The sequence below is a fragment of the Varanus komodoensis genome, unplaced genomic scaffold (assembly GCF_004798865.1).
Source record: "Varanus komodoensis strain SLA01 unplaced genomic scaffold, ASM479886v1 scaffold6_2, whole genome shotgun sequence".
Taxonomy (NCBI): Eukaryota; Metazoa; Chordata; class Lepidosauria; order Squamata; family Varanidae; genus Varanus; species Varanus komodoensis.
In genome coordinates, this window is record NW_025336346.1 from 13,076,668 (window position 1) to 13,220,846 (window position 144,179).

A 144,179-nucleotide genomic window follows, 5' to 3' on the forward strand; every position below is an offset into this window, starting at 1 on the left:
AATTATGCCTAACACAGAGTTTGACTATATTGCATTCTGATGCAACATTTTCATTGGACTGTCCAGCACAATCCCAAGATCCTTTTCTTGGTCAGTCACTACTAGCTGAGGCCCTATGAGCTTCTGTCTGATGCTGGGATGCATTGTCCCACCGTGCAGCACTTCACACTCGCCTACACGGAACATCGTCCCTCCTGACATTCATACACCAACATCAAGCTTGGTCCAGCTCAGTCTGTTGTCTCCTCCTCTTCTCTCATCTTCCTCTTCGTGGCCTCTGTGACCCACCTGTATGGGTTCTACCCCTCTATAGCCCCAACCTGGGGCAGGTATAGGTCTTTTTTTCTTTTGTTGAAACAGAAGGGATATGGATTGGTAGGTTTCCCACACATACTTGCCTGTGGTCAGTTTGGAAATTGCAGAGGAGCTGCTGCTTCAGGACTTCTGGCCTCTATGCTCAGGTCCCTCTTCTGTCTGGAAGAAAGTAGATAAAAATAAATTATTATTTTTTTTTAAACTGATTTTTTTATTTTAAATTGGATCTTTAAATTTAAATTGGATTTTTTAAATTTAAATCAGATTTTTATTTCAGGCAGATCCTTTAAATAAAATGCTCTTTGAGAAAAAAAATCTATCCAAAGATGATTATAGTCCAAAGTCCATCATTCATATAGTTCAAAAGTTATTCATTAAAGATTCATTTTTTCTTATGTAGCATGAGGCTGTATATTAATACAATGTTTAATTTTATCTATTTAATTTAATTTTTGTTAAATGAATCCCATTAACCTGTTCACAATTTCATGCTCCCCCTTCCAGAGGTTTCTGTAAGATTATTGGGCACTTTTTATATCTAGAAGATATCACAGTTTTACAGTTCTAAAAACTGTGAATTTGGATCTGCCAGAGATCACATGCTCCTTCTTCACAGCAAAAATGTTAAAAAAATAAACATAGAGTTGAGAAAAAGAAAGTAATCACATTTTTCCTTTGCAAATCTATGTACACAGAATCAACCTCTTACCTCTTTAGTGCTAAGTTCAAAAAATTCAATGAATAGAAGATTTTGGGGAGTAGAATACATCTGCACAAGAAGCTAAGTGTGAGGAGGGTGGAGCAAGCAGTAAAAGTGAAACTATCTGAGCAAAATACTCCACAAGTCTTTGGATTTTTTTGTGTATTCTCTGAGGTTGATCATATCACAGTGGTGCCTCATAGTTTGAAAGACTCTACCTTTGAATGATCCAGAGTTTGAATGTTAGAGTTGATAGAAAATTGCTCTGCAGTTCGAATGACACTTCTAAGTTCGAACTGCAAGCAAAGTGAAAAAAAATCCAGTCATAGTGAAAACATCATCAGTTGTGCGCCCAAGTCAGAAAAAAAAAAAAGCCTCAATGCCCTGAATTGGTTCATCTTGAATCAATTCATCTTGACATGAATCGATTTGTCTTGAATCATGTCAGGACATAGAGGCAGCCATGACAGCACTGGGGTAAGTGTGTTCGAAGTGAGGGGGACTATTTTGAGGGGGATTAATGGCAATGTGTCTTTTACTGTATTTCTTTTTTTATTTAAACATTCACCATTTTTTTTATCATACCTCATATATAACCTCAAAATTAATTCATTCCAGAATGCCATATTTGCTGTTTAAGTTTACTGAAATGGGTATTGCTTAGGGTCTGGGAATGGGTTAATTCTCTTTCCATTATTTCTAGTAGAGAAAATTGCTTCAGACTTCGAACGACCTCCTGAAATGAATTAAGTTCAAAGTACAAGGCACCACTGTATTCTTCCCCTGGAGGAGAAAGCCATTAATGGCAGCAGGCTGCAAAAAAGACCAAGTTTGGGAATATTTTAATAAAGTTCCTTTACTTAGGGGTAAGGCATGCATGCATGCAAAACCATGATTTAAATTTAGTTTTACAGCCTAGAGATTTAAATTGATTTGATTTAAATCAAATCCACCCTGGCCTAGAGTATAATTATTTGCAACATTACAAATCACCCACATTTGAAGAAATAACCCTAAATAGTTATTAGTAATAAAAAAAAGTCCAGCTACAAAAGAATAAAATATTTAAAATTAGATTTTGACATTAAAACCATAGCAAGCTTTTACTGAGGCAAGGATTGTTTAAATAAAAATGTCTTTATACAATTCCAAAAAAGATGGCATTTGACTGACATTGACCAGAATTCCACTGGTGGAATGATGGAAGTTATAGAACATTTTCTGTCTGTTAAGTATGGAATTGCACACAATTAAATTTTAGGAGTTCCTGAGTGTACACATTTGTTTTGTAAATTTAAAACAATTTCTTTTATGGAATATTTTATCTAATGGGCTGCTTGTTTAATTAGTGAGAACTAAATGAAAGTCTTACAGTTGAAAATGCTATAAGCATAATAAGTTCCTTCATTCTTGGTAGTGATCCAACTGATAGTGTTGTCTATGAATCAACTCACAGGGAAAATAGCAGTGCAAAGAGCATTCAAGTGTAAGTTTAACAAGGGCTTATTAAAAGCAGATGTGTGCCAGGGTCATGTGAATCTTTTATAGTGAATTTTTTTATTGTGATGATGCACTTTGAACTGTGGATTTTGTGTTCTTCTCCAAGTGAAACCCTGTTACCAAGGTAAACACAAACACTCCCAGTACATGTGAGCAAAGCACTCCAAAAAGTTAATACTAGACGTTTAATGAGTGGGCATCGTTCATTTGACACCCCTCCTTTTGATAAGCCTGATTTTCACACTGTGCTTGAAAGAAACGATCCCACAAAAGAAAGCCGAGGCTGCATGAATGGTCTGAGCGAGCGGGGGACTGAAGTTTCCCCCTCCGGCTCTTGCGTGCATGAACGTGCTCACAGCAGCCCGGTTGCGCAGTTCACGCATGGTTACAGTCTTTTTTGGTGTTACGTCTTTTTAATGTGATGAAATGATCCAGACGAAACAATATTTACTTTGGTATTGATCAGGGCTAGCATGCTAACTTTCAAACAGACTTGGAGGAAAATTGGGTCTTTAAAAGCAGTAGTGGGGGTTTGCCTTCTCTTGTTGATAAATCCCCTCTCCCTTTGGGAACTGCAGTTAAGTGGTAGCTATAAAAATGAAGAAACCAAGAGCACCTTAAAGGCTAATTTATTGTAGCTTTTTGTTAACAGTTTCTGTCCTTCCTGCTTCATAAAGCGAAGTCCAATAATGCTAGGCAGCCCTCTTCAGGTTCCACAAGCAAATGAACCATTTTCTAAGTCACAATTTCTCACACTTTTTTTTAGCCACTCATTTATTAATGGGATTTACATTCTCCCAAATTCCCTGAGTATCTTATAAAGAATCATGTCCTTCTGAGTCTTATCCATGTCTTCAAGCATTTGTCCTTTGTCCTTTCTGTGCTGCTTCCTTACTTTTTGCCTTTTATAATAAATCAATCTGGATATTTTAAACAGTTGCAAGTCTGGATTGGTAGATTTTCAAAGCCTCGCTAAGATTTCATAATAACCATCAATTCTGTTTGAATGTGTAAAAATCACACATAGTACGGTATGTGAATGACCTTCTCAAACAGTGGGCGGCAAGAAGAAAGCTACCTTAGGAAAAGGAAATGGACAATCATATAATCATAAGTGGTCTCCAAGATTACCCGTTCCAATCTTCTGCTCAGTGCAAGGACTGAACTGGAAGATACAGTTAGAACATTCTGGACAGATGGCCATCTGGCTTCTGCTTAAGTGCTTCCAGCAAGGCAGGACCCACCACCTCCCAGGGCAATCTGTTATACACAAGCACAGCTTTCACTGTTAGCGTATTCTCCTAATATTAAGCTGAAATCAGCTTCCTTGCAATTTCTACCTGTCACTTCTAGGCCTGCCTGTGGGAGCAACATTGAACAATGTGGCTTTCTGCAATATTCTTCAGTCAAAACAATTCTTTCCGTTGTTTCTCATAGTTTCCAGCTCCTACACCATCCAGGTTGCTTTTCACTGGACAGGTTCCATAGAGTGGAGAAAGAGGGAATTGGAGAGATTTCCCCTTGAAGTTTCTCTCATCAAATTAACTCCATTCTTGTTGGCTTTTCCTCTGGAACAGTGCAAATCTGTGTTGTGGTGTTTTCTCTGCAGATCACAAATCAATGAAGGAGGCCATGTAGAGTGAGGAAAGAGTAATCAGGGGTAGACCTAAGATGTACCCTTAGAGTTTTCAACTCTAAATCCCCTTCTCCCATAGTAGACTTTTAAGTTTTCTTTTAAAACTGGGACACTGTTTGCATGTAATGTGTATTTAGGAAGCATGAGATATCTAAGATATTTGTAAGCCACGATTAGTTTTGAAAAGATATCACTTAACAAAGAAACGGATTTTTTAGGGTGGTCAATGTTCTCTTTTGAAAGGCTGTTCTGTACAAGCTTAAATGTAAAGGACCCAAATAAGGAAGCAGTGGGCCTGAAGTGACCCATCAACAGTTGGCACATACATTGGTTACATTTTCAAAGGATTCCCCTCTACGGTCAGAAGTGCTCTATTTTGATTTAAATAATAATTCTTTTAAAATTTGCTTCTAAATATATAAATCAGCAAATGAACATTTTATGTAAATATATTCCTGTTTTGGGTCTTCTTTTTGATTGATGCATATTGCCGGATTTCTTTTGGTAATGCAGAGATGGCCACCACTGATAAAATGTGGGTAGGCCGAGATGATAATTCGGTCTGTGTCAGTGCTATGATGTCAATGGAAGAAAATGGATGTATCATAAGGAACAAAGCTCATAGCTGTTAATTTCCCTTAAATCTCTCATCTGTCTTGGCAGACATAGTCTAAAAGACTGACAACCGCGTAAATATTCTTCACAATGTAATGGATATCCAATTCATACCAAGAGCACATGAAAAACAAGAATTTTGCAAGAACAATGAAGGAAAGAGGCACAGCTTAAGAACTAATTTTCATTCAGGGATGTTGCTAAGAGTGAAGAACATGAGAAATGTGTGAGGATAGGCTCCAAATCCATATAAACAGCTACATATCCCCCACCCCCGTGTCACATTTGTGTTACAAATCCAGTGTCCTGCTAGCAGGAATCTGCTGGTGTGGCGGGATTTTGTCCCTGTCCCTGAGGGTTTCCCAACTCTGTGGAGCAGATTCTGAGGGCAGGGGGAGCTGTGGGGGAAAGGGGATTCCCTGATCGCATTTCCATTGACAGAACTGCTTCCATCAGTCAAACAACACAATGCTTTGTTGGCCAGTCAATGTCTAACCTTTGGGAAAGCCAAGGCCAACCCAAGAACATGATGGTCAATTCATACATTCTGCAGTGAGTAATCAAATGATAAGAAATCAAACAATCAACATGCATGATCTTGCCCTAACATTTGGAGCCTAGCCAAATGCCCTTCTGGAGTACAGGCTGGAGGCTGTCCATTGCTTTGCTAGATAATATTGTAGATGCTCCTCTTGAGTATTTAATGCCATTTGTTAGCTGAGTGAATAGGAGCAAGAGCACAAACAGAATTCAGTGAAGAACTTATGCTGCCGGGGAAGTTTGCCTAGGGATGTGCGCATGACTTAACTCTGCTCCATCTCTTCAGTGAATTGTCAGGCTTCTTTAACTCTGTAGTCTGTCCATTGATAGAAACAGATGTTTTTAGGGATGTATGAGAATTTTATAATGGTTGAATGAATGCTTGTTGATACTAATACATGCTTGCACTAATACATATTAGCACAAGTGCAAATTTCTGAAAATACCCCATAAAGTTTTTTTTAAGGTCTGAAGTTTTCTGAAATCCATGCAACTCAGAAAGAGCAAGTGTGCTGTGGAATCCACAAGTCAGATTCATAGAAATCCAAACTCATCTGAATTGCTTGCAGATTTCTTCAGCATCCCTAAATTCTCCAATTAAAAATGGCAGAGAACAGAGCAAGCAGCAGTAAAGCCTAACAAAGCAAGATAGATAATAACCTCTACATAGACCCCACCTATTTATGCATACATGCTTTAAAACAGGTACTACAATAAGCCAGGTGGGGCTCATCTTTCAAACACTGAATATTGTCCTGACCATGCAAGCCAGACTTGGTTCTGACAATTCAGTCTTCAAAGAAAATATATCCCATTAGAGTGTGTTCCAATAAATTTGGACACAAAGACAAATGTCCAGAGGGCGGCCACCTCTGTCTGCTGCACTAGAAACAATGCTTTAGCTAAAGCTCATCTGTTGCTTGCAGGATGGACCAATGGTCTGACTGGTTCCTAGGTGAGCATCTGTGGCACCAAGGCTGAAAAGTGCCCTGGCAGTAAAGCCTATTGAACTTAATGGAGCCTGCTTCTGAGTAAACATGTATTGGTACTTCACTGTATGCTGACATTGTACTTCTCAATTTATGATGGCACAAGTTTTCGTGGGCACAGATCTATGAAGCATTATCCTTAGATGGCAGGTATCTGTACACACAGATTCACAAATGAATTCACTGGCTTGCTACTGGTGAGTCTATGTGATCTGCAATTTTCTGTCTTAAAAGATAGCAGTCCCTCCTAGGACCTAATGAATAGAAACAAACCTGCTATAAGCATAGCTGAGAAATCACATATTTGTCTACTAAGAATATTTAAACGTATCTTTACTTATAGCATTCTCTTATTTTGTTTGTTTATAGTATATAGGACTTTTAGGCTTATTTACAAGTCAACACCCTTCTAGCTGACTTAGAGACCTAACAAATATATGTCTCTACATGGTGCTGTTGCCTGCTGCCAAGTCACCTCCACCTGATCATGACCTCAGGAATGAGGACCCTCCAAAAAGTCCTGCTCTTGCTATCCCTGCTCAGCTCTTGTAAACTCAAGGCTGTGACTTCCTTCATGGAACCAATTCATCTCACATTTGGTGTTCCTCCTTGTCTTATGCCTCCAACTTCAAAATGGCAAAAAATCAGCAATCAGTAACTATAGTCAACCAGCTCTTTAAAGTACGGTTTATCCCAGCACAAATAAAAATAACTGAAAGATCCAGACACCAGTATTATAAAAACAGGCAGCAATCTTTAAAAAGGAAACAAAATAAGTGTCCCAATTAAATAAATTACTTTAAACTATTCCAATTCTTTCACTCACACAGCCCCAGTGGGGAAAAAATACAAGTTAGCTTTGTAGTACAGACTGTCTTTTCTGCACTGGTCACCTCTCCAAACAATCAGACTTCTTATTCAACTCAGCAAGTCCTGCTTTCTGTGTATGGGTCACATGATGCCACTTTGTAGAGCTCAGGCATTTTCTTTTGTCAACAGCACCCTAAGACACCCTCTTTGTCAGAAGCCCATGAACCATCCCTTCACGTATGGGCCTCATCGTTTCAGCAGTGAGTCCTGGATCTGCATAGCTGAGCACACACCTTATAAAGTTGCAGAAAGGAATCAGGCATCCCTTGACACAGCTTTGTTTTTAATTGCTTTTCTTTGATCGGGCCAATAACATTGCTTGAAAGTTTTCAATTAATTTAGCAAGGAAGTGGCATCACCACAGTACTCTAGCAAGAATGTTTCTTCCCACAAGAGTTTCAGAAATACAACAACGAGACCTTTATTCCAGGATGACAACAAAGCAGCAAAGTGGTGATTGGGTACCACCAGCCCCAGTGGCAGAGTGTTCAGTCACCAAAGGAGGAAAAAACAAGGCTTCCGCTGGTGGAAATGCACGCTGTCTTTCTGCTTCATTACACTCTCCTTTCATCTCTGCTCTTGGACTTCCTTTCCAGTTGTCACACCTTGAGCAATCAGATATCGCCACACTAATTTAAACAGAATTTAGCCCTTGGAACAGATTAAGATGCTGCATCTGCAAAAGGGCTCACAAGACATTTCAGGGAGAAAGACTACGCAAGGAAAGGCGAAATGCTTAATTAAGGGCACAGTCTTATGCATGTGGTATTTTATGTACTTAGTTTTGGACTAAACAACTCCCATGCCGGCTGGTGAATGCTGAGAGCTAGAGAATGTTTCACTATCTAAGCATTCATAGGTTTGCGCACTAAAGATCCTGGCAGAGTGGCCTATAGACCACTTCAATCTCTTCAAAGATGTGCGACTGAAAGAAAGAGCGATCCATTCAGTGGGCCTTCGGAGAGAGGCCTTATTTGCCCCCAGTTTTGATGTCTCTTCATTACACAGTCATGGTAGACTGGACACCTGATCGGAAATGCTTCCCCTCATCCATGGCTGTTTGCCTCCAAGCAGCAGAGGTGTGACACCTTCCACCCTGCCAAGCTGTTGCCACCCTGCCTTCCCTCAGCTCCACCCACCCCAAACTCCCCAGCTTCAGGCATATACTTAAGGCGGCACCCAAAGGGCTCCTTATTTTCATACTTCAGCTGCCCTCAGCTGGGATTAATGTGTGTTCTAGTCACAGAAAAAGGCCTATTTTCTCAATGGCTGTGCCCTAGAACAGCTGGCTGTACAACTGACCAGAGAAGAGGAAAGCCTCGATTAACAGGGTATGTGTGAGTGACACTGAATCAGCCAGAAACTGTGGCCAGGCTCTCTGGGAACAGGCAGCTCTGTAGCCCAGCACTTGCAATACCTCTCAACAGAATGGAGCAGAACTGTTAAACGTGTACATAAGACACACCATGTGTTTGATGTTTTAAGGGAGCACATTAAAAGGCTGCATTTATATGTAAAGGGCATGATCTGCAATGCCCCCATGTTACAGTGTTATGGTGCTAACAAGCCCATAATGGTCGGCTCCAGCCCAAGGAGCGACGTGCTGGGGGGAGAGCTACTAGACATGGCTTAGAATGGATGCCAGATGATTTCAGCTACATATTCTTCTCAAAGACATTATGTGAAAGTGAAAGAAAATTGCCTTGCAAAACCTTTCACGGATACCAAGGTGATCTACCTGCTTTCAAATCCCTCACAGACTTGGTGACCCTGGCTTAAAAAATAAGATATTAATCTTTATAATATTCCATTAATTCTTTTGTCTTCAGTACCAATTCTGAGATTCATCCCAGTAGTTAAGAAATGCAGGAGCAGAAATGGAGAAAATAGGACATACTAAAAGGAAGGATACCAAATGGTTGATTGGAAATCTTCCAATCAAAATCTTCCCATGAGATACACTTTCATTTTAGGCATCAGCTTTGGCTATTGGGAGAGGTCATCAGGAAGTTTGGGCTGCGGAGTCACCAGTACACTGATGACACCCAGCTCTACCTCCTTTTTCAACTAATCCAGGTGAGGCAGTGGCTGTCCTGAACCGGTACCTGGCCAAGGTAGTGGGCTGGATGAGGGCCAATAAACTGAAGCTCAATGCAGATAAGATGGAGGTCCTTTTGGTAGGTGGTTCAGGTTTCCAGGTAAGTGATTTTGGCCCTGTCCTTGAAGGGGTTGCACTCCCTCTAAAGGACAGGATCCGCAGCTTAGGTGTGCTCCTCGACCCAGAACTGTCCTTGGAAGCCCAGGTGATGGCGATGGTGATCAGTGCTTTCCTTCAGCTTCAGCTGATCCATCAGCTGCGTCCTTACCTAGATGAGAACTGTCTAGCAATGGTGACACACACTCCTTGAAAATGGTCCAGATACTTCAAATGGTGCAAAATAGAGCTGCCAGGTTGCTGTCGGGGATCAGTTGTTACTCTCATATAACTCCTGTCCTCTATCACTTCACTGGCTTCCCAATGAAGTCTGGGCCCAATTTAAGGTGCTAGTGACCTATTAAGCCCTAACCGGCTTGGGACCAGGATACCTAAAGGAACGTCTTTTTCCCTACATGCCCTCCCACCCCTTAAGATCTGCAGTAGAGGCCCTGCTCCGGGAACCCTCCCTGAAGGAGGTTAGGAGAGAGAATACTCGGAGGAGGGCTTTCTCTGTGGTGGCGCCCTGGCTATGGAATGTGCTCCCTAGAGAGGTCCACCTGGCACCGACATTATATGCTTTTCGGCACCAGGTCAAGACATTTTTATTCACCCAGTCTTTTAATGTTTAATAGATTTTAATTATGTTTTACCTCAGTCGTGCATTGTTAGTCTTATTATTGTTTGGGATATTTATGATTTTTATATTGTTGTATTTATTGAATTTTGTTTGTAAGCCATCTAGAGATGCACAGTGATTGGACAGGTTAGAAATATCCCAAATATTTCGTAGCTGGTATGGTACAAGATGAACTACTAAACATGTAATTTATTAGAGTGACATTTGTACATACTATTTACTTGGAGGTTTTCAAATGGCCACTTAATGACATTTCTAAGGATCCAAGAGTCCCTGTTGCAGCCACAAGCCTCTTACCGACATTTTTTAACCTCAGGAGAAATTCCCCACATTTGCACCCCCGCCAAATATCCTCACAATCAAGTTTTGCTCCTGCCTACAGCTTTCCTCTGAGACCAAAACTCCCCCTCCTGCATTTAGGGCTGTTGGCAAGAAAAACCAGGGAGATTGTGCTGGGGGCGTACAATCAAAGGAACATTTGCCATTTATTCAGACATACAGGAAACACATGCAGCATGTAGGCAGCCCCCAAAGGGACTACCTATATGGAATCTGTACAGGATGCTTTTAAAACCTATTAGGTTTGCACGTAGTGGAAGAGGGTGAGGGTCATGTAGGCAGTTTGCTAGAGGCACAGGAGAGAAAATCAATAACGTTGAATGTGATTAAGATGCACAAAACAAAAAGAAGACACTTTAGGACAGGCAAAGACTTAGCATATCTAAGAGTATATCTGAGAAGGACAAACATTGGCATTTCTATGGTGTATGTGGGCAGCAAGACTTCCATCAGATCAGGAATCTTACCTGATGTCCAAAGTTGTTCTTACAGTGTTGGGCTTTCAGCAGCCATATTATGCTAGCTCTGGAACTCATTTCCCCCAAAACTGTCTTGACAATTTATCTGGATTGTACTGCCTGTTGGTATAGGTTTTTTTCTGGTGAGCGCATAGGATAGCTTCCTGCCATAAGACAACCACCTGTTCCTGATTCTACATTCACCAGCCAAATATGGAAAAGAAAAAGCATAATTTCAAGGCCTTAGCTATTCACTTTACCGTCTGCTTTTTCCTAGTCCTCAAATACCCACCAACCAGCAGTTTCTCCCCTTCTCCCCACAGACTAACAGCTTCCAACTGTCAACCAACAACTCCCAACTGCCATTTATTTCTCCGTTGCTCTTTTCTACTAATCAGAATCAAATCGACTGGATCCAAGCCTCACCCAACAATATTCAAAGAATCTCCTTCCCCCACCATTTTCAGATCAGTACGAACACTATAGTACACAGAGGCCACATAAACATAAAAGTGACGGTTATATACGGTATATTGATAGAAATGTGACTACCTAGAAAACTTCAAGATTTAGAAATGAGCAACTGAAAAATTGATCTACCAGAGGATTCAACAGAGCTTATTCAGTCATTTCTTTGAACATAACCGGCCATTACACAGTTTAGCCACCAGGTGGCGCTAAAGTTAGTGGTATTTGCTGCTCTTCTTGTCCTGTTTAAGAAAGGAAAAAAAGTTACTATCTAGTCTCCTGACTGAAGTGCCCTCTAAGCTTTTCCAACGAAGCTGCAACTACTGTCAAAAATTGCTGCGTATGTGCAGGCATTCACAGAAACATCACTCATGCTTATTAGTCTTCGGTACTTTACTTTCTGTAAATGGCTATTTATTTATTTATTACATTTGTATACTTCTCAATAGGCAAAGCTCTCTGCGGGATTCGCTACAATTATTTCACAATATTTACACCTATATTTTTATAGATATATACCTAATATATTTATATGAAAATCAGCATTGGTCTAATATATATTTTCATGTTCATTCATATTTTGAATTTCTTCAGCTATAACATCTCATCTCTTTCCAGCAACAACCAGTTCATTCATTTTCTGAACTGTGTTACCAAATACCTGGCTGTTTGTATTTAACCCTCAGTAGATGAAACAGGAGACCATCACAGAGACAGATGATTGACCAAATCAAAGAACTTTTCTTTATAGGAATGTTACCAGCACAGTCCAAAACTATTAACTACTATTATGGTGGGTGGAGCACCTAAAACAGTTAGAGATTCCAGATTCTTTAAAGATTCCTGCAGGTTCATTTCTGTCTGTCTTTGGAATCAAATTTGTACCATCAAACTTCATTTCACTAATGCTCAGAAATCTAACTTGTGCCTTCTGCAATACCATTTCTTTATATCACAAAACCAGACTAGCTGGTGAGATATAATACTTTTCATTAGAAACCCTCTGTGCTAAACTACGTGGAAAGGCAGTCACAAAAGCAGGGATATCCACCAATTTACTTGGCTTTAAAAAGGGATTAGATGAATTCACAGCAGAGAATTTATCAGTGGCAATTATTGATATGGTCATATACTGTATCTAATGTCAGATAGAGTGTGCCTATATACACTAGCTGCTTGTGAGTGTCCTAATTCACTTTCAGGTGGCCCAAGTGAAAAGCCTTGCCTTGCAAAGTCTTGGTCAAGCATACAACGCAGAGGCCATCATGAAAGCACATTTATTTATTAAAACATTTTATGCCGCCCCATTCGCCGAAGCCTCGGGGCAGCTTACAATAATAAATTAAAATAATTATGATAATAAATTAAAAATATAAACATTAGATAAAAATACAAAATACAATATAAAATAAGCCACCCTGGCCAGATAATTGATGAAATAATTTGTCAGCATTATTTGACAGGGACACAGAATGTTATATGTATATGCACCTGTCAAAAACTGTTTTAAAAGAAAGCTAGCTGTCAAAACTCTGTTCAGACTGTTGGGAGAATGGCAAATACAGTTCAATGTAAGTAAGTGTAAAATAGTCCACATAGGCCAAAAAAATCAACCTTGAGTATAGGCTGATAGGACCTGTGCTAGTGGTGACCAATCAAGAAAGGATCCTGGGGTTGTGGTGGAGAGCTCCATGAAAATGACGGACCAGTGTGCAACTCCTGGGAAAAAGGCAAACTCCATGTTTGGGAATTAGGAAAGGAACTGAAAATAAAACTGCCAAAATCATGCTCGTCTCATACAAATCTTTAGTCCAACTGCACTTAAAATATTGTCTAACGTTCTCGTTGCTGCATCTCAAGAAGATCACCATTGAATTGGAAACAGTACACAGAGGTTGACTAAAATGACTGAGGGGCTGAGGCAATTCTCCTAGCAGGAATGGTTGCAACAGTTGAGATTGTTTAGCTCAAAAAAGACTAGAAAGGGGGACATGGCGGAAGTGTCTAAATTATGAACGGTGTGGAGAAAATGGAGAGGAAGATGTATTTTATCCCTTTCTCCTAATTCTAAACCCTGTGTTAATGCTATGAAATTGGCGAGCAATCACACAGTGCATAGTTACACTAAGGTGTTCACTTTCACAAGGAGTGATGCCTTTGGATGGCTTTAAAGGAGGACTGGATCGATTCATGGAGGAGGAGGCAGTCAATGGCTACTGTTCTGGATGGCTATGTGATACACTGGTATCAGAGGCAGTGTGGCTGCTAGGGTAGGAGGAAGCTGTTTTCCTCACCCTGCTTGAGGGAGCCTGTGGGCAGCTGGTTTGCCACAGTGGGTGGTTTCACTTGACACAACAAGCCATAGTGGTTTGTTGAGCAGAATTCTGTTACGTCATCCAAACCCCATCAGTATTTCAGTATGCTGTTTGGTTTTTAGAAAGTATGAAAAGAAACAATAGAAATTCTGTTGTTTCCGTGCTTCACAATGGGTTTTCTGGTTGTCTGAACCTGGCATTGTGGTTTCCACAGTCAGGCAGCTACCACAGGGTTCCCTGGAAGGAGCGACAGCTGCAGTTGCTCAAGCCATCCAACATGGCATTGAATTTCATGTGCAGTGGGATGTATGCAAACAGCAGCAGGACTGCACTAGGAAGGTAGAAACCACTCTATTGCAGAAACCACTCATTAAATTGATGTATCTTAAATGAGAAATAACACACTGTGGAAACCATGCAGGCTTGCTTGTGAACCCTCTCAGTGCAAATGGAACACTGGACTAGATGGGAAATTGTTCTGATCCTGTATGGTTTTCCTTATGTTACCTTTCACCTTCCCAAGTACCTAGAACCTGAGGGAAGGTTGAAAAATGTAGGAACTGAAATGTCCAGCCAAAAATACTGGAGAATCTTTCCAGGGTGTGATCAAGCCATCCCCTTTCATGGGCAAAGTTCACAGTTTTGCTTTCCCATGACAGCTTACCTTTTCACAGCTGTCAAGTGGAAAAATAACTTTATAGCTTTTTCTTACAATATTCCTGGATGGCGCCTTCTGTCTCTTCCCACGATATTGATGAATCAAGGCTTCTCATTTTGGTCACCGAAAAATCTGCAATAGTGCACTTGCAGAAAATCATCTTTAATCCTCCTGCCTCCAGTCCATCATGAGTGCCAGTGATCTGCTCTTAAAACACATCCATTATTCTGAATTCAGATAAAATATCCTTTCCTGAAATCCACCCTTAAGTTCATTTCACCCAAATGTTCCAAAAGGGCTGGGCAGTGCAAGGAGAGGATTAGTGCTTTTAAAATAGCAGTCGCTGAGCTCTATGAGGGCACAATGAAGACTGACAGCAGGTGCAAGAACCGCTCAACTCAGCCACCCTCACAAAAAGGGATGGGGTTAGCAGTATGTGACTAGCAAACCATCACTGAAAGATATCACGGGTCCTATAGAATTATATAGTCATTGTTTGTGAAACGCTCCATATTACCGTCATTTTCTTGGTTGGAATGAAGCACTGTACTAATAACCTGTTCTTGATGCAGACAAGTGCACTGCACACATTGCAATCTACCCAGATTTTGGACTTCCACATTTTCCTTTGGTAGAAAAATGAATCAAGAGCCAAAAAGATGGCTTAATTCTAGACAATTATGAATTATATACCCAGATAAAGGAACACACTCCCTCCCCTTGACAACAAAGATGAAATTCCACTACCAGCAAGTACTCAATCAGTTAACATGCAACTGTGGGCATTCCCAAGGCTAACACCTCGCTTTGGAAATGGCATCTGTTTATGAATAATTGAACATATTTTCTTGTCCTAAACTCTCTACACATTTGAGATGTTGCTGAAAAAAACAAGGCTTTCCGCAATCAGATATAAAGCAAGCAAATCATGCAGTAGTCTCACCATGTATTTGCAAATTATTCCATCCTTCATTGAAAACTGTAGCAATGACAGTCAGCAGATAAGAGTAAGTAATTCTTCCTCTATGCTTTATTATTCCCTTAAAAACATGCCCTGGACTTCTAAACTTTCACACTGAATTATTAAGCACAGGAATGCAAAGCTGCAGCCCAAAACAGCACCCTTAAATTTCCCACTTCTTGACTCCATAATGAGTAAAGTCTGATTGTGTCCTGGTTTTATTTTGTGTTTCCTGCTCTAAAATCACTGGCTACCTGTAAGTGGTCATCACAGTTTATGTCATCGAGTTTATGTTAAGGATTTCACACTGATGTGATCAGTATTAAAAGGTACCAGTAAAAGCTATAAGAACAAGACACTGCACAGCAATTTTATACTAAAAGAATAAAGATTTTTATTAAGCATTGTAAGTTGCATTCAATAGCCTTCAAATACACCACACCACAATCCATCTACAACCAATCAAACCCAACAGTAGTTCATTCTTGCACAATCCATGAGTTGGGGCAGAACTCCCTTCAACTTACATTAAGATACCTACTTAGCTCTTGCGGGCAGGGAATGGGGAATTACACCTCATTTCTGATCACTAATGTGTGATGAAGAGCATCAGGAGAATTATATGAAAACGAATATAAAGAAATGATTCTGATTTTGAAGTACATTAAGTTTGGAAACACTAACAAAAACATCAAAATGATACAGGTATATTTGCTTATACTAAATCCTTGATGGGAAAGTTCTCAAGAACAAGCCATTTGTTTCCTGCTACAGAAGGGGGGTATTTCTTGAAGATCAAAGCTTTTTTTTTGTTTTTCCACAGAATTTCATATTTGCTAATATGAAGGCATAAAACAGCAACAGAGAACAATAATGCATACAGCAATGAGTACACCAGGGTAACGTTGATATTCAAAACGGCTAGATAATTTTTTTGTTTTAGAATAAATGCAACAGAGGTCAATAATCACAAAATTTTAAGGTTAGAGCAAGATCAGTCAATGACTAAACATAGTTAACATCTTTTATAGGACTATTACTGATTATTAGCTTTTTTTGTTTTGCAAATGGGCACAGTACTTGTAAGAATGGAAGAAAGAGGACAAGAACATGCATAATATTAACTACACACTTTAAAAATTATGAACCATGCAGAAGTTTAGCTCAAATAGTAGTACTAATGGTCTACGTCTGATTCAAAACCACATAGTTCATTGATCACGGATGCATGGTATTAGTCACAAAAAGTATCAGAACACATTGTGTTTATTTTGAAAAGGTCATTTGCATCTTCTATGATTTCCAAGTTAAATCTATTTTAACTTGCTTGTAAAGTATGTATGATGTATATTTAAAATCAGCAGAACTCCAATATTACTCTATAATTTTTATTTTGATAGTTTGCATATTTTAAACATAAAAAGAAACACATCAACAGTGATGAATTTTAAGAAAAGAACTGTGGTTGTGCCTTTCCCCCCCATAATCATGAAATCAAAGCCTTAAGGAAAGCTTTGTGACACAGTAATGCAAAATCAAATATAATGGCATACATATGGTGCCAAGTACTAAAAATTATATTTTAAGCTATATATACTGAAAGACTGCCAAAATTTGTTTTTTTAATATATTTCAAGAAACAAAAACTACAAGCTTTTGTCATAACCAGTTTAAACTTTTGTGTATACTTCATTTTAAGTGCGGGAGTCAAATGCTCTTCATTCTCTTTCGTTTTGTTGTATTGTAGCATTTTGACTACAACTGGTTAAAACTAAAAATGTGTTCTTTAAATCTCTGACATCCAAGAGGGATCCGAATTTCCAAAGTCCTCATTTTTCTCTTACGGAAAGGAAAAAATGTACGTAACTGTAGGCTCTCTTTCTTTCCAGATATTCCTAATCCTGACCCTTCCAACATCCTTCACCCTCTATAAAAAATAAGTTTACTCTTCTTTTTTTAAGACAGTGGCCTCAAGAGCATCATCCTTATGGCAAACACTGTCTGCATTTAGTGCATTTAAGTGAGGATTTGTATTGCACATTTTAGAGTCATTACTCAAGGCACTTTCCGACTGGTTTGAAGCCCTGACGTCCACTGTATTCCCATTCATCTGGGAAGCTGGTTTCTCCTCATTCACTACTCCATTTTCAGCCAGGGACCCTTCTGACGACACAATGGAGGACTTAGATTCCTCCGATTTTGACTTAAGCTCTTTAGCCACTTCTTCTGCTGAAGCAGCATAAGGAGGTTTGCCCTAAGAAAGAAAAATTAGACACAGGAAGACATAGAATGTTATGGGAGTAGGTGAACACGTTGCTAATTGCTTAAGAAAATACTAAACTGCGCGCGCGCACGTGTGTGTGTGTACACACACACCAATTACTGCAACTGCGAGATGCAGAGTGCCTCCCACCCACAGTCTTTAGATTCCATGATCAATTTCCAAGGCCTTCCTTTCAGTGCCAACCTGAGGCCTTCTCAGTGATGGCCCCTCAACTGTGGAATGATCTTCCTACTGAGATCACCTGGCACCAGGATAAATGGGCAGTTCTAACAATGAAAGTATGTAAGGAATGGGATCCTGTATTCGGACCTGTATTGTTCACTTGTTTAAAAATTTATGAATTTTCTGTAGTGAGGAGCTGTGAAGTATTCCAATTTGCAGTTAACACCAGATTATTCAGGGAATAAGGAATGGTGGAGGAGTCTAAAAGGATTTATCTAACCCAAGTGAAAGAGCATTATTATAATGGCAAATGCAGCTCAATAAAACGGTACAGACTGGGACAAAAAAAATCCTAACTTCATATATGCACTAATGGGGTCTAAAGGCCAGTGACTGACCAAAATAAAGCTCAATGGAAAGGTTATCCTAGTTTGTGGTAACTGTGAAAAAGGGAAATCCATTATTAGAAATCATTAGGTAAGGAATTAAAAATAAAACTGCTAATACTATAATGCCTTTATACACATCTATTCTAAAAGCACTTTTGGAATGCTCTGTATAGTTTTGATTGCTGCAACCCTCAAAGGGTATTATGCAACAGGAAAACGGGATTAAATTTAATGATAAAGGCACCAGAGCCTCCTGACTTGGCTGTCACTTGCCAGAGGTGGCTTCTTCAAGCACCAGGAGTCCATTCCGGAAGGTCTGCATCCCAGGCAGAACCCAAAAGGGCACAGGCTGACTCATGCAGGTCCTTGCTAAGCCTCATGCAAGCCCCAGTCAAGTCTCTTTCCCCATCCAGAAAGCAGAAGAGTTTTAATTCTTCTCTGCACAAAGAAATAAAAAGGAGCTGGGACAAGGCAGATGAAATCAGGAAATGGTCTTCAGGTGTAAGGGCCAGCTCTCAGACATCATTTGCTTGGTCTGGTAGGGGGAATAACTGGCTTCCTAGACCAAAAGTAGGAGCTTCTCCTGCCCCTAAACTCATGTTACACATCTCTGACCTCAGTTTTTGTTAATGACACTTTCCAGTACCTGAATTGCTCCCTGGTTCTTGTAAGCTCTACCATAGTATCTTCCACCTCTTCCAAACGTTCTTATCACTGGAGTGGAAATAACTCCTCTAGGGCGCCTACACAAAATGAGAGACAAATTATAGACATATATAAACTTCAGAGATCTATTTCTAATTATAGATTTTCAGCTAAAGTGTATAGCAAGATTTCCCCTCTGCCTGAATACACTATGAACTTGTATTCCTGATCATAAGGCAGTTGTTTCTCAGTATCTTCAGGAGGCTGATGAATGATAAAACTACCATTAATTTTATTCATACATGAATATTTCTTTCACTTATATTTTGCACTTCCTAATCACACATTAACTTAGCAATCCAGAGATTGCAAGTTTGTTTGAATAGTAGTTGGAAAGTATTTTCATACTAGAACCTATATGATTTTACTGTCAAAAATATTATTAGAAGGGAAGGACTTTATTTGTAATTTTTAAATCAGTTTTGAGTGTATCATTGTGAAGTCTTAAGTAACTAGTTAGCAGTCAACTGCTTACTGCAAATTTTACTGGTTACACTCTATCCATTTCTGTTTTCACTTTGTTGCTGTATCATAATATACCTCTTCTTTAAAAATCCAGACAGATGGGAAGGTTCAGTTTTAAGTGGAAATTACAACTGAGAAAACAGGGTCTTTTTCATACAAACAATGGCAACTCGGTAAAAACTGCAGATACACAGTTTCTATTTCTTTTGTAGGTAGCTGTACTCACAGCAGCAACAGCAGCAGCAGTAGTAGTAATTATTAATAATACAATTACATTTCTATACCTCAAGACAGAACTCTCTGGGCGCCTCACTACATTTAAGTCATCCTGATTTCAACCAGACCCAACCCCACTTAGCTTCCAATAGCACTTCAGGCTATATGCAAAATAGGGCAGGGTTGTTGCAGGGGAGGAGTTCCGAGCAACAACTATCGGGAACTGGTTGGAGCTAGTGAGGTCTAGCACAGGCTGAAGAGTATCACCAAACTTGTTTAATGCCTCTTTCTCATTAAATACTGGTAATTCTCAATACTTCCATGTCCAGACAAAAACACAGGAGTGGTGAACCATGGATGAGAAGAGAGGCTCACATCCTAAAATGTCACTCCAAATGGGAACCTGCTGAACTCTGCATAGCTGTGGGCATCACCTGAAAATTTGGAAGCTGCAGCTTTGGTGCAGCTCGAGTTCTGACGGAACTGTTCCTTTTGGAAAACTTACAATCTGTTTCAAGGCTCACTTCAAAGTGCTGATGATCATTGATTTGGGTTCAGAACACTTGAAGGACCAGCTATGGCCACATGAAATTGCCAGTTGGACCTGATCACCTGAGTTGGCTCTTCTGCACAACCCACCTTCTGCAAGGTGGGTGGAATGTGGAGAAGACATTCCAAGCATCACAAGAGATCTGGAGCTCCAGAAACTTACAGCAGTCCTATTAATGACTTGCCTGGCTGATGGTATTTTTATCTATAAATATGTGAGCTTACTCATTGTGTTCCATTATTGTCTAATTGTTTTAGAGGTGTTATTTTAACAGGGTGGATGTTTTACAAGTGGGACCCTAAACAAAGCACAGCAATGTATTCCTGCCTCCTACCTGAGACAGAAGACTTGTGCCCTTCATGTCTCCCTGCGAGGAGGAGAGAAGTTCAAGAGAGGGAAAGGATATTCCCCTGCAGGACCTGCCTCCGCCATGCTATAAAGCAACGGAAGGCTTATTCTGGGGATGTGCCAGTCCTGAGCCCCAGCCTTCCACTGCATTAAGGCGGGCGTGAGAGTCCTGCAGAAGGGCCACGGTCGGCTTTGCCCTTGCCTACACGTACCCAAAGGATGTTTTTAAGCTGGAACATTGTCAGTCATTTTCAAACATCAAATACAGACATATGAGATGGGAGATCTAAGTCTCATTTCCCTGTGAGGGAACAGCTATAGAAAAATTTACTACTGTGTTAAGCCACTGGTGGCTATGTAATTATCAACTGGAGCACAGAATTCCTGTCCTCCCCTTCCAGGCAGGGGTCACTCCATCATGTAAGAAAATGGCTGCTTGACACCTCTGCTGCAGGTTGCCGTGTGCTTAGCAACTCAGAAGTACCACTCCCGGGGGGGCGGGGGGGGTACCAATCAAATCAAGTATGCTATCGAATTCACAATGGGTTGTAATCTCTTTCCTGCTTAACTGGGTTCCAAGGTTAATTCCAAGATGAAAAAGCGAATGGGAGGACATTTCTGCTTACCCTCTTGTTGGTCCACCAACAGAAACCACCTGTAAAGGAAAGGGCCCTCTCCCTCCTCGACCACGTCTGCTTCCTGCCCAGTGGCCTACCACAGTGCCAGCTATTTCGAGTTTCCCTCCCTGAGAAGGAATGGGTTGGACACCTGAACAAAGATCAAAAAATAAAGATGGTTCCTTGCAACAGCAATCTAAAGAATGAAAAAGGCAAATATATTGGTTATCCTTGCAAAATAGCACTCCTGAGGTGCGGGTGCTCAACATGTATGCAGGTATTAAAACTTCTGCAAAAGCTTTGTGTTCTTTAAATTGATTAAATTGTCCCATGGTAACTTTATCAGCATTGTAATTTAAGATACCCTGCTGAATACTAGGATTCCAAGCCACACGCCTGCCCTGGATTGAGTCTTGTTGAGATTAGTGAAACAGTAATACAAATGCAAGCTTAATCTTAAACTTGAGTCTAATTAACTCAGGGGAACCGAGCTCACAACTGGGTACTGGACAGCAATCCAAAATATGGGACAATCTGCACAATGTGGGCTTATGTTCTCAAACAAAACTAGAACAAGTGATTTCTAAAATGTATGGCTTGAATCCAACAGTGTCTTAAACTAGTGGAGAGGCACTTAAAGAAAATGCTGGCAATACTCCTCTCCTGCATGGCCATCTGTGCCTGGGTGCAGCTGAGGGATATACAGGGCAGGCAGGAAACTTCCCATTGTATGAAACGAGTTCCACTCATGCTTCTCTGGAACCAGCCCACTTTATGGTTTGCTATCGCCATCCCAGGCAGTCAATGATCTTTATTACCCCTCCCACCAATTCCTGACAGCTAGCCCAGCTTGCTTACAACTAGGCTGCTAGGACCCACAAATCTAAACTTCCAAAATGGCTAATGTTTAAAACACCATGAAAACATTAGTCTTCATCATCTTTGTACTTAACTCAACTATGAATGGTCATATACATTGACAGTTTTATCAATTAATGCTACCTCCATTATTATAAGTGATCTAAGAAAGGAAGATTAGTTGGACATAGCTTCATCAGTCAATAGCAATGAAAGAGTTACTGATGGCCAGAAGCAGTGTAGCTACAAATTGGGTGACAGTGTGAACACTCTAATTTCTATGGCACTAGCAAAGTCAAGGAAGTCCATTCTTCTGAGTGCTCTGCCATCAGCTCAGCTGAGAGCCAAAAGCGGTGATTCTTAGCTAAAGCCCTGAAGTTACAGAGCACATAGGAATTTGTTGGCAGTGATTAAAATACAGGCATTTCCTGATCCGCTTTTGTTGTTGTTGTTGTTAACAAGGTGAGGAAATTGGAAACCCCCTTTCAAAGTAGCACATGCTCCATTTCTTTAAATATGAACTCATGCAGCACACGTAAGAATGCAACAGCAGCAATATTAAGGAACTTTTCCTGTCACTGCTATTTTGCACAATTTATCGCCATCTAGTTTCAAAACAAGAAAAGTGTTAAGTACGCACACTATCTTATAGAAGTAGCTAATACAGAGAGTTAAAATGAATGTTTAAAGTTCTATAGATCCTGTGTGATGTGGTGGTTAGAGTGCTGGACTAGGGACCCAGAAGATCCAAGTTCTAGTCTCTGCTCAGCCATGAAACTCATTGGGTGACTTCAGCCAGTCACAGACTCTCAGCCCAACCTACCTCACAGGGTGGTGGTTGTTTTGGATGATAAAATGGAGCTATGTAAGTCACCTTGGATTCCTCACCAGAGGAAAAAGAGGTGAGATATAAATGCAGTGTGGAAATAACCGTGATAGTAATACTACTACTACTGGTAGTCTTATTCTAGACAAAGACATGGGGCAACTGTAATTGGTCACAAGACTTGAGAGATGTTTAGCAGATTAACAGCAGTTAGTGAATAATGGAGACAGCCATTTGAGGAGGTTGCAGAGGCATTGACAATTGCAGACAGTTAAGGGTGGGAAAGAAAGGAAACCGGGCCCTGGTGAGAAGCCTCAGGCCCAAGGTGAGATGGAGGAGGCTATTGCTGTAAGCTCTCAGAAAAGGGGTTTGGTATAATTACCGCCCTGAAACTTGCTAGTCCTGTTGCTGTCATTGCCAGAGAAGGCTCCAGAGTGTCCTCCTGCAGCAGCCACCCGGAAGGCCCGATAGGCGCCTGTTGCTACTGTTTCCCCATAAGGGCCTCCAAAGCCATAGACTCCTGTGAGACCCGGGGTAAAAGAGACAGGGGAGAACTGTGAGGGGAAGGGGGACATGTAAGCATTCCCCCAAAAGACGCGTGGGTGATTCTGTAGCCAAAACAAAATCAACATGGAAATCCCATTGCCCAGCCAGAAATGGACGAATGTGCAGGATTTGTGAACAGCTGATGAAGGTTCAGTTGTACAGGATCTTCTCTGGAATCAGAAGCTGCAACCTGGCCTGTAATCTACCTGAACCACTATAGGTAACTCCAGCCCTAAGGTTGTGGCAACTAAACCTCCACAAATGTGAGCACATTTAACAAGCTTCACATTTAACAAGCTTCACACTACAACAGATCTTACTTATTTATACAACCTCTCAATTGTGTTATGAACGTGAATACCAGCAGTTTCCAGCCAGGCACCCTCAGATGTTCTAGACTACAGTTCCCATGATTAAGGATAATGGGGACTCTGGTGCACACATCTGAGGAAGGGCATCACAGTAGAGAAGGCTTTACTAGATTATCTTCCATGCTGGCAAATACAGAGAGGCAGGCACCCATTCCGAAAGAAAGCACTACAGATGCCTGGAAGGCAAGCAGTGCCCTGCCTTTGAAAACAGAGGCAGGTAGGCCACACCTAAAAAAACATTTTAATTCTGTTGAATATTTAATATGGTCTTCTCTAATCTTCAATACTATCCCTTTCCATGAATTTTGAGATATGTTTGTATAAGGTGATCTGTTTAAAGAACCTGCTAATATGCAACGTCTTTTCTTTTGCTTAAGTTTTTCCCAGTCAAAGGGCTGGGTTTATGATTGCATTTCAAATACTTAATACTGCTCACATATGTAAGCACACTCTGTATTAGGTCCAATACAAATAATGATACAAATAGCCATAGCAGCTCTGTTGGGTGAAACGCTACACACTGGGTAGATCTGCGTGTCACACGAAACTACCCTGCAACTAAATCATGGTCAGTTGGTCAGTTGCTGACAGTATGTCTGGCCACTGGTTGGGGCTTGCCATGGCTTAGGCTTATTCTCCTTTTCCCCCTCAGTTGTCCATGTGGCTCAGGCATATATTCTTTGCGGCAAATTCTGTTTTGTCTCCTCATCCTGGCCTCCTTTCCATTCCAATGCTACTGCTTTGTGATCTCCCAGCTTTTCTTTTTCAGGGCCTTAGAAATGTGCAACTATGTGTCAAGTATTTTCAGTTTGTTTTTTGCTGGCCTTCACACATGCATTCTTACGGCTGTGTGATATAAGTAGTCTTGCCCATCCTCGTGTTTTTGTTGTCAAAAGGCAGCAGCAACAAACAATTACACTGGCAAGAGCAGGACAATTTATCAGCTAATTTGCACTCAGTTGTGAAGGTTGGGGGAAAGGAGGAACCCAGTGACACAATTCAAACATGGGAAGGAAAAGCCAAAGGATTGAGAAGACCAACAGATCTCCAAAGCAGCTAGAGTTGGAGAAGTGTTGAAAAGGTGGGCAATTTTGAGAAATGTCTGTTCTACACTTAACAGGGAGAAACAGTGTCCTTTCCTCTATTCAGTATTCCTTTCGCATTTCTCCCCATTTCGGGTGCTTCTGTATTGTAGAGGGACTGGTTCCCTCCTTTCCCTTGGTATTATTTCCTCCCAGTCCTTCATAATCTGTACACAAATTAACCAACAAGCAATCCAATCTTGTAAATTTCCCTGTATGTCACCCTGCCTACTTCCCCACAACTTCTTTGACAGCTGAAACAAATAAAGTAATTGAGCAGACAAGACTACTCATACTGGACAGCTGTAAAAGCACACTTGCTAAAGACCAACCAACCAACCAACCAACCAATAAATAAATAAATAAATAACCCCAAATGCATATTTTTGAGGCACCAAAATCAAACAAGCAAAAGCTGGAGAACCAGGGAGGTTCTTTCAAAGTGTTGTTTTGGCAGAACTGGAAGGGCAGTCACCAGTGAGATCACAAAAAGTGGGTGGCACAAGCATTTTTGCTGCTCTTGCTGAGGGATCCTGTAACCAATTCCAAGCCACAATAAAATTGGTCTCACAGGTTTAGAAAATAGAACAACACATAATGGGCAAGAATAACCCATTAATAAGTGATTGATTCTCACCATGGCTCGTTGCTGAAAAATACGCCACCCCACAGACAATGCTCCTGGTTCAGACAACATGACATGGCTTGCGGACCATGGTAAGTCGTCATGTTGTGCAAGCCTAGCCACTCATGACAATGAAGCACACTTACCAGCAAAGCCTCTGCCCCTGCCCTGAGGTGGTGGAATTGGCCCAAAGTGCCGAGGGTATACAGAAGCTGGATAGAAAGGCATGGCAGGTGGTGGTGGGAAAGAGAGCGGGTGGTTCTGCCGGGAGAAATTTAGGCCTTCAAGGATGCTCTGACGCATCTTCTCAACCTTGGCAGCTTGTTCGGCCTACAATGAAGAACATGGTACCAACATATTTCCATTATAAGAGAGCAAACCCTAAGTATGTTCATGTGCCTGTTTTCTTTTGCACTTACTTTTAAATGACACAGTACTGACTGCAACAGCTAGACTAAATTTTCCTTAGTTTATTCCCCAAAAAAGAATGATTTAAAACAGATCTTGTAAATGCTATATCTTCAATTCATATGCACTGGACAATGCAGACATGTTCATTTTCTAAGTGGAATCAACCTATTCTTTATAGAATTCAGAACAGCAGGTACTTGATAAATGCTAACTTTAATCCTATGGGACACCAGAAGAAGAAAAGAAAACAATAGGCACCAAGTTCCAACCAAGAAAAGAAAAAGGAAAAAAAACCCCCACACCTGCCTCCTAGTTAACAGAGTGGGTAGACTTTACCCTCCGGCCCACTGGGTGGTAATAGTTATGGAAAAGTATTGTTCCACTAAATAAATGTATTTATAAATAAACAAATGCAGCTATTACTATATGATGGTTCCCTAAAGCAAGATTCAGTGACCTCTTCCTTTTCCATCAAATATACTACTCTACACCACTATTAATTAAAACTTATCCCTTGATGCAACTAAGCTTACCAACATGGAGCACGCAGCATTCAACTGAGCTCTGGGTCTTTTGCAGAGCTCATCCAGTACGGTTTGCCAGACACTATATTTACACACGCAAATATATTGCTAACTGGACTTTTGGAGAAAAGCCTCCCAAACGACATCAAGTTCATTACCAAGGCAATGTTAATTTCATTATATATCGTATGTTATGGATTTTTCATTATATTTTATTTGTTCATTTTTTTCAAAGATGAAAAACTGGGAGATGAAACTTCAGCAGTTTCAAGTGGTAAGAAGCATAATACACATCTCAGAAGAAACATACCTGACCATCACAGAGGTCAATGAGGGGAACTTTCTCCCGGCTTGCTTTGATGAGCTTGGTCTGGAACAGCTTCCCATCAAAGTACATCCATGGACAACAATGCTCCCATGGAATGGGCTGCCCGCAAGCATCATTTGCAAACAATGCCATGTCAACACCACTCATAAATAATGCTGACAGCTGAATTCCTCGAGGATCTAGATTTTCAATCTTGTAAGACAGAAAGAAAACTTCAGGTGATTACATACTATAAAGTTCCAAACTTGCAAGCTTATTTTAAAACATAACACACATTAGAATAAAAGAACATGTTATTTTAAGAACTGATTGGCTCTATTCACTCTTTAGAGATAAAGCCATATGGCTTTGCACGCCATTTAAAGACTTAATGAAATAAGTCTGTGGAGTTAAAGCTTACATTTCTCTGTCTTAGATTCCCAATAGACATAAACTTCAAATCCATAACAATGTAAGTACATTTGAGAAAAGTATTTTAAAACTAAACCACTGCTGCAAAGCCACAGCAAAAGTGGGCTATCTGGATGTCTCTATTTCCTTTTCGATGCCCAGTTCTCCTTGAGAAGGCACAAGGCTCACGTGCTCCCTCCTTCATCACAGGAAAACTACATGGTTGAATTTAGAAAGCCCAGGATTGTTTGGCTTGTTTAAAAGAGAGTTTGTCATCCCCACCGAAGTCATAGGTTATTTTCTCTCTGTGCTGATAGAAGCTAGAGAAGAAGAGCTCCCCAATCAAGTGAGAAAGAACAAAGAATGTGGTTTCAAGAAAGAAATACTTAAGAACTAATCCCATAGGAAAAAGGAAAAAACTTGATTAGTAACATGTACTGTGGAAAGCAGAGATGTGGATTAGCCCAATTAACAGAATAGCAAATGACAGCCGTAAAATTAAAAAAACTTCAATAAAATAATTTATTTTAGTCTATTTAGAATATACTAAATTTAGTAGTAAAATTAGTATATTCAAAATTAGTATATTCTGTTTAGTATATTCTAAACAGACTTTGAAAAACCCTGCTTCATACAGTTTGGGAGGTAGAAAAGGTAGCATGTTTCAAATATCCCCTGAAAACACACTCTTTCTCCAAGGTTTTCCCTGGCTTGCAATTAATCATGCTGCTCCATCTTACTGTTCCTTGTATAACTCTGTATGGTTATTACAACTGGAATTGTTTTTAATATTGTATTTTACATATGATTTTAATAGATATGTGTGAGCTGCTTATTATAATTAGTGGTGTACTAGTATAACAAGAACATTTCGAGGTATTAATATTTAGAACATTAATAAACTTAATGCATGTCTTTGTATTAAAGAGGAAAACTGGTCTGGGTCTGTTGCACTTGAATGCCTTAATGAAGAGGCATTATACTTCCTCAAGCAGGGGTAGATAAGCTCCTTTCTTACACTGGCTACCTTTACTACAGGGCCAGGCTTAAGGTTTGGTCCTAGTGCCTAAAGCCCTAAACAGCTGGGGACCAGGACACTTGAGAGAGTACATCGGTCCCTACGAGCCTGTCCAGTCAGTTAGGGAATGGGATGGCATGCTCCAGGTGGCTCTCCGTGTATCCACTTCATTTCTCTGGAACTTGCTACCTCTGGAAATCCGGTAGGAGCCAACAACATATTGCTTTGGCCGACACCTCCTGGAAGCTGATCTCAGGAAGACTTCCTGAACTTATCAGCCATGGCTTTTATCATATTTTAACATTTTGTTTTTAACGTATTATTTTGCTATTGGCAATGCAATCTAGATGGCTGTAGGACAGCTTCAATTCCCAGCTATGAGAGTCATTTATTTAATTCAGGTTTTGTACTGCCCTATAGGCTCTCTGGGAAGTTTAATGAAATTAAAATTAAACAAAAGTTTAAAAGACACAGAGACAAAGATTAATTTAAAAGAACAAAACCAAAGTTGCAATTGCAGTTATTCAGCAACGAAGTACAGCAGTGATACAGAATAAAATGGGCTATTCTAGTTGAAAATCATTGCCTGCATCACCAAGGTTGTAAATGCAACCTCAGATATAGGCTTTTGGGGGTGTTCCAGGGAGAAGGAAGGTGGAGAGGTCCTTGGTAGTGCCTCTGCTTCCTTCAGGCTCACTCCAAGATGATGCGGGTGGACAACCAAAATGGGCCTTTCAAGTGCTTTGCAGAGGGAGATGACCAGTCAACCTTTGTTTCCATACTCCTCTAACCTTGCATAGGATGCCCACAATCCTCCAAGTTCTGAGGATTATGGGCATCCTGATTAGATTGTGCCCTTAGCTGTTTTATCTTGTATTGTTCACCAGTCCAAAATCTCCGTATCTGCATATGGAACAGTATTTAAAACTTACAATAAATGAAAAAAGGAACTCCCAAGATAAATAAACTAGATCCAGATGCAAAAAAGACACAGAGTTCAAATTAAAGAATTCTGAGCCCAGGAATTTATTTTGAATATCACAACTGAATGAAGTGCATAGTCCTTCCACATAAAAATCCATTCCCAATTACCTCAGGCTTTGGTTGGTGTCACTGCAATTTACAGCAGTGAGGGGCCAATTTGCTCTGCTATTATTACGTATTTGGGCATCAGAAATCCTTACCAGTCTACTGCAAATCATCCAAAAATCTACCTTCTGCTCACTAAGAAAATGAGCAGCTGCTAAAAGTTATAATTAACAGTACTGAGTGGATAATCCACTGATCAATATGAAACAGGGCCCAATATCCTATTTTGTCTGTGTTTAGAGAATCTAGCTAAGTTCAGTACAGTTTTGTGATACCTGAAAGAAAGTCATCCACACATATAGAGTTAGATCCCAAGTTCAAATAATTGCCCCTCTAGTATTCGAGAGGGGAGATTTTGATAGTTGTACTGCCAAACAATCTGTTCTGAAGGGTCTGACAACACTTTGGTACAACATAAAAAGGTGGTCAGGGGGAAATTATAGGAAGTATTATAAGCAGCCCTTTCACACAGACACAATAGTGCATTAGTACCATTAACCTGTATCTTCAAGTGGGAAACTGGTCATAAATAAAAGTCAGCACAAACTTCTCAAGCAGATTGGGTGGTTAGGTTATGGAGCAGCAGCCATAAGGTCAAATCTCAGTGTGAATCTGCTTTGTCTATTAAGTACTCAGAAAATATTGCTAAGCAAGCTCATCCTGAATGTATCAGGGCGGCAATAGATACCACAGCAATCAAGTGCAATCCATTGTGATCAGTGTGCCCAAAGCATAATGAAGTATGCACTACCATTGACATAAGATAAATTCTAGCTCCTAGACTGTCAATCCAAGGCTGCTTTTCAGATGGACTGTTCTAAGGAACACAGAAAGGATCAACATGCTTGAATTTGGAAAGAGAAAATAAAAGTCAACATGGCAAATTCTGCCCTTTACTCCTGACAAAGTTTATAGTTTAGTGTCATCCAGGTATGGTTCTTTTCCAGATCACTCACCTGTATTGCTAAGCTCATACTGATTTAACTGGGGTAATTTACATTCAGAATACAAATACTGCCTTACTGGGTCTGGCCAATGATCAATTTAGCCCAGCATCCTGTCTTCAACGCTATGCTAGACCAGATGATAGACCCATGGTGTGAGGTAGGCCTCCCTAAGGAAGTACAAGCGGTTAGCAGGGAAGCAGTGAGCAACAGGAGAGAATAGACAGAAAAATGGAGCAGGAAGGAAAGGGAAGATCTACAGAAAGGGAGAAATACAATAAAAAATTGAAAATGACCCTGTTAATATCTTCATCAAAAAGTTCTAATAACCAAAATCAGGACAAAAGCCCAAGCACTTCCTGTTGAATGTTTTGCATATATTTCCTACAAAATTATTTTTCTACATTTAAACTGGCTTCAGAATATTTTATCAGAACATCTGCTTCCCTCTATGCCTTTTATTATCATGCATTAATTATGTATTATTATGATAGCTGGAACATTTTGAGGGACACAGAAAACTGTACCAAAGGTTTTAAAGGCACCCTGCGAATCTTTGTTAAACATGTTCTATGCATATTTTGCCATCTACTCACTGATTGGATTGGGAATTCATACTTCTGAAAATGCACAAATCACCCCAAAATGCACACTTTCACTTTAGTCTATGGTAGAATGTGCATTTTCAGTCAGCTGGTTTTTAAATTTTTCTATGGTGAAATAGATTTATGAGAAACAAAAGCTCTGTTCTACACGTCTACAGAACCCAAGTATGTAACTCAGGAAAAGCCAGTCTGCTGTGGAATCTGAGGGTCAGGTTCCTAGAAATCTAAACTTAGTGGACTTTGCTGTGGATTTCTCCAACATCCCTTATTGCCTAGCATTTATTTTAAAGCCTCTGATCATGGGGCTCAGTCATCTGCATTACCTGGTTAAAGACACAGAAAAGAGGGGCGACTGTGACGTGACTATACTGAGAAGCCAGTGTGGTGTGGCGGCTTGTGTGCTGGACTGAGAACCCAGGAGAGCTAGGTTCTAATCCCCACTCTGCCATGAAGCAAACTGGGTGACTTGGGTGACTCACTGACTCTCAGCCCAACCTACCTCACAGGGCTGTTGTGAAGATAAAATGGAGCTATGAAAGTCACCTTACATTTCTCCTGAGAAGGAAAAAGGTGGAATATAAATGCAGTTTTAATAATAAAATTACTACTATTTAACTTTTTCTAACATACATGGACTTTAAAGCAGGACTGCTTACTATTGTACAGGATTGTCCTGAAACAAAGGACTAGGGGGTGGAATATTATTTCTTGTTGGGACAGGAAATAAATGCCCATGGAAACTGGCTGACACTGATAAGGGAATAGTCTATGAGATGCTAATTTTACCATAAATCATGTTCCACTAATAAACACTATTGAACTTACTGGTGGATGGCAGTCTGTCATCCCAAGAAATGCTACTGGAGTTGTGCTAGAGTAGCTGGTGCTACTGCAATGCAATTTATACCAGTGCAACATAAAATCAAGTTCATGCTAATGCCAAATAGAATACTCTCCAAAGGTATCACTGTTTTGGAACAGAATGGATTACAGATTTCAGATATTCAGGGAGGATACAAATGGAGCCCAAGATCACCTGAGCTGATTCAACAGAGGATCCCAGTGAAAATCATGGCAGCACCCCCAGAGCCCTAGCGCCTGCAACAATGGCCAGTGCTCCAGTCCAGCAGGGATCCTCAGTATCGTAATACCTAACTGTGACCTCTAGCAGTATCACCCACAGTTCTGTCTGATACTCCAAGAGCTCTCTGGAACTTTTAAAGCCATCATCCATAGCATCTTTCTGGAACAGCTGCCTAAGTTGGAAGTAAGGCATACTGCATTGCAGTGATCCTGCTCCTACCTGGATGGTACTTGGAGCAGTGACTCTGCTCCAAAGGATGCTACTTGGAGAATGCAATGCTTGGCCCCTTGGACTCTTCAGTATGGGGTTCCACAGGAATGGTTCTTTCTCCCCGTGCTAGTCAACATCTATGTGAAACCACTAAGTGGGGTCTCTGGAGTTTGGAGTGCACCGTCACCACTATGCTGATTACATGCACCTCTTTTTCTTCTTTTCATCTGCAGCAGGTGAGGCTGTGGATGTGTTAAATCAGTGCCTACCTGCAGCAATGGTCTACATGGTAGTTGACATACTGAGTCTCAATCCGGGCAAGACTAAGAGGTTGTTAGTCTGAGTGAATGGAGGGTGTCTGACCTGTTCTGGATGGGGTTAACACGCTCCTTGAAGCTTGGGGCACTCTCTGATCTATCTTTGTCACTTGAGGATCAGATGGCCTCAGTGACATGGAATGCCTTCTGCCAGCTTCAGTTGGTAACCCAGCTATGCTCCTATTTTGACAATAGCCTGGTTTCAGTACTGGAAGTAATGCACTCTATGTGGGACTGCCTTTGAAAATTGTTCAGAAGCTGCTGTTTATATAAAAAAGGAGCTGCCAGGCTAATAACTGGGACTGCAAGATCCAAACACCAATTTTGGCCCACTTACATTATCTGCCTATATGCTTCCAAGCCCAATTCAAGTTGTTTGTTTCAACCTATAAAGCGCTACAATGCCTGGGGTCAGAATACTTGACATATTCCCTTTCCAAGCCACAATATACCCAGTTGTTATTATCAATATCCAGGGCCTTCCTACAACCACTTCCTCTGTAAGAGGCTCAGTTTGTGGCAACAAGAAGGGCCTTCTCGGTGGTGACCCCCCGAGTATGCAACAATCTGAGGCCCACCTGATTTCAACTCTGGTGTAGGGTTAAGACTACTCTCTCTGACAAAGCATTTAATAGCGCTAAACAGTACATGGGTGCATTATCTCAACTGTTTAACAGCACTTGTTGTTTTAACTTGTCTTACCTATTATAGTTGTTTAAATATGGTTTTGAAATTTTGTAGCAAAACTTTATGATATTTTTATATTATTTTATGTTGACAGAATCTACAGAGGCAGTACAGTTACGAGGCAGTACAAAAATAAAAATAACAACAACAATCTATTAAAAAGATTTTTATCTGTTCTGTTCCTTGATACTTATATTGGGAATTATATTGGGAATCAGCCTTTCCATTATTAATGATTTTCTTTTGTATAACACAGGTGGGGCATTGTTGGGCTCATTCTGGTTACATTCATTTACTTATTGCTTTTATATCTGGAAACAACCAATGCAGTTTACAAAAATTGGGATGGGGTGGTCATAAATAAAGACAGTCTGCATACTTCTGGTGCAATACAGAGCTGCCAGGATGCTGTCACGGACTGGTTGTTACTCTCATATAACTCTGGTCCTCCATCAGCTCCACTGGTTTCCCATCGAAGCCCAATTTAAGGTGCTGGTTATGACCTATAATGCCCTAAACGGCTTGGGACCAGGATACCTAAAGGAAAGTCTTTTTCCCTATTTGCCGTCCCACCCCTTCAGATCTGCAGCAGAGGCCTTGCTCCAGGAACCCTCCTTGAAGGAGATTAGGAGACAGAATACCCGGAGGAGGGCTTTCTCTGCAGTGGCACCCTGGCTATGGAATGTGCTCCCTAGAGAGGTCTGCCTGGTGCCGTCATTATATGCTTTTTGGCGCCAGGTCAAGACTTTTTTATTCACTCAATATTTTAATGTTTAATAGATTTGAATTATTTTTATTTCAGTCGTGGGTTATTTAGTTTGGGGTATTTATAATTTTTTTTATATTTATATTGTTGTATTTATTGATCCTGCTGGGAGCCATCTAGAGACCCAGAGTGATATGACAGGCTAGAAATGTCCCAAATAAAACATGACATTTTCATTTAGTTAAGTATAACACACTGTATGACTGAAGGGTCTGCTACATAGACTCTGTGTATGACATGCAACAGCTCCTGAGCAAAAGAAATGAAAACACAGAAGAGCCTTCCCCCAGAATAGAGGTGTGAAACTCAGTGATGCAAAACGTAAAACAAATGCAATACAAAGAAGAGTCAAGAAACAGATTTCTTTTAACACTCAAGCTTATACCATGATGGGTAAGTCAGAATTGACCTGAGTTGAATCAAACTCATCATGCTCTTATATTATGTTAGAGACCAACACACGGACATGGATGAGGTTGGGAATACTGGCAAAGAAAAGTGGAATTCTCTACAAAATGCTTGAATGGATATGGAATGCTCCAGTGAAGCCTAGCTGAAAAGTCACCTTAAGTTCCTGTAGTTGGTCAGGTTCGTAAAGTTTTGGAGATAAAGCTTGAGCCAGGAAGGCATCAAGTTCCTGGCGACGAAGTATCCGAACCCCGGGCCATTGCACCATATACCTGTGAAGGCAGAGGGTTCAATACTGTTTGAAAAACTTAGGAATTATAGCATATGATTTCAGTGTTGAGCCAACCCAAGTAGCACCTGCAGCCCCCTCAACACCTCCCAAATACAATACAGACTGCTTCCCCCAATTCTCTGGAGCCGATTTGCAGTGTGGGAAGGGACTGAAGCGGGACAGGAAGAACATATGGTTTCCATTAAACTGGCAGATGGTCAGGCTTGAATACAAAATTATCACAATGTATTAATTTCATATGAGATCAAAAAAAAAAAAAATCTACGTCATGCAAACTGCACTGATTTGGCTGAAGTCAAGCTTAGGACACCAGGGCTTGAATCCTGACATTCTCTTCCATTCCTGACAGTTTCCGTTGCCAAAGAACAGGCACTTTTCATTGATAGACGCCCATTTGCACACATTCTGTGCAGGACATTCCAGACTAACTCAGAATGGTATCCTAATCTTGAGGAGGTAATTATCTAGAAGTAAGATATGAAAAGCCCTGTTCTAGGAACAGAATCGGGGAAACACATTTGGGATTTAAACATCTGTATTTTAATCGTTAGACCCATGGTATCATTACCTTTTAACCCTTGCCCTCCTCTACAGCATCACAAAAAGCAGACAAAAGTTGTTCTGGTGCTTTTATGTTATCTATTTATTTGTTTTCCCCCATATAACTATGGTCTCTCATCTTCTGAATCTAACTTCACTTTTGCTGTGTTTAACTGAGAAACGCATGGTAACTTTTGTGCCCTCACTGTAAGGTTCCCACCAATATAAAGAAAAAACAAAACAATCCTGCTACATTATTTCTATCATTTGAGCAGTTATTCAACATTAACATGGCACCTATCAGCTTCCCAAGTACATACAATGGTACTAAAAAAGCAGGTCCGTGATTGGCAGTTGATGGATACCACACACTTTTATACTTTTCTTCATGGGAGACATTTACTATCTCCTGCTTCTTCTGAAAAAGGTATATCCTTAACTACTAGATAATAGATACATTTAAGAACTGCGTTAAAAGTGCAAGAAGGAGCCATCAATTAAAATATAAAGACGGGGAACCATCGCTTGCACATATGTAAGAGAAAGCAGAAGGAAAGCAATGGAAGCCCTGATGTCACCCCACAATAAACCATGGACTGTTATTTCAAAACCATAAATTCTGCAAGGAGCAAAAAGGCAGGCATGTGTTGTCACCCGGCTGACGTTTCATCTTAAGCTAAATCCAGTGAAGATACTTGCCTTAGCACACAACAGAGCACCATAAGGTGAGTGGGCACATTTGCAGGGTTTAGCATTGCTGGTGTGTCTGACCTCATACAGGCCAAGAACGCCCTCATTCGTCGATTCTTGTCCTCCACTGCTTTCCCCAGCCACAATTTCTTCAAGTTGGGGCAGGTCCATTCCCTAAATGCCAGAGCTTCTACCAGTTCAGGAGTCTGGGGAGACTTCCCTTTGTAAGCAGCCCATTCCTTAATTATCACTGGTGAGACTGTAGATTAAGAAAAGGAAACCCAATCAAAACGTTCAGACTTAGGTCCAAATATTTTAATAGCTAACCAATTTACAACGAGTAAATTCTAGCCAGTGTATTCAATTTGCACTCACACTTTCTAGATTTAAATATCTACACTTTACCAATCAACTTTGTAAGACTGAATATGGACTGCACTTAGTTGTGATATTCCATATAATTAACTAGTAGTAATTAACACTGACCAAATTATACCTGAAACAGATATGCTATTCAGATTCAGTGAAGTGCAGTTTTAAGATAGGAACTTTTGACTTTTTTATTTAAAAAAAAAAACAAAGACTACTCCTATTGACAATGTGTTATTTTGTGCCATTATTAAAATGCTTGTCTATAGGTAAGCTGTCTTACCTTGCAGGGAAGCTAAAATTATTTAAGAAAGAACAGGAGACAGAGCAAAAAGATGATCTGGGGTTGTATTCAGGTTGCTCATCTGGACGTGGGGCTTGCTAAAGGAGCATCTTACAGAGAATCCCTGGTCCCATTCAGAAGATAATAGGCAACAATATAAGATTGTCTTGTGCCTGCCTCTTTCCTCCCTTTGCAGTATACCTGAGTGCAATATAGAAGATTCCAATTCACCTACACTTTACTGTTTTTTCAACAGATAACCATCATTATCCAGTTCGAAACTTAACTGAGATTTGTGAAGTCCAGAAACAAAGATTCTAAAATAAATAGGATTAAGATGTTGCTGGGTCGTATTAATTTCTGAAAAATTATTGCAGAAGGTTCTCAGGACTTAAGTTTTTATAGCAACACTAATTTCTGCAGGTTTCGCGCAAGACATGTTTCCAGTGAATTGTGTCCAATAGCTGAAACGGTACATGCTTAGCATATGCCCAACTACACTGAATGTAATACCAAAAGTACTACCAAGTTAGGAGTAAGTTATTCTTTACAAATGGCATTGTTTGGCAATTTCTGAATAATTTAGTTGTAACAAAAATGTACTGCCTAACATTTTCCAGCAGCTGAAAAATTAAGTTACAAATTTGCAGTGAAAAAGCTAACATTTAGTGCAATTCTAATAATGTTATTGCTGATTTATTTGTGTATACATTCAGGAGAGAAACCTATTTACCAAAGAATACAAAGTAGCAGTGTACCTAGTTTCAGTCCTCCAACATGCTGCTTTTAAAAGAAAGCAGTAAATAGAAAGCTGATTTCATGTTGTGCTGTGATTATAGTTTTAATAACTACTTCCAGCAAAGTTGTAGAACATGGCTGTAATGCGTTGTCTTTCAGCTACAATAAATTTAGGAGCATGGGACAACAAATCAGCTTGATTCCAGTAGTGTACTTCTATGTTATCAGTATCTTGCTTCAAAACATTGGTTGAAAAGTGTGAAAAATTCATCCAGTGACTGGTGGCATCTACTGAAAAAGTGATGAAGCATCGGTAACTAATTTCAAAAGCACACAAAGTACTTTAACACATGAAAGTATATTTGTTGAGAAGACAGAATGGGAATGTGTACAATTTTTATTTTTTATAAAGGAAGGTAAATATATTAACTCTTTTACATTCCATGGAACAATCTGACACAAATACCATTTTTTAAAGTCTTTGGGCAAGAGATGAGAATTAGACATATTAGGGTGCAGTCCTATGTATGTTTGACAGGAAAAAACATCCTCCAAGCCCTAGTATCCATAAAAAGACTTCCTTTTCTTTATTAACTTTACTGCAATAAGAATCTGTTGATCAAACAGAAATAGTGGTCTTTTTACAGATGCAAGATGAATAACCTCTTCAGCAAGAACAGAAATGAGACCATATGCTTCCATAAAAAGCTTAGTAAAATATTACCTGCATAAATTTGCCTAATACTTTTATGACACCAGATAGGAAGTTATGCTAAGGACTCGCTTTTTAAAAAGAAGCTACAGCTGAGAATCTCATGATTCTACAAAAACCTGCAGACTACAAAGACACTGGCTGACTGTCACTTCCAAAGTATATTTTATGATAACCATTCACATATTAATCATTTACTTCCACTTTAATCAATCCTACCATTTCAATTAAAATTCAGGAGAATGTTAACAATTCCTACTTGCTGTTCTTCCTGGAAAGAGAATGGCCCAGAATGGTTTTAAAAATAATCAGTGGTTCCAGGCAAGCCCAATTTTTTGTGCTTACCAAGAATACATGCTGCCCAATCATTCCTGCCTGGATCCTCCTGCAGCAGGAGAAAGCTAAATAAACCACAGACTATCCATGATTCATAATTATACACAAAACAGGATTGGACCCATTTCCTCCAGACAACTCATAGTCGTAAGCCAGTTTCAAGCCATAGCTTAGGTCTCCGCCTTTGCTGGAGAGAGACAGGAGCCTTGGCTTATTTTTACTTCCAATCTGGATCTAACCTTGTTATTGATGCCTGGATGACACTTCAGCCTGTTATGATACAATTGCCAAGCTGTGCTAGGGGCTTGCTATACCCTGCCATCTTTCCAGTTTTTAAAAATTTGCACTGGCTTTCAGCTTAATTCTAGACACAATCAAAAGTACTACTTTAACCTTAAAATTCCTAACACAGCTGAGGAGCTGGGTACTGACTTGCATTCTCTCATAATAACCTGTCGAATATCCAAGATCTGCTGGGACTGCAAATTTTTATCTAAATTTGGCTGGATTTTTGTTAGATTGCTGCTGCCTTAGTTCTTTGTTTTTAAGTATTTCTGTGATATGAATTCCTGTAGTGAACTGCTTTGTAGAATGATAAGAGGAAGATGTGGTACAAAATACGCAAATTATAACAAAAAAAAAAATAGCACTTCACTCTGACAGAAAAGAAACCTCATTTTTCAGTCAAGGGTGCCAAGAAGATAGTGATAGCAAGTGTGTAGGATAATGCAGGATATCTGACGCAAACAAAAGCAAGATATGGTTTGTGAGCAGCCAGCAAATTATACTCAGAAAATGTGTCTGAAATGAGTTTGCAAAGCATGGCTTGTGCTGCCTCTTGTGTGGTGTGATGTGTGACCTGATACAGCAGATTTACTAGTTCACTTCCAGAAATGACTACATTACAGCAACAGCAACAACAAAAGCTGTCAAGCATTTGTAAATATAGTTTGCCTGTACATTTGGAAGTCAAACTATAGATTGTTCTAAACCAAGGTTGATGCAAATTACATTTTAGTGTGACATCCAACTTAAACTAGAATTAACAATCAAAGACAAATACATACATTCTGGAGGAAGTCTGTTCTTCCTAAAAGCAAGCCTCTCTGTTTTTTTCCTGCTTTCTGCCAAACTGAACAAGACTCCGTAAACATACTGACGAACTGGCCTATAAAGAAGAGCAGCAGGAGGCAGATCTTTGTTTGCTTCATCTTCAATAGAAACTGCAATTTTAATTTCACCCTGTACATGAGCAAAATAATTAGTAGCATATAGATTCTTGTAAATTCAATCATTACACTAGTAGTATAGTCCCTACTAGAGTTAGGAACTGCTATAATACTTACGCCATGGAAAGGAAGATATTTAATACATTCTTGTATTAAAAACAATCCAAAATTTAACTGTAAATCTGATTGATGCAAGTTTGATCCTTCCTCAGAGATGCTCAGAACAGCAGAGATGGTCCTCCATCCCTTCAGTTGAACAACCACCTGTGAAGCAGGCTAAGCTGAGCAACTGGCCAAAGGTCACCAAATGAGAGTTATGGATGAACAAGGGCCTGAACCTAGTTCTCCTAGGTCCTAGTCCAGCAATCAAATCACTATACCATACTGGTTCTGAATGACAAGAGCCATAGTCTTCATGGATCCCTCCTCCAATGTAACCTTTCCTCTGTTAACCTCCAAATAGGATTACTCGGCTTCATCTATTTTAACATTTATTTTTGCAAGTAAGCCAGACTGATACAGAATTAAAAGCCAGAATGTTTCACTCATATGAAGTGACTCAAGAAATTAGTATGGGAGGGCATTCTCCTGGGTGAAGAACAAGGAAGTGGATTAAAGAAAATCCTTGTGTGAAGCACTGCTTTTTAAGTATTTATCCAAGTAGCATAAAATATGGCACAAACATAGAAACAACAGGTTAATATACAGGATAAACATTCTTAACCATTTAGTGAGCTTGGTAACTCAGCTACAACAAGTACTAAACATTTGGTGACTAGTTAGAGCCAACTCATGCATTCATGCAATCGTGAAGCTCTTCCTTTGACATTTTTCCATGCAAATACCATCTGGTTCAGTCACCCATGTTTACATTAAACTATGGATGTTTGAACTGGAAATACACATATACTCACAACTACAGATTGCAAAAGCTTCCACATCTCTCTGTATAGCTGCTGCGATGTGAGGAGAAATCACTTTAGCCACACCTACCATATATTTATGTGTTTCGTGTTCACAAATTCCTCCTCCCCACAAACATGGGCAAATGTGAGACCAAAGACATCTTAATACTTTCACAAACCAGCCATTAGAGAAACACACTGAGGTCCTCCAACTGCAGAGGCTAGGACCCACTGGGTCATTTGAGAATGATGGATCTCTAGAATGGCCCACTATTTCCCAACAGCAGTATCTTCCTCCATAGCTCCTGACCTTGAATGGAATGCTGCATGCAGCAGCTGGTGAATAAAGCTATCCAGTCCTTTGGGTCATGCCCTAAGAAGGGCAGCAGGAGTAAGAAGTGAGTAATATATTCCTACTATATGTTTTAAACGTGCATTACATTTTGCAGAATCTTGGTGTAAGAGCAGAAGGCATGCTAATGCACAGAAGAATCCTCACATACTTAGTCATCAAAACAGGTAGGTGGGACGGAGATTATTCCTGAAAAAAACTCCCATTTCAAAGGGAGTGGAAAGGACCCAGTTTACACATGGTTAACAAGCCACATTTCCCTGCCATGCATACTAGTTGCATGTCAGCTGGATTTCCTTGATGTTGGAACTTGCTGTGTTGTCTGAAGCCAGGTGGCATAGCTGGAGGGGAACAACCCCTCAAGTTACGTGTTATTGGAGTGTTTCTGTCCCATCAAACCATGCTGCCCAAATCCCTCAAGCTGCCCTGCAACAGAAATTAGGGAAATCTGCCAGGTAATGGTTGGAAAAATTAACTATTGTGACTTACTTTCCTTGCTGCAATTGTGTGAATTGATGCATGTTAGAAAACAGCAGTAAAACCAATCCTTGTGAATCCAAGGCTACCAGGCTTACTATTCTTCACACATCATGGCCCCAGCTGTATACACACTAATTTATTACAATGAGAGATGGCAGCAAGCATTCACAGAAGGTTTCCAATTCCTGCCTTACCAATAGCCCACATCTCAATGACTTACCTTTGTTAGAACATGAAAGATGTAGGGATACATTAACCCCTTTTTGTGTCTGTGTTCTGCCACTCTTAATACTTCAGGTGCTACAGGAGGTAACGGAGGAGTGGTAATGTCCATATGGTTCCTAGTGGGCATTGAGAGCAGACATGGGATTTGTGGACTACCAGTTTGGTTCCCTTTAACTTCAGCTGCCTGGTTTCCTGAAGAAACAGTAGAGGAACCTTCTGCCTGCAATACATAAGAAAGTAATCTCTCTACCTTTAACAGTTATAACTGAACAAGTAAATAACCAGCATTGGTGAGTTTTGGAGAGCAAGTTTTTTTATATTTTCAACTGATGCAATTACCACATTACACCCACACAATGCTCATTACCTTTAGCCCTCAAAACATGATCAAAATGTACTTTACAATGGCAATGATAAATATGGAGCCTTCTTGGAGAAGGTTGGGAGAATGGTTCCCAGTGAGGTACTGGAAGGGGGAAGAGGCTTCTTAGTACTGTCCCCACATTCTTGGTGGCTTTCAGTTTTGCTACAACCCAGCCTATTTCATGTTGCTATATGATATTTTTAAATCTTTTTATTGTACATACTCGGGCACCTGTTAGGACAAAGGTGCAATTTGTAATTCTAGGGTTAGATCTGGAACTGTTGTTCTACCAGTGGAGCAATGCTACTTTCCTGTCTTCTCCTTCTCTAACCTCCAGAGTAGATTTGGGTGGCACACAGGATGGTGCAAAAGTGAGGAGATCCTGTTCCTTCTGCTAGCAGAATAATAGTTCTGGATCCAATCCTCAATCAATCAATCAATCAATCAACAAGTGTGTAGAAGGCTACAGTCTTGATGTAATTAACTACTGCTAATTCTATGTACAGTGGTTTCTTATTAATAATTGTATAAAACATTTAAATTGTGTGAAGTCTTTTACATATATTAAACAGTAAGATAGTCACTGCCTGCAGGGTCACAAGCAAATGGGTATGAAATCAGATATACAAAAAAGAGAGGAAGGATGTAGCAATTGAAGAGTTTCTTCACTGGTTGATGAATGAGGCAGTCTGTCTTCCCTCACCATGAAGTTCATGCTAGGAAACACAAATACTGTCTCCCCAGCCCAGTTCTCCTGCCTAGTGGTAGAGGCAGTGTGTGCAGCCTTTCACCACAGCAACTGGCAATTGGAGCCAGCCAAGTTTTTTGCTAGGAAGAACAGTGGATGGGGCCAAGCTGGTCCCCTGCTTGCCATTATATTCTTCCTGGGAAGCATAGAAGGTGATTTCCCAGTGGCCCTGGGTTTCCTGGCCAGTGACCAAGCAGTGATTTTTTTGTTTTTCTAAAGTTGCAGATGCCATGATACATTAAAGCCTCATTCACACAGATCAGAGTGCTAAGAACAACACTACCTTTGTTTGGTCTCCTGGATCCCCACGTGCTTGATTTTCTGACTGGGTTCCTGTTTTTTCCCAGCTCAATTTGTTCCCACCAACGTGACTGAGGAAAGAATGTCACATAATTTTTATTGTCATGGTTCTAGCTCCATTGTGCTAGAAAGGCCTATCAAAATAAAACAGACCCCATTTTGCATTGTGCTGCCTCCCAGTCCATTTCCAGGCTCAATTTCAAGTGCTGTTTTTGACCTTTACAGCTTGGGATGCTCCCAAGTTCCCAGGATACTCAAGGGAACCACTAACTTCACATATGCCACCCAGTATACTGGGGTGTTCAACGGAGACCCTTTGCCAGGCTCCTGACCTCCTGAGTTTCAGCAGATGGCTATTGGGAAGACTGCCCTTTCAGCAAATGATACTCAAACTCCAAGGAGGCTCTTCTAAGTGTTAACACTAATGTCATTTCTGTGTTTTAACTAGATTTTAACTAGAACTTATTTGTTGTTACTGGTTTTCTAAACTGCTTCTTTTAATTCATTTTGTGGTATGTTTTAGTTATATCATACCATGTTATTTTATCTTTTGATTTTTCAAGGCTGCCCTGGGAACATACACACAGAGAGGTTAAAATGTGTATAAATAAATGGCATGTGTTTGCCAAGTCTCAAATAGAACAAAGCCTGTATTATGGGTTATACTTATACCCACAAGTCAGGTAAACTAGGCATACCAAGAGCCACTTGCCTGATGGCCTATGGAAAGCAAAAGGCAGCCTTTTTAGTTCAACGGTTTATAAGAGGCTAACATATATAAACGTGGCCAAATAGCTTAAAAAGTTATTACTGTTATAAACTGCCCAGAGAACTTCATCTCCTCAGCAATAAAGAAATATAATATGTAACTAAATTAGGTTGCAAACATCTTCAATTCTACAACTAAGATCCTGTGGGGCAGCCTGCAATATGTATGGGGTTGAAATGGAGGAGAGTGGTCCCTGAGAGCCAGACAGAGGAACCGAGTAGAAATTCTGTTCACAGGAGGTGCCTCTACCTAGAACATCCAATGCAACAGGATCCCCAAATCAATGGCCTGAGATAGTCCCCTTCTGCCCATTGGATCAATCCTCTGGATCAATGAATTCAAAGCCCACTTTTCCAAATCCTATTACATGATTCTTACTTACTTCACAGCACCCCCATTGCCTTCATCATTGTCTGAGGAAGATGATGTAGAAGAGGCAGGAAAATAGGTTGCATCCACATGATTGGGACTCCCACTCTGAGCTGGGTTTATTGGAGAGGATCGCTCATATAATGGTGTATGTTTTCCTTCATGAGGAATGTTGCTGTAGTTGTTCTGCTCAGAAAGGCCTTTTCCACCCATGTCTAAGGTGATGGCTGGTTCTGAGAGGCTATAGGGGTATGGACCCTGGCCTTGGGCATTACGTTGACTAGGCATATGCTGGGCCTAAAGAAACAGGATGATGTGTATTAGGCTGTGTTTTCTGTGCTGGTTATTCCAGTACACATACAGCATGCCTCTAACAAACAGCAAGAAGAACTGGAGGTGGAGGAAGGGAGAAGAGAAAGAGATAAAAAGCAGAGTATACTTGCCACATGTTTTGCTTGCAGAGGGGACTGTGGAATGTTAAGCATCTGAGGAGAGACATACGGTGGCACCATACCCGGCATTCCAAATTGATTTGGTCTGGCTGTTATTAGAAAATGGATTTTTAAATGTACTGGCTGTAATATTTCATTGCACATAATCTGGCCAAACATGTATTTTTGGTGACTCCTCAACATGGAAAAGCAAATCTGTCAAGCTTCTGTTGTTTTAAAATCTTTGACCCGTTTCCTACAGTACAGTTTATTTGTTCTTGTTCTATTTCAACTTTCAGTGCCTGTGTCAGCTTTGTTTCAATTCTGCCTCTCTCAAGAGACACATTCTTCACTTCCTTCTTGTCTGTTCATTTATTTTTTTTTCTTTCCAGTATCCCTCCATGCTCTGTTTGTATTAGTCACTCCCACCATTTTAGCCTCAACTGTTTACTTTCTCTTTCTCAGTAGAACAAGAAGAACAGTAATCAGGCTCTCACTCATGCTTCTAATTCTAAAGTTCAGTTTGTTTTTACCATCTCCAGTTGCATAAGCACGTAAGAACAGAAGTGGAAACATGAAATATTAGATAGAATTCGTGTTCACTTTAACCAGGGCATTATCTTAGCAATAAACAATTCAGATCTCCTCTTTCTGAATGGTACAACATTTTCTTTTGCAGGACAGAGAGGAAGACTTAACATGAAAAGAAAGAGTCAAGTGCATGAAAATGGTCTCTTTTATATAGTACTTTACAGTTACCAATCACACAATAGTTTACAGCCACTGGTATCTCTGCTTTCAAACAGCACAAGGACAACTGTCTAATTAGGATTAATTCAGGAAAGTAAGAACAGATTGCTTTCTTGCCCTTGACAAATATGCAAGTCAATTCCTAATACAAATCAAAATTGTGACATTTGACAAGATAGCTTATCTCAGACACTGAGCAGACTACAGTGGAGTGGGATAGCAAGTCTCTCCATACTTAGGATTTCATATATTATATTTATAGCCCACCTTCTTCCTGCAAGGCAACTTTCATAAATGGTCCTCTCCTTTTTCTCTTCACAACAATCATGTGAAGTAGGTTAGGCTGAGAGTTGGTGACCCACCCAAAGTCACTCATTAAATTTCATGCCAAGTAGGACTAGAGTCCCAGTCTAGCACTCAGACTACTACACCAGTCTAACAATCTGGACTGGATCCAGATATAGTAATTCCTCAAGTTAAACTCATTTAAATTAATAGGAGTTAAGTTAATAAGGACTGCCTTAAGTCCCACTGCAAACTTAATTCGTATCACTTCAGTAAAAACCCACAAATGGGATCTGATATTTACCCAAACAGTGTTTTGGGTAAAACAATAAACCATTTCAAGCAACAGCTATTAAGAAAAACCCTCTTTTGCTAATGCAAGAAATGTTATCTTTAATAAAAGCTCTAGTTTTAGATGTCTTTACAGTTATATGTGTACATTAGAACAGTTGTTTTGTCATAGTGATCACAGCAGTCTTCCACCTATAGGCGTGAAAGGTATAGGTACACTGAAGGTATAGGTATGGACAGCTGATTAAGTCACTATGCTAAAGGAAACCTGTTATGCCCAGAGGCCAACAGACTCATTTTCTCATACAGACAATCCTCACTTAGGAATGAGGTATATTTTCTCATGTTGGAGACCTTAGATATTGAACTGCAACTACTTTAGTCCAAATCTTTATCAGGCATCCTCATATACATAAGGAACAAAAGAAGTCATAACCCATTAGACAATGAAGGAAAGGTCCAAAAGGAGCAATTGATTAACTGCCTAGAACTTCACTGCTGATTATAAGCGAAATACTCTAGAATGGTCTCACAACTATTTCTTCTTGTATTTTATATACTATGTGTGACAATGTAATCAATGTAACAAGTATACAATGCCATTATATAACACCACAGCTGTCCATATGATCCAGGTAGTATGAGTCAGATGGTTTTAATGGTTTAATAGGTTCAGTACAGTATAGGTTTCCTATTCCTATTATCCCCTACTTCTTCCCATGGTTTAGGTCATCAGCCATCTTAACAAAGTCTCAATACTGCAATCAACTCAAAATAAGTTACGGCACTTACCTAGGTAGGGCAGTGGATGAAATGGCATAGGTTTATTAGTTGCTGAATAATAAGCAACTGCTCTCTTAAATCGTTTAACTTTGTCATCTGTTCTAGACTGAAAGAAATGTTAAAATCATTATTAAAAATTACATAAACCAATGGAACAGCTATAGGCAGTCCTACTACCATTACCATTCACCTATATCCAACATGATGCAAATTTGGAAATCAATAAAACAGGGAATTCTGTCACACAGGGATACACATATCCTGCAGTGTGTGACGATCCTTATACATGATTTAAGGCCTGATCACCTGGGCAAATCTTGTTTAAATATAATGATGAGGATGGAAACACACATGCAGATAAAACATGCACAAAGAGAGACACAAGATTTGGATGGTACAGCAACCCACCATGGTCTGTTATCATAGGTGGGTTCTCATGTATCAACGTTGACTTGTTTTCTCTTAGACAAGCCACAGTGTGGTGCCCAGAGACATTTCTAGGGTTGTTTCACCCAGGAAAGTTTGTTCTGTCATTCAAACCCAGACAGTGTAGGCCACCTAGCAAAAAGTGACAGCAAGCCACCTAGCAAAAGTGACAAAAATCTCTTGCTGAACTTTCCAACCAACTGTCAGATCACTGCCATTGCCAGCTATCCCCAAAATGCCCTACTGGCAGTTGAGGATGGCTGACAGAGACTGCACCTCTCGGTTGCACCTCTGCAATTTCTAGCTAATTTCAGATGGTGATCACAGTCTGTTGCTTTAAACTTGTGCTTTTTTTTTTTTTTTTAATGATCGTGAAAGCTGGTTGAAAGGTCTGCACTGAAAACTAGCTGATAAAGCAAGGGAAAGGAAGGATTTGCAGCCTTAGCTAGGATAATGTGCAGAGGGTGCACCTTGTTCCACCTGAGGCTGCAAGCTGACTTCAGGGACCTGTTTGCACTATGGGGATATCTAAGAAAAAGAAACATAAAAATATATTGGATAGGCATAGAAGTCTCTCCAAAGTGCTACAGGGAATTTTAATGAGGTAGCTCATTTCTATCCTTTCAGGGAATAGTAAAGATCTGGCTCTGGACCATATTCCATCTCAGGGGGAAAAAATTGAAGGGACAGCCACAGCCAGCAAATCAGCTCCTAACTATGCCAGGGAGAGTGGAGTTATTCCTCCCCATGATGCCCCCCAGGGTATCACCTGAAGGAACAAGGAGGAAGGAGGCGGACGGAGAAAAAGAGTGAATACCTGTGATGCACCTGACCATATGTTGGGCTCAGTGTGGGTATGTTGTTAGAAAAAAGCCCAATCCACCACAGGTGATACAGCACCACACACAATTATCTGTATATTACTGTTAGTGCCACAATAAGTACACTTTCCAACAACAAACATGCATCCACAAAAGTGTGTTTTTACCTGTGAATGCTGAAAAACATCTTTAGCTATGGCATCCAAATCAGAAGTGTCCTGAATATTGCGAACATAGTCAGCTACAGCTTTGATCACTACATCACAGGGTGGTAAAACTAACTGGTGTGCTCGTACCTAGAAACACAGATACATGTCAAAAACTTCCAGGCCATAGAAGCTCCCCAAGGTTGCTCAATTTTGCAACAAGTAACTGCCTTGAATTAAATTCCCCTGTAAAATATGCTAACAAGAAATTCTATTAAACACAAGCAGAATTTAACAACTTGTGCATCTGATAATTTGAGCAATTGCTGGAAACACTTTTCTAATACAAAAATACTTTGAATATTAATGGTTACTGTTCTTATGATTTGGCCAGAGACAGCCCTATCCTCTGTGCATGCAGCAGTTACTTTAGTAATTAAGTGGCAGCCACCGAAGCATTTCCATTAGGGATATGTGAGCATAATCAAGTGGGAGCCAGGCTTTTAAACTTGATGGCAAGAAGTAGAAAGAATAATGAGCTAAACATAGCATGAATGAAAAACATGGGAGGGCTAATTTGGAAGTTTGAAATGAGGATAAAATCAATATTTTTAAAAAAGAATGATTTTAACATTTCAATTCCATAGATTCTTTAAAAAATAGTTTGGAATGGAATCCAAATACAAAGCAGTATTGTTAAAAACTATTTTTGCTTAAAAGTGAATTGAAGTCCACTAGTACACGTGTATTAAAGGCTATTTTTAAATAAAAGCAGGAATCATGGCAGGAATTGTGTAAGTTCTCAGGCTGAGACAATGACACATAATGTATTTGTTACTGTGGGCTGCCTAGTCGACCCAGATCTTAGCTGGCCACCTCAGCCGCCAGAATTCAGGATATGCCACCCAGCATTTTAACAAACATTCCCTATGCCCATGTGAGTGATCCTATGCTTTTTTATATCCCTTAACTAACAGTAATCTGCAAAACTCTGTTTTTCCATAATTACACATACTAACAACTCTCCTAATTAACCATAATGAATGTTCACTTTGCAGCTCATGCAGATGCTGTTCTGGTTACTACTTGATCCTATGCTTTAGGAAGTAAGACTCACTTTGCTGAAAGAGACTTGCCTGCATATAATTGTGTGTGAGACTTCAGCTATAGATAAGCAATCTTGCTCAGCATCCTTAGTTCATACAAAGATGTAGTTCTGCAGTTTATGTGAGACACATGATCCAAAATTTTGTATTATATTCCTAGACTGTACAAATATGGATTTAGTACCAAATTTAATTGTTATAGCAGCCATGTTAGTATGTATACTTGTCCGAGAAATAATTTCACAAAGATAAATTTGATTTAAATCAATCAAACCTGGGCCTCTTATGTGCTAGGATAAATTTAATACACCAAATATTGACACTTTAAGGGACAATTCTGATCTTTAATTAGTATGTTTTAAAGCCAACCAATGCCTTAACCAATCATCAAATATCATTCTGTATTTTAACAATTTACTGTTAAATGTCCAGAACAAATGTCTGACAAATTACTTCTAACATCTGTCAATAATGGAAGGAAATAAAGATAAAATCTGATCAATGGGGCTGGGGAAGCATTCAGTTGACATTATGATCTTTTAGCAAATTTGCGAGACTCCCTCCTGGCCTCCAAGATATGAAGGATTACCAGAAAGCTTTGGCATTCGCTACATTTCTGTAACATACATTTGTTTAATGTTGATAAATTATATGGATTTTATGCACATATGCCTAATAAAATGTGCCTATGCAATTCATGCACATTCATTTAAACAGTTTCTCACATTTTCCATTGAATCTCAGCCCTATGCATGCTTACTATCAAGTAAGCCCCATGAAATTGTGTTCTTTTTAAGTGCGCACAGGATTGTAGCCCAAACACGTGTGAAGCTGAATTTTCCCAAAGCAATAATAATGCCTTTATTAAATAAATATGAACCTACATTTTGTGGCAGTGGAAAGTTCTTAAACTGTGGTTGACAACCTGGTGATCTCCAGATGTTGCAGATAATAAATTCCATAATCTCTAACCATTTTTTTCATGCTAGGTAGGATTCATGGACATTGTAATCTAAAACATATCTACCCCTATCTTAAGATATACTCCACTTAGCAAATGTTGCATAACACATTTTGAACTGTCCAAAACTCCTGATTTGAATTGAAATAATTTGAAAGGAGAGATTTAGAACTTTGAAGTTATCACTTGGAAGTAGAGGATGCTGGAGATTACATGAGCAGAGCCAGGGGTCAGACGGCCCTTTTGACTCACTTTTTTCCTATTGTTTCTATCTTTTCAGGTCACAGTGAACTTACTGGGGCTTACTTTTGAGTAAACATACCCAGGTTGCATTGTAATTCATCCACCTTTCTTTTACCAAATAAGAATTATACAGCCAAATCAAACCAAGCTTGAAATTATTACAATTTTCTAGCGATAGGGTGTTCTCCTAGTTAAACAAGAATAATCACATCTGACTTCCGGTATGGCATCGAGACGAGACAAGACGTGATTAACGAGGCTTCGTTATCACGCTGGTAAATGTCCAGTGGTGGGCCAGGAGCCCAATCTAAGCCCTTTCAGGGCTAAAGATAAAGTGCTTGGGAAATCTCCTAGACGGTGTGGGCGGCAACCCCACATCTACTGGGAGAAAATCAAGCATTTTTCAGCCGGGCAACACCGGAGGGAAAATCAGCCCTCCGTGAGTCTTCGACATGCTGCCTTTTTAGATTAGGGATTTAGCCAGAAAAAATTTTTGGATTTATTGGGAAACACTTTTATCTCTTGTTTTTTTACATATTACCTGTGGGAAAGCTGTTCTTCTTGTTAACTGACACAAAGAAAAAAAAAGGAAAGCCCTTTGGATGATTCCCCCCCCACACACATAGAACTTCAAGCGGCAACTGAGATGAGGGGGAGAGATGGAGCTGTTTGCAAGTAAGAAAAAGAATAATCACATCTATGATCTAAGAAGGAGTCTTCAGAAGCACCTTAGAATGTCTGCTGCAATTACTAGAAGGCAGGATCACTGTACTCATGGTTTTAACCCAGCATCTCCCTGGATTATTTATAAACTAATTTAAACAATTACATTCAGCAAGCTATTGCAGTGTGTTCACCCAAGTGTAACTGGAGTTGTTTTGAAACAACATTCTCTTTAGCCAAACATCTCAGAACATGAGGGGAACTGCAGCATTGTGCAGACTTATGAAGCTACACTGAGATCATAATCAAATAGTGGTAACTGGGGGAGATACTCTGTGGTCATGGTACCCCCTATGGAGGCTTGCCTGATGCTCTAGCACATGGTTATTTTTCAGACTAGGATCATTTGATTTCCATAGCCTTTTACAAACTTGCAGTCTTGAAATTCCATTGGTTTTTTGTAGCACTAACCTGGTTCACATACCACAACAATTCCTGTTTAACTTGGAATTGTCAGGGTCAAGCAGCACAAGTGAGCACACCACTTCTTGCGTGCTTATCACATTCATTTTTAGTCAACAACGCAAAGTGATTGTTGTGTTAGCTCTGAGTTATCTAACCCCTCAACAACTCAAAATTCTGGGTTTCAATGTTAAAGCAATGAGGGGCATTCTTGGAGGCAGTATGCTCGCTGGCTCCCTCCCACATGGCAATCCCATGGCCACACTGGATATCACATACAAATCACTATCTGCTGTTGTATTTTTCTGCCATTGTTTTATGTCTTTATTGTGTTATCTTAATTAAATGTTGTATAAGCAGTCCAGAAAACTATGATGTGAAGAGCAGGATCTACATTCTTTTCTACAAGCAAGATGAACAAGCCTGTGGCTGTCGGCCCGTCCTGTTTTCTTCCTGAGGCTCAAGCATGTCAATTCCAAGAAGGAAGCAGGGCTCTTGGGGTCACATGGGAGTGTTTCTGGGCAGGAAAAACAAGGAGGAGAGGAATGGTCCTCCCCAGGGTAACAGTCATTGTGCCTGGCCTGTTATTGAAGGAGCAGCTCTGCAGCGACCACAGGCCCACAAAATGTTCTTTTTCATTCAGTCTGACTTCATATTGATTTTCTCTCTCATTTAATAGTCAATTAAATATATTAATGGTACATATTAAATAAATAAATATATTGAGAACATTTTAATTCATGATATAGAAATGTAATTCATTGTGTGGCCCACAGGTTCCATGTTGAAGTCCTTATACAGTTCCAGAGGTACAAAGAGTTGGACCACCCTGTCCTAGGCTATGTCTCATACCTATCAACAGACACTGTCCAATACTATCAATTCCACATGTATTTTCCTAGAAATGTTCTACTGATTTCAGTGAACTCATTCTAAAGGAGCACAATGAGGTCTGGATTGTAGCTTAAACCTCACTCTGTTGACTTACAGTCATATAGGTTTACATTTTAGCCCTAACAATTGGGCCAGTAGACTGTAGATAACAATAAACTACTAACAGTAGTCCTGGGCTGCCTAAGATGCATCTCAAAGGCAATATTCTGAATCACAGTGAACTGGAAGAACTGCAATTCTGACCAGCTTAATCTTCAAAAGGATATTAACTTAATTCATTTAAACTATGGATTACTTTATATCCCAAGGTTACAAATAGTAATAATTCTACACTGAAATTGTCTTTTTAAAATCCTGCTAATGGTTGGCCCCAAACCCTAGAAGCCTGATCAAATGAAAACATTTTACAAGCTTTCAAAAGGCCCATGAGCTTCGGCACATCTACAAGGGAATAAAGTGCCATAACTGGCTGAGCAGTCAATACGAATGACTCTCTTGACATCATGTGGATTTTGCACTGAGACGGTATTCTGAGGCAAGAGCTAAAGGTTAATCGTATATGAAACAGGAAATGAAGCGTTCTTCATTATGGACCCAAGATATAAGAAAACTTTCTACATCAGGCTTGCAAGTTGATTTGGGGCAGGATAAAAGAGTTATTGCAAAATACAGAACTAGAACAGCATGTTTCAGTGCTCTACAGACACAGGATACAAGTACTTGCCTTCTACACCAGATGCAGCAATTCTAAGAGCAGTTGTATACTGGGTGGATTGGGGGGGGGGCACAGTTCAGTGGTAGAGAATACACTTTGCAGACTAAAAGTCCAAGTTGGATCTTAAGCATTTCTGGGACAACCCTCCTGCTCCCCAAGACCTTGGAAAACTACTGCCTGTGTGGACATTGCTATAGATTAGTGGTCTGACATGGTATAAGAATGCTTCATGTGTTCAGAATCTGCTATGAACAGATTATTACAGATACAACCTCATGGCTAGAGTCAAACAAGAGCGATCAGATTAGGATTGGACTAGACTGGACTGGATTGCTAATACAACAATTCTGAAGCAGAGGGCTAAAAAGAACTGAGAAACAAGGAAGCACAAGAAGCAACACCTCAGTATGGCAAATGAAAGTAAGTCTGAAATCAGGCAAAACAATCTATTAGTGGAGCTACATGAAGAACAGGTTTTAGATTTGTTGCTCTGGTTGCATTTCTTTTCTTTCTTTCTTTCGATACAATGGAGTCAGGTATCAGCACTAATAAAATCATCTTGACCCTCTTGGGTCTGGAATAGATGCAATGTTAGCTGGATTAAAGGATAAAACAGTCATGGATTATATGTCCCCTCCCTCTAATGCAAATTCCACCTGTTCCACAGCATTCACCATGTCAAGTGAACAAAGTTAACTCTGGCTAAAATTAACCTGGGACGCTCCTAAGCTGCTCCTCAGAACCCTAGTAAGCCAAGGCTCACACAGTTTCTTCTTCACTAGAGCATCTATAACTGTTTCTCTCAAATGTTAGTATGCTCTGCAATATATTTAGATGCCTCCACTGAAGTAACACTTGTCTAGGCCTGGCTCCAGCACTGTCTGTATGATACAGAAATCCTCAGAAAGCCTGTAATAGAAAATTCCATGTGGTAGGTTTACTTTGGTGCCAGGATTATATAGAAACTATTGAGATCTTGTTGCATGACGTCTTTGTTCTGATGTTGTCAAATGCACCTCACAGCCATTATCTGTGCCCTAACATCAAAGTAGCAACAGCAGTGCTAGGAGCACATAAAGCTATTAGGGAAGTTGTTGTTTGGCACATCACAGCTGAGACAAAGTGAACAGTGATGGCTTTCCAGAAAGTTGGATTGTTGGTGAGAAAATCAGATGGGTGGGTGCCACAGAGTATATGGACTGCAGGAAAAATAGAATTGGTGTGAGCAGCATCCCACCAAAGCAAGCAGATTTAAGTCAGCCCAAATCACATGTCTTCAGCTTCACAGAAAATGGTTGGCAACTCAGAGTTATACTCACATACTTTACAACCTAATTAGCAGTTCTGCTCTCACATGGCTTGGTAAGATAACATTTACCCTTTTATTAGGGAATGCTGTTTCTTTAGCAGGCCTATAATGGACTGTAAAACATCACATGCAAGACACAAAATCCAACACAAAAACCCTGGCACACTGCTGTTCTTTCTAGGCTTACCTTTACATAAGTATGTTAGTATTTAATGCCATACACTTGCAAGGCGGTTAAGGTGTGTTTGTCAAAGCAGACAAAAGAATCTATTTTTCTGTATTTAATTTTATTCAAAATTATTTTAGGCCACTCTTAAAGATAAAATTCTCTCAAGGCAGCAAACACAATTTTAAAATTCACAAAATTATACAGACTAAAACTCTATAATAAAGTATGATAAAATACTATTTAAAAATGGCAAAAGACACCACAGTCCACAGGTTATAGAAGAACTACTGCAAACTGGATCTTTACAGTCATTTTTGCAGTTCTGGAAAGAATGTTCCAAAGACCTTAACTTTCTAATAGAATCTTATTCCAAAGACACAAGGGGACCTCTCTCTGGTATTCACTAGCCCAACTGCCTGTAGTGGTGGCAAGTGAGAAGGGTGTCCACTAATGATCTCAAAGTGCAGGAAAGATGATGCAAGAGAAAGCAGTCCTTCAGGTAACTTGGGTCAAAATAATTTTAGGCATTGAGAGTTAAACCCAGCACTCCTGATTGGACTCCAAAACACAATGACAACCAACTGTACCACTATCATGTGAGCAGAATGTCCAACCCCACCAATATTCAAACAGCTGCATTCTGTACCACCTGAAGGTTCTAAGCCATCTGCAAAGGCACCTCATACAGAGTACGTTATGGTAGTCAAATCTGGATGTCATCAGAGAATGGATGGCACAAGCAAAATCCTCTCTCTCCCAAAAGGACTCAGCTGTCATTCAAGCCTAAACTAGGAAAAAAAGTAATGCTGGTCACTGCTGCTACCTGTGCTTCCCCAGCTAGATCCAAATCCAGGAGCTCAACTACACTGTGCACTTGGCTGTTCAGGATAAGTGCAAGTCCAGCTAAGACTAGAATTGTTTCTCTGAAAGTGATTGGTCAGTTTCCCTATCTCCATCTTATCTGGATTCAGTTTCAGATTGTTTGACCTCATCCATCCCAAAACTACCTCCAGTCATTCAGGCGTTCAACTGCCTTCCTTTAAGCATTTAAGACATACAAGGAGAGCTGAGTGTCATCTGCATAAGGATGGCACTTAGCCCAATCTCTGAATGACTTACTCCACTGTTTTCATGTAGATGTTGAAAAGCACAGAGAACAGGACGGACTTTTGCAGCACTGCAATGATCACAGAACAGAGCACAAGTCCCCCCAACACTACCTTCTGAGACCATTTGGCAAGGACGGACTGCAAGGAATGTGCCTCCTGTGCCCAATCCTGCCATGACATATCAAGGATACCATGACAGATGCTACTGAAAGCAGCTGAGAAGTCCAGGCAAACTCACCAAGACGTACTCCCCACATCTATTTCTCAGCATTATTCAGTGCTAACTGGAACTGAGACACCTATCCCAAACCTACTAATAAAATTGCATACAACCACTATGATACTACAAATACTCAACAAAATTCTTATGTTCTTGGCTCTGCAAATGCTCACAAACAGGACAAGGAAAATGCTTTCAGGATGAGAAGGCTGTCCAGCTTATTTCCCAATAGGTGCACGTGGTGATCTCTGGATTTTTTTTTTTTTTTGGCAATTACATCCAAATCCCTGCACAAACTATTCTAACCACAACAACACTTACTCGTATCCTAAACATTTCATCTTCCACATGCAAAAGTAGTCGCAAATTTTCATAGCTGAGTAGAGCTGTTAGGAAATAACTCAAATAAAAGCTATCATTATTTATACCCACCAGGGGGCACTGATGGAGTCAAGGAAAAAAATCAGTACTAATTTCAAGCTGGCGTTTCTGCATTTCTAAAGGTGCTTTAAAGAAACATAGTAAAAGAAACAAGTACAAAAGAAAATGACATGGAAGGGTTACATTTGTAAATGCAGAGGTCTCTCAAGTAAATAAAAGTTATGCACCTGTAATTTATGCTTTCTCACAACCAATTTACCATCACCTTCCTGCAAGCGACATACCTCATAAGAAGCACCTGGGATTCAGACTTATAAAATTGTCTTTAACCTTCTCTGTATGATTCTCAGAATAGTTATGTTTCCATTATTTATTAAAATTATTAATCTAATGTATCTTTTGCTGATATTTAGGGATGCTCCAAATAATGCTCCGTTTATGCTAATTGCATAAAATCACCATATTGTAATGTATTCCTGAGTTTGCCTTTTGTTTTACAGAGTCCTGTGTTCCTAAGATGTTAATTAATGTTGTTCTAACCCAGTGATTCCCAAAGTGGGCGGTACTGCCCCTTTGGGATGGAAAGATCCGGGTGCGGGGAGGTGATTGGTTGTTTTATATTTGCAGTTCAGCAATAGCGCTATAACAAGTAAAGAGGTGTGGGGGTGCTAAGGTTGTCACCCAAGAGGAAAGGTAGAGGCAACCTGAAAAAGTTTGGGGACCACTGCTCCACCCCAGATCCCAAAAGGGGCAGAGGAGACACTGTACACTGCTACCTGATCCTGACACTGCTACCAAATGCAACAGAATGACATACTTGTTATCTCATCTGTTTTTCTTTTTTAAAAAATTAACTTTGATACTTGGATCTACATAACTCACTGACTCAGTTTTAATAGAATTCTCAATTAGACCCACTAATAGGAACCTTTTTACTGCGGCCACTAGCATTAAATCCTCCTTACCTAGAAGAAACTCAGTGGCCTGAGTTCTCTGGTATAGGCATGAGCTTGTCTGTAGTGGTAGAGCCAATCTTATGAAATCAACAAAAATTAACAAAATTAAGATATTTATTAACATAAAGTATTTATACAAGTGAATAAAATGTCACTTTTTAGCTAATAGGCTGAAATTGTTTAAAGGTTATTAAATTACATATGGTCACTTGTAGCTCCAAAGCTGCGCCCTTCACATCAAAGAATCTCAACAACTTTTCCTTTCAGATCAAATTTTTCCAAGCTCAATAGAAACAAATCCAAGAATTTCTCTATACTCCCTTACAATCAGATGCTGTACAACAGGCTTCCTAGGTCTTCCTGCTTCTTGGGCTACTTGCTAAAGTTCCCTCTAATGGGACATAAATTAGTACCTCCTAACATGTGTTGTAAGTAACTTGATTTGCTCATAAAAGTATTGTGTTAAATTAAATTTGAAGGAATAGTTGATATTAAAAAAATTCTGAATTTTATTTTAGAAGTTTTTAAGCACAATTTTATAAGCAAATTATTATGCATAACATAAGTTTAGGAATGTAAGGTAACTTTCTGTACTAAGTGCATTTCTGACCATTGGCTATGATGTCCATACCTAATGGGAACTGAAGTTGAAAATATCTGGAGGCCACCAAGGTTGATGAAACCTGTCCTAAAGCAATAGTGAATTCAAATGTGCAAAGAAAGCTAAAAGTATCACTTATTTTTCAACCTGTGGGCAGGGGCATTCCTGATAAAAGCTTGAAGAAAGTATGTTTCTTCCAGGTGTTTAAAATTTCTGGAATCAGCTTTATCGTGGCACCTACATAATGGAATACCGTTCTGCTTATGGTCCAAAGGGGAAACAGTGGTGAGCTTTAGATACATTTTGAATGTATATGTATTTATAATCGTATTGTTCTGTTCTTTTATCATTTTAATGTATTTATTAGTTTATATTGTTCTAAGGTATGGGCTCTTTTAGGAAGACCATTAGAAATCTTTGAAGATCAAGTGGTAAACAGGTAGTTTAAATAAATGCATTTATGCCTGAGATTATGTAATTAAGTTTATTGGGTACTTTTTGGATTGTCATTTTTATATCTGCTGCTCTTAATGTTGTAAGTTTGTTTTTCTTATATTATTTGAACAGTTTAGTAAATGTTTTAGAAAAAGTGTGAAATAAAAATGTTTTAAATATGTAAATACCATCACCATAGGGAGTGATCCTTTGGCCTTCCATCATTATCTGGGTGGCCACAAAACTGGTGAGACTCTCCACTCTGAGGTCGTGTAACCAAGTGCTTGGACTCTGAAGGCTGAGCCCCAGGCCCCCTTCACAGCTGGTGCAGAAAGGACCAAGCCAGCTGCTCTTCTGAGGTCATCAACTGTCTTGGAGAGGGCTAAGGGGACTTTCTGGAGCAGAGAGTGGGAGGAGGACTGGGCCAACAGCTCACAGTGCATCCAAACTGTGCCCCAACCTCCTTCTCTCCCACTCCATGGCACTGTAAATGGCCAAACTCGGGGAGCAAGACATGCAAAAATTCCCACCATTGCACTTTGCACTGAATCCATGCATACCTTGTCTCTGGAGGGTAGAGACCAGTGGATTGCAGCTTTCATTTCTTTTATCTAAAAACTCTCCAATATTATTTATCAAAATTAGACTTGGTTTGTACTTCACCACCATGCCAATTTACAAAAATAAACTTTAGCATTAAGGCCAATGCACACAGCATGTACTTATCTATTTATGAGATTTATATCTCACCTTTTTCCTTTACAAATAACTCAAGGCTGCTTATATCATTCTCCTCCTGCTGCTTTTAATCTTATCTCTACAACAAACCTGTGAGGTAGGCTGGGGTGAGATGCTTTGACTGGCCAAAAGTAATCCAGTTGACTCCATGAATGAGCAAGGACTGAACCCAGATCACCTGAGTCCCAGTCCCATGCTCTTAACCACTACACCACACTGGCTCTCACAGTAGTCACTCATATGCAAATTTTGGCGACCCACTTGTAAATCTAAAGTAGATTTCCCAACCTAGCTCTCTCCGGATGGTTTGGAGAACAACTTCACCATCCCTGACCATTAGCCATGATGGCTGAGGATGATGGATACAAAAGCTCAAAATATCACATGTAGCCATGTTGGGGAACACTGTTTTAAAGGGAGCAATCTCATCATTACAGGACATTCTCCCTTCAAATTCAGGTTAAGTTGACTCTAAATTTCACAGATCCTGGGCCATCTGATTTAAATAAGATCAGATAGAAGGAGAGCTGAAATCTTGGAGAGTGCCCGCTGGAGTGCACAGTATTTGACTAAATAGACCAATGGTCAGTGCCCATAAGGCAGTGTCACATATGTTCACTTCTCAAAAACATATATTGGGAGATTTGAACTCTTCACTTGATACCTGAAAACACATAGGTGTACCATTTAAAAAAAAATGTGTATAAGGTCATAATATGATTTGGGGGAGGGAGGGGCCAAAAAGAGCAGAAAATTAGTTCAATTTGTGAACTGGACATATTTCACAAGTTTATTGCGGGAAGCTCACGTGAACAGCAGCAGACATTTTATGCAAAAAGTCCCCAGCCGGAAAACAGCTTGTGAACTCAACTCAACGCTCCTATGTAGGAAGTTGAGAGATAAAATCAGCTGAACAAAAATGGTTTTCAAAACTTCTATAATTCCAGTGGCTCCAGCATGTAATGTGGGAGAGGGGAGCAATACTCGTGAAACCTGAGAATAAAGTACTACCTGAAAAGCCAAGGCAACAGTAGAACCCATTCAGAAAAGTGAATGGCAAGGCAACGGCTATTCACCCTCAAGAAAGGAATTCTCTGTAGAAAATGGCCTACTGTAAGATTGCATTTTAAACAGCTTAGCGTGGCTGTGAAACTGTTCAGCTGCTACAACATGAAGCCAACGCTCTAAGGAAAATACTATTTGCTGTTAATAATTTTACCTTCTATGATTATCAGCAAGTTGCTTCATACAAGAGAAAGAGATGCAAAATCCCCCTCAAGTTATTCTGTTCAGTAGTAAGCAGTTTATTTGCTTATTATTTGTCATGCAAACTTAAAGCCTGTATTTCAGTGAGTTACGTAGGAAGACTGCAACAGTGCAAAGATTTACACAGCCATTTTTAAAAGATACGGCAACTTTTCCTGCCAATGCTTCTGTTAACAGGGGTGATGTAGCTTTATGATCACATCTGAACAGAGTAGTGTTCAGCCAAGCAAATCAGTAGGTATCCTTAAGCAAATGGCTTGGTCCTGAAAAGCACAGCAAAATAGCATATTTCACGATGTGTCCCTTGACAAATGTCCATTAATACTGCCGCCATAGCAACCATGAGTTTAATTCTGCTAATCAGATTTGGGGCGCAGTACCCTCTAAGGAGCTCACCATATTTCCTTCCAAGGAACTAAACTAAACTGTCAGTTCATATTAACTTTTGTATCAATTAATTTTGCCACACTTCTGCAATCTTGACCAAATGACAGGAAAAACAATCGCGCAAGAAATAGCAAAGGCAGCAACACATGGTGGACTGGAAATAGACTCTGAACTGCTTGTCAATAGCCTCTAAAGCTGCCACCTTTCAGGGAAACAGAACTAGGAGCCAGAAGAGCTGGACACTGGCCTTGGCATGGAAGCCAAGCTCACAAAGCTCAGCAAAAGCCTGCCAGCCTGTCTAAGTAGGAAGAAGGTAGGGAGGGATGAGGCCTATGCACGCTATTTGGGGAAAAGAAATAAGGCTATGCAATCTATGCGGGAATGGGAAATGAGGCCTGTGCAGGCTATTGGGAGGATGAAGCCACTGTTGTGCAGGTGTTATGGCAGTAATGCAACAGCCCCCACACTCGACCCTGCACACCTCCAGGATTTTCACAAAACACAACCCAGAGTATGGATTGCCATTTAATTGTAGGTTTCTACTGAAACATGGGCTGTTGTTGTAGTCTCTCTATTAAACCACAGTTTCTCAATAATGAACAGGCTATACAGACAACTTATGTCTTGTCTTTGGATTGTGAATTCTAGGTATTTGAGCTCAGAGAACCACAGTCTGTGAGCATGGCTGGGTTTCGCATATAATGGGTTGTCATGTTGGATGAATCTAGTCATCGCCTTAGCATTCTAAGAGGTGGAAGGCCTTGATTCCACCTGCTCAGACAAGTAATGATAGCAGGAATAACTGGTGAACTAGTAAAAACTTAAGACTTTACCCACCCACCCCCACCCCATTCCAGCACAGTTCTATTCCTGCCACCCCTTAACAGGAGCAGCAGAACCACGAGCCACATGACACAACTCCATTTTGATATCAACAACCACAGTGAGACCATCAGATCAGTTATTGTGAAGGCAATGATCATCTGCCTACACATTATGATTTCACTATTATCAACTCCTTTGAAACCCATTCTGTCTAACAAGCAGCAGAGTGATAACACAAAGGTAAACAATGCTATTGCCTTCCGTCCAAGGGCTCACTTTCATTCTCTTGCTGCTGTCTATTCCTGCTGCTCCCACCTCAGAGGCTATTCTCTTCCTTAGCCACAGCTCATCGGAGGGCATACTCTCTTCCAACTGCAGGTAAAGAGCTGCCTCCCCCACCCCAGACCGAGAATCCGATTCAACCATGTTACCCAGATGCTCCATGCATTCAGAGGTCAACCTTTTGAAGAAGCCACCCACCATATTTCAGACTTGGATGCCCACTTCTCCCCCAGAGAGCAGAAACAAATTCTTCAGCTTGTAGCAAAAGCTGGATTGGCAGTAATTCATGCTAGTCACCCGTCAGTTCCACCCACACCCTCACTTTGAGGAAATTCTGAAGTGGAGAAAAAAAAACCCCAAGATGACCAAAAATATCAAAGCACATAGCTATGGACACACTTGAAAAACCAAATCCAACTGTGTACCTAAAGCACAGGTGTGTGTTAAGAGAAATTGCATTAGATTCAGAACGGGGAACATGTGTGCTTTTGGGAAGCAACACCTGCCCCACAGCTGCCATTCATTTCAAGTATATGATTTTATGTGCCCCACTGCTATTTTTAAAAAATAGAGAAAAAATAGAGAGAGATGGGTTCTAGTCCCCACTTAGCCATGGAGTTAACTGGGTGACTTTGGGCCTCTCACAGACTCTCAGCCCAACCTATCTCACAGGGTTGTTGTTGTAAGAATAAGATTGCGAGAATTGTGCAAGCCACCTTGCCGCTCCTTGGAAGAACAAAATCCAGGATAAGCAAGATTCTTTTGTGCTTGTAAACAACTGAGCGGCTGCAAGGTGGAAAACCTGGAGTGTGCTTTATGTATGGATGACAGGTGTATGCTCCAAAAACCTTTGCTCAAGTATTGAAAGCTATTATACCCAGCTGGAATCAAAATATGAATAAACCCCTGAAAGGAAGACTCCAACCTCTGATGCTGACAGGAGTCATGCATAGATGGCATTGTTCTAAAGAGCTGATGGAAAAAGAAAACAGTTCTTTTTGAGAAGGAGTACTGTGTTTTCTAAAACAGTACGCTTGAGAAGCATTTACTTGCTAAAAACGGTGGAGGGATTCAGGCTTGCACTGGTGCCACACTGTTTGCACGGAAATCAAGTTCTTTATTTCTGTGTGGAGAGGATCCAGGGTGTAGCCACTCAGCAGTAAAAGAACACTCTGCACATGCTCAGAAGCACTTTTAACATAATTTTCCTGCTATAAGAAATAATAGACTACTACCAGGCTAGAATACAATGTGTAAATTCCTGGGTTTCACCATACAGAGGCTGATTCACATTTGCCCTGAAAAAAAATCACCTGATTATGACTCCTGCATCAATCTAGCTAAAGAAATCAGAGATGAAAACTAATTCTCCTGCTTGTTCAAGAATCTATATTGGTACAAGATTATTTTCAAAATCTAAGTTTATTACAGAACATAGAGATTAGAGAATCACAATTATTTTAAATAGTATCAGTGTAAATTTAACTGATTACACTCAAAATCTGCTCCAGTGGGTCCCCTGGAGTAGGAGGTGGGGAGGATGAACCCATTCTGTTGATGGACAATATTCCATCAAGGAGAGATCCTAGTTGGGAATCACCTGTGTCATGTACTGCAATTTCTAAAAAAAACAAACAAAACTTTAAAGCCGCAATTCCACTTTGAATAAGTTTTAAATAGTTTAATCAGGTTTTCAAAATATTTTCTACCAAGTCAATTACTTTTCTCCTCTTACCTTCAAAGGAAGGAACTACTGAGGGTAATATTTTTTAAAAAAATGATGCTATGCCTATTCTCAGATTGGAAAGAATGGAACACCCTGAGGTTCCATTTGTTTTTCTATTGATAAAGAATTGAATTTCATGAATGCCACTTAAAAATGCTCACTGCCCCCTTATGATTTTTAGTTTCAAGAAATGGCTATAATTTGTCCCATAATTACAGTTGCCTTAAATACAATGCCATAACATCAGATGTAGTGTATGGTAAAGACTCTAGATTTAATTTATAGTAATGAAATATTAAAGGCTGTATAGTCAATTCTGAACACACATTTCTGATGGAAATGAAAGGCAGAATTCTTCATTATAGTTCCTATAGCCACAACATACAGATGCTTTAACAAAAGCAGCTGACAGCAAGGCAGTCAGTTACAAGACACACTGAAATGGGTACTGAAGTTTTGGGGGTTTTTTTTTAAATCTAACTGGGTAGTACTATAATTATGGAGCAGGAAGTGACATCACACCTGGAAAATAGAAGTTTGAAAGGAGAACTCTGCAATCCTGGAGAAGATTTTTTTTTTTACCCAGTAACTGGAACCGAGAAGTCCACAAAAGAAAGTAGCAGCAGCAGCAGATTAAGTGGCTGAAAAAGACAGGCAGTGAATAGAATTTTATTCTATAACTACTGGAAGAAAATCCTCAAACACTTCTGCTAGCACAATGAGGATGCTATGAAGTACATTAAAAAAACATACAGCCAAAGAGAAGATCATATTAAGTGGAAGTATTCAAAAAAGTTAACCAAGAGTATTTGCAAAGAAAAATGGTTGTAAATGCCTTCAAAGAAAAAAATGAACTGGGATGGCTGTAGGAAAAAAGTTACATTTTAATAAGGTTACTAAGAACATGGACAAAATAGATAATTATGAGATGTAAATGAAGGGGGAGAAGTAAATTGCAATATACTAGATTCAGGACCATGACAGCATGACAAGTTCATTGCAAACCCCATTTGAAGATGAAAAACTGAATGTGACTTTAGCAAGGTCTGAAAGATTGACTGCAACTTTATAAGATTTAAGGATATTTAATTCCAGTGTCAATGCCAAAAAAATCACACTCCATTTCAAAAATCCTTCATATCATTTCTGCTCAGCATGCCTTTTTGTTAACCATTTCCTAAATCAATACTTCACGTAGACTGGTATTACTGAACATTCTATTTTACTCAGCATGAGGGCAGGAAGTATTTCTTTATATTTACCACTGAGAACATCCTGGCAGTAAAACCATTAATGAAAATTTTAAATATACTATTGTGTTAAGACATCTTTACTTCTACAGGAATGAGAATGCAACTGTGCTTTAACTACAAACAGAAAGAGATGGTTACATTCACTACACAGTCTCTACAGGATTTGTAGTGTGAGAGGACAGGGAAGGGACTTTCATGGCTAACGCCAGGCTCACTTATTCTTCACTGCCTACAACTTAATTCTTCAGTTTTACTTTGCATTTCCCTTTATCCAACATATTTCCTCTATTTCCAAAAAGCCATCAGCAGAGCACTCACCTGGTTTTACCCCATTTCCTGGGCTGCACTACTTGAGACTGCTGGACCACATTTTAATAAGCTCTTTCATATCAAAAATTTCCTGTACATAAAGAATCTGTAAGTCAGGGAGAAGATTCTAGGCTAGCTTTCTCTATCATTCAAGTATGATAAGTATATGTAAGGTTTATAAATATGAGGGAGGATGTAAAATATGTAATCCCACACCTGCAGGCTTAAATGGTATCATTCAGCAGTAAAAACTTCGTGTTAATGCTCTCAATAAATTGCAAACGCTCCCAAATTGCAAATCCACCAGAAGGAACAAATAGGCTGCATTCTGAGATCTGCACTACCATCTCCCAAGAGCCATTTCCAGCAATTACTGTTATAAGAAGGAAAACACAGCTAAGATTATTTCTGCATATGTATATTTTACTTTACTGTATCCAAAGCAAAAAGGTTTATCTAGAGCATGTAAGACACTATATAGCAATACACCCAGAATCACTGGCTCAACTTGAATTTTAAACACAGAGTAAAGATTAGAACATGAAGAAGGGTGGTGGCAAGAAATGGTAAAGGTGAGAGATTAGATAAAGAATTTTTAATCCGACTTTAAAAACATAATGGAAGGAGCCAGACATATGTCATAGTAGTACAGTGTTCTAATGAGCCAATGAGGGGAAAACAAGAACACTGGGAATGGATAATGTAACTTTTGATTTACACAAGACAAGAAGGGGAGCATGGAAAATAGAGAAGTGCAAGTGGGAAGAATGAATACATTTGACAGTCAGTAGATACTGAATTAGAATATAAGGCAGAAGAGGGATCCAATGTAAATAACTGAAGAGTAACATAATTGTGACAAGGCAGCTAGATTAGTTGAGCTGAAGAACTGAAAACAGGATAGAGGAGAACATGTTTGTGAAACCTTCATGTGCTAACTACAAATAGGCTGCATATCTTCCTACATAGATGCAGGTCATGAAAAACTCTCAGGCAACAGTGGAAGCAATCCATCCAAAAGGAGGCAGCTTGCCACCTGTGAATCAAATCCCTCTCAGATGTTTTAAGGTAGTGCATGTGTTCCCATCACATAGCTGCACACACAGACGCTCAACCCTAGAAAGGCAAGATTCCTAATCAGGTTGATGGCCTTCCATCCTACAGTTAAGAAACTTTGCCGTTACAGGGTTCTCAGTCATGGTGGTAGAGCCTGACATGCACACAATTGTATGCAAGAAGTGCTAACCAGAGAGAGGTCATGACTATGCCAGGTCATGGGGTATACGTGGCACTTCATCATTGCCAAATGATAACAGCAAACAAAAGAACTAGTTTGCACAACATTGCACCCCTCCCTGGCAATAGGCTACAGCAGATTGGTTGTTCTGTGAAAAATCCATCCTGTGCCTGGCATATGATTGGGCTCACCCCATGGCAGGACCAACTTTTGTCCCCCTCCCTACTGTAATCACATGTTGTTTTCAGCTTGCTGCAGCATTTTTGTCCCTTAAACTTTTCAGAAATTACACAGACCACTTTCACAGCAGGCTTTCGAAATCCCCATTTTGATAGCCATGCACAGCCCCTTCAGAGTGCTGATGCATCCCCTTGAAGGAGCTGTCCATGGTTCCAAACCATTTTTCCCTACATCCCCTTAGTATGTGCAGATATTCATGCACTTTTTAAAAATATTTTCAGTCTTTCACAAGTACACAAATAGGGGCACCCTCATTTGGGTAAAGCTCAAGGAGCAAAAGCTGGCAAAGTGTAGCACCAGGGAAGCTCCAAATAGCCTTTCCCCCCATTTAGTTTGGCCTGACCTGTGCTCATGAAAAAGGAGCAGCAAGAAAGGCTATTTGGAGTTGTCCAGGGATCCAGCTGGGGTACTTTGCCAGCGAGTACATTCCCGGATATTGCCCAGGAAGAGCAGTCCATTTTTGGACCTCTGTAAGTGCTAAAGTTCACAACTAGCAGCTTTTTATAATTAATTGAATGAATGAATGAATGAATGAATGAATATGTGCAAATATTTGAACCCATCAAGGCATGTTAACTTTTTTTTTTTATAATAGGTTTGGAACCAGATTGGGGAAGGGGCTGCTTGGGCAGTCTGAAGGTGCTGTTAGTAGCTGTCATAATGGGAGTCCTGAAAGCTGGCTGATCTTGGGGGAAAAAGTGGATGAAGTGGCAAAAAGCCACAGCAAGTTGAAAACATCTTGCAATCATGGCAGGGGCTGCCCAGCCATTGCGTGTCTCACCTAAGTGCCATTCTGCATGCTGTTCTGACAAGAGAGGTTTCCTGCTGACCAGTTTGCTGCTGGGGTCACCTACTTGGGTCTGAATGACAGGACAACACATTATGGGTACAACAACCATAGCCTGTCAAGGGAGCCTGCAACCCTCCAGCAAGCTACCCTATGGGAAACAGCCCATCATCTCACCTATGAAGTGTTGCTGTGTCATGAGAACCTGCTAATGTGGAAAAATGGATTGTCTCCTGTCCATGTCTAAGCCCCTATAGATGCCAAAACTGCTAGATTTGTAGGAAACTTCACAAGAATGTAAGACAGAAGCACTGGACTTCAAAGTTGGACAAGAATGGACAATTGGGAGGGGGTGGTTCCTACACCAACTTTAATGAAAATTTCTAATGAGCTTTTTTGAACAAAATAAAGGAAGGAATTTTTAATGTATATATAAATAAAGATGAGGGAATTACACACAGAAAATTAATGTTTTCAAGAAGATGAGAAACTGGAATACAGTGGGAGTGTACAAAGATAAAATCATGCAGTTGGAAACCTAATGTTTTGCAATAAGCTGAGGGAAAAATCGTGATCCTTCTCTACACTAAAAGGACTAGCTTTACCAGTGTGATGGACTCACAAGGAAAATTCTTGAATGAATTATGAGGGATATTACCTTACTAGCAAATAGGAAAGGTTTAGCATTCTGAAGGACTACAGTAAAGACTTAATGTTGAACAGCTTTCTTTAACCACCCTATACAAGAATTATTTCAACCAACTACATGTGAAAAGAGTAGTAGCCCATGTGAATAGCAATGAACAGTAGATCAAAGACAATGCAGTAGTTAGATACTTTCATCCTATTAAAAAGGAGGTTAAGAAAGGATACATGTATAATTTTACAAATATCAGAAAATGTCTCAGAGCTATTTAGAAGATAAAAATGATTATGGGTACAGAATGAATGGCTGTAAAATTAACTACTGATGAATTTACATTGAATATCAAGTCAAGTTTCTTCAGATATCAGATTTATAAATTTCTACCTGTCCTTCTAAAATAAAGAGACCAACCAGTTTACCATTCAGGATTCTCCTAAAGCAGCTGAAACTGGGACAAAAATACCTAAACAAATGTAGACTGATCACTAACATATGCATCCCGGGCAAGCTGCTGGTTCTTACCTATGGTTCTTCTTATACTTCCTCCTATATAAGCCTACCCTTAAAGCTGCATTCATCATCCAAAACCTTGTTAAATATCACGCCTTCAAAAGAGGTGCGATGAGTGCATACCCAAGGTGGGGCCTTTTGTGTAGAGGGACAACATTGTGCCACCAAACTGTTCTCTGTTAATTATCAATAATCCCCATTTTATTTTCTAGAAGTTGTGTAAATATCTTTTTGAATCTTATGTATCTTGTAAGTTCTCATTATTTTTATTTGTACATCATCAGAAGTGTTCACTGAGCAGAGACATGATCTAAAATATTTTAATAGAAAAATAACACACATTGTATGCCATTTTTAATGTGGTAAAATGTTTCCAGTAAATTGCTTTTACTTTTCCTAAACTTTTCATTGCTCCTACCCAGCTTAAGAATCACCCAAAGAATCACCCCACCCCCCGCATCCATGGATTTTTGGTTCTCTGAAAATTTAGGTTTTTACATGCGTTCAGCATTAACATCAGTCTTCATGACAAAAGAAGAAACGTTTAATACTCTGAAGCTTGTGCTATGAATTCCTATATTATGCTCAATTATTCTCAATTTATGCTATTATGCTCAATTTTAAACTTTATAATGAAAAAGCAATTCTTGCTTCTGTAAGCCATGATAAACATTAGGCCATCTCCACAAACCAACATACTTTTAGTTGGCCAATCTCACATTACCAAACACATCCATGACTATGGATCTCAATGTAAGCAACTTAAGGGTCAAACAAAATAAGCTCAGGGAGTCATTTCTGTTTACTCATATGCTCTATTCATATATAAGGAGTGGGCTTATCCACAATATCAGAGGTGATCTGGGAAGAAGTGACACAGAGGAGGAGAAGCTTCCCTAACACATTCATCCCTTTTTCTGCAGATTTTTTCACCAACCCCTTTTGGACTGATCTATAAATATACAGGGCACCCCATTACATCTATCTGAGCCTTTAAATTTCTACCATATTTAGGGTCAGAAAAGTGCTCCCCTAATCAGATTTGCTCAAGACACCAGAGTTCTTTTGCCTATCTTTGTTTCAGCAGCTTGGTTACCAGGCCTGAGCCATCCAGATTGTATTTTTGCTTGTCCAGGCAGGCAGAGAGAAGAGTAAAGTAACAGGCTAGTGAGGGCTACAGGAAACTTTCTGAGCCATTAAGGACACAATCCTATTTTGATGACTGGGGTCTTCAAACTCACAAGTTCACAGACATCAAAGGCAGAATGAGAGCAGCCACAAAGGCAATCTTCACTTCCTTACTGCTCCATTTGTGGCTGTCTAGCAACAATGTTTCCCAGAGTGAGGGAAGGAAGCTGGAGAAGTTTCTGGTTATTCGCATCTTGACCCTGCCAGTTTCTTCCCAGTCTCCCCAAAGTCCCCTTTATCTTCTCTCTGAGCAGTTCCTTTCCTGGAGTCAATACAGTTATTTCCATGCTGGCTGTGAGGCAGCCGGGGATAAGGAGCTCCATCCCAGTTCAGAGACTGGAGCAGTATCTATGTCCTTGCAGTTGAGAATCAACTCTATCCTATGTCTGGAAGGATAAGATTATCCCCTCCATATATAACAGGACAGCCACTTATGATTCACCCCACCACACATAATTTCATTCTGAAGAGTCCACAATGCAGTTCCAATGGATATCTGTGCCGAATTATGTTTGTGAGACTGTCCACATGGAAGACAACATGTACCCAATCAGAAAGTGAATGAGAATGACACTGCCTATGCCATTTAATATCAAGTGAACATAAAAGAAGCAACCTCCATGCACATTAGCTATCAGCTGTATGTGATGGGTAGATGTTACGCTTTGCAATACTGCACATTGGAACATCCAAAGGTACTTTTGTTCCTTCCACTTTTTTCCCTAAAATGGGTCCATAAACTTAAATATAAATGACCACTCAAAAAAGGAAGAAAATAAAATAATTAAATTCTTACAGAAGCCAATGTTTAATCAGCTTCAAATTTCGGGCTGCAATCTTAAATACACTTACTTAAAATCAAGTTCCAGTAACATCAACAGAACATCCTTCCAAGTAAATATGGTTAAGATTAAGTGGATGTGTATTGGTTACCTTCTTCTACCCCCTCAGTCAAAAGAGAGGCCTTGATCCAAAGTGGTTCCCAGAGTATACATTTGTTCATGTAATCAACACAGAAAGTATTACACAACATCATCAGAGAAGTAAGAGATTCCCCAATTTGACCAATGTTCCCGCCTTAATCTTTTAATCATGATGTTAACTTCAGAGACTAGTTTTTTAATGCAAGATATTTTCTACATGTGTCTACATGTCAGTGATGGAATTCAAGAAAGCCAGAAAGTTTATGTGCTTGCCATTGCTTGACCTTTGGTTACTGAACCTGGAAAAGTCTCATGAACCATTTCATCTCACTGAACTCATTTGCTTTGGATTACCTAGAGATTTGTTTTTTTCTACTATGAATCCCCCTCCCCCATATCATTCTACAGGAACTTTTTAAGCAACTCAAACTCAGCAGTACCCATGTCCAGGTGCACATGCCCAGTCAGGTCTAACAAACTAGAGATCTCAGAGAACCAGAAGTCAAAAACCACTACTGTCCTCTAAGATACCCAACTGTCCAACTACATAGAGCAGGCAAAGGCAGCTCCGGGTACACCAACACGCAAGCTCTGTTTAGGTTTGAAGAGTCATGGTTTTTAGTAAGAGCTGCCAAACGAGCAATTTTACAACTCTTTCAACTTTTATATCAAAATGTATACATTATCTTTTAGATAAATTGTTTTCCCAGAGCTATCAGCAAAAAACAAGCACAAGTATGGGGAGGGAAAAAGGTAAATATTGTCAGTTCTGGAACAAATTGCTGGTGCTAGTATGTAAACATTAGAACTAAAAAACACTGGGTATTATTTCCCAGCTATTACTATTAATATGAAAAATCTTAAACTATCATTTGCAGTCTAACACATTTCCTCCAGAATAACTTTCTTGTAGTCTTTGGTACTACATGTGGGTCAATCTTTAATTTCTCAGGAAACATTCAACAATATTAAAGTTATCCAGTTACAGAAATTATTTTATTTTATACTAGTTTTTGTATGCCAGAAATTATATTAAACCTGTACCTTAAGAGAAGCTAGTGGGTGTTCTGGACCAAGTAAACTCCAATGAAATGATGCCAAATCTTCATCAGGTAGAATGTGATTACCTAGAAGATATAATATGCAGTGCTTTACAATCCACAAATACATACTCTATGCAACTTGCTCTACATAAATGGTAGTATCATAATACTTGGTTAAAATACTCAAGGTTATATTCAGAATTAGTGACACCAGATAGAACTGGAAAAAATACTAATAACCAAATGCAACCAAGTTTGAATAACCAAATTTTACTTCCATTTAATGCAATTATGATAAATTAATATGGCAACAAGCTTTCCTAACTTAATATACATTTTTCTAATATTATTTTTAATAAAAACATGATTATCTGAAGCAACTCTCAGATCAGAGTGACTCACTTTCAAGCAATCATGTTCATGACTGCATACTTACTTAAGGTATATCTTTTAAATAATTGCACCTACTTCTAAGAGTGACTTGGATCCAGTACCAGGTTCTCAATCTTTGCTTTAACTGAACTGACACTACAACAAAATCAACAACTTAAAAAGGGATTTACAACTCAAACATTAGTGTAGAAAAACACAACCCTTCTATTAAAGTTTGTATTATCAGTTTAAAGGTGAGCTTCCATTTGTCATTCTACCTACCTAAAAGAGCAGCAAAAATAGGAAACCGATTTGGATTCAGGTCCAGTTGCTTGGCAACTTCATGCATCAGGTATTGGCTTGTCGTGAGGCTTTTTCCATTACGGCTCAGTTTTAGGGCATGGGCACTGAAATAGTAAGGGATGTTGCACAACGCGTAATCTGAATCATATGCAACCAAGCCATGGAAACCTTTTTCTCGGCAAAAAGCAATTACTTCTTGATGGTGATCTTCAATACTCTGTGCAACCTATATCAATCAGGGGAGGGGGCAGAGGAAGAGGACACATTAAAAGTTATTACCAAACTGTGCAAACATGCTGAAATATTACCAGTTTATGCTAAAACTATTTTAAAAATGAGAATGTACAGTTCCAGGTTTCAGACTTCCATGCAATGTTGTGTCACAGTAAAGTGTTGTAATCTTCAACCAAACTTTGGTGCTACTCTGAATAATCTTTCCTTCATTCATACACTGTAACCAGGATCAGTGGAGACACCATTTCAAACAAACATACAATGGCCCAGCTCAAAGATTTTTCTTCTATAAAAGGACGGAGACTGCAGAAGGCGGGACAGAACCTTAACAGTCTTAATCTCACCAGTGAAGAAGTGGCAGATAACAATACAAACATAATTCCCCCATTTCACATGTCAAACAGGGACAAAGAAATCTACATAAATGACACACAGCATACCATCACCTTCCAGAAACATGGTAGTCCCTTTTTGCACAGCAAATATTTAAAACATAAATATTTGTTTTAAGTGACTTCTAACCCATGATAGCTTATCAGGGTCCCTATTGGCCTTCTGGTATTAGCAGATCAGCAGGAGGTTTCTTCCTTGGTTTAGCACTTTTATCAGGCAGTCCAAAATCCACCTGCAGCGCCTTCTCTGCTCCTCCTGTCAGAAAGAAACTAGAATTTGGCCTAGGTCACAATCTGCCAAGAACCAGGCGGTTATATATCCATCTATCCCTAATACTGCATACTGCCTTTCTGATGGATTTTAATTTTTGTAAGTTGCTTCAGGAGTCAATCACAGTAGAAAGATCTTTCAGCACCAGGGACATACTTTTTATTTTTATGCATAGGAATGTGGCCTAAATAAATGGAGTATAAATGTAAGATATACAATGCAATATGTAGCAAGGATCTTTGATGAGTCATTGAAAAAATAATTGGTGATAGTGCACTAAACCCAAGACATATTTCAATTTAAATCAAATTTCCTATTTTGAAATTCATACATCTCTTTATTAAGGCATTTTAATTGGCTCCTATAACAGTTAACCATTTTGGTAAGTAGTTTTTATACAATTTAGTAACATAATCAAAACTTTTGCACTCAATTCAATGCACTCTGACCTATAAAATTATGTATAGAAATTATCTTAGTACAGCAAAAAGATTTCTGTCCAGCTTTCTCACTGGCTCAATTCACAGCCATCTTGCATGTAAGTGGGGAAAAAGAAGCCACCACTGTTTCTTTTCCCCTCATACTTGTGAGAACCCCACCAGGATACTGGGCACATTCATTTACTAGACAGTTTCAATTGCGCATACTCAATTATGAGTCACTCTTGTTGAAAACTGCTATTTAGTCTGCTTAAGAACACATACATGGGCTCAGCAGATGATCCTGCTGAGATATAAAGCATGGCATTTCCTGCATTTTAGTTCAAATGTTGGTAATCCAGAAAAAAGTTTCCCATATGACTTTAGTACAACCCTATACATGACTACTCACAAAAAAGCTACACTGGTTTCAGTGGTGCTTACTCCAAGGCAAGTAGATACAGGATTGCAGCATTACTGTCCATGTCTAGATGTAATATTAAACCACAGTTACAGTGAGCCTTAGGCGCCAACATCCTCATCTTTTCCTCAAGTGTGATTGAAAAGGCAAGTTTACAAGTTTTATTTCCAGTTTACATTAACCACAGTTTGCTCTGTTGTCCAGACCAGACAAACCTTGGTAAATATTGACCAAGTTATGGAGCTTTCTTGTTGAAACAAACCATAGTTAACATTAACCAGAGTTTAGAGAACACACTGAACACTGTTTAATTTAAAATGGAAGCAAAAGCTTCTGAATGCCTCCTTACAGCCTCACCAGAGGAGTGGGAAGCACACAAGCACAGGAATTGATGCAGCTCATTCTTGCCAAGCTATAGGAATCTTCAGCCTTTGGGGACCAATTTGGACAACTGGGTAAGCATCATGCATGCCATCACAAAATGGCTGGCATGGTAGACATAACCAATTACAAAATTCCCAGAAACCAGACAGGCTAAAAATGAACAACTTGTCCATGATCCCCAGAGGTGAGATGAGGTGTTTTTGAGCAAGACCTTTTGCAAAAAAGTAACAAGAAGAAGTTCCTGACAAGTACTGCAATCCTTTTTATTAAATATATATGTAAGCACTAGAATCTGAACCTGCAAATAACAGCCATGTTATGCTTTATTCTGCCAAGATTTTGCTTTAAAATCTGGTTTATTATATATTGGGTAGCCAGACTTGCTCAACCAAAGATCCACATATGGGGAATGTCTGATTTTCGAGAGCCACAAGTGGGCGCCAGTGGGCAGAGGCAACAGGTGGCAAGCAACATGCAGGTGCCCGAGGACGGTGGCAGCAAGTAAGTGGTAGAATAAATTCAAAGAGCCACATTTTGGCCACCCTACAGACATGCAGATATTAAATTAAACTAAGTATTTTAGCATTTCTTTGGGAGTTTTATTTAAACCCCTTAAGGTTTAATTTGTTTTATACAGTCCTATTCTGAATATGCAATTGAAAATAAATAATGTGTTGTGCTTTGATAAAATAACATGTTCTGAATATTGTTTCTCAAGTTCCTCCTATACTTACATATTTCAATCTGCTAGGACTAACACACTTGAGATTTCAAAATTCTTGAATTCTTAAACCCATTTCACTTAGCAACACAGGAATCTATTATATATGAAGTCTTACTTCAAGTGTCGACACAACAAAATATTATAAATTTATATAATTAGTATCTATTTATTAGTGTCATTCAAGGTGACTAACAATTATTAGTCAATGCATTCCAAATATAAAATGGGATGCTGTCCAAATGGCATACTAGGTTTTTATTGAGTCACAAAAAGCATACCTGGGGTTGTATTTGTTTTCAGCACCTGAAAACTGCCCATGTTTGTACTTTTTTTAAAATAGCTTTTTGCTGATGATGGTCTTTTCCAAGTGCTCAAGCGCAGTCTTACACCTGCGCAATCTGCGTGCTCTTGCCTGGTTAATTTACTTGTCTGTTTCAGCTGTCAAAGGGAGTGTGGAAGAGGAACAGGCAGTGCACTGACAAGGCAAGACTGCATATAGGCTCGTGTGCACATAGCAGCCAGGGACCAACTGCCATGTTGTCAATGGAAAAATACCCGTAAGGGGAAAAAGTGGTTTAAAAAGTACAAGAGAGGCATACAATATACCCCCTTTAGCAATATAATCCTCTTACTATCAAGTGTGGAACTGGCAGTTTTCGGGACTGGCATACTCCTTTTCAGCATGTGCCTAAGTCTCCAGCTATTCCAAACTGGGGGGAAATATTTCTCGACCCCACTTTTCATACCTCCTTTTTGAGGCACACACTGCTGTAACTGCTGCAATTCCCTGACAGTTCCAAAAAGGGATGCAGGACTGAATGGATGCAAAGTAAACAGTGGAGAAACGTGTGCTCCTGAAGTAATTTGCTTCGAAAAGAAAACATAAACAGGGGAATGTTAATATTTACACATATCGGACCACCACAAGTGCACACTTACAAAAAACTAAAATATTTTGTAAAAATTCCTAAGACACATATGTAATTTTATAGGATCAAGGGGCGGGGGGGGGGGGGGGAGGCAAAGCTGTGACAGTCCTTCCAAAGTGTACCAGCACTGGTGGAGGAGCAATCACTGGTAGCAGCACAGGTGAAATCATAAAAAGAGGCAGGAATCTTTGCTCTGCCCAGGTGGCTCACTTGCTAATTGCCATGACCCACAATGGAATTGCTTTCCTTGATACAGATGACATGACAACCCATTGTGGTACAAAGAACCCCAGAACAAGTCATGGGTTGTCAGGGTGACATGTAATTTTTTAAAAAATCAAAGCTACAATCTACTATAACAAACTCTGCATATACAAAAAGTATGCCTTTTACCTTTAAAAGTGCATCCATGTATTTCACTTGAGCAAAAATATTTTAGAATTAATCTAGAATTAGAACTGTGTACTGGCTTCAAAATGAAAATAATATAGGAGTACAGCACATCTTTAATATGTAAAGCAAAACATGCAGAATATGCAGAAAACAGAATATTCAGTCTGTTAAGTAAAGGAAAGCTTGGTGGTAAAAAATGTTTATTAGGCCTTAACCTAGTACATTAAGTCTCTAAACAAAATTAAGATGCTCACCTAGAATTTCCTGTAGGTTTAGAACAAGAAAAGCTATTCCTAGTAAAGCTAGAATTTTGAACTACAAATGACTGTAACAAACAGAAACACATTTTTACTATATGACAAGCAGGGAGATATGCAGACACTTGCCATTTATATCTATTTTAACAAGTGACAAGATGAAATATGTGATGAATAGACAGACCTTTCTTCTAATAAAATTTCTGAACATCAGCACTCCTTGAAAGCAGCAAACAAGATACACTCAAACTCACAATACTCATCTGTGAGTCCTAAAACATTTTTCTGTATGATCTTTTTCAGCATGGACTATTGTAGGAACAAGTTTCTAGTCTCAACTGCTTACTCCTTTATTAGAAATGCACGTCACATCTGATTAAGTTACAGAGGGAAGTGTGGTTGCACTTAACAGCTTCCCACTTCCCTTCGGAAGAATTTAACAAGCATACATGAACAGAACAGTCTAACGTGTTCACTGTAGTGCTACACTTTATGTCTGTCACGCCGATAAACCAATCATTACATTAGATCTGTCAACTTGTAGGCTTATAAAATTTCGCTCCAGTTACAACTGAAACAAGGGGTGGGACTTCCACTATCAACCTAGTCTGAAGTATCACTGCCTCTCTGAAATGCAAGATGATTTCTAGGCCTTAAATACATGTTCAACACAGAACACATTTAATCCAAGCCTCTAGAAACAAGTAGAGAGTTGTTATTTAAAGAGAAAAATCACTCCACTCAGGAAAAAGTTAACTTTCAAAATCCAAATTTTAAATGGTTGCAAGGAATTTGTTTTTAGGAAAACTCACTAAAACCTGAAAAATAATGTCCTTTGTCCTGGTTACAGCTGTAGTTTAATCAACCAAAAGGACACTACTGAAGCCTGATAATGTTAAGCTGTGATTACAGATCTGTACATGTTTCTGAAAGTCAAATAATATTTACTATATTATGCAACTGAACCCACAGAAGTCTGGAACTATTGGTATGTGTTCGACACTATATTTTCTCTCTTTCACAAGAGTTCCAAGAAAATATCCCAAAGATTACATACTTCCACTAACTGATTTTATTTTGAAGAAAAAGTATACTGAAATAAAGCAAATGAAATCTTTATTATGGAAAATATCACATAGTTCACTTTTTTAAAGTATATGCTTCTGGAAAACTGCACAGTCATCAAAAGGATACTGATATTAATACAAAGACAATCAAGATGTAACTAACAGTAATGAAAGTTTAGTTAAAACTATCAGTTATTGGCCACTTGTCGATTTACATGATTACATTTAACAACTGTGTGATTTTCATAACTGAACAGTAAAAGAACACGTTAAAACTATAGGGAACTTCTTACTGAAGTGAATAGCTTACAGCAGTTATTTTATGAGACTTTTAAATGTCAAGCTTTAATGATAATTTGAGGTACAACTTCCCTTTAAATGTAAATCATCTCTTAAAAAACTTGTTGCTTCATTTTCTTGGTAAACTTCTGTCTAAAGCCCCTCAGTATGCAGTTGTGATCAGACATGATGCAGAAGTGACTATACGTTAAAAAATAAACTCAAAGATATGGCACAGTGAAGAAGTCTGCTTCCAAGAGTGGTGACTTAATTTGCAAGAGACACAAATCTGAGTGACCAGAACAATGGGCCTCGGAACAACATGGGGGTCAGAAAACACTTTACTGGAGTTGCAAGATGAGCAAATTGCACAAACTTTAAAACATCATTGGGGTGGATCAAGAACATAAGTACTGCAGCTTCACTTTCCTACCTACTCATGTTCTAACCCTCAATTACAGACCAATATGGTGAGAAATAGCACCCCCTCCCTTTCCTCTTCTACAACTGGGAGTATGGGGAAATAAATGGAACCTGAAATGTAGACTAGAAAGGCTGGGGTGGGAAAGACCACCAGAACGCAAAAATAAGGTGTTTACAAAACCAACTAAAGGTGCTAAGAACTAAAGCCTTGAAAACAAAAGGATGGTTGTAAGACCAAATTTAGTACTGGCAACTCAGTGGGGCTTCTCTGTGAATGGGAGACTTCGGATGTTCCAGATCACCCTCATCTAGTTTTTAAAGCCTGACAGGTATGTATAAATAGAAAAATCCCTGTAGAGATTGAGGACATCAGGGTGCTTACGAAGCCCTCCCCTTTGCCAGCTAAGGGCACCCTGCAGCTCCGTAGCTTCTAATGAGAAAACAAGGAGACTACTTATTTCTGCTCCATTCCTGGTAACGGGGTGGGGAGGAATGGGGGGCATGCCCATTCCCAGGGCCAAAGCAGAAACAAGGTAAACTTTTTGGCCACGTTTGAGTAACTATTAATGGCCAGTGGTGAGCATGCTTGTTCCCAGGAAACTCGCAGCACCTCCTCTCCCCGCCCAAGCTGCCCACAACGCCAGGTTTTGACGACATTTTGCGGATATGGGGAGACCGAACTTCCCTCCTTCCCTCCCACCCTCTGAAATCAGTCGAGCCATAACCAGGAGGGCAAAACCTGCTGCCATCTTAGAGGGCTGCCCCTCCTTGCCTCCACCGGGCCAGTGGAGCAGCGAGGAACCGCGGCGAAAAGCAAGGGCCTTCCGCGCCAAGGGAAGCCAGTCCAGGAGTTGGCTACTCACTGGCGCCAAGGCAGACGTGAAAGGGGCCCCAAGGAAAGCGGGAAGGGCCCCTGCCCCAGACTGGAAAAGGCCAGAGGGTGCACTATCACCCCGAGTACAGAAAGGGGGTAACTAAACGAAGTGGGGGCGCTGGTGCCAGAGTCGGCCAAGGGCTGCAAGGTGGCACGAGAAAGGGACGCTGGTGCAATGGGGCAGGGAAGCAGATGTAAGGGGGCGCTGGTGCAATGAGTCGAGGAGTCTAGAAATAGGCGAGAGGGCGACGGAGCAGGCCACCCGCACTTGCTTACCTTGATGTGGAAGCGGATGAGGGCCAGGCGGATGCAGTGCGCCATGCAGACGGGCGGCAGGAACCAGACCTTCGGCGGTGGGGTGCCCTTGTTCTGGACGTGGCTGACGATCTGCTGGGCGGTCTGGCGCTCGTTGCCCTGCCGCTTCACCCACTCGTGGAGTCGGGCCTTCTCCAGGGCGCCATTGAAGAAGACGAAGAGCTCGATGTTGCCATTGAAGCAGGCCTTGGCCAGCGCCGCCAAGTAGCCCAGCATGTGGTTCCATTGCCCGCCGCTCACCCAGTCCGTGTAAAAGCCGCCGTAGAGCCGGTGCAGGCAGTTGTCGGCGTCGATGAGGAGGCGCAGCGGTGTCTGGGGGGGGCCTCTGGCGCCCGCCACCCACCAGGCTGCCCCGGGCCAGCTTCTGCAGCTCCACCGGCACCACGGCGCTGGGGCAGTGTTTCTCGATGTAGTCCTGGAAGCCCTGCACTCCCATGGCGGCAACAGCGGGGGTATCGGACTGGCTGTTGGAGGGAGACTGGGTGGCGGCGGAGCGGCGAGTGGGCTGGCTGGTGGAAGTAGTTGTAACCTTCGGTCCGGGAAAGGCAGCAGGAGGAATGAATACTTGCGGGCGGGCAGTGGTGGCAAGTGATGGAGCCCGGGCTGCTGGAGAGAATATTACTCAACTAAGACGGGTGGGTTGTTTGGTGGTTGGCGGCGGCGGCGGCGGCTGCAGTTACACGGTGGTTCTTCAAGGGGGAGTTGTATGGATTAGTGTGGGGTTCATGGCTGCTGCGGCCGCCATGTGCTGCTCTCACAGCGCCATGGCTCGGGGGGGATCCGGGCTGCTGCTGCTGTGGCTGCTGCCGCTGCGGCTCCTACTGCCGGGAGAAGGAAAGAAGGGAGGGAAAAGAGAGAGAGAGAGAGAGCGGGAGGGGAGGGAGGGAGGGAGGGAGGGAGGAGGAGGGAAGGAAGGGAAAGGAGAGGAAGGGGGGGAGCGCGCAGCGCGCAGGAAACCAACCCACTCGCCGTCGCGGAACAGGCGGGACTTGGCCCGGGCTGGCGATGCCGCTCACGCTGCCTGCCAGCTCGTTCTGCGTGGCCTGGGAGGCGGGCGGGAGGCCGGGGCCGGTGCCCCCGTCCCCCACCTAAAAAGAGAGGGCCGCCGGGCCGGCTCGCCCTTCCGTTCCTGCCTCCCCTCCACCTCCGGCTGCTACCTCAGCGGCCCGCCGCCGCCGCCGCCCTGCCCTGGGACAGTCGGGCGCTGCCGGGCCCGTTGCATAACCCAGGCATGCGCACGGCGCGGCGGGCGGGAAGAAGGCGACGAGGAGGATTGGACCGGGAAGGGCCTCGCAAGCGGAAATGAGGGTGGGGGATCGTGCGAGGTGGCTGAGCGAGGGGCGGGGGGCTGCGCGAGACGCGAGGGGGAGGCGGCTCCGGGCGGAAAGGCGGCTGGGAGGCGCGACAAGAGCCTCGAGCGCGGGGGAGGAAACGGCGGGGCTAGAAGGCGTCCCCGGGCTCGGGAGGAGGCTGCTGCTCTCCGCCGCGGGGAGCGCGTGCCAGCCGGAGGCCGCCCTCTGGCCGCGCGGGGATCGTGCGGCGCGGCACAGCGCGAGCAATGCATGTTTGCTCGGAAGTAAGTTCCACTGTGTCCAGCGAGACTTACTTCCAGGTAAGTGTGCGTAGGAGGGCCGCCGTAAAGACTGCCGTTTTTAAGCCGTAAGCTGAGGAAATGGGCTCGAGTGCACGTTCCACCATTGGATTTTAAGGCGCCCGGAACCGACTTTGCGTGGGGATGTACTAGATAACGCCAGGATTTGTGTTTCAATGATGTGTCATCGTGCAGCCCAAATTAGCCTGCGTGAACAACACTTAGCTTTCGGAAGGGGAGGTATGCAAACATTTTACAAAAGAAAGCTATCAAAAACATATAATAAAGTTAACTAAATTAACAGCATGTTTAAAAAACCCTAACGTAAACACTGCTCTGAATTGAGGCACTTAAGCTGAGCATCCATTCAGTTAAGCTAACTGCAACATCCAGGTTTTTAAGGTAAGTTTAAAAACAAGAAAGGAGCCATTCACATCCTGTGATAGGATAAATCCAAAAAGGCAGAGCTACCACTTAAGAGGCCCTACGTTGTGTCTCACTTGCCAGCCTAATAGAGCTTGTGATCAACCCTGTGAGTGAGGTTTCTGTAGCCATTCTTAGAGCCCAGGCAGATTCACAGGTGGAGTCTGTCAGATAACCAGGTCCCAAGCTTTAAGACATTTAAAGATGATCAGTGTTTTTATGATTAATTTATACACAAAACATCACATGAATTACAAAATCATAGTTCAAATAAGAAAGATTAACATGTTTGCTGAGGGAAATTCTAACAATCTCCAAGCAATCTGAGATTCACATATATACATCACAATCCAGTATCCATATCAAGAATGCATGCTGATAATGCAAGGGCTCTGTATTTATTGATGTCCAGATTGAATTACTGTTTCATTTGGATAATAAATGGCATCCAAAGTTGTTCATGTTTTTGTTTTTCTTGTCTACCTTCATGGAGGAGAATGAATCCCATTAATTTAACCACTGAAGTGATATGCCATATTTCATTAATTGATTCCTTCACAGAAGGAATAGTAGCTAATTTCCATTTGGCAGGTAGGACTTCTTTTGCAGCTATTAAAAGATTTCCTTCCAATTCCACATACCCATTTCTTACAACAGCATAAGCTGTCCTTGATATAGAAAGGATTCACTGGTATGGGATATCCAATTATAATCAACTGCTCACATGGTCTATAACTTTTTCCCAAACTTTCAGATTTTTTTTATAAGCCATGTGTGAAGGAGATAGAATTTTCAACTGAGTTCAGAAACGCCTCGGTAGCTAGAACTGTGTTCTGATCTGATCATGTAACCCTCTTCCAAGCAATGGAGTGGTTGCACTTTGTACCAGCTGAAGCTTCGATACCATGTTTAAAGGTAGCCCCATGTACAGCTCCTTACAACAGTTCTCTGAATGCAACCAGAGCATGCATTACTGTAGCAAGGTCTGCTTTTGTCAGATTGGAAAGCTGCTGGCAAATAAGCTGAAGTTGATAGACAGCATTCCTGATCACTGTCACATCTGAAGATAGCACAAGTGTACATGAGGTGCAGGGTAACCCATCCAATACCAGCCTCATCTTCCAAATCGGCACGCTTTGCCACATGCATCATAATTAAGTCTCAGCTTGTTTTGTCCTGAACCATCCCAAAATTGCTTCCTGACATCTGTTCAGGGTTGACACAGACTCCCTAGGTCTCAGAAACAAGTTTTATGTGTCATTAGCATATTGATGCACTTAATCCAATTCTTCCAGATTACGTTCAGCATCTTCACGTAGAAACATACAAGGGGGACAAGGTAGGCCAGTGGCTATGAGGTGGAGCAGGTGTCTCAGAACAGCACCTTCCAAATGTGCTCCACCAGAAAGGGCTGAAGCCACTGTAAGATGGACCCCCAGTCCTATCTGGCAGGTCACTAAGAAGATAGTATCAAAGGCAACTACTATGCAGGAAAACAAGCAGCATCACACTTCCCCCTATTCATTTTCTAACAGACTATCCACCATGGCATCCAAGGCTATGTCTGTCCTGAAAGAAGGGAATGGATCCAAATCACTATCATCCAAGTCCAGCTACATCGGTTTGGTATTCTCACTTCACCCTACTTACCAGCACGCCTTCCCTTTGTCCATAATGCACAAGAGAAACAACCTACCCTCTGTGACCTATCTCATGCATCGTATTTTTAGAATATACCTACAGATTTGAAGTATGATGTCATATAGATAGCATTAGTAAGAAACTAGTTAGTGGCTGCAACTCCTTGTTGAGAGTACTCTGGGTAACAGTGTTACCTTTAAAACATGAAATGGCTTATCCTCTTGAATAAAATGGTAGTAATTTTCATTGTTTATAAAACAGCTATTAAATCTAAGAAGCAAGCATTGATGGAATGCTTATACATCTAAAATGATTATCTAGATCCAGACTGTGTGGCCTTTTACATATTTCAAGTCTTTGTCATGGCCCAAATGTTACAATATTATTGAAACCATGGGATTCTATTAGGACAGCTGGGGACAATTAGGGACAATTGACTTCAGTTACAGAATTAAGCACCTAACAGCTTGGTGCTATGCAGAATTAAGATGCTTTAGATAACAGTCTGGACAGCCACAGTTGGAACCCCAATTCCATCCTTGGTAAAGTGCTCCCAGGTTGGATCTGGAATTATAATTGCAGAGCATCTTCTTACCTTGCAGCTCATGTAGCTCTTTGGAGACAAACTTCAGAGCTGGCACTTTGGAGGGGCATTCTGAGGATGGGGAGAAGCGAGGACCATGCCACAATCTATCTTGGAAGTGCCTCGGAGCCTTTCCTTGTGAACCAGGGGAAACATTTAAATGACCCAAATACCTTCCTGAGAAGTTTGGAGGTCAAGGGAAGCATGGAAGCAACCCCTGTTTCTCCTTTCCTTCTGCCCTCCTAGGATGCCTATGTTCCTCTGAGTTTGGAGTGTTATATTCAGCCACATAGAATTGCATTTCCTGTTACATTTAACTACATAGGATGGGACTTAAAAGTGCTTTACGGGATGAATTGTATCCTGAATTTGTAGCAGAAGTAATTAGAAGGAAAGGTGACATACTTGGGGCAGCCAGATACAAGACTCTTGGCAAGAGAGTTGAATAAGCTGAATATTATATAAATATTTCTATCATATCAAAGTGTTTTCACCTATATTGTTACAGTTTACTAGATAGTCTTAAAGAAACATCAGTGAAAGTTAACTCTGTTTTTTACTTGTGTAAATATCTAGACCTTTCAATATCAATCCTAGAAAAATGGAAAGTATTATTTCTCAAGTTACTAGTCATCTGTTACAAATGTTAAAATAATTCTGTGATGCATAGTGGATCAAATCCAGACTGAATGGAGCTAGGTAAGACTGAACTGGAAAAAGAAGAATTCTGAACTAAGATAAAGGAAGTCCTTGGTTGCTAAGGACTTCTCTATATGAGAAGTTCCACTCATGACCTTCTATACATGATAGTTTCACTCACAACCCCTTCCTCACAGTGGAGTCCACCCCTTTTTCTAGCCATTTTCATTACTTTTTTTAGAGCAATGAAAGCTATTAAATATCAAACCAGAACAAAAATCTTGTGAAAAACCGCAATTCTGCCATACTGCAGTTTGCGCCACCTTGAGCTTAGTTAATAGAATATATAGAAAGAAAGAGACTCCAGAACACATTCCCAGTGAAAGGATTTTTCTTTCCACAATGGAGATGGAAGAAGTCTTGGTGAAGTGGTGGGTTAAATGCCTCCTGAAGCCTAAAGAAGAGGATGAAGATGAAAAAGCAGCAGCGGCAGATCTCAAGAGAGAGTTTTGGGGATAGGCAGGTCAAAGTTACAATAAGATGTCACTCCAACCAAACCAAGGTTTAGCACTTCTTATTGACAACAGGAACCAAAAGGAGCAGTTGAACCTCATAACTAGCACTCCAGCTCACTCATGATAATCCAGAATTTGAAGAAAAATTCTGTGTTAGCATGGCATGAAAACTGGGCCATAGATTTCTGATGAAAATTGTTCCTCTGTTTTCCCAGAAAGGAACCTGATATCAAAACAAATAACTGTTCGGTATGAAACAGCATTGGAGATAAGGACTAAAACACTCATGTTGCAGTCTTGATCATGTCTTTCTGTGATTGATTTTTTTTAAAGCTGAAGATACAGAAATCTCATCAAACATTTAAGGTGTTATTTGACTTGGCCCTGAGAACTTCATTCTGAACACATTTAGAACTGGGCTGTTAACATTTACTTGCATCTAAAATTTGCTGCTGTAGTGAATATGACAATAAAGAGCTCTCTTTTTTCTATAGATTAAAATAGCGACTTAAAAAAAAGACACTATGTGAACATCTTAGCCTTAAAGACTTTGGAGCAAATTCCCTCTGCCATTTTTCACTCCATAATTTTCTAAAACCCATTCTGTCTTAAGCACTTTTGCTACCAAAGTATGAGAATCTCCAGTATGAGAATCTTTTTTTTAATTGATTCCTACTGCCTTTGTTTCATTGAACTTGAAGTCCTGTTCCAAATGCAGTTGTTAACTTTATTCTTGCTAATTAACAAGTTTATTGAGCCTTCCTGAACTGACTTTATTGGTTATATTTGATATCCAATTCAATTTCATTATTTTCTTCAATATCACCTCTAAGACTTGTTTCTGTTGTAGACCTCTCTGTGGCCTTCACTTTCAAACTCTTAAAAAATTTAATAGATTCTTATTCCTCCAACTTACTTGATTTTCTCTTCTTGACAACCCTATCTAGAACAAGATGCTTATGGTTTGCCATTTCATCCTTCAACATTCTATTTTCCAACAGCTTTCATCTGTACTATTTCCTGGCTAAATTCCCTAAAAGAACCATAATGAAATCCTATGACCACAGAACCTCACATGCTCATAGTCTTTTTTTGTAACTCTTTTGTCTGTCACATGTCCTTTTTGCTGTTTTCTTCCTTACAATTTTTTGAGTAGGCACTTTTACAAAAAACTCCCTCACTTCTACCAATGGCACCTTATAAATAATAAAAGTTATGCCTGCCATGTTCATGGGTAAAACTTGCTTTAGGCCTGAAAAACAGAACAGGCTCATTCCCTGATGAATAATAGTATTTCAGTGCAGTCAGTGATGGATGCCAAACTCAGAGTTATCATCTTCTCCTGTAACTGCTTCCAATATCATGGTTGATAACTTTCAGCCACATGGCCTAGATTTACCTTCAGATGCAAGCCGGCATTGTGGTTGCACATAGTTTATCACTACAATATCAAGATCATCTTTTATTATTCCTGTATATAGAACATCTGATTCCAGATGCCACAGAGTAAATGTTATGTTACTAAAGAAATATTCACCTCAAAAATAATTACGGAAGAAAATGCAAAATGTCTCCCTCCTCTAAATTTAGACAATTCATAGATTTCAAGTATATAGTCAACAGCTTCCATAATGAGTCATTTTGTAATGCATGTCTGCAAAGACACACTAGTAAAATAATTAGGAAGGCTTTCTATCAAAGTGACATGGAGTAGTTGGAGTAAATATTCTTGAATCCATTATAGAACGTAAAAATTAATATGGAACTGGGATGTGTTTTAAGCAGTTTCAAGAATCTCATGATGAATATATCCAGGAAACGAGAATTTTGATGACATGCCAAGAAAGGAATAGAAACACAGCCTGTGGCATACATACCTTCACTCAGCCTTGTCCAGCCTGGTGTCTCCTGAGGTGTTCTACATCACCAGAGCCAAGGTCTTACGAAAATGTTTTAGAAGAACTAAGCACCTTCAACAAGGGTCCCCTGCAACTTTAATTAGAAGTTTCCATTTTGCAAGCCCTTCAACTGCTCAAGCCCTGTACCTACATGGGCACCTGATTTAATTATCAGATTCTTCTCGTGAATGTTTTTCTTTGTTTATTGCAAAGCAGAACTATTAAAGCAAGAAAGTAGGGAGGACTGCGCAAAACATTACAAAAATGTAACAGGCTGGCAATACTATCATCTCAATTATCCATAAAAAGTGAGTGAATGGAGAACGGCAACTAGTCATGATGGCCCTCTATCACCCTAGTATCAGAGGCTGAATGTCTCTGAGAATTCCAGTTGCTGGGGAACATGAGTAGGTAGATGCTATTGTGCTCATGTCCTTTTTGTGGGATTCCCACTCATGACTGCATAGCCACTGTAGGAACAAGATGCTGGAGTAAATAGGCATTGGGTCTGATCCATAAGGCTGTCTTTAGGTTATATGTTAGAACCATGCTGAATCACAGCAAAGCCCTGTCTAATCACACAGGGTCTTAAAGCAGTTAGCAGCTCATTGGCAAGGAGGCAGCCTAGCTCTATGGTAAATAAGGGGCATCACCTTTAAATATAGTCTAAAAATAATGCTAAATAAATAATGTTCAAATAAAGTATACTGCTACATATCTTTACACATTCTAGAGAATACCTTTTTGTCTTTAATACAGCATGTGTCTATTCTCTCAAGGCTTCTCATTTCTTCACTGGGTTCTTAGATGTACATAAGAAGACAACAAATATATTTCAGTGAGTCGCAAAAAGCTGTCTCTTACTGCTGTGTCACTGCAGCCTGTTCCTATCTTTGATGGAAAAGACGATAAGATGGTATTCATCTACAGCCACCCAGTTGTGCTTTTGTTCTGGCTTCAGTCATCAGAAGAACCAATGCACTTCTGTGCCCCTCTGTGCAGTTGAAAAGTGCCGGACTGATCTTCCTGAGTGATTTCCTCTGCTGGGTTTTGTTTTTTTGTTTTTGTTTTGTTTTGTTTTTGAAGTCTAATCCTCCTTCTCCAGTTGTGCCAAGTTTAAGGCACTACTGACTTATTCAATGCCTAAGGAATAACTTTCCTTTTTATTCCAATAGAGAAACTCTCTAGTTCACAATATAATCGATATAAAACTGAACTAAAAGACAAATAGATTTCAAACATCATCTCTTCTATACCCATAATGATGCACTAAAAATTCACATCAAAGCTTGCAATGTATCCTTATTTTTTTCACCATAGCATATAGGACAGGAACAGCTGGATGAAGGGGACTTCTGTTTCATTATCAATACATGCTTTAGGCTTAACAATGGATGCTGGAATAATCTATGTGAAAAAGCTGATAACGCCCAAACCAGCTAATCACACATTTAAAAGGTGGCCAGGAAGATCTGATCCTGAGGTTGCCAGAAAGCTTCTTTTAGGCACCAATGCCCACCGAACAGTTTGTCATGCTAGGTTTTTCGCAGCTGCCTGCAAGAGCTTCAAAGATATTGTATGCAATGTTTTTAAAATGTAATTAGAAATTGTAACAGGTAATTTTAATCAATTTTGGTATCATTTTTTCTGTTATTTTGCCTTTTAATAGTTGGAATATTTTAACCTGTGCTCTTACTTTGTACATTATTTTTTAAAGGACAATCTGGTCACTGACCAGAATAAACTGCTACTGGTACTAAACCAGCTAAGAATATTACACATAATCTGGTTTTGCTTTTTAACATCGTGCCATCAGAGGGGTGTGTGTGTGTGTGTGTGAGAGAGAGAGAGAGAGAGAGAACGAGAAAGAGAGAGTAAAATGGGCCTAGCTTCCTGTGAGGTCCTGCTGTAGGAGTGGGGTGAGTGCAGTTGTGTGGGTAGCTGACTAGCTGCACCTAACTAGTTCCACTTGCATGTAATCACAGGCTCCCTCTACAAAAGCGTCCCTGTGTCCTGGAATCCTAGAAGGACTAGCACTTAACTCTGTCCCTTGGAGTAGGAAAGTATTTTTCAGGGAGCAAATCTTGCCATCCGATTTGTTTCAGTGCTGAAAAGAACTAATGCCATGCATTTTTAGAAAGGAACCAGATGTCTTTGGAAGTACTTGAATCTTAAATTTAGTCAGAGATATATCATTACAATGGGCTCCCTTCATGAACATGTTGTCAATGGTATTCTTGCACTCAATGTACTTCTTATTGAGGCTGAAGTCCAGGCAACTGCAAATGATCACCCAGAAAGCAGCACATGATATCTAGTGTTAGCATCTTGACAAGCAAAACTATGCAGGCAACATAAGGGCTGGCACTGCTAACCATAGCATCCTTTCATTTTATTTTAAGTAGATTTTAAAGACCTGGTTTTCATGTCATGGGAAGCCAATGTTGGTTAAATCACCATGCTGTAGGGTATTTGAGGGTTAAACATGGGTTGGTGTAGGCATATCTGAGGGATGTTTAACCCTCAAATAACCCACAATGCCTAGGTTCACATTGTATCTTGGAAACCCACAGGTGAATTGCACTATGGTAGTTTACATAATATGCAAGCAGATGCAGCATGTGGAGGCTGGCACTTGGGCATGCACACACTTATTATTTGTACTTTATAAGTGAGTTTAAAATACAAAGCTGCACATGCTTAAGGTATTTATAATATTATAGGAGAACCGTTTTTTCTGATTGTTTCATCTTAACTAAACAGGAATATAGAAGCAGTTGTATAGATGTGGTTCTTCAGAAGTATATCAAAGACATGGACATGTTTCCATGTATGTGTGTGTATGAGAGAGAGGGAGTATGTGTTAATGTGTCTGTGTCTGCATCTACATGCATGAACATGTGCCTCTGTGTGTAAACATGTGAACACATGTACAGCAATATGTCTTCATGCCACCACTCATCACTGAATATGGCCCTCAAGAGCAAACAAGTTGTCTGATGCGACACTAGGAGATTCATTTTTAAAATCTTTATTTGGGAGCAGGATTCCCACCTAAAAGAAAAAAAGGTTCAAGGAAATATAGATGAGGTAGTTTGTGTTAGTTTTTCTGCCAAGGGTGTACTAATGGTGATCGGGGAATATTTGGGTGTAGATCACTAACCCAGATGGAGGCTAATACATGATGATGGAGGACTCTAAGTATATGTAATGTGCACACCAGTGTGTTTTCAAATATTTTATGCATGGTATTTTTCCTCTTGGGATTTTAAATAATCCAGTCAGTAGGTATGCTCAAACGACTTGACTGTGCTAGGAATTGCATAGGGAGAAAAATATTTGCACATTCCTCAGGTCTCAGCCTGCTGGGCAGAAGGTGGGAATCACACCCATGTTCTGTGTTAGTGGAGGACAATATACATTTTTCTGCTTTCTTGCCCGGTATGACTAAAACTTTCCTTAATATACCTTCCTGACCAAAATAGATATTTTGCAGCTACTGTGCAAGGCACACAAAATGGCAACGAGGTCGAGCTGCTTAGAAATTTGGTTCCTCCCTTCTCTTGCAAACTGAATGCTTTTTAGAATATCATATTCAGTGACATCTGCATCTTTTAAAAAGAAGGACATGCCAAATAATAGAATGTGCAGAAAAAAGCACATGGGAATCAGGATTCTAAATGCCCATAAGCTTTTATAAACATTGTGCAGGGGATTCCAGCCTAGAATGGCCTTCCTAATATTCAAGTTTTCTATGTGCAGGGTCATTAATTAATTAATCTAGATGAGCAGTTATGCAATTCCTATACCACAGTCTGGACTTAGCAAGGAAAAAAATAATGCTTGATCTGTGTGAATTAAAATGACATTCATCTATCAACTACTTCTGGCTTGTGTTACGTCTTCAGATGCATAAGTAAAGAAGGCAGAATCACTGCCCATATTGTTCTATCCTGCATAGTGTTGCATCAGCTCTTGTTAGATGATAAAAAGCTGGTAGATAATTGTTTGAGGCATGATTGCAGAAACTGTACAGATGCTACCATTTAAATGAAAGAAACCTCATCAACTGTTTCTGACAAACATTTAAACAGATGCAAAATTACTCTAACTAAGCTTTGTTTTAGACTCATACAGATCTTAATTTGCCCACTGTTTGCCATGCATAGGCCAAACTTTAGATTCCCTCCTCTTGCAGTCATCACAGACATTTGGAGGTTCTCTCTTCAGATTCATTTATAAAATAAGTCAGAACTGTGGGTGTCTTTGATCTGCTCCTCCTTGGTAAAGTACACAAGAGAAGAACAGGTTGCTAAGCAACAGTGTGCAGTAGAATGAAACTTGTGGAAATCAGGCAGGCCTGGTGGGGGGGGGGTGGAGGCAGGAATGAATGGTCCAAAATTGCAAGAATGAAGCAGCAATATGCACAGCACTGGAACTGAGAAAGTTTATGAGAGGAGAAGGTGATGTGAATTTCACACTGGCACAACCTTAACCTATTCTCAAGGAAATGACTTCAGAAAAGCAGCATGTTAGATTGTCTCCAGCACAGCTTTGTGCTTGAAAGGGAACCAGAATTTTGGTTTAGTTATTTTTACGGTAGACAAAGTTATTTTTAGCTGAGCAAGCTTAGTGGACTGAACTGACAATAGTTTGGCAGCACAAGCGTCCCACCCACACACCGCAATACTCCAGTGCATGCATTTAGTGACTCTAGATCAGCAACAACATTTTTAACCTCTTTATGTAACTTACTACAATTGTTCTTAAGGCATATGGTGGGCTAAGGGAGGTTTGCACAGATGCCAAGGGAGGTACAAATGACCCGATCTTTGTTCTTTCATTGCCAGAAGACTGGGGTCACCTTCTCAGCTCCACTACTTTGTAGCAACGCAGTCTCATGGAACACACACACAACTGCTTTGCTTTTATTTTGCAAACATGGTTGGTTCTTGTGTTGTACAAACCAGTATGGATTACCCATCATGGGTCACAGGAACCCTACAGCAGTGTTTTTTTAATTACTCAAACCTGGATGACATGATTCAAGGTGGGTCAAGCCCAACAAGGTGGGTCAAGCCCACTTGGCAAGAGCCACGAAATCTCCTTATCATTCTTGCCAAGTGGCTAGCTACTGAGGATGGCTGGCAGCTGCCCCAAAGTTGTACCAAAGTTGCCCCAAAGTGGAGATTGGTTTCTGGCTCTCCAATGTTAAAAAGAAAAAAACAGACTTGGATGTACTTCCACCTTTATACTTATGTAATTGTCTCCCCCCAATATTCTGAATACTTTTTGGAGAAGCGGAGCTTTACCTTTGATAGTTGTCAACAGTAACTACTCCCTTAAATGGGGTGGCTTGCATTTTTGCATATTCCTGAGATGGTGGAATCTTGGAAACAAGTGCAAAAGTCAGGACACCTTCTGGATATATGAGTTTCTGCCCAAATTGGCCAAGCAGCATGCTGCAAAGAAGGTAAATGATTTGTCACCCCCTTTTTGTGATTAAGATAACTCACACCTTTACTTTCATTTGACAATTTTTGACAGCTGTCCAATGTAACCAAAGGGCAAAATGAACTTCCATGCTGCTACTTTTTGGCAATTGCCTCTTGGTGGAGCAGCAGAGGCAGAGGCTGGGAGTGTGCTGAGGGTGGCTGGGGGACTGGCGAAGGCAAGCTAGGAGCTGGGCAGAAGAGCAGGGGGACAGGAGCAGCGGAGAGGAAGGGAGGCAAGGCTAGAGGGGCCAGGAGGAGGGGGGGGGGCAGCGGCCTGTGAGACTTATAAGGAGTTATCCCTTGTCGGCTTCCCTTAGCTGTGGCCCAGGCTGCCTGGGGACTCCCTTCCCTGGAGGCAGGGTTTTTTTTTTAATTTAAATTTTGATTTTGTCCTTGTGTGTGTATGTGGGTTTTTGTCTGGGAGAACTGGGTGAGTGAGGAGTAGTGCAGGACAGACAAGGCGGGGGGAACAAGGTAGGGTCTCTGAGGGTTTCCCAATGTCAGACCAGGAGATGGCCTTGGCGGGAATCACTGGTGTGGCTGTTCACTGCGACAGCTGTGACATGTTTGCCCTTCTCCCTCAGGAGAAGCAGAGATACACTTGTCCTTGGTGCAAGCTTGTGACCCTCCTAGAGAGAAGGTGAGGTGTCTGAGGGCTGAGAGAGCTCTCCAGGCCTCCCGGGAGCAGCCCCACTCCAGACAGAGGGTTGAGGGATGGGAGAAAGGAGGAGGCTGGAGATTCCAAAGAAAGAAGCGGTGGGAAGGAGTTGAGGTGCATGTACACCAATGCTAGGAGCATGGGTAATAAGCAGGAAGAGCTTGAAGCTCTCCTGGGAATAGGAGGGTATGACCTGGTGGGAATCACAGAAACTTGGTGGGATGAAAGGCAAGACTGGAATGTCAACATAGAGGGTATCACCTTTTTAGAAAGGACAGGAAGGGAAAGAGGGGTGGGGACGTGGCTTTATAAGTCAGGGAAGGGATAGGATGCAGTGCGATAGAATGCAGCACAGATGGGGATTCGGTAGAGGCAGTCTGGGAGAAACTAAGGGGTTTTGACAGGGAGAGGGACCTGACAGTGGGGGTATGTTATCGCTCTCCAGGTCAACTTAAGACCCTGGATGATGTCTTGACAGATCAGATTCTAAGGATATCTTGGGGGAGGGACACAGTAATTATGGGAGATTTCAATGGGAGACTCACTCAGCGGTGACAGCCAGGTCACGTTGCTTCCTAGAAGCTATAGGGGGAGGGTTTTTCACACAGAGGGTCTGAGAGGCAACGAGGGGGGGAAACATCCTTGACTTGGTCTTGACCAATACAGAGGAGCTGATAGATTAGGTACAGATTAGGGGAGCTCTAGATGCAAGTGATCATCCTTTGCTTTGAGATCAGGGAAATGGGGACATACAGCAGGTCGAGCACTAGAAGCTGGGACTTCAAGAGGGCCAACTTTGGCCAACTGAAGGCCAGACTGGGGAATGTCTCCTGGGATAGGTTATTGGAAGGCAAGGGAGTTGAGGAGGTGTGGATGACACTCAAAAGAGAGGTTATGGAGGCACAAGCCTTGATAATACCTCTAGTTAGTAAGCCGGGGAGGCGAAGGAGAGGACCACCATGGATGTGAAAGGAGGTGGTTAGAGAGATTAGATGCAAGAAGAACCTCTGTAGTAAATGTGTACTGGGGTAAATAGACAAAAGGGTATACTGGGAGGAGGAGGTCCATTGCAGAATGATTCTTCACAAGGCTAAGGCTGATTACAAGCTGAGACTTGCAAAGAATATCAAGAGCAACAAAAAGGGCTTCTATCAGCATGTAAATAGGAAGAGAAAGGGGAGACAGGGAGTGGGACTGCTAAATAAGGAGGAAGGGGATCCAGTGACTGATGTGAGGGAACAGGCACAGATGCTAAATGACTATTTTGCAGCTGTGTTCTCCTCAAAGCAGGACAGGGGTTATCTGCATGGGAGATTAGATAAGTTGGGGACTTAGGGGCACAGATTCTAGGGTCACCCCCCTAGAAGTCGAGGGGCTCCTCAGGGCACTGGACATTACAAAGACATCAGGCCCTGACAGGTTACGCCCGAGAGTACTTTGAGAGTTGACAGGAGTTCTCTCACGCCTGCTGGCCTCCATGTTTGAGGCCTTGTGGAGAACGGGTGAAGTTCCAAAGGACTGGAGGGTGGCATCAGTGGTCCCACTTTTCAAAAAGGGTAGTAGAAGGGACAAGGGGAATTACAGACTAGTTAGGCTTACGTCCATTGAAGGAAAGGCTCATAATAGCGAGAGATCAATTGATGCTAGATAGGGAAGGGAGGCTGGCAGCCACACAACACGGCTTCTGCAATAACAGGTCATGCCAGACAAACCTTGTGGAATTCTATGACAAGGTTTCAAGGAGGCTAGATGGAGGGGATGCAGTACATGTGGTTTACCTGGATTTCAGCAAGGCCTTTGACAAAGTGCCCCATGATATCCTGGTTTAGAAATTGAGGAGTTTTGGGGTACACCAAAGCACTGTCCAATGGATTAGGGCACGGTTGACTGACCGAAAGCAGAGGGTAACCATTAGTGGGGAATCATCAGGATGGTGGCCAGTGACAAGCGGGGTCCCCCAGGGCTCTGTCCTGGGGCCGATACTGTTCAATCTTTTCATCAATGACACTTGGTGCATAGGAACAGGTGTCATAAGTACAGGTTAGGGGACAAATAGCTGGAGTGCAGCACTTGTGAAAGGGATCTTGGGGTGCTGGTTGACTGCAGGCTAAACATGAGTTAGCAGTGTGATGCAGTGGTCAAAAGGGTGAACGCCACCCTTGGTTGCATAGTCAGAAGCATGGCTTCTAGATCAAGACTGGTGCGCCTCCAACTGGAGTATTGTGTTCAGTTTTGGGCCCCTCATTACGGGAAGGATATAGCCAGGTTAGAGTCAGTGCAGCATAGGGCCACAAGGTTGGTGGCCGGTTTGCCATATGAGGCGAGACTGAGGGAGCTGGGTCTTTTCAGCCTGGAGAAAAGGAGACTCAGAGGGGATCTGTTGGTGACATACAGGTATGTGAGGTGGTGTCACACGGAGGTGGGTAGAGATCTGTTCTCCCCTGCAGAGGAGGGCAGCGCACGCTCCAACAGAGTGAAGCTCAGGGACCAAGGTTCAATTTAGATGCCAGGAAGTACTTCCTGACAGGACCCTGAGGGTATGGAATGGGCTTCCACAGGAGGTGGTTGAGGCCCCATCAGTGAGGGTGTTCAAGGGTAGGCTAGACATGCACATGGTGGGTATGTCATGAGTGGAGCTGACTGGAACCAGGGGTCAGACTAGATAGCCTGGGAGACCCCTTCTGACTCATTCTGTTTCTATGTTTCTCTGGAGCAATGCTCAGGATGGATATCTCTGCACCCTTTGCCTACCTAAGGTTCCCCAGTGCAACTACAAAAGCCCACAGCTGTGCATGTACAGGTAATTTTTTAAAAACGCACATATTTCTGAAAATTAACACTAGAACTTAATAAAACACACTTGGCAACTACAGGCCCCCTCCCCAAGATACCACTGGGGCACTTTGAAGGGACTCTTCATATCTGCCAGAACTACAATTTGGAAAGGGGAAAACAGTTTAACTTGTGGTGGGGGGAAACACTGTGTTGAGCCCACAATCATGGCAGGGACTGGGGTGGCAACTCACTCCTCCTCTTTGGATACCCACAGGAGAATTGCAAACGGGGAACAGTGGAAGTCAATTATCCATGGGTTGTTCTATGGTTGTTCACATGACAACCACCACACTGGCTTATTGCCAAGGTAGGTTAGCAGGATTTGCAAACCTGCTCAATTACACATCAATGCACATATTTCAAACAGTTCTAAATTAGTCCTGCTGTATTAAGGAAATCTCCTGCCTTTTCCTGTCGAATGGGGGCCTATTCCTCCATTTCCCAAATGCTGCCTTGATGGTATCATGAGGAAGAACAGAATTCAGGAGTGTTTCATTGCTCCTGCCTGTCTGAGGATTATGGCACATAATTTTCATCTTGATTTCCAACCCTGTTAACACAGGAGCCAGGCATGGGGGAGTTGCATTGTTGCTGCATCTGCTGCATGGAAAGGAGGAAAAAAGCAGAATATTGTGGGCTGAATTAGTGTGGGCTGAATATGGAACCCAAGTAGTTTTGGAAATGCTTGACTAGATGTAGCAGATTCTGAAAACGATGCTTTGCAACTTATAAGTCTTAGTTTACTGCTTCCAGAAAAAACTGAACAATGTAGGCCACCAAACCAAAAATATATCTTGCAGTAGTTTCACTATAGAAGTGACAACCTCAAAAGTTTTCCTGATTTTTATCAAATGGTTGTTATACAGTGATGAACAGGAAATGAGAGAGAGAGAGAGAGAGCACACATTTAAAAAAATCTTTTGTGGCATCAATGAGAAACATTTAATATGCAAGATAAAAAATCATCCCCAGTGGGAACCAGCAGAAGGTCTAATCTTGTTTGAACTTTCTGACAGTTCCTGTATCTTTTTATTTATGGTCCATCACTGTTGCCTCTTTAGATTTTTTGCTGGAAGTGAATCAACAAAAGTAACTTGACTTGGCATGAGCAGTTTGGGTATGTGGAGTTGCATGTTAGTGTAAGATCCATTCCTCTTGGACTAAAAGCTTATGACATTTCTTGACCACAGGGGCACCTGGCACATATAGCAGTGGAGAATGTTCATATCGTTTAGCCTATGTACTCAGCTAGAATAAATTATGTATGCAGTACCTCTTAACCAGGGAAAAGCCATTCAGACATGCATCTGAACAACTTACTGGACATTCTAGCAGTAACATTCTGGCATTCTGCACAGAATTATCACAGGAGAGATCCAGCTCAGAGTTTTCTCATGGGACAGTTAAGTCTGTGAATGCTCCGTCATTGCTAATGAAGGAAAGAAAGCAAAAGCAGGGCAAACAGACATTCTAGCCAGTGTAGATTTTACACTGTTCATGACAAACCAACTGAAACGAGATTACATGTGAACACTATCTAGGGATTTGCCTACCCTTGTTCCTGGCACAGCATCGTCGCTGGATGAATAGCCACCATTTAAAGAAGCACATGGCCTCCTGGAACCACCTCCTTTCATGGCGCAGAACAGATGTCAGGGAAGCAGTGGTGCTAATGGTTTTTATGCTTGCAGGCAGAGCAGTTTGCTTGGGGAGCTACCTATCACATATCCCTTGCTCCACTGACGACTTGGAAAGAAAGCTTTCCATTGGCAGAGCTCCAGCAATGCCTCTAAAATGGAATCAGCCATAGGGCTGCAACTATGCAAGAGAATGGTAAAAAAGAAGTGTCAGAAACTTCAGCCTCTCCTCTATCCTCTGACAGTGCTGTGAGACAGCTGAGGCAGAGAAAAGCTTCTTGTGTCCCTGGGTTGCTGGTAAGTTAGAAATAGGAATGCAAACGGATGTACAGATTCTTTGAAGTTGGTGATTTATATTAGTATAGGGAGGAAATGGGGAACTTTTCCAGCTTGATGGCCATCTTCCCCTGAAGGAGATGGTATTTTATTCAGGGATTTGCATGACTGGGGGGGGGGGGGATGTGAAGGAACACCTGGTTAAAATTTTGGCAGTCTATTGTTATTTCATTCCAGCCGCAGATGTTATGCCATCTGCCACAGGAGTCTGGAATCCAACATTCTCTACTTGTTCTCTCCTCAGACATCACCAAAGATTATAACTGTGTTCTTTTAAGCAGAAGAAAACAATATTAATCAATATTAATAATGATTATACCAGAAGAACTATAACAGACTTGACTTGTACACCACTGTCCTATAGTGACTGTATGTCATGGCATTGACAAACTATTTTGTCAAGCTAATTGCTGGTTAGAGAAATGCATACCTTAATTCTACATGCATATTTCTGTAAGTAAGATTGTGCACATGTTTCTGGCAAAAGTACCATTGGACAGAATGGGACCTACTTTCTGTTAAGCACATATTGGATGCATAAAGTACCCCTCAAAAAGTGTATCATACAGCTGAAAAGGTACAGAAAAAAGTAAAAAATGATCAGGGCTATGGAAGAATGGTTACAACACCTGGAGCTTTTTAGTTAAGAAAAAAGGCAAGTCAAAAGGAACGTGAAAGAATTTTATATAGTTACACATGCTGTGAAGAAAGTGAATAGAGAAATGCACTTCTCCCTCTCTCATAGCCTGGGGTCATCCCATGAAGCCGATGAGACTGAGGACAGTTAAAAGGATGTATTTCTTCACACACTGACTTGGTTTGCACAATCAAAATAAGCCAACTGTGACTTATTTAAGTACTGTGATTTATTTAAATTGTGGTGCATGCTGGACATGTACAGGGCATGATTTGCATGATCACCACCTAGTTGTGAGTTGTTGTGTTGTCCAAGTACAGGCAAGATGGCATATTGGAAGGGCAAATAGCCTTACAGTAACCTTACAACAATTCATGGGAGGTTTTTAGTACTTCAAGGATGCGTCAGGATGTGTTTGGGTGGAAAGGAGGGTGATATGTGTGTGGTGTAGTGGTTAAGAGTGTGGGACTGCGACTCAGATGATCTGGGTTCTAGTCCCCCCTCAGCCACGGAGCCAACTGGGTGACTTCGGGCCAGTCACAGACTCTCAGCCCAACCTACCTCACAGGGTTGTTGTTGTGGGGATAAGATGGAGGAGGAGAATGATGTAAGCTGCCTTGAGCCCTTTGTAGGAAAAAGGCAGGATATAAATGGATAAAATAAATCAATAAATAAATATGGAGGTAGAAGGTACTCATATAGTAGTTGTCACGGGCAAGATGATGTGGTGCGATTTGGAGGAAAAATGTTACCGGTGGGTTGAGAGATCCAGATGGCTACAAGTAATTTCTGTCTCTAATCCCCTCCCCATCCCACAGGTTCCTGATAGACTGGCTATTGTGCCCTTTGGCCTGGAAGGGGTGGTGAGGATGCCAGGTGGTGGTGGTGGGGATACTTGTCACAAGATCTTACTCATCCATGAAATGATTATGGATGAGGAAGTTGACTTAGCATGGATCACAGAAACCCAAGTGGGGTGTATTCAGGGCACTACTCATTGTCATGGACATAGTTGAAGAGCTAGTCTGTGCCAAGTTCACAGGTCTTGAGATCTGAATTCTAAATCATTTCTGCCTGATTTGTGTTAAGGCCCCCAGAGATCCTAGGACTGCTTTAAAAGGGGATTTGGAAAATTCATGATGAAAGAGAATGCTATCAAAAGCTACTAGACTTGGGATGCTGGATGTTACCTCCAGAAGTGTGGGAGATACCTCTGAATGCCATTTTCTGGGAAACAACAGTAGAAGATAGCTATGGCCATCATGGCCTGCTTCTGGTCTTTGTATAGGCATCAGGTTATCCACTGTGGAAACAGGATGCTAAACTGGATAGGGCTGATCCAGTGCAGGTCTTCTTATGGGAAGAAAATAAGAACATAAGAAGATCCATATTCACCTAACTTAGATCACCTAAGTTAAAATCATGGTGACAATTCCCAAAGATAATTGTGTTCTCTCTATGCTACTTGGTTCATACGCATCCCAATCCAAAAAAATATTTATTTTGAAATAAGTACTAAAGTTCTCATTAAGATGAAAATTCAGTGGACTGGGCCATATTTCCAAGTGCATTTGTTGGGATTGCAACCTTAGATACTAACAGAACTCTAAATATTAATATACGTATACATAAATATAGCTTAGTTTACTATGTCAGTAATTTTGTAGATGACTTTTTTGGCTTTCACTTAAATCATGAAAACACTGGAATGCTTGGTTATAGGCATAGAGTCTAAATTCAATAATAATTGGATTGGACAGTATTTTCTTGAGTATTTATTTAAATTTAGGGATAATTTATTTTTCCTCTTACTATACTTTGCCTTTGAGAGTTCTTAGAGAAGCTATACATGTATTTTAAAAAGAAGGGGGAGTTATCAGGGAGATCAGAAAGAAGGGATGCATACCAGGGCTGCAGAATTCCATTAATTCCCTGGAACAAGGGAAGATACAAACCTTTTAGGACATCTAGATTGAGTTCATTCATCCTGGAAAGTACCTGAGAGTAGGTTCAGTCCTTATGTCACTGCCTTTTCCTGAATTTTTTTTATGTGGCTGGATAGTATAAAAAAGAAATGAAAATTTATTTGTTCCTTTCACCTCATCCCTTCACCAAAGAGGATAAAAAGCTTTCTCTTCTGGGGCAACTTTATAACCCTAGGAAAAAGTGCCTGAGGCTATACAAGTGCAAAATCCTAAAACCTTTGTTCTTGCTGGAACTCTCCCTCAAGGAGTGTCAGTCAGCATAAGAAAGGCTTTCAGCTATAAGGAAGCACAGGTAATGTATGTTTTAATTCTTCCAATTTGCATGCAATAGCAGGTCCATTGACTTCTCTGCGTAACAATGGTATAGCCTACTAATTTTAAGAAATCATAGCACAGCTTTCCCTCAATGGATTTTCATCATTTGCTGGAAATTTTAGCTTAGAATCCTAGCTTCAAAATGAGTACAACTTGTCAGGTTTGTGACCACACAATACAGGTCAATGGATTGAAAATGAGTACAAGATTATCTGAACTGGACCTTGCTTTGTGCCTTTTTGGGATTTTTTGTTTGGGATCACAAAGTCACCACATCCAGCCATTCTTAGGCTTTTCCTTTAATATATAAAATATATTAAAAACAGTAACAACAGGAGGGGTAGAAGGCGGAAATCTGGATATGTTTTAGAACAGACATTTTGTGACAATGTCATAAAAGAATGATTTGGTAGGACTACTCATGTGTCTGGACTACTATAGAGTGTCTGCAGTACTGTGCCCAAGCCCTCACAAAACACATGGGGAAAGGGTTGTCTGAATAGTGAGTTAGAAGAGAATTTTGAGTATCTGCTGGAAGATTTGAAGAACTTAATCGTCCGTAAGGGAAGAGCAGTCTCTTGAATTGTGTTGGGAACAAAAATAAAAGGGTAATTAAACATTACAGCTGTCTGTTTGGGGTTTCTTTTGTTGTTGTCTGAATAAACCAACCATACTGTGGCAGTGACCCCTCAACCTACTGGTACCAGACCCAATAGGCCATTCTCCCTCAATGATCAATGGGTAAGAATTGTTGGATATATTCAGGCTGCTGCATAACATATAGATGTGGTTAGATTTATTATGTGGCAGAGGTTGGAGTTATGGTGCAATCTTAAGAAAAAGAGACACACCCGGAAAACAAGCAGGTGAGGCTTGGAAAACAAGCCATTCCCATCAACTACAGAAAGTTAAAACCTTCTGGATGACTGCAGGTGTCTGGCTCTTTGTGGATTGATTCATGTTGCATACTGAAAAGCAGATTGGACAGTTAGGGTCTGGTAGTCCTGGGGTCTCAGTCTGGCCTCCAAAGTTTCCACGTGGCCATGCCCCTTTCCTGCACCACAAATTACTTGCTTGTTTCCTGCCCTTTTGTGAAGTTTTCCTCCCCCCCCCCCGCCCCCTCCCCCGTCACTGTAAGGCTTAGTACTTGGCAGCAAGAGCTTCAGGCCACAATCTACTGAGGAGATCATCTGCCCCCAACCACAAAGACTGACAGTCATCCAGTTAAGAGCAGGAGGAGCAACAGATCTCTGCCCACCCCACCTCTCCTCCTCTGCATTTTTACTAGACGGCCATTTTGGGCCATCTAGTGGTGGCTTTTCATAAGGGAAGGAGAGGGGTGGAGTAACCTGAAGGCAGAGCCAAGGCTCTGGGCAAGGGGAGGGGCAGGGGCCTGTTTCAGTTTGGAATGACGCTTGAGCTAATGCTATTTTAGGATCCCTTAACAGAAATATTACTTAAAAATCACAAGAAGTAGAAGTTCCCCTATACTAGTCAGACTTCATTTAGAATACTGTGTCCAGTTCTGGGCACCAAGTTTTTAGAAAGATGCAGAAAAATTAGAAAGGAGGACTACAAAAATGAACCAGGGTTTGGAATCACTGTGCTGTGGGGAGAGACTGAGAGAACTGGGCACATTCAGCCTTGAGAAGAGAAGACTAAGGGGGACATGGTATCCTTCTATAAGTACCTCAAAGGTGGTCACAAGAAGGACAGCCAAGATCTCTTCTCACTGATATCAGAGTTTAGGACGTGGAATAATCAGTTCTTTCAGTTCAGACCTTGATCTGAGAATCTGAAGTACCCTGTCTCTATGGAGCCCCGCCACAATATGCTGGGGACAGAAGTGGGGTGTAATTTTAAAAAATGGTCTTCCCCTTTTGTCTTTGGCCATACCCACCATTGGAGTATGTCTCCACCAAGAGCTTTGTCAAAATTGAATTCAGCCTTTGGACTGAAATGAACCTGTCGCTGAGGTGCAGCTAACTCAAGATCCCAGTATGTTCAACTATAATCAACAGAAGACCGGTTAAAGAATTTACTCAAAGATGGAAGGCTTATTATGAGCAAATTAAGTATGTAGTAAAGAAAATATAATTTTTACGAATGTCTGTGATTACCATTCTAAACCAAAGCAATAGTATAATTTATAACTAACTGTACAGACTGGATAAATTTATGATTGAGAATTGAATGGTTTGGATGGGAAGGTAGAGACTTTTTAAATTATAAATATATTTAAATAAGAATGTTGCATGTCAAATTTCTGGAATGACCCTTGGCACCTTCTTTTCTATATACTTTTTATTGTACTTTCTGAAAAGAAATAAAAAGATTTGAGGGGGGAAAAAGATCCCAGTCAGTTCCTATTTTATTTAACTAACAGAATGATCCTATGCTTGTTCACTCAGCATTAATTTCAATGGTGTATAGAGGACTGCAGTCTGAGTCACTGATCCAGCATCAATGCATCTGTTTTTGCTAGCATGGTGTTTTTCAGCATAGCCCTGATCCAGCAGCCAGTGTCCCAGTGGAAGTTTGCAATGGGTGACTCCTCATCACCATGGCCAACCTGGTCCAAAAACATGAGGAGTAAGACTCCTTGTGTTAGCAAATTGGGAGGACAGGACTGCCCAATGGGCACCTCATACTAATGTGAAATGTGAAAATATATGTCTAAATTTCTCTAACAATTCAGTCTGCAGGACTGTTTTTCAGAGCAAAACAGAGTAACAATTTAGCTGTTCCTGAAGTTTGGAGTCTTAAGAGCTTTTGGAAATGAAAACATTCTAGGCAATTTACCTTTGAACTACTTGGTAACAGTGCTTAATTAACAGGAAAGCTGCAGGAAGATGGCAGTTACTATATATTTACACAGGACTGAACCATGTGGTTAAACCATAATTACAGGGATTAAATCTGTGCGGGAGAATAAGGGTTCCAGGGCACACAGCATTTTATGTTGCACTAGATCCATCAGTGCTTCTTAGCAGAACACTGTCTTCTGCTGTAGGTAGACACATGCTACAGGTTGTTGTTGTTGTTGTTAAAACACTAGTGGCTACAAAGACAGTGAACTTCTTTGACTTAAACCCTGGATTAATCAGCCTGGAAAACTGTTTTTCTATTAGACAGGGCTGTTTCTATTTGGGTAGGAATCAAAAAATGACATAAATAGCAATGAACAAAGATCATCTGCCCCTTTAATAAAAGACATTCCCCAGTTAATTGGTGTGTGGTGCAGCTGTGCTTCAAACCTCTAAGCCCAATAAACTCAGTTAAAACTATGAGTTTGAGTTTATTTATTTATTTCATTTTTCTAGCACCCAGTAGCCAAGGCTTTCTGCACAGTTGTTTTAAAATTCCTTCTGCCGCCTTGCCATGCTTTGCTCTATTTTAACTGAAATATCCTTCATCATAGGTTTGGGGGCCCCTTTCACAACCTCTACCTTGTTGCATGAAGTATTTTCTGGACTCTCCCCTGAAGATCGCTGTGTGGTCCTATGTGGTCTGGTATAAACTGGGGTGGTCAATTATGTTCTCTTTCTCTAACCTTCAGATAGGTCTATAATAATAGCGATCAAGCTTGCTTTTGCTCAGGACCCTATTCAAATGCCCCAAACTGATGCAAAACCATAGGCTGTGTACATTTTGTCCTTTGACAGCACTTGGATTCTGCAAGAGAAAAATCAAGCCAAGTAAATAATCACTTCACCATCTCCTTTCACACATATTTGTTAAAAGAAGGCACACTTGTGGATGCATGCACAACTGTGTTGACCCTGCGATGCTCACCATACAAGTCTTCTTGAAGCAGAAGCTGGTTGGCCGTGCAGGACTGAGAACTGGGATAACCGAAGTGGAATTGTGCAGGTATCTCTATCTATATTGATTTTCAGATTATATTTTCAGTTCTGCAGCTAAGACCTGGGACACCAGAAGTTATAAATATATAAATAATGTGGAGAGCCATTGGTGCTGACACAATTGGGGTGAATGGGGAAAGCTTCCAGATCTCAGAACATGACCAGGCAGGTTTGAGATGTTCTTCTTTCGCAAGAACAGCATTTGATAAATTAGATACTTTCTATTAATATAAAATGTAATAATGAAATATTGATACATTTTTATTAATTCAAAATTAAATCATGGCACAGATCTGGAGGATTTTGCCTTGTAGCCAAGAGCTGTATTAGTTGACTACTAGAATGTAACCTTAAAAAGAAAGAGAGAGCAAATCTGACTTGGGACCCAAAGTATTACGGCACAGGAGAGCCATAGTTGTGATGTGCAGTGCTTTTGTATGGAAGATTATCCAGTTATTTCAGCCCCTGCACAGCTGAACTGGCACAATCCGGACACAGGAAGCACTCTTATCCCAAGTCAGTCCAATAATCCATAAGCTCAGGACTGACCACACAAAGTGCTCCCAATGCAGCATCTGAAGGCAACTCAAGTGGCCTACTCAGCTCTTCATTGCCTGTTCCCATCATAAATCATAGCTACAAAGTGTTAGGGTCCCAGGTTCTCCCTTCAGTTCCTTGACTTGCTATCCATCAGCTATTCAGTAGACATGAGTTGAAAACAAGGCCCAAAGAGTGGGGTAACAGCAGAAGGCTAGGTGCTGTGCAGGCAGTGGAGAACCAGGAAGATAAAGGGGAGATAGAGAGAGGCTGGGAGTAGAGAGAGCGAGGGAGAGAGCAAAGGGGGAAGGGGAAGGTCTGCATGGACAGAAGGAGCTTGGGCAGGCCCACAGTGCTGCCATTATCAGTTGAGCCACATCCTTCAGGGAAGCCATTTTGTGGTGGTCCCTGCAACAGTTTCTTGAATTACCAAATGTGCCCACCCAGAGCTCCAGAAAAGTCAGGGCTCCTGATCTGCACTGACCGAGAGCAGCTCTTCAGGGTTTCAGGCAGGAGCTTTTCCTTGCCTTACCTGGAGATGAGGGAGGTGTCAGGTTCATTCCCTCCACTTCCTTTTCGTAAGTCATGGACTTTGACAGAGAATAGCTCCTTAGACTGGGTCTGATCTAGTGTAGAAGACTGTGATCAGGTGACCTGTGTACCTTTTCAAATTGCTGCTCAGGTGCTAACTGGTGATGGGAAACCATTATTGGAACTGTTTATCTTTGAATTGTAATTGGACAGGGCAACCATTCAAAGAAAGGATTGTCTTCTAGCCACTCCTGAAATAAAGGACTGTCCTTTGTAAAAGAGGACACACCCTATCTCCGTCCACTGATTCACATAGCTTTTAGCTATATTTATGGAGGGGCCACTCACAGGAATTGCCAAAGAAATTTAGCTTGCACTTTCCTAGCTGAACTTGCTATCTTAATTTGCTAACTTAGTTTTTCCTTGCTGTGTACAGATCTTCCTTTCAATCCAAGTGAATAGGTCACCCATCCATCCAAGAGCTCTATCCATGTATTAGAAGACTTTCTAGATGCAGAGTTCAGACATATTACTCTTGCCAGTGAGTAAATTACTCTACCTGCTGCTTAAGCATTGAATCAAATAAGACTTTATCCAAGTAGAAATTATTTTTCTTACTCTTCAAATTCACCTTTTGATATAATACTGAAGATTCTCTGAGTATGGACACTAAACTACACTGGGAAAGGAAATAATTGAACTGATGCATTTGTCATCACCAAATATAAAATTTTAACACCAGGAGAGATTAGAATAGGCAGAGTGTAGATTGGTTCATCTAGCAGGGTTAGCCAGCCTTCCTAGATACAAGTTATTATGGAAGCTATTACTGTTCATGTCTTAATAATTTTCTTGTCTAGAGGGACCTGATTTATGAAGAAAGGGAGGAGGAAGGCTGTATGGGAAAGCCTTGTAATGGGACATGATAGGACATGACACTTACTGCATTAATTCACACTTTACATTTTGGATGAATGCTACCACACTGACATAGATGTAAATTAATACAAACCTCTAAGTCTTTTTGTGATGTTTTTAAAAAGTAAATTATTTGGAATAATCTGGTCCTAGCTGTATTTCATTGTCTAGCCAGTACAATCAAAATTATTGGAAGCCAGCATCAGAGAGCCCTTGGTTCAGTTCTAATCCAAATTTGCATTTCTAGTCTAGAGTGCCATTTGCAAAAAGGAAAAGCAAAGCAAAGGAGCAAAGTGTACGGCAAGTTCAATACCTGTGAACCCTTTCATGGAACTGTTTGCACCTTTGCACTGATAGTTTGCTCCAAATACCATTTTTTGGATGAACTTTGGTACAGCCATGAAATCCATGGGGTGCATGCCTACTTATTATAGAGGCAGGAAAAGACACAGGGAAACACTGCATCTACACTTTTTCCTACAAGTACAAATTAAGTCATTACACCCTAAGGGCAAAGGGCCATCTGGCCAGGGTCTGGCCATAGAGCCTTCCTACATATTGCTCAGGCACCAATAATTTACTGATGGCCCAGTGGCCTCCCACTGGGTACTTCTTGTAAGGCAAAAGGTCATGCTAAGATGAAAAGAGGATGAGTGGGTGGGGATATTTATAACAAAAACCGTGGTGTGAAAAGCTGGCAATCAACCAAAAATGTAATAAGGGAGGTGTGGCTGGAAAGGATGATGAAAGAAGCATCTTGGTGCAGCACCAGATTGCGTGACATAGTTATCACATGAGGCTACTGGATGTTGCACTGCTTGCTCTTCACAGCATTGGTTCATTTCCCAACCCTTTCCTGCATGGTGCCACAATCAGCAAATGAACATGGGACTTCTTTTGTACTTGAGCTCATACAAACATGGCACCCACAACCTTGGAAATTATAGTTAATGGAGAGTTTGGGAGGCAGAAATTTCGAAATTTCTTATAGGTTCAAGATGGAAACTGCTAGGAAGATCGTCTCTTTAGACCTGGTAGAAACAATATTTTGGTTGGCCTGGGTGATTACTGTTGAGTGAAGAGGCCTTGCAAAAAGTATAGTAAAATATTGAACAATTCAGATTTATTCTTCCTCAGATACTAGTGGAAAGCAAAATTCAAGTTCATGAATACTTGTACACATTTAGATTTGTACCTAAAGATTTGTATCATTTCTCACAAATAATCAACAGGCTGACAGTGACTTACTGAAAACAGACAAATGAATCTATTCAACTAATCTATTTGATGACATATAATGGATAGAGAAATCACAGTATAAAGTATTATATTAAGCAGTGGAATGTTTAGATGTTGTTGTTGGCATGTACTGCCAGGTCATCTCCTGTTTATGGCAATGCTACGAATGAAAGCCCCCCAAAAAGCCCTATCCATGACAACCCTGCCCAGCTCTTCCAAATTCAAGGCTGTGACTTCTTTTAAGTAATCATATTAGTTCTGCCCATTCCTTATCAGTCTTCAACTTTCCTTAAAATGATCATCTTCTCCAGTGTGTCTTGCCTTCTCATGATGTGCCCAAAGCATGACTGTTTCAGCTTTGCCATTTTTGCTTCTAGGGAAAGCTCTGGCTTGATTTGATCTAGGACCCACTTGCCTGTCTTTCTGTCAGTCCAGGGCATTTGCAAAGCTCTCCTCCAGCACCATGTTTCAAATGCATCAATTTTCTTCCTATCAGCTTTCTTCACTGCCCAGCTTTCACACCCATACACTGTGATCAGGAATACAATAATTTGGGTGAGCTTGACCTTGGTTTCCAATAAAGTGTCCTTTTACTTGACTATCTTTTCTAGGTCCTTCATTTCTGCCCTTTCAAGTTCCAGTCTTCAAATTTCTTGGCTGTATTCTCCCTTTACCTTGATGATTGAACTGCAGTACGTGAAACATTTCTCAATGTCTTTCTTCATCATCGACAGTACAGTTTTATACTTCATCTGTGGACATGATTTTTGTTTTCTTAATATTCCACTGCCATCCTGTTTTTGTGCTTTCTTCCTTCACTTTCATCAGGAGTTATTTCAAGTCATTGCTGCTTTCTGCCAGTAGTATGTTATCATCTGCACATCTTAAATTAGTGATGTTTCTTCTGCCAATTTTCACTCCCTCTGATCCTAATCCAGCTTTCATTATGAAACATTCTGCATACAGATTGAACAGATAGGAAGATAAAATACATCATTGTCTAACACCTTTGCCTCTGGGAAACCTTTCTGTTTCTCCATATTCTGTCCCAACAGTAGCTTCTTGTCTGTGATACAGATTTGCACATGAGGAGAATCAAGTACTGAGGCACACCTGTTTCTTTCAGGACCATCCATTCCTTATTCAGGACCATCCATAGTTGCTCATGATCCACAAATTCAAAGGCTTTGCTGTAGTCTGTAAAGCATAGACTGATCTTTATCTGAAATTGTTTAGAATGCTTCAGTAGCTACCATATATATGCAATATGATCTTGAGTGCCTCTTCCTTTTCAGAATTCAGTTTGGACATCCAGCATTGTATGGTTTCTGCACTCTTTTACCTCTCCTTTCTTGCGGACTGGACTATATATTTGATGTTTCCATTCTGAGAGCCATTGTTTTGACTTCCTTATTAGTTGATGTATTTTTCTTAGAATTTGGACTGATTCATTTTCTGCAGCCTGGAATAGTTCTGTTGGTATCCTACCTACTCCAGGTACTTTATTGTTTGCAATTTCTTTCAGAGCAGCTTTCAAATATTGTAGGCTCTTTTTCATAGGATTCCACTCCAAAGAAGTCTGTCATCCTGCATAGCTCTTCTGTACATTCTTTCCACCTTCTCTTTATTTTCTTCTGGTCAGATAGTATGTTCCCTTGTTGCCTTTTAGCATTCCAAATCTAGGCTGGAATTTCCCTTTGATTTCTTGGCTCTTCTGGAAAAGGCCTCTTGTTCTTCCCCCTTTGTTGCTCTCTTCTATTTCTTCAAACTGATCATTGTAATAGTTCTTTTTGTTGCTATGTGATAGTAACTAAAAAGTTACATTCAGGATTCTGTCCCTATTTCTGTTACCTTTTGCTTCTCACCTGTCCTTTGCAACTGACAGTTTATTTTAAAAGTCAGATTTTGTTGTGGAGAGAAACAACAGATTTATTATGTTTGGCTATGGTAACATTTTCAGTACTCAGTATTAAATATAACAACCTAAGGAGCTTGGTTTATTATAGTTATTTAAAACAAAGAAAAACAACAGATAATAAAGATCAAGTAGACTAACACTGTCTAATTTACATCAGCTTCACATTTCATCCAACCATGAGGTATTACTACACAATTTGGATTTAATTGATTTTTAAACCTTGAATCCCATCTAAAGTTGATATCTGGCTTTGCTAATATAAAGACTGACATACTTCCATTTACTTCTGCTTTCTGCCTAACCAGGAACCTTGTGTGTTTTGCTTAATTAAGTTTTCAAAAATGAGGGTTACCAATTGATTCTTTGCCTGGAACCCTGGGAGCATCCTGATTCAGTCAGTCTGCAATCTCCATCTTAAGTCTAATGCAGACAGTATAGCTACAAAAGCAAGACTGTGTTGGTGCTTTTGCATATGTGTGTGTTTTCATATTCTCCTCATCCCAGCAGCTGCAGCTGGTGGAACATCGCCTTTGATGCATTTCTTAAAGGCACAAAAGCACTTGCAGAATTGGAACCTGTGTTCAGGCCAGAAGAAGGAGAAAAGTAAGAAACCTGCTACTCTGTTTCCTGCTCAAAGCTCCCACCTCTTCCTGAGCCACATGTCAAGTTGCCTATAGCAAATTTTTGCTCCTTGAAAGCAGGTGCAAACAACACATGGCCATGACCCACTTGCTCCAGCAACAGATTGGTTATGTCAAGTCAACAGTTGCCTTAAATTTGTTCATGTAGCTCCTCCAGCCCCTGAACCTCTGTGAGAGGCCACTGCTCTTTCACATCATCACAAAAAAATTGGATGCCATAACTATGTATTCTTCATTGTGCCTCTGTGCATCAGACATATGGGTGCTGTGCCTGCGCAGTGCCTTTGGCCAGAAGATTACAAGCTAACGGTTTATTTTGGCGGGAAAGCTCCGCTCCCCCTCCCCCACAGCCTATAAAGAGTGGAGCGTCCACCATTTTGTTCAGTCTTTGTGACCGCCATTCACTGTGCCTCGTGCCGCTTTCGACTATCGCTTTGATTGTTACTCGTAGTCTTTTTTTCCTTCCTTTAGTCCCAGTTTTATATCCCTGATAGTTCTTGTTAGCTCTAGTTATTTCTATAGTTCTTGTTAGCTCTAGTTATTCTGCAGTTCTATTGTTCTACCGTTCTACTTTTCCACATTCTTCTTCTAAAAAAAAAAACCAAAAATATATTCTTACCCTCTGCACTGTCTTCCTTTTTCTTCTTCTTCTTGCGATGACGCAGTGAGCGGCCTTCCACAAATGTGCGGAATGTGGGTCGAAGATGTCACCATCTGCTTGGGGGAGGGGCATAGGACCAACAAGTGCTCCCACTGCCTGGCCTTCTCCAAGCAGGCCAGAAAAAATCGGGAGAACCGCCTCTGGAGGCTCCTGTGGGATCGGGCTCTTATGCAGTCCGACCCACTGGTCGCTGCTCCGAAGCCTGGCCCGGCTACGGTGATCCCCCCCTCGCGCCCATTGGACGAGGGTGCCTCTACTTTGAGGGCCCCACCAGCTTCTCCCAAAAAGAAAAATGAGAAGCGCAAGCACGCCGATGCCAACAAATTGGCTAAAAAGGCCAGAAAAGAAGCCCTCTAAACCGGCCCGAAAGTCGAGGGATCAGGACCAGCCTCGATACCGCATCTCAGGTTTGACGGCAGCGTCGGTACCGGTGCCAACCACCGTACCGACTCCACCCGAGCCGGCACTCCAGGCAGCCATGAGGGTCATCCCTCAAGGGTCTCCCTGTCGTGTGGCTGACCTCCCAGCCGAGCCGCTTCCATCCCTCCAGCGGGGGTCCATCTCTGATGGGGAAATTCAGGACTCTCCCCCCAGGGCTAGATCACCAACGCCTATGCCCATGGCCACACTGGAGGCGGATGCGCTCGATTCCCCGCCCAGGGCCTGCCAGAGTCGCTCCAGGGAGCAGTGATCCGAGCAGCAATCCGAGCGATTCGAGGACTGGCGTCGCTCCTACTACCCATCTTGGGGCGAGCCATACTCGACTGGGTACTATCCCACGCTGAGGGATCAGTCCCCACCATGCTCCTGTGATCGCCCGCTGCCTCTGGATCCAAGACGCACATCCCCGGTGCCCCGGGAGGAAAGCAGCCGGTCCGTTTCACCAGCAGAGTCTTCTTCTTCAGCCCCTCCGTACTACGGCACTGACTCTGATGACTCGGACGTCGATTCTACCTCTCCCGACGTCGCGGTGACCTCCCAGGGCCCCGCATCACTGGACGAGTTGCACGTTTCTTTTGCGGAGCTGATGTCCAGGCTCGTCCAGTCCCTGGACATCGACGCCATCCAGTGGCCAGGACTGTCTACGGATAAGATCTGTGACGTCCACGGGGAGCAGTCCACCTCCATCGTCCTGCCCTTGATCACCACCCTACGGCAGGTGATGACCCAGCCCTGGGACTTGCCGTCTCACCCTCAACCAACATCGCGGCGGTACGAAGCCATGTACCGGGTTCGGGAGGAGGACATACCATTCCTCCTCCGACACCCCAAGCTGAACTCGGTCGTGGTGGAGTCCTCCCAGGGAAGAGAGGCAAGGGGTCACACCGCACCGCGAGATAAGGAGGGCCGCAAGATCGACTCCCTGGCCAGGAGGGTCTACGCAGCTTCAGGCTTGGGGCTGCGTATCTCAAACTATGAGGGGACGTTGGCGAGATACCAGTATTTTATAATGCAACGCCTCCACAACGTCGTCTCGGCCCTCCCAGACCAACAAGGTGAACTAGCCAAAGTCTTGATTAAGGAGGCGATGCACATCGTGGTGCAACAGTTGTCTGCAGCCAGGCACCATGTGGACACTAACTCGAGGGCGTTGGTCGGTGCCGTTTCTCTTCGTAGGCATGCATGGCTGAGGAGCACCAACTTCCCTGAAGAGACCAAGCAGTGTATCGAGGAAATGCCCTTCGACGGGTCCGGGCTTTTCCATTCAAAAATGGACCGTAAACTTAAAAAATTTCAAGAGTCCCGCATGACGGCCCGACGGATGGAGCTCCAGTCATTTCTGAGGTGTAAGTGACCATGGAACCGTCCGCCCTACAGACAGCCTTATCATCCCAGGCAACAGCCTCAGCACAGGCAACAGCAACAGCAGCAGTGCCATCGACAACAGCCCCAGCAATGCTACCAGCAGGGCCGCCGCCGATATGATGACAGGAGGCAGCATTGATGGGACTGGCAAACCATTCCTCTACCCTATCCTATACCCACCCCCCTCTCATCTGGGGACCGGCTGCGAAGCCGACTCCCCATTTGGGAGTCTATCACATCTGATGGATGGATATTATCTATCATACAACACGGCTATAGGATAGAATTCGATACCGTTCCTCCATCGAGTCCGATTCAGTTTACATCTTGCTCACCAGTACTGCTTGATGAAATACAACAACTTCTTCGTAAAGGAGCGATTCGTCAAGTAACTCAATATGACGGACTTCACGGATTCTATTCTAGATATTTTACAGTTCCCAAAAGGGACGGTGGCCTGCGTCCGATTTTAGACTTACGTGGTCTGAATCAATTCATCGTGACGAGGAAGTTTCGAATGACCACCCTCCAGAATATTTTGCCGCTGCTTAGGAAAGAGGATTGGTTCGCCTTATTGGACTTGAAGGACGCCTATTTTCATATTGCAATCCATCCCAAATATAGACGTTTCCTTCGCTTTGCTGTTGCCTCCAATTTCTACGAATTCATGGTTTTACCTTTCGGTTTGGCTACCGCTCCAAGAGTGTTTACTAAATGCATGGCCCCTGTCTGTGCTTATCTACGCCTCCAGGACATACAAGTTTATCCTTACCTTGATGACTGGCCCCTAGTCTCCAGGTCCAGGGAAGCGCTCCTCACTTCTATTCGTATTACCTGCGCCTTATTGGACGACCTGGGCCTTTGCATTAATACTGAGAAATCTTCTCTCCTTCCGGTACAGAAGCTTACATTCATCGGAGCCCACTTGGATTCGACGTTGGAAAAGGCATTCCTCCCTCAGGACAGACAACTGACTCTCGCTCGCCATGTTCATCGAATGCGACGAGACAGATCGGTTCCAGCGAAGTCCATCCAGAGGCTTCTAGGACATATGGCTTCCGCCGTTGCAGTGGTGCCACACGCCAGACTGCGACTCCGTCCTTTGCAGCTATTTTTCAACAAAGTGTTCCACCCACAGAAGGATCCACCGTCGAAACTCCTTCGAGTCCCATCCTTGGTCCTCCATTCACTACTATGGTGGTCGGTCCTGACCAATCTGACTGTTGGGGTCCCCTTCAGGCCCCGAGGCCCATCGATTACAGTCAGTACCAATGCGTCTCTTCTAGGTTGGGGAGCGATATGCTCTGGCCTGTATACTCAAGGCACATGGACTCGTCAAGAATCCACGAATCATATCAACTTCCTGGAATTGTTGGCTGTGTTCAAAGCCCTATGCTCTTTCGAAGATGTTCTTCAATATCAGGTAATGTTCAGATAACGTCGGACAACATAGCCACCGTTTTTTATCTGAACAAGCAAGGTGGGACGAAGTCTCCAACCCTGGCCAGACTTTCTATGCAGATCTGGAAATGGTGCATTTCGAGAGATATTACGATAATAGCAGTCCATCTGGCCAGTACGGACAATGTCGAAGCAGACCTTCTCAGCAGGTGCATGCTCATCTCTCACGAATGGGAACTGGACCCCCAGACATGCAACGACCTTTTCCATTGCTGGGGGTTCCCCGACGTGGACTTGTTTGCCACACAACAGAACAAGGTGTGTGTCACTTTCTGTTCGAGAGCAGGAATCGGACACGAATCCCTAGGGGACGCCTTCATGATTCCATGGAACAATCTGAATTACTATGCCTTCCCACCAATTCCGCTGGTGATGAGAGTCATAATGAAGATTGTTTGCGATCGGGCCACAGGGATACTAATTACTCCGTGGTGGCCACGCCAACCTTGGTTTCCTGCACTGCTGGACATTTCTCACAGGGAATACCTACATCTTCCACCGCTTCCGTTCTTGATAACCCAGAGAGACGGCGTACTTCGCCACCCAGATATATTATCATTGAAACTAACAGTGTGGTGAATCCGATAGCTGACTTCGCTATGTGTTTACCAGCCACTACTCCAAGGGTTCGAATCCGATCTTCGAATCCACTACTGTCCTCGTTACGTCTATACTGACGACTACTTCAAAGGGTTCGAACCCTACTTTCGAACCCAATACAGTTGCAAGCTCCGAATCCACTGGGGACAGCACTGCACCAGCACTGTCGGATCCGACTACTGTGCCATCGAATCCGACAACCTTTCATCCGGACATTCAGTACATATTGGACTCCACTTTAAAGCCTTCTACACGGAAGTCTTACGAAGCTAAATGGAAGCGTTTCTCCACCTTTGCTGACTCTCGTTCATTCTCTCCATTTACATCAACGATTCCTCAAATTCTTCAGTTCTTCCTGGAATTACACCACTCTGGACTGAAACCATCTTCGATTAAAGTATATACGGCGGCCATTGCCTATCATCGGGGTGTGGTGGACGGCTCGTCCATTTTTTCTCAACCTACTATTAAAAGGTTTTTGAAGGGACTTTATAATCTGAACCCGTCGATCAGACCAGTAGTGCCCACCTGGAGTCTCTCTGTTGTTGTGCAGGTGCTTACGAGAGCTCCTTTCGAACCATTGGCCACAGTCAATTTACGTCTTGTCTCATGGAAGACAGCATTCCTAGTTGCGGTTACCTCAGCCCGGAGGGCCAGCGAGCTCTGCGCTTTACGCATAGACCCACCTTATCTCAATTTTCATAGAGAAAAGGTTGTCCTGCAGCTTGATCCATCTTTTCTGCCTAAGGTATCCACACCCTTTCACATGGGGCAAGATATTATTTTACCTGCCTTTTTTCTGGCTCCGTCTACTCCGTTAGAAAGGACATTACATTCACTTGATGTTTGGCGCTGTTTAGCATTCTACAGATCCAGGACTGAGTCTATCCGACGTTCACATAGACTTTTCATTAAATATGCTACCAGGGGCCAAGGCACCCCTGTCACTCCGCTGACTAAGTGGATAGTTCATACCATCACCTTGTCTTACCAACTGGCCAATATCGACTTGCCCACTACCCCTCGAGGCCATTCGACTAGGGCTGTGGCTGCCTCATCGGCCTTCGCATCGGAAATACCGATGGACGATGTATGTAGAGCTGCTACATGGGCGAATCCTTGCACTTTCGCCAAACATTACCGCTTAGACGTCCATGCTCGACAAGATTGTTCCTTCGGCAGAGCCGTTCTTTCATCTATTCTTCGTTGAGGACACCTTCCCTCCTCCATTATGGTAAGCTTGTTAATCTGCCCATATGTGTGATGCACAGAGGCCACGATGAAGAAAAGCAGGTTGCTTACCTGTAACTGATGTTCTTTGAATGGCCATCTGTGCAGTCACACAACCCACCCACCGGCCCCACTCGGTGTCAGTTAGTGGACCTTTGTCGTTAATGAATGTGATCATTGTTTCTTGGTACCGATATTCATTGTTCTCTTGGTACCGATACTGTTAACGGTAGAACTCATTTACAAATCATTTTTTCCACATGAGGGCGTCCGTTCGGTCGTCAAAGACTGAACAAAATGGCGGACACTCCGCTCTTTATAGGTTGTGGGGGAGGGGGAGCGGAGCTTTCCCGCCAAAATAAACCGTTAGCTTGTAATCTTCCAGCCAACGGCACTGCGCAGGCACAGCACCCATATGTGTGACTGCACAGATGGCCACTCGAAGAACATCAGTTACAGGTAAGCAACCTGCTTTTCTAAGACTGACAGCTTTACTCAAACAGTAATGAATATTCCATGACTTTATTAAGTGACTTTTTTGCTATTTCTTCCAAAAGCCTCATTTATTTATTTACCACATTTCTATCTCACTGTTTTTCTCCCAAGAGGTCTAAGGAGGCTAGCATGCTGCTCCTCCATTCTATTTTTTATCTTTACAACCATCCTTGGAGGTAGGTTAGGCTGAGATCGGCTGGCCCAAAGTCACCCAGTGAGCTCCATGGCTGTGTGGGGACTAGCACCCAGATGTCTCAAGCCTCAGTCCAGCACCCCCACCACAATACTGCACCAGGCACGGTATAGTATAAATTTAGTCTAAGGGCTTCCCCTTGCCAAGACAGACATCTCTTCTGTAAACTGACTCTGCAAGAATACACACATGCACACACATTGTTAAGCTCCAGCACTTCCCTTGTGAGAAGAAGAGCTTCGGGGTCTCCAGCCATTACTCAGAGTTCACTTTCCTGTAAAGGAAGACACCAGAGGATTGTAGGATTTCTTTCCTGAAGGTTCATGTGCACTCAGCTGAAGATGCAGGGCCACACGCTCCCATCCCATGGACCCCTGGCTCCTCCTCAGCTGCCCTTTGGCAGAGCTGCTGGAAATAAAAGACTGAATTCAGTGCTTCTGTTTAGCCAGCAGGCCTCCTCAACCAGCTGACAGGCGCACAAACCGTTTCCCCCAAACACTAACATCCACTGTACAGCAGCAAACCTGATTCAGTGCTGGAAGTAGATTCCATTGTACAAAGACACCCAAAGGGATATAGTTCAAACATTACAGTGCTGTGCAGAGGTATCTTTAAAAAAAATCTGTCTAAGGAGATGATCTCCTTGCTTACATGAAGGAACACCTAAGTAGTGTTAAAATACCACATTTACCTTCAAGGGAAATCTCATGGCCAGAAATGGCCTCAGTTTATTCTGATGAGATGTGAAGTGGAAAGATGAGAAAACAAGTGAAAAACATGATCTTAAGTCTGCTTGAGTTTATTGAAGGCCGATGTGTTCTAGAGCTGTAATGTGTTCGGGACAATCTAAAGTGAATAATAAAAGCACTGATAAACATAATTCTAAATATTGCCTGTTTTATATATATATATATATATATATATATATATATATATATATATTTATTTATATTTATATTGTAAATTTGGTTATATTGCCAATCTCTCTCTCTCTCTCTCTCTCTCTCTCTCTCTCTCTATATATATATATATATATATATATATGTGTGTGTGTGTGTGTGTGTGTGTGTGTATATATGTAGATAGAGAGAGAGTCTTTTATATATATAATTTGTTTATATTGCCAATCCTGAAATTTAACCTTAATAGAGGTTGTTTATTTGATCAGCCAAAGTTTGTTGTGGAATTATTGTAGAAAAAACATTTAATTCTTTGCTGCTGCTTGGATAATTCCAAAGAGACACTGTAAATAGTTTTTGTGCATATTGTGTTAGCCTTGCTCCCAGACAATGATATTAGGTAGAATCTCATTTTCAAAGGTAACTTATTGCTGTCATTCAAGATGATAAGGGACAGCCAGTGCTTTGCTGCTTTGCTTTATTCCATGAATTTCTGAAAGGAATCACTGTATGCTTCTTACTTCCCTTCCTCTGTCAAAATTTTAAGTGCACTGGTAAGAAAAGAAAAGGGAAAATGAGAAAAATAGTAGGTATGTCAGAGAAATGTGCAACAAATAAATGAAGTCAAATATCTAAGAATTTGATGCATGGATTCTTGTGGGCCCATGGACTTAAAGGCATTTAAATTTTCCCCATAATTTTACATAAATTTGGTTGGAGAAAAACAATTCAGTCAAAAGTGCATATTTATTTCATAGGTTAAAGCATAGACATAAAGGACTTTTTGCTGGGGAGGGAATTTGCATATTGCTGGAAGTGAGAATTTCCACAAATGGCTAGGAGTATATTTGTGCAAAATCTGGATCCATCCATGCGTAGCTGGCAAAGCAAAAGACACCTGCCCGTGAAATGGAGATAGGATAGATTTGACAATATCCATACCTCCCTAGCACATAGTACATCATCCAACATTACCAGAAAACCAGTAAGCAGCATAAGGGGTCTAAAGGTCTACCTTCTCCTGCATGAACATTTCCATCTACAGAGATCAGCATCTGAGACTGTGTGCCAATCATTTCTACTATTTTGGTGGTTGGTTAGAAGAGTCAGAGCTTTCCTCATGGTGAATCCCTGATGGAGATGGAGGTGAATCCCTGATGGAGCAACAGCAGCATCAGGCCCCAAATGGTCCTGATCTCCTAAGCCTTTGAAGGGAAGTGTTGCAGTCCTGTTCATTCTTTTAACGGCTGCTCACTACTGCTGTTGTGCCATGTCAGACACCACCTTGGGACCACAAATTTTGCAAATAAACAAATATTTTGTATTTTAGGTTATTTTATTTTTTCTGTTGATGTTGATTGTATTTTTTTCAGCTCAAAAGTCAATTGTGGGAGGAAAAAAATAGCAAGCAGGGCAGGCAGAAAGAAGGCAAGGCTGATATGCACCACTAATTATTGGTAGCCAAAACGTGCTGCATAGGAATAGGGATGGTTTATTCTTAGGCTACCCAGTGGGACCTGCAGCAAAGCAGTTGCTGTGAGAAATGCTCCTCTGCAGTGTTCCAGTCTCCTTCAGGATTCTCCATTCCATTCCACTAGCAGTTGCAGGATTTTTAAAGTCCAGACTTGCATAAATTTATACCCCTGAACTGTGAGAAAGTCCATGGTTTGAAATTCCCCTCTGCCCTGAACTCAATACCGAGTGACCTAAGGCTGCTAGACAATGGCTGGAGGCCTGGAGGTTCCTTTGGTTTTCCAGTTCCAGACTCCAACCTCAAACCTGGCATCGGTGCTACGATTCCCATTCCCCTGTGTGGGAAGAACCATGCCAGCTGCTTCTCCAGGGACCAAAGTGTCAGCTCAGGGGAGGGGTTTAGGGGGATTCTGGGAGTCAGATGGGAGGGGAGGAGACCAGACCAGCACCACCAGAATATGATATATCCTGGCAGTGCCTCCCCTTCCTTCCTTCCCCTCCAATGCAATGGCTGAAATTAACCACCCGACTGCTTTGCAGAGCAGGCGGCATGTCAAGGTGCCTTTAACGTTCTGAGTTTGGTGGATTATGGATAGGTGGACTGGACTATACCTTAAGTGACCTTCGACAAGTCACTCTTTTTTTAACCCTCAGTAATATGGGAGGTAATACTACTGACTTACTTACATATTGATAAAGAAAGTGATGAGGAATGGGGGAGAATCTTGTTCAGTTCATATTTTAATGTTAGTGTACCTAATTCCACACTTTTAAGCCGATACACAGACCACTTTTCCTTTGAAATGTGCTCTTCTACAAATTTTGTAGTGGGATTCTCCAATGCATACAAATATGGGCAAATTGCCACAAATCTCTGTGCTATAGTAAAAATAAAACAAGTGCTCTGTATTAGAATAATTACTTTTACACATGTGTGACTGAGACAAAAATGCATCCAAAACTTAATGTATTAGGAGAGATGCACACAAAAACGCATCTTTTCGCACAAACTTCCAGAAAAATCCTCCAATTTCAGAATAAACTAAACTTAAAAACTGAAAAAATGAAAACCTGAGAGAAACCAAAATGGGCAGATGGGTCTAGACCTTAAACACTTGAAGGTGATCGACTAGCCTTCCCCAGGCTTGCTTCCTTAAATGTGTTGGACTCCTTTTTTATCCTTCCTCCAGTCCGATATAACTGGAGGGTATCAGGTCAGGGAAGGCTGTGCTATTCAAATATGGGGATGGGAATGCTATGCAATTTCTCTCCTTGGGTGCTGCCTTCTTACTAGAGGGTTGTAACATATTCACCTCCCTCCCTCTCTCCCTCCCTCCCTCCCTCCCTCCCTCCCTCCCTTCAAAAGGATACATATTCCAATTTTCCTCCAGCAGGAGATCAAAGTAGCACACACTAAAACCTTAAAGCAGTGTAACAGATATAATAGCAAACATGAAATCTCACAGCAGCCAACATACGTGGGAGGGCTCAAAAGACTGCTTGAAAAGGAACAATTTAACTGCCCTCTTGAATGCAAAAAGAGAAAAAGCCATTCAGATTTCCCTGGAGAGGAATTTCCAAAGGCGAGGGCACAGTGGAAAGCCCTATCATAAATGGATGGACAGTGCAGTGGGGCTTTGTGAAATATCTTCTTTCTCCAGCCGGTAACCCTCAGGCAACCTGGTCCGGAGCCACGGAGGGCTTTGTAAGTCAAAACCAGCACTCCGAATCGCAGGCAGAAACAAATAGGTAGCTGTTGCAAGTGGCACAAAAGGGAAGCCCACGTGCCTCAGCCCCCACCCTGAGGAGTCTTGGCTGCAGTGCCTTCAAGCAACGGATGCTTCTGGATGGTCTTGCAAGGAGTCCTACTTGGGGCACATGACAATATTCATGACGTGTGCCCAGTGTAGCTCACTGCCACCACAACTAGTAGCAGGAGCTGTCAGGAAATGCAGAGGTGCTCCTGGCTAGAGGCAATCTCTGAGAATCCAGAGCCAGGAGTTTTTGGAGGAAGTGATACACTTTCCAAGAACAATGGGGCATCCGCAGCAAATTCTGGCCTAGTTGTGTGGACTACCCCAAGCGTGCAGACAAGACTCTCCTAGCCGCCCTTCTCATCCTACTCAAGGCCCTTCCCAAGACTGAAGACATAAATCCACATAATGCTGCAAGCTGAATGATGACCACTTGGTGAACTATTACGTTATCAATCACTTTAGCTGCTTTATTTTTCTGGTATATTTTGCACCTCAAATTCCCATTAAAGCTCCATGCAGCTGACCTATTCAATTTCGGGCCACCTCTCATCTCATTTGCCTAACTGTTGACCCGCAACCCATTTGCCTTGGAGAGAACGGCAGTGCTGGGCCAGGCTGCCACAAAAACAGACTGGAGAATTGATTTGTGGTCAAGGTTAAATAATGGGAGCTACTTCCAACAGAAATAAAATGTGGCTTCTGTGTCTCATTAGGCTGCCAAGAGTAGGATATTAAACTGCATCACCAGTTTTCATAGACACCCCAAGGAAGGAAACTGTTTTCTTATGCACTTGCTTGTAATGATCACTTTGTATTCCCAGACATTTCATGAGGACAAATGAGTTGTGTTAGCGGGAGACAGTCTCTCGTTGTCATTATCGCTGTATATAGGCTTTCACTGTGGTGTATGTGAGGGGCATTGACCGCCCTCACCCAGCGAGTGTACGAGCATAAAAACAACAATGCCACTACTATCAGGGCTGCTTGTGAGAGCGGCTGCGGGGTTGCAGGACGCACATTCTGCTCATGCGCACTCTCGGCTCCACCGGCATGTTGGCATTGCACAATGCATACATCTGTGCAGGAATGAGACACATTTCCTTTTGTAGGGGAGGAGGTGGATGCAGCAGCGAGACTTTCCTTGGCACATGAGAGATCTTAGGCCCAAGGGGCACAGTCACGTCCCAGAGCCCAGCCAGAGCGCTCTTTTCACCTTGGCTCGCTGGGGAAAAGGTTCGCTTGCAATGAGAGAGCTGTGGCAGAGTCTGTAGGAACGGCTGCTCCAGAGAGCACTGCAGCCACCTCCTGCATCTGGGCATGATTCAGCTCAGTCACACTCCCCTAGTCGGCCTCAAATGCCGAACAGGGCCAAGGATTGGCTGTGGGCAGTCCTGTGCTGGAGAAGCTGACTGTGTCCCAAGCCTATGCTCGCGTCCTTTGTGAGTCAGTCAAGCCCCAGGCACTACTTTCATAAACCATGATCATTTCTGCAGCCTATTCCAATCTGATGCAGATATATCAGACTACAGTATCCATGATCCCCATCCACTGCAGCCAGGGTCTGTGGATTATGGGGATTATAGGATTACCTGAAGGAGCGCTTACATCCATATATGCCCGACCGCCCATTGAGATCTGCGGGAGAGGCCCTTCTCCGGGAACCCTCCGTGAAGGAAATTAGGAGGGTAGGTACTTGGAGGAGGGCTTTCTCTGTGGTTGGCGCCCAATCCATGGAATGTGCTCCCCAGAGAGGTCCGCCTGGCGCCGTCGTTATTTGTTTTTCGGCGCCAGGTGAAGACCTTTTTATTTAAACGTCATTTTAATTGTTAACAATATTTACTTATTTATCTGGCCAGGGCGACTTCTTTTCTTTTCTTTTATAACTTTTCTAACTCCTTTTATATCGTTTATATTTTTTATTTATTTTATATTATTAATTTTAATTTTATATTGTTATTTTTGTATTGTATTGTATTTTATTGTGCTGTAAGCCGCCCCGAGGCTTCGGCAAGGGGCGGCATAGAAATGTTCTAATAATAATAATAATAATAATAATAATAATAATAATAATAATAATATAGTCTGCACATCTGGGGTGGGGGCAGGTTGAGGAAGACTGCTTTACAGAAGAACAGGAGCAGAAAGAGTGTGTCAGGGTTTGAACTTCTCTGGGGCCCCAACTGGTGGCCAGAACACCTGCCTCAGTTGATCCCTGGCTGTGCTCAGCCTCCTGCTGAGTGCCAGGTGGGTGATCTGACTTGTTCCTCCAGAATCTTGCCTCCACAATAGATGTTTTCCTGGTTACTGTAGTGCCTGTACCTTGCCTGACCCAGATCCTGCCTCACTGTCTCGGTCCTACCTCACTGGCTCACCTCAGCAACACAGGTCCTCCTGCCAGCTGTAGTGTGGTAGAGTTCTGAGCCTTGCTGCACCTGGTTCCTGCCTTGCTTGCCACACCTATGCAGCTCCTGAACCTTGCCCTGTTATCCTGCCTCAGGTACCTGCAAGTTTGTCTTCCTGTTTATCTACCCTGGGCTTGTCCATGAGCGTGCCCTTGTTGTACACTCATACACACTCCTGGTTCCTGACCTTGGACTCCACTGTTGGACTTTGGACCCTGCCCTGCCTCAAGCTCTGTTCCCCTGGCCCCATGCCTCTTGACTGCTGCTGCCCGGGCCTCTGACCATGACAGAGAGAGCCGTTCCCTAAGGTGATTTCAGCCTCGACTCTCTCTGGAGGCAGACAGAATGAAGAGAAGGGCAGAACAGGTCCAAATCAGCACAGGCCCCAGGAAAGAAAGGGAGGGGAGGAAGAAACCCAGCATTGGTGGCAGCCTTTCAGGTGCATGGTGGAGATATGAATTAATGGAGAAGCCATTGTGCCAAACTTCTCTTTGTGGGCAAGCTGCTAGTAAGGCCTCTCGGTATATGAACTGAATTCACTTCTGTTCCAGATTCTGTACAGTGCCAAGACCGTTATTGGGCATGAACGGCCAAGAGTGTAGTAGCTGCAGAGTGATACTATTCATCATTCTAAATTATGTGAGGATGAGCTTGGGTAATTTCTTCCGAAAATAGCACTGAGATTGCACAGAGTGTCTGCTGGAATAGTATTAGGCAAAGCTGTTCACAAGGGAAAGGAAATGCCAAGTATATGCAGATATTAAGTATGGGTATACCAAACGACTTTCAAAAACCATGGCACTAATGATTAATTACCAATTATAAATCGATGCCGTTGGAATAAACTAACAAGAAACTGACGGCTGGTGTGATAATATTGGGCATTTCACTGCCAGCGGTGCTAACAAGGATGCAGCAGGTTATGAGATGCCACTTCCATGCACGCTGCTGGGGTAACTGTGGCACGGCGCCTGCGCACACCCAAGTGCTTCCCATGATCAGCCGCAGCCTCCAGAGATGAGACCGACCAGGGCGCTTGTCAGTCAAAGGGAACCAGTTTGCAGGAAAAGGTCTGCAGCAGACAGGCCGAGGGGTGCTCGCTCGTGCCGCTTACCTCAAAACAAAGAAGACGAAACCAATGTTTTCTGCTTATGGCAATGGCATACTAAGAGGGAACAAACTGCCTTTGAAAAAATAACTAAGCCAGGGGTGGGCCTCCAAGGTTGCCTTTGGTTAATAATGCTGTTCTTCAAATTGGATTGATTTAGAAGCAGGGAGCTACCTAATCCTAGCCTAACTAAGGCTGAAATCCTTACACATACTCAACTTAGTGGGCCTCATGTCTGCCTGGACAAACACTAGATAGAGCTGTGCCAGGTATTTCTATTTCTTTGTTTTCTGCAGTTGGGATGGGGTGGTCAAAAGAAAGAGTGCATTGAAAGCGTCTGTGTGGTGGGGAGAGAATTTAGAATTAATGTATCATGGCTTGTGCAGGCTAAAGGCTTCTGCTTCCCCTCAAGTGTCTGTGAGGTGGGCAAAGGGTCTGTAACCAGCCTTTTCACTTTGAAAACTGGGCCCATACGCAGAGCTGTGTGGGGCTTTCACCAACAGGATTCCAGTCTGGCAGCAGTTCCTGGAATGCCTGGGCAGCCATACAATGCCATGCGGTCACATGGCCATCCCAGGAACTGCTGCCATATTGAAAGGCTCTCTGTGATGCATGTGGCAGTTTCAAAGCACAAAAAGTCAGTCTAAGACCCTCTGGCCATCTCGGGCACTTGGGGCAACTCCACACTCAGAGGCTTTTGGGCATCCCATGCCCGCAACAAGGCACAGGGGCAACAGTCACCACTGCCATGACACACCACATGCCAATTTTTATCTGGATGTCCAGTTTCAGCTGCCTAGAGGAGGGGCAGAGAAAGTGCGGGATTCAGCAGGGAGAGGAATTAGCAAAGCCTTTGGCCTCAGCCTCATCCCTTCACCACCTTCTGGTATATCCCTTTTTCTCCTCCCCAAAGCACATTTGGTGTCTTGAGAGGGGCAGCCAGTGCTGTTCTTTCCACACCGGCTGCAGGGGAGGGCAGCACGGGATGCGACTGTCAGAGCCACAGCTCCAGGATTGGAGCATCTTGGAGCTGGAACTTCAAATAATCATACGCTCCCCCTTCCAATATTGGGAAGCCCCAGGATTGTATCCTTAATAAGATCAGCCATGCTCAGTTCCCCTGAAAAATCCTAGATCTTCTTTAGAAAAAGGCAGAGAAACTGATGCATTTTTAGCAAGGAAGAATTTTAGAAATGTAGGGAGCTGGGTTTGACATAGTACTAGTGAAGAATTGCTCCATTCAGATGTGGCTATTGTTTATTTTATTTGGGTCGATTGATGTGACTTGAATCCCTCTTTGTACTAAAAATGGCACTCAAGGTGGCCAAATTTGCTAAAGGCAATAATAAAACAGATGCATTCAAGACAATTGAAAACACAGCAAAAGCAGAGCAAAAACAGTCCACAGCCAGACTGTGTTAGACAAAAGTCACGGCTGCCACTGTCAGGATCTTGGCTGCTCTGGTGGCTAGAACCAGCACGCCCCCCGCCCCCCACCCTGATATTTGTAGGCTTGGTCCCAGGTTCCGCTGGAGAACTCAGCCTCCTGATGAGCACTGACGGGGGGCCCTGGGGGAAGAGCCATATACGAGCAAGCTCTCCGCTCGGGAACTGGCTTCAGCAGCACAGGTTCTCCTGTTGCTGCAGTGCCTGCATCTTGCTGCATGAGGCTGCTGTGTCTCTTCATCTCGCTGCATCTTGCTGCGTCTCTTGCCTTGCTGTCTTGCTGCCTTACCAGCAACATGGGCCTTCCTGCTGGCTGTGCTGCAGTTCTGCTCCTGCACCTTGCAAGAATCCAGCGGTTTTTTGTTCCAGTTGTATTCTGTCTTGCTGTACACGTCACACTGCTGACTCATGCTTAGCCTGCAGTCGACCAGTATCCCAAGATCCCTTTCACAAGTGCTGCTCTTCAGCCACTTGTCCCCTAACCTGTACTTATGACACCCATTCCTCTTATCCTTATGACACTTATCCTCACTCAATGTCATCCTGTTACCCCTGCCCACTTCCATAGTCTGTCCAGATCCTTCTGGATCTGGAGTACCTGCTCCTCAGTTGTGGCCAATGCCCCCATTTTAGTATCATCTGCAAATCTGATCAGCAGACTGGTCACCCCCTCCTCTAGGTCATTGATGAAAGGATTGAACAGGATTGATCCCAGGACAGAGCCCTGGGGGATCCCTCTTGTCACCAGCCACCACCCCAAATTTCCCCACTAATAGTTACCCTCTGCTTTCAGTCCATCAACCATGCCCTAATCCATCAGACAGTGCATTGGTCTATCCCCAAACTCCTCAGTTTCTCAACCAGGATATCATGCAGCACTTTGTCAAAGTCCTTTCTGAAATCCAGGTAAACCACATTCATTGTGTCCTCTGCCATCTAGCCACCTTGAAACCTTGTCCTAGAATTCCACAAAGTTTGTCTGGCAGGACCTGTTTTTGCAGAAGCTGTGTTGTGTGGCTGTCAGCCTCCCTTCCCTGAGCCTTTCCATCGTCCTTCCTAGAATGGATGAAGACTAATCAGCCTGTAATTCCCATGTCCCCTCTACTACCCTTTTTGAACATTGGGACCACTAGGACTGGACACTGTCTTGCCCCAGGTTCTGTTTCCCTGGTCCTGGTGCCCCTGCCTTGTCTCAGGCCACCCACGCACTGGCCCTGGACCCTGCCAGCCGCTTCCACGCATATCATGTCACACAACGTGCCCCACATCCTGATGTCGTAGCATCGTGTGCTTCTCCAAATCATTGTCTGCTGCTAAACAGAGAAGATGCAGGTAATGACATCAGAACACGGGAGCCAATTTTGCTTCATATTACAGAGCTCAACTTCAGGCCTCCAGTTTTGGCTGGTTGTAACATGCAGTTCCACAGCTGCTGAAAAAGAATGCTTTTTTCTGGTACGGAGGAAGCTAATTACAGCATGAATCCTCAAAATGAGTCAAATGGAGATTGGTATGATCTTGGAGTAATGCCACAGAAACACGAGAAATGCTACTTTCAAACTGGCAAGAAGCAATTTGTGGCACATTCCTGAAGAGACTGGGGCAGAGGCCAGATGCCTTTTTGGGGGGCTTGAAGGAGTAATCCAGAAAAGGTTCATATTTGCCGAACAGCTCTGCTGCTCGGCTCTTGGTCCCAGGCTACCTACACAAGATTCTTGACAGGGAATTTCTGAAAAGGGATGGAATTCTACAGAGGAGGCCGGGGCATCATTACGGGGCATCCTGTTGCTGAGGCATGTGATGTCAGCATTGATTAGTGTGAGTGGCACTCAGGCATTCATGCACAGCCACATCATGCATTCAGATCACTGCCCTCAGAACAACAAAACCCTTTCATGTCTGACTCCCGATGTAGCAGTTTCTGATTTTCCATTCTCATGTGGGCTCCTGCAATAACCAGGTGCAGGGAAGAAAGATCGCATCATATTTATCTTGCTATTTCTGGCATTTGCACGGAAGTTTTGGCAGTGGAGTTGACTGCCCCCCCTCTCCACCCCCATTTCCTTCTTCAGCTGCAGATGACTCTGTCAAGCACACTTACCTTTGCTTGCTGGGGAGAAAATTAAAGAGACAGGACGTAGTTTCCTTTTTTCAGTTTGCAGACTGCAAGCAGCTGGGATCTTCAGGAGACACAGGAGGCGTTCAACGTGGCCTCGAGGGGTTGCTCATCTGGTTCAAACATAGTCATAAAGATCTAGACAGTTGTCGATGCCCTTCCACCTCAAAAAATTCAAGATCACTACCAATGAACAGAGACTCCTGTTATCACTGTGACCAAGTCTTGCCCCACATCCTTCTCAGCAAGGACTTTGATAGACTGCCGTCCCCATTTAAACAGGGAAGTGGCATTCAGGAAAACCAACATGATGCACCTTTTTCATTTCATAGGACCATCCATGGTTTTGTTCCAGCAGATTATTTAAATAGGTCATATATACAACTTGTTCATAGCTAATACAAAGGTAGGTGAATATTTGCAGTATTCTTGGATACGCAGATGTACAGAGTTGCCCAGGCCACCTAATTAACCAGTGGTTTTTACAGTATATTGAATGTGCTAGTCCTTGGTACCACAGGGCTCCTTTTGGGCATTTACTGTGCTCTTGTGATCCCTCATTCAGTGATGTTTGCAAGGGCTTTTCACAGCACCGTTACCCTCCAGGGCCTCTGCTGTGCTTTCCAGCCATTTCTGCTGGATGCTTTTGTTTTTGTTTAGAGCAAATAGAGGCAGCTGTTAAAACCCAAATCATTACAAACCAGAACAACATCCTCCTGAAAAGTTGTGAATCTGCTATGCTACAACTGTGCCACAGCACCACCTTATGGTTGGTTCATGGAATACATAGAAAGGCAGAGAAATACAAAGTGCAGCGTGTGATGAAATAGAAGGAAGAAGCCTTAGTAAAGCAGCAGAGGCTGCTTAAATTCCTCATGTAGAGATGCTCTTGCTACAGCAGAATAACCTGGATCTCTTCTGAAATAAGGCAGGTGATTTTTTGAAGTTGAGAAATGACAACATAGAAGAGAAGGGAAACTCTGTACGGGCTTGAGATATGCTACACGTTGGGTGCCAGGTCTAGTTCTTCCTTTGTATGGTTTGCTTTGGACCGAATGAATTGGATGAGGTTGCTTGTGGTCACTCGAGTCAGAGGCTAAAGGACAAATGATTATGAATCTGAACAGAAAAGTTGGATCAAGATACCTCTGAGCTTCTTGTTAAACAAATCTCATTTTAAGACTATTTCATAGTGAAAGGACAAGTTGTATGACACATGAGTATGAATAAAGAGCTCTTATTCATGAGACTCTTCCCCAGTTCTTTTGGCAGAATCCTGGCTCTTAATGCCTAATGACTGTTAATGCTTCTGCATCAGCAAAAGGCCTCTTTCATTAAAGAACTTGGTGCCTCTCCGCATCCCTGTGACCCATGTGCACACCAGCCCTCTAGCCTTCTCTGGAGGGTCCCCAACTCCTTCAGAGCAGATTTGTTCTTTGGGAAGGGAAAGTATGGTGCTTTTTCTGTACCTAACAAAATGGAAGGTTTGTAGGACTTCCTTCTGCACATCACGTGAGCACTCATTTTTCCAGAGCAATGCATGAATGCAGGAACCACACATTTTGATTGGGTGTCTGCCATCAAGAGAACAGTGATAAGGCATGCAACTTGTTTAATAAAGCATCAGCACCCTTTCAGCTCATCAAAACTTGTTTTAAAAACTGTGCAGTACCAGGAATATTTTTTGGAAAGCAATTCGTGGCTTGGCAAACTTTGGCCAATTTATTCCCAGCTAGGATTATCCAGAAGAAAACATTTCCAGAGTTTGGTTAGATTTTCTTCTTTCTGAATGCTCCTAAAACTCTGAATCCAAAAACTCAGTGTTGGACTACGGATGCCTGAAAATAGACCATTGCTGCTTGTAGTTTTGGTGCATGCCCTGCAGCTATGAATAGGAAAGCTTAGCAAACTTGCTGGCTCCAGTCAGGACTCTGCAGCCATGACAACAGGAAAGCATTACTGAATCACCATGACAAAGAGGTGCAGACAACTGGTGGTGCTATGAAAAGGCCAGATTTAATACATCCAAGTTTGGCACGAGTCGAAAAACAGACCGAGAAAAATAATGTTGCCTTATTTATTGCACTATTGACTTCATTGTATATTGATCATGACTGACTGCAATTGAACAAAGGTAAAGGGAAGTTCTCAAGCCACATGGCTCTTTCGATTAGAGTCTTCCTGTATCGGTACTTCACTAAGTTCCTGCAAACAAACATATTTTCCGTTCAGATTGGGATGAAAAGCTCAGAGCAAAAAAAGTGGTACCCTTAGGTAGCTTTCCACTCTGGGTGCAAGGACTGGTGGGGGGCGGGGGTGGAACATTAGCTCACCTCCAATCCTAAAGTACCAGCTAACATTTCCTTTCTTCCCAAGTGCCTCAATTGCTGTTCCATGAATTCCAGCTGCTCGGACATTCTCGATATGCTGGAAGAACAACCAGAAAGCTACAAGCAACGCTGATTAAAAATAATATCCCGAAGGTGTGGAGTTTTGCATTTTGAGATCACTTAAAGTAGTCATCCTAATGAGGGCGGCAGTAAAATGGAGTTTGCCTTTGCTCTCCTGCTGCTCTCATCACCTGCTACTTTGCTCATTTGAGCAAAAAAACGTGGCTGGAAATACTGTCTATTGCCTCTCCTCTTTCCCTAGGTCAGGGGTCGGCAACCTTTAACACTCAAAGAGCCATTTGGACCCATTTCCCACACAAAAGAAAACACCGGGAGCCGCAAAACCCTTTTGACATCTAAAATGAAGATAACACTGCATATATCGTTTTTTACCTTAATGCTATGTATATCTTCATTATGATTTAGCTGCAGCTCTTGCTCAGTCACTAAAAACTGTTATTTTTAATCTTACATTATAAACTAGTAGGACTCCTTTCATATATTTTGAATAGGAGAACAGCTTCCTGAAGAGTCAAAGTCAGTGCTAAAGGGCTGCATGCATTAAACAGCAAACCCCATAAGTTCGTCAGCAGTAGAAGCAAATGAATCTACCCATGTATCATTAAACATTTAGTTTTCTTCAGAAACTTTTCTTCCATTTATCCATGGTTGACCTACGCGGGGGCGGGGGGGGGGGGCAGGGGAGCTCAGTAAATTGGTGCAGGTCCTCAGATCAGGGGCTGTGCCGGAGATATAGGTGTGTTTAGTGACTGATTAGCAGATAAACAGTCAAGTGCTGTGAATTGTGACAGGTCCCTAGTGCAGCTTTTAACATTCAGATGAAGGAGACTACACTGGGACAAAGAGAATCTTTTCAGCAGCTTTCATGTAACATGAGAGCCTGCAGGAAGCTTGTTTAGCAGAGGAATGTAGCGATTTACTTAACTAGCTGATTTACTTAACTAGCTAGCGCTGGGTGCCTGACTGGAGCTTCGAGCAGATCAGCGACTGTGCCGGCACATGTTTTGAGCGATGGAGCCGCAGCAGAGGGGTTCAAGAGCCACGTGTGGCTCCAGAGCCGCGGGTTGCCAACCCCTGCCCTAGTGTATACTCATTCTTCAGAGAGTGTATTGTCCCATAGCCTGTCCTACAACAGACTTGCCCTCTTCGTACTGGGTCTCAGGAAACTTTATTATGGTTGCTGTCTGAAGGCACAATCCAATGCATGTCTGGACAAAAAAAGCCCTACAACAGCCAGAATACCCAGCCAGCACTTGAACCACTAGAACCATGTTGCACTAGATTCTACAACATGTCAAGCACATTCTAGTATTTCTTGTTGAAGGAAAGTGGGGTGGGTGTGTAATACCCACCCACTAGAAATCTCTAACTGCAGCTTATCCAGCCTAAGACAGTCGTAAATGCAAAGTGCAAACTAACCACTCTCTGAAGAAGCTCAATGTCACTGGACTAATTGCAGTTGGGACTGGAGAGATTTTGTTTTAAAGATTAAAATCGTTGTTTTAAAGATTAAAACAAAATCAGGTGCCTTTAGTTCTTTTGTCTACTCACTGACTAACTTGGATTTTTTAAAATTCCAGAATGTTGTACTTTTGCCAATCTGCATCAGGGCAAACTTGTCCCAAAGTGTGTGTTTGTGTGTTTGTGTGTATGTGGGGGTGGGGGGGGGTGAACAACAGTCCACAAATCTGCAGAATCCATGGAACTCAGAAAAAGTAGGTTTGCTACAAAAGCTGCAGGTTGGATTCATTGAAATTTAAACTCATTTGGATCTGTTGCACATTTCTCTGAGCTTCTTAGAGAAAGGGTAGAGATACCAAAACAGCGAACAAAAAGAAAGAAGAAGCTTCTATCAGACTCAATGACATCATAGGTTATCGATCAATGATAGTTTTTGTTCTTAGAGAAGCTGAACTTTCAGCACCACTTCTCTTTGTTCCATGCATCTATAAGCTAATTATAGCAAGAATTTTACATTGTCTTGCTGTCATTCCAGGGTATTCGCAAAGCAAACAAGTGAGTCCTAGATCAAATCAAACCAGCACTTTCCCTAAAAGCACAAATGGCAAAACTGATGCTGACATACTTTGGGTACATCATGAGAAGCCAAGACTCACTGGAGAGGACGATCATGCTAGGGAAAATTGAACGCAGGAAGAGAAGAGGAAGACCAAAGATGAGATGGATTGACTCCATCAAGGAAGTCATTGGAACTGAACAAGCCTGTCATGGACACGGCACTTTGGAGAGCTTTCATACACAGGGGCATCCTAAGTCAGAGATGACTTGGCAGCGCATAACAACAACGACTTTTACCTGGAGTAAGTCCCATTGATAGCACTGGAGTTTATTCCTTGGTAGAACTGTATAGGATTGCACTGCTAAACTCTTACATCAGTTGTGCCGACACGGGACAACATGCACGGGACGGGGCCAGACATGGGGGTCAGACTAGATGACCTAGGAGACACCTTCGGACTCGCTCTGTTTTTATGTTTTCTACAGTGATGGGCAGCTCAATCCCATTTGTAATGCATTAATTTAAAATAATCCAAGAGGCTGCCTAAAGTGCTCTTAGCATTGACAGTTGCATTATTTTTCCTTCTAGCTTTCCTTTCAGTTTGCTCCTGAAGACAGTTACATTCCTGCTCTTCATCCTATTTGTCTCATTAGCTCATCCTTTACTTCAGTGTGGACTGAGAGCAGAACTACATGTTACACACACACAAGGAAGGCCCAATAGCTTCTGATTCCAATAGATAATTCATTTCCAGAAGGCAACTGGAAGCAAGGAAGCGGTCATGTCAGAGGCAGCTTTAGGGTTGAGTGGTCTCTATCCTAGGGCAGTGGGGCCCCCTAGAGGCTGGCAGCAGTAGCATCCCAATGGGCAGCCCCTGGGCACCAAGCTGCTCTTCATAATTTCTTGCTGTACCATATCGGGACCACTGTGGATAACTAAAATGGTGGTCCTCAGTTCCAGCCAATGGTGCCATTTTGCCCTGGATTTACTGGTGTTGGCTGACTATTCTTATCACAGAAGTTAGAAAGCACCCAACTAACTTTTTTTTTTTCCTGACCCCTACCAGTGCTTTATAACCACTTCTAAATGTCAGATGCAGTGTTGCACACAAGTTACTTCTGAGGAGCATCTGTGCATGGAATGGAATTTGGATACATTTTTATGTGGCTCTGAGTATATTTGAATCATCATTGCTATCACCTCTCAATATCTCCTTTTGCAATAGGTGGTCGCTTCATTCCAAAGATGGATTTTCTACGTTGTTGCTCTGAGGATACCCGTATTGCCATATTCATTTTGGAGGATTCCAAGCCGCATTACTTTGCACTCATAAAGCACTTGAGTGTCTGTGTGATGGGACTGGTGTGTGGAACAGGAGAATATGCATTCAGATGGCGGTTTGTGTCCAGGGCTTGCCCATATAAACAAGAAGTGAAAAAGCAAAAGTGAGTCCTGCACGGCAGGCTGGGAATCAAAGGTGGTCCTCTGGTCTGGGCAGGTTCAAGACCACTGCTTGGGTATTAATGATTGTACATACTATGTTACCAATAAATGCTAAAGCACCTTATAGTACAGTGACACAGACAAATGAGGAATGTTAAAAAAAGAAATGAAAAATAGAAGATATCAGGATCCCAAGAAATGTGTATGTTTCCCCCCATGAACCCATTTCATGTGGTCTGGGAAACTAACAGCAAGACTATGTGTGAAGGGGGGGTGTACCAAAGTTGCACCCCATCAAAGGTACCCAAATGGCTTTGCCTGAAGGTTGAACTGCTTGGCGGAGCGAACCACTCAGGGCATTCCCACTGAGATGACCATGAGCCTCCAAGCTTGGGGACTTGCACTCATCCAATGCGGAGGGGATAAAAGGCGGAGTCAGTCTTTCCCTCTCCATTCCTCCCCCTCCACATCTTGGCACAACAGCCCGTTTGGCCATCTGATGGTGATGCTTCATAGGAGAAAGGAAGGAGGCTGGAATGGTGTTAGGATACTTCATATGTTCCTGTTTCCTCCCACCACCCCCTGAAATGCCCTGTACCCCCTCCCTGAGCTTGCTTTCCCGACCTCCAAAAGCAGCCAGCACGGTTTTTTCTATGCTTGGCTCCAATGTGGCAGGCAAAGGGTACCAGAGCTTTGATTTCCATCTGCAAGGTCAGAGCACTCTCTCTGACCCCAGAGCTGGAAATCTGAAAAGTTCTGAATCCCTCTGACAATGTCTACAGGTCATAATCATTTACTCCTCTTGTTCTGGCACTGGATAATATTTTTTTCAAGATCAAATGGGAACTCTTCCTCACAAAGGACTTTTTTTAGCCTGAACAAGAACATAAAAGATAATATAGAATATGGTTGTCATGGGTTACACTACTACACTGCCCTCTTGCCATTGCTTAGAACTGAAACAAAAGTGGAGGAAAACAAACACCATGACTCCGAAGATTTCTTCTTGTAAAGGAGAGAGGGCAATCATTTGTGGTGGTGTCTGTTATTCATTGGCATGCAAGGTTAAGTAAATAATTTGCTGATACAGATGTCCAAAAGTGGCAGGCTATGACTACAATGTTTGAGGTTCGACTAAAGCCAAGTCTACCCACCCCAAGAAGAGTCAAAATGAGGGTACATTGCCCCTTGACTGCAGTGAGTTTCGATTTTTCTGCCCACTTCTGTAAGTGTTTAAAATTGATTTTGCTAGCATTTTATCAGCCACAGAGAAAATATTATTTATTTATTTATCTAGAAAATTTCTATGCCGCCCCATTTGCCGAAGCCTCGGGGCGGCTCACAAAACATTAAAATATAATACATTAAAAATATAAAACGAATTACAATATAAAATAAGTCGCCCTGGCCAAAGAATAAAATAAGGAAATAATATTAGCAATTAAAATGACGTTTGAATAAAAAGGTCTTCGCCTGGCGCCGAAAAACAAATAACGACAGCGCCGGAGGACCTCTCTGGGGAGCGCATTCCATAGATTGGGCGCCACCGCTGAGAAGGCCCTCCTCCGAGTACCTACCCTCCTAATTTCCTTCACGGAGGGTTCCCGGAGAAGGGCCTCTCCCGCAGATCTTAGGGGGCGGGTGGCATATTAATTTATATGTAAGCGCTCCTTCAGGTAACCAGGACCCAAGCCATTTAGGGCTTTATAGGTCATCACCACCACCTTGAATTGGGCCCGGACTTCAATGGGAAGCCAGTGAAGCTGACGGAGGACTGGAGTCACGTGAACATAACGCCCCGTCCCCGTCAGCAACCTGGCAGCTCTATTTTGAACCAATTGAAGTATCTGGACCGTCTTCAAGGGTAGCCCCACATAGAGCGCGTTACAGAAGTCAAGTCGGGAAGTCACCAACGCATGTGTCACTGTCGCCATTATCTGGAGAAAGAACGTTGCTCTTACACAGGATACCAGTTGAATAAACAACAGATTGTGAATCAGGTAATGTTATGTATCTGTCTATTAATTTATATGATTTTTTGGTTAAGATAGTTGCCTTCCATTTGACTGAGTCATCCAAGCTGAAAGTGATAGACTAAAAACAGATTCTCACTGGAAAAACACACGCTGTGAACAATTTTTCGACATAAAGATATGACTACTCACAGCTCTCTTAAAAATGGCATGTGAAGCCTAAGTGCATTGTTACAGGGTTGCACAAATGCTGCAATCAACATTTATTGCTTTTTTACTTATTTATAAATAAGCTTTATTCTTCTGATATCAATGGATAACTTCTTTAGGTTCCGTGAATACTTATCTAGATTTGTCCTGCACCATGTGCTGGAGGAAGGAACTACCTTCTCATGGAGATCTGGTTGTGTTAATTGGTTCATGGGAGCAATTTAATTTGATTAAATAATCTGATTAGCCTACAGACAGAGAGTTTATGAATGGTCTTGTGTGCCTAGCCTGACCAATGGGGGCAACGGGGACTTTGGAAATGACACAAGGGGGGAAATTGCAAATGCAAATTGGTGAGTGCTGAGTAAAATACTCCAATGAGTCCTGATATAATCAGTCTAGCAGCCTTTCCTTGCAAGAGGAAACAAGGCATGATATGACGACGACGACAATGATAATGAGAATGATAATTGTGATGCTGCTGATACTGTGGTTGGAATATGTCAGATTCTATGTTCTTGTGACCTTCACTGAGTTTTGCTTGGAAGGTGCCAGCACCACCTTTGCTTGCTGATCCATACTGCTCTGTCCGTGGGATGGTCCACATGATCAAATAGCCCATCACAGCAGCTTATTAAACCATGGTGGGTTGCAATGCCTTCTGGCAGCCATTTTGAACATTCAAGCTGTCAATGCAGATTATGCTCTTGTCTGCACCCAGAAAGGATGTCCACGTGCTTTTCTTATTCACATAATTAGCTGAGCAAAATGAGACTTGGATGTAGCAGTTTACATTTCCACACTGAGTCTTAGCCTGAGCCCTGCACCCATTTCTCAAGGAAGACGGGAAACTTGGAAAGCGCCACGCAAGGGCAGAACCACTGCAGTGAACGTTGGACTGCACGTTCCGGCCCATGTTCTGCATTTCACATCCAAATCCCATTTCAGTGCTTACAGGAAAGACACTGTGTGGGATCATTCCTCTGCAGAAACACTGGCAGTGAAATTGGTGTGGACTTTTGAAACACCATTCTACTTTTCAGATTCAGGGGCTAAATTAACCCTTGGATTTGCTTTCAAAGACAGGGATGGGAAATGGATTGATTATTCCACACACATTTCCAAGGAGGCCCGGAAACAATTAAATCGTACTGCAGTGCAAAGTCTCCCTTCTGGACAGAGATGTCAGAATGGAACGCAGATGTGCAGTAGGACACGATGCTACAGATCCCCTTGGAACACCAGCTTGACTTCTACACCCATTTTCATGAAGCCAGGAAAGATACAAAAAACAGAACTCTCTGCACTGTCTGAAGTGAGGGCTCTCCAGTGCTGTGCTCTACTTGTCCTTGTGATTGCCTTGCAAGAGCCAGAGTGTGTCAGGCTGACATAACCAGCCACCTAATAATGCTACATCACACAGCAGTGCTTCTCAGCACCCTTAGTAACTTCCCAATCATGGGAGCCATGCCGAGCAGCGATGAAAACCAAGCTGATTACCACCTGAGGGGGACCAGCAGATATCGCTGCTGAGAAAGGTAGGTCAGGATTAATCTTTGGGGTCATGCAATGGCACTGAATGCCGAAGGAGCGAGGAGAGCCGGAGGGCGAGGCAGGCTTCTCTTCTGTGCCTACTTGCCAAGTAGTCAGCAGGACAGCCTGCTGGATCACAGCTGAGCAACTATGCAGAAATTAGTCAGGTGGGAGGAAGGTGTTCCCAACGATGATCCTGGATCCTGGAGAAAATGCTGAAGAGGATGCTCTCCATAGTCCTTTGTGGGTTGCTAGAGCACATGTAGGGATATATGGATTTTGTTGACACATCTCCACCTCTGTTTCACTGATTGTCAGCCATCTTTTGTTCAATTCTCCATTCATTTACAGAAGCAGATTTCCATGTGTTCCATGTGCATCGGTGCATATTCGTGTTGATGCACACTTGTACGAATAGAAATGGTCCACATGTCGGTGGAATTTGCTTGGCTTGGAAAAAGCTGCTCTCCTGCAGAATCCAAGGGTCAGATTCATAGGAACCTGGACTCATCTGAATCCAGTGTGGATTTCTCCAGCTTCCTGGGCAAATTAAACACGGGCCTGTTTCTGCATTGTGTACTCAAGACCACACTCCTTTTCACCACCGAACATAGGAAAAGAGGAAGAGCGGTGCTTGATCAGACCAAAGCCTGGCATCCCATGTCCCACAGATGCCTGTGGGGAGCCCACGAGAAGGAGGCACAGGCAAGAGCAGTCTCCCACATCTCTTCCCTGGAGGTAGCTAGTAGATATGGGCACCCTCATCCGCCACCACCTTTGGCCAATCTCCTTCCAAGACCTGGTGGTCCCCACGTTGCAAGAATGCATGTCCCCTTAGTGGAAGTAGGGCCAGTGGGAAGAAGTAAACTTTTATATGCAAAGGCACCTCTGCACTTCTGTTTCAGAGGCATTGACCCACTGGATTTGGTGCTCCTGGGATGAGGCGTCTTCCAAAGTATGCCTCGTTCGCTTTTGTCAAACGATTCTGAATTGTAAGACTGTTCTGATATTGTAAGTTCATCCTGAGACCATTTGGTTGTGGATGGTATACAAAAGTTTTAAATAAATAAATAAATTGTGCCACACTCATCACGCCTCCTTTCTGACTAAATATTCACAAATCGCCCTCCCAACAATGACTTTTTCACAACAGCTGTAGAAGGAAATGAGGGTGAGTGTGCTTAACAGCGAAATAGTTAATAGGTCATGCAAAGGCTTCCTTTCCCTTGGAGAAAACAGCCCACATGCAGTCCTCTTGTAATAGGATTGCAGCATTGCAGGGCACATGCACTTGGGCAAATGTTTGAGCATGGCTGATGTGCAGAGGAGGGGCCCTTTGCGTAAACAGGTGTGTGCCTGTGTGTGTGACCTGGCTGAGGAATAAGTCAGGTGGGCCTGTTCAGGGCACAATCTTACCCTATCCCTGCTGGCAGGCTGAGAGTTCCAGGCCTTTTTCTGTGTAAACATGTATCCTTAATTATCAAGTTGCTGAAGCTGCAGCCCTGTGCCAATCTAGGATGGACAACAAGGCTATGCTGGCTGGAGCATGCTGGGATTTGCGGGGCTGTTTTTGCCTAGGAGTGCACCGTAACTAAGTAGGGCTGGAGCTTTTGGGGCAGTCTATATGGCCTTTCCTAAGGTGTTGCACTGCATTGCTGATCTTTGTAAGCATTCACAAGTGGGGTGCTCTATGTGCTAACAATTAAGGCTAGAATCTAACAGGACATACTCCTTGTGCAATTAGCTGTAATTAAGGAAAGTTGATGGTGGCTCCAAGACAGCATGCAAGCAGCAGCTTCACTCAACTCATGCAGGCTTGGTGTCCTGTGTCATCTTTTAAAGACCATCTTAAAGGCCAGGGATAATTCACTCAATCTTGAGGAGTTAACTGGTTAACTCAGAATGAAGCCCACATTGAATATATCAACACAGGTGAGTGCTGGAACTCACCTTCTCCAAGTTCAGTCCATATGTCAAAGACGTTCCTGTTTGAGTAGATCATGACAGCACAGCCAACATACGGCATCTTCACCATCACAAAGTCAAAATGCCTATGTGAAACTGAATGTTAGAGGCCAACCATATCTTTACAGGGAACAGCACAAGTGCCACTCTATGATCAGGAAGAGAGGTCCATCAACTGGACATCACTAGCACTGTCACAGGTCCCCCGATTCGTTAGCAGAAAGCTCTGCTGGTGCAGCGTTATTGTGGAAAGGTCTGCTGTCGGTGGAGAACCTCTGTTGGCGCAGCGGCTGGGATGCTGGACTGGGACTCGGGAGATCTGGGTTCTAGTCCCCACTTGCTATGTACCTCTCTGATTGACTATGAGCCAGTAACAGACTCTCAGCTCAACTTACGTCACAGGGTTTTTGTGAAGATAAAATGGAGAGGAGGACCACCATGCAAACTGCCTTGAACTCCTTTGAGTATGACACACCTTCCCCAGCATGCTCCTGAGGGATCCACAGCCACTGTTCTGAAGGATGTTGGGGAAGGTGGGACACGTACCCCACCCATGGCATTAGGAGAAGACCCTGGGACGGGAATCCCAACCATAGTCCATACACCACACTCGGCCTCTGGGGCCTTCCTCCGAGGGCCAACTCTGAGGGAGGTGAGGAAGGTGGCAACAAGGGGAAGGGCTTTCTTGGTGGTGGCCACCCATCTCTGAGATAACCTGCCCACGGCAGCCTGGCTGGTCAACTTTTCAGCACCACATTAAGTTGGCCCTCTTTTCTGAAGCTTTTAATAACATACTTGGCCACCAAGACGCTTGAGGGAGAGCACCAGGTATTTGACAGAGTTACTGTCGCTCTCCCTTTTTTAATGTTTTAGTTTCTCTCTGTGTGTGTTATTCCTTGTTATTGGCTGTATTTATTTTCTTTTTGTAGTTCTTTTCAACTTTTTACTTTTTTCTGATTTTACGATATTTTTGTTATACTTTTATCATTTCTGATGGACTGTGTAAACTGCTCAAAGAGCTTCGGTCGTGGAGTGGTATAGAAACGGAGCAAGGAAGCAAGCAAATATGGTCCCTTCCTTCCCATTGCTCCCCGTTAGTGGGAGAGAGAAGGAGAAGAGCCGCCTGCACCTTCTGGCTGCAGGGAAAAGGTTGGAGGTGGGATGCAGCAGTCCTGCACTGGCTGATCTCCCCCAGCCAGTATGGAAGGATCACCCTGTTTATCCCATTTTAACTGAATGCTCATTTTCTACCAAGTGGAGTCTTATGTACTTTTTTAATTGGAACTTGAGATTTTTTCCAGCAAAACTGAACATGAATGTGGTTATTTTGGCTGCGTTAAATAATTATGGGGTTATTTGTATGAATTGAATCTTGCATCATTAAAGCCAAAGCAAAATGGGATCATTCATGACCAGGCCTTTCCCTCAAAATAATTATAGTTTATTTTTGCATAATGTTTGAATTTCCAACTACAAATTAAAAAAAAGTTAGAAAGAAGTTACAAAATTGAATCGAATGGACGAGAATAGTACAGAATCTCTCACATGTGACCTCAATTCCCAGGCTTTCTTCCTCCTCTTTAATTGAAGTAAAATCTTGCAGTTGACCCTATATTCGAGCTTGGCTGTGTCTCATTTGGTGGTGTTCTCTTGCTCAGAATCTAGAAAACAAACAAACCCAAAATCATGTATGATTACAAACCCAAATAGATTAACGAGAAGGCTTTTTCATAGAGCTGTCCATGTTTTATGGGTATTTCATGTGCCTTACAAAAATGGTATGCTAACTCCACCCAGGTCATGACAGTAACACACACTTGGGCCATGCGGAAAGCTCAGTGCATTGCGGTGGCTCCTGCTCCGAAACCAGTCCGGGGCTGGGTCAGGCAAAGAGAGTCCCTGCAAAGCCATTCAGTTTGCGCATGACGGTCATCATCATGCAACTTCAACCACAACTTTTCCTCCATATGGAAATGGATTGCATACTTTACAATCCAGAGTGGATGGAGAGGTGAGAAAGACAGAGCGCATCTACAGATGAGCTACGCAAATGCATCTATGGCACAATGTACAAAGAGAAAAGCAGACTGACTTGATTTCTGGAATGAAATCAAGGAAGTAAGAAGAAGACACATATTGGTTGTTCCGAGTGCTGTGAAATCCCATAACTATACAACTTTTTGAATGAAGCGTTCTGGTCCTTGCGTAAGGCTCTCAGAAGCCCTGATTTGGACGGGGGCTAAAAGAATGTACCGGGCATGAAAGGACTGGCAGGGCTGTGTGTGGCCCATCAGTTTTTGCCCTGAGCGTCTGCTTAGCCTCATTAGAATCAAGCGCAATTGCTCCAGTTAAGTGAGTACAGGTTAGGCTATGGGACTTACTCTTCTATCTCACATAAGATGAAAAGATGAGAGAATTAAATAAGACACTGTTCAGAGAACGCTCCCATCAGCACTGTACTTGGATGAATCCGAATCTGGCCCCAGGAATACAATATTGTGTCCTAATGGAATCACACGTGTGTAGACACAATGCTAAGTGTGGGTAGCCACTTAGTATTCCTCTGGCAAAGCTATATTTGCACACACCTATCACACTAACCTTTGGCTCAGCCTCTAAACATTTAAGTTAATTATAACAGGCCTTCTTCATCCTGAGATCATTTTTGATTCTTTGCTTTGGACATTTTAAGTGAGTTTTTTTGTTACATTTAGTATAAGCCAGTTGGGATCTATATTAGTATTTGGAGATAAAAACCATGCAGTTAATAAACCTGCAGAACTTTGCAGCCAGGGAAGAGAAGAGGTAGTCTCACCATTAATGATCTCTAGAGGACCATGGGGTTCCCGCTAGCATGCTTTGCATGTCAGCCGCAAGAGCCATGGAGAGGCGCGGGGGACAAGATGTCTCCTCACTGATGCAGTGCTGCATTTTGCAGTGTTGCAGGCACGGGAAAGCTCTCCCCACCCCGAGAAAGTGATCATTGTATAGCAGTCATTGAAGGAAAATGGTCCAGAAGCACCAATGGCTGAGGCTGTCGGGAGGGAAAGGGGCAGTTCTTCTCGGGGCACTTTCCAAGGGCAGGCAGATCCGGAACCCTCAGATGAAGAAGGCCCCATGAACCAGAATTCTCAGATGCTGAAATGGAAGATGCGGAGGGGCCAATCCCGAGGGCACCTTCCCTGGGTGCTCAGGAGAACATTGAAAATGGTCAGAATATACAGCTGCGGGGAGGGGGCATTGGAGCAGCACTCCTGCAGCCAACAGAGCCTGGTATACTCTTGACTCCATGATGTGACCCTGGGAGAGACGGGCCGACCACCTAGAGGGGAGATGGACTGAGGAGAGGCTTGCCCTTCTCCAAAAGGGCCTACCAGAGGGAGGGGCCCTGGGGGCACCCAGCAAGAGGGTTCTCGGAAGTAGTGACTAGATTGGATTCAGCAAACTGCTCCGCGCATGCTCAGAGACTCGTTCTTGGATGGATGTGCTTTCTGGAAAAGCATTGAAGAATTTCAGCTTAGCTTTTGCTAAGGGACAGTTTGCTGTTTTGGGAGTGCGAAGAGGGAACCCAACTCGCAAGAGAGGCCTACAGTGGGAGGGTGTACTAACATGAGCACCTATTTAAACCTGCAAACTGAGATGCCTTGATCTGCAGGCAATCTCACTGAGCTCACTGGGACTAATCTCTGAGCAATGTGCACTAGAGGGCGCCACATCAATATCCTCCAAGGGATCATGTTGGCTGCGCTGCAGGGTAGCAGAGCGCCATCCACAGCACATTAAATATATGGTCCAAATATACCATGTCATGCGCCCGCAGTCAATGCACGGGTTAGCACATGAGCAAACCATGGCGCTTACCCACTGCCCACTCGCATGTAACAAAGGTTCTGTCAGGTTCCGATCTTATGCACGCTTATGACGGGCTAAGCCTTTGACATCGGAGGGATGGGCTCTGAGTAACCATACATCCAGCTCCACGGCTGGCCCACGCAATCTGAGGGATCTGGGATCTTCCCAGTCCGCATCACCGAGACGTGCGCTTCTGGCGATCCTGTTTGCAAACGTGGTTATGCACATGCCCGTGCATGGGCACACATGCTGCTCGCCTAAGAGGCCTTGCATGAGGGGAGGAGCCCTTCTGCTTGTGCAAGGCACCTCCCACTACATTCATCTGTCTGCTCCTGATGCGCCCCCTAAGCCCAAGTTGTCCCAAAGGACTCGTCTGCTTTTTGGGAGATGGATGTGGCTGTGCTGGTCGAGGGAGCTGGGAAAGCAGATGCCTTCCCTGGACCAGCTCTAAGCATTTTAGGATACGGCAACCTTTCCAGCTTTGGGCCTTCCCACTGTTTGGGACTTCATTCCTATCAGTCCTAGCGAGCTTGGCCAATGATAAGAAATACTGGCAGTAGTAGACCAAAACATCTGGAAGACACAGAGCTGATTTATGGCATGATGTGGCCTTCTGCACTGGAAGAACTTCAGAGCTGTGCTCCAGAGAAGGACTGAAAGGCACTCTACACTAGCAGATTCCTTGTAGGGGCATCGTGAGCTACACTAATGTTTCCTGCAAAGCAAAAGATGTCTTTCTTGTGGCCATAGCAGCTTCTTCTAGGAGCTATTTATTCATGTGCCCACCACCAAGGTAAGCAACTCAGCAGCCCCGAAGGCAGAGCGACTGCTGCAAGTCAAGCAGGTGTTTCCTCAGGTTCCTGCTAAACTTCATGGGCTGCAACAGTGCTCAGGTTCGTCCATCACTGTCAGATTATGCTGAATGCTGCATAGCTTTTCATGCAGGAGTTTAAAGCAAAAAGTCTTTGGACTCATAACTGCCAACCTCC

The 144,179-nt window shown here is 42.0% G+C and overlaps 1 protein-coding gene across 1 annotated transcript; it reads right to left on the reverse strand.

Annotated features, from left to right (window-relative positions):
• Positions 1-15,567: 15,567 nt before the first annotated feature.
• On the reverse strand, positions 15,568-80,143 carry FAM120A (family with sequence similarity 120A). The gene is given in 19 exon segments (XM_044451113.1): positions 15,568-17,452; positions 18,680-18,776; positions 20,944-21,085; positions 23,001-23,138; positions 25,389-25,572; positions 26,488-26,697; positions 34,181-34,295; positions 35,555-35,804; positions 39,051-39,225; positions 41,170-41,394; positions 42,570-42,657; positions 43,738-44,021; positions 44,168-44,265; positions 46,274-46,370; positions 47,679-47,807; positions 71,243-71,325; positions 71,896-72,142; positions 79,260-79,619; positions 79,621-80,143. Coding segments are annotated over 19 exon segments (3,348 nt in total). The 5' UTR covers positions 79,735-80,143; the 3' UTR covers positions 15,568-17,140.
• Positions 80,144-144,179: the final 64,036 nt, after the last annotated feature.